The sequence below is a fragment of the Tiliqua scincoides genome, chromosome 6, assembly GCF_035046505.1.
Source record: "Tiliqua scincoides isolate rTilSci1 chromosome 6, rTilSci1.hap2, whole genome shotgun sequence".
Taxonomy (NCBI): Eukaryota; Metazoa; Chordata; class Lepidosauria; order Squamata; family Scincidae; genus Tiliqua; species Tiliqua scincoides.
The window spans coordinates 34,737,341-34,881,519 of record NC_089826.1 but is presented as its reverse complement, the minus strand read 5'-3'; positions in this window follow the sequence as shown (position 1 = coordinate 34,881,519).

Sequence of the window (144,179 nt, the reverse complement as noted above, 5' to 3'; positions counted from 1 at the left end):
GCATTCCAGGTGCACAGCAGATGCAACTTTGAGCACTGCTGCTCTATATGAAATGAGTTTGGCATTCCTGGTCTAGAAGGCCCTTGCGACCCTGGATCGGGTCATGACCCTGGGTCTGGGAACCACTGCTTTAGCAGCTGGTTCTTGTTCTAAAGCAAAAGAAGGAAGAAAAAGTTCTAAAGTTCTAAAGGAAGAAAAAGCTCCCTTTTGCAAAGCATTTGCAAAAGAAGAGAGGTGAGTCATGAGCACAATGGGGGAATTTGTGAATCGCAGTGAAACTGTGAAAAGGGGACCCACAATTATGGGGTGGTGCCTGTATACTAAGCCAGATGCTTTCATTGTACATAGCAAACCAACTAATGAAAATACATGCTGTATTATAGAATGCAAGCTCCAGAGAATTTCCTTGCGATCCTAGCAGAATTCATTTTAACATATGATGGGCACAATATGCTTCAGTGCTGAATTTTATAGATAGATCATTAATAAACTTCCCTGTCCCATGTCCTGTTGATTTCAGTAGGCTTTCCCTCCCCCTTCACAGCTCTAGGAAGATATTAAAACTTGGAAGGTGTGAATACAATATTCTTTCAATAAATAATGTATTATCGGTGAATGTTTAATCAACCTAATAGGAAGTAATTTCATTTTCCATTCCAAGTCAGAACCAAAGAGTGAAAAATCAGTAGCAACTTCTTCTGAGGCATGCATGAATTATAATGACAGCTAATATTATTTTCCTGCTTTTTGACTCCCGGAAAAAAGAAAAGATGCTTAGCAGTGGCGTCACTAGGGTTCGTGTCACCTGATGCAGGATACCAGCACATCACCCCCCATTCAGTGGGCGGGGCAACAGCCCAGGTGGTGGGTGTGGTGATGTACCATCACTCCTGCTCCACTGGTTTTTCAGCTGTACCTTTTGACAGAACTAAGATAGAACACGTTCTGCATGAAATTACGCATTGATTGGTACGTAACATGCTGGTATTATGCCTCCAAACTGTGATTTTAGTGATTTTGGTCACTAGTGGTGTCAGCCCCCCCCCCCGGGTGTCAACTTACTAACACCTTATTGCACCAGTTCTCAAGCTTTTAGCACTAGGACCCACTTTTTAGAATGACAATCTGTCCAAGACCCACCAGAAGTGATGTCATGGTGGAAGTGACAGCATCAGGTAAATTAAAATAAATAAGTATATATAATTAAAATAAAACAAATAATTAAATAAGCAGAAGCCAGCCCTGGTCCACCAAGTGAATTTCCTCTGTAGCCTGCCTGCAATAACACCCCCCTCCAAAACCAGTAAGGTTTTCAGTCCTACCCAGTACCCAGTTCAATTTAAGAACTTCTTTTTAAACCAGATCACTGTCAGGATCCACCTGGCTTTGCAAGTCTCAAAAAAGTTCACCTTATCAGCTGAAGCCTCTGTTTTGATCCTCTTTGGTGGGGGCGGGGGAGGTTGCCTTCTGGAGCACTTGTTTAGCTCCAGGTGCATAGGATCAGGACCATTTTGGTAGCCTTGCACTCTCCTTCTCCTAATCTTCCACACCAGCCAAGGCATGTTTGCTTACTCACGAATAAACTCAAGGCTTAATTTCGCTTTCCATAGGACTCAATACATTCATCTGCTTGCAGGAGGGACTTCCTTCTCAGGTGTTTTTGGGGGCTGCATCCATTGGATCAGGTTCATTCTGGTGTTGTTGGATTCCTCTCAGCCTGCCCTTTCCGATGCACTGTGGCAAGTTTGCCTACTTGCAAGTAAACGCGCAATAGGGCTCACTTTCATTTTCCATAGGGATCCATGCTTTTTTTGTTCTCCAGTTTTTTGGCCATAACTTTTGATAGAAAGAAGATATTTCACTCTGGTGTTTTGCATTGCATTCCACTCGAAAGTCCACATCCAACAGTATATAACATGATGGGGTTACTCCTAATCACTGTGATTTTAGCATGTCACCCCTCAGTGCGCGTCACCCCACTGTGCGCATCACCCGGTGCGGTCTGCACCCACCGCACCCCCTAGCAACACCACTGATGCTTAGTGCATTGAAAAATGTGTTTAATACCAGATTAAGAACACATGTCAAACTGAAGAAACAGACCCTTTGGGATCAATGACAATGCTAAATGTTGTGGTTGGTTCCTAATAGTATTGCAAAAACAGTGTACATTATGCTTAAAATATTAGAAATCCTACATTAAAAAGGATATGAAAAACTTAGATAGAAGATTTTCTTGAATTCTTTTCCATCTCTAATGAGATGGGTCCATAAGAAGGTGGGTTTTGGATGCCAGTATTTAGATTCCTTCACAATGACCACAGAGGCTATGTTATAAACCAGGTAAGCTGAAGCATCTGCATGTAAGCCAATTGGGATCCCGTAGGTAATGAGATTATTCCAATGGCCCAGATTCTGATGGGAAAATCCCCTCATTATCTCACGGCTTATTTTCTCATTTAATGAATGAAATTTCAAAGGAACAGATTTCTCGGTGTCAGTGCAAAAGTACAGTTAAAAGAATTAAGAAGAGGTATACCAAAATTTAGAATAGGGTTTTTTGAAAAGAAGAACAATTCTGCTGATACCATGTCCCACATATAATCAGACTCTTATGACCCAATCCTAACTAGGGAAAACGCTAGCATTATGTGAGTGCATACCTTTTGAAGACATTACTATTTAAAAACTTGGCCTCTCCCTTTGCTAAAAAGGGGTTCCAGTAATAAAGGGGTTAACAGCTCAGAGCCCAATCCGGAGCTTGGCATGCTGGCTCACCACCGGCGTGCACTGTCACAAACGTGCCATAAGGCATATTTGCGGGCCCTAGCACCAGTTGGCTCTGAGCTAGCGCTGGATGAGTGCTGGAGCTCCGCTGCTTGTCGGTCACGCAGAATGGGGAGTAGCAGTGAGGTGGGGGGAGGTGTGGGGGGAGGCAGAGAGGAGGTGTTCCAAGGAGAAAGGAGGTGGAGGAAGGGAGGGGAGAGGGTGGGGAGGAGGCGTTCCAGGGAGGGGAGAGGTGGAGGGAGGTCGGGAAGAGGGTGGGGAGGTGGCATGCTGGGGGCAGGGAGCTGGGCAGGAGTGCGGTGGGTCCAATGAAACTTTCCTCCACTGGATCCAGAGCCTATGTGTTGGATTGGACACCCGACATGGAGGCTCTTGATGCTACACCAAATCGCCATAGAATCAAGTAGCCCCATTGCGGAGCTATTCACTTTACCCGGGGAAAGGAGACAAAAGTCCCCATCTCCTAAGGAGTTGCCACCAGCTCTTGAAGTGGTTGGATGCTGTGGCAGCTATTTTTGGCGCCACTGCAGCCCTGCATGCCAGGCAGCTCAGGATTGGGCAGCCCGTCATCTATGGAGATGGTACCTTGAATGCAGGGCTGCTGTCACAATGCTGCATTCTGTCCTGGTGGAGAGGCCAGTCGAGAAGGGTAAGAGATGTAGGACTTACTGGAACATCCCACTGCTTCATAGTCCCTTATGAAACTCTCTGAGCTATGCCAGGTGGGGGCCCGGGACTGGGGTTTGGAATATGACAGCCACCGGCTCTGCCTTGTCCTGCCCCATCCCAACTCTGCTCCCTATCCCTTTTGTGCATCTCCGGTGACCGGTCTGCACCCAGCTGCCAGTGGAGGGGCTTCTGCAATTAGGAAAGTCACCTGTGTACTTCGATGTCTAGTAGTACACCTGCATTTTGAGAGCATAGGATTTGGTTGTAAGTCTCTCCTGCATGACTTCCATACTTGGGATTCAGGTAGTATGACTCAGTAGCATAATTGAGCTTTTAATGAGCTTGGTTTCTTCAAGGTAAATCACATTTTTTGCCATGCCAACTATGTATACTCAGCTATGTATACGATTGTAGTAAATTGAAAATGCATGTTTGCTCACACCAATTTTTTTTTATACGTCGATTTATTATTTTTACATGGAACCAGATTCAAGCAGATAGTTTAACTTTTTGTTTCAAACTTCCTCAATGAGGAATTAGAAATGATAATTTAATTGCAATCTCTTGCGTGATTAATAGGTTAGATTTTCATTGTTAATTCTATCATGCAGTCAGTTAAATATGGCCTATTTGTTAAACTATTTTAATTTCCTGAGAGATCAAATTCCTGCTGCATGTGTGTTGTATTATTTGAACACCTCATGTCATTATTTCTAATTTTCTTATCTATTTGATTAATGGTTTACGTTGATACATCTTATGCACTAGGAGTCACAAGTCTTTATTTCATCAAGCAGAATGTCTCAGACTAGGGAAGCATGCTGATGGGTTTTGGAACGCAGAAGTGTACTGATGCGAGTTACATGATAAATCAGACTGTAAGTACCATGGATTACCTTTGCTGAACTCTCCAGCTAGGTTTAAACTATGCTATTCCCTTGGAGTACAAATTATTTGCTAAACCAATGCCCACAGACTCTGGAAGGAAGGCATGATAATTGGTGTTGGTATGAACCAAAGGAACAAATTTACTAAACTTTGCCCTCACAGTGGTATGTGAAGCGGGGGGAGACTGGTGTGGCCTGGGTTATTTCCTGGCTCGCTGTGGGGAGGGGGGTGCTGAATAATTCTATACATTTTTTTTCCAGAATCCTAAAGCTCTCTCCAGAAAAAAAAAAAAAGCAATCTGAAAAGTGCCCAGAAAATCTTCACTAACTTTGAAGAAGTTATTGACCTGCATTGGTAGGCTAGATTTGGTCTGGCTCTAAATGTTCTATTATAACCCAACATGTGTGATCATTGTTTTCTTTTGCTAACAATTCCTTTTGAGGAGAAATCTTGACAGTCATCCAGTGTTGGTAAAGTTGTGTGAAGGCATGCAATAGCCATGTGTTTATTGCATTAATAGATAATTTAAGAAATGCCAGATATTAAACAATGAAAAATTTCCAGTGACATTTTGAGAAAAAAGAACAGGGCCCAGTAATATACACTGCTGAAGTAGGCTTAATGCACTGTAAAATGGGAGATTTAATCTAAACAAATACTTTTTAATTTCATTTTTTCTGTTTTGAAGTCCTCTTTGACGGTAACTGCCCAGAACATATAACTTTTAATATTACCAGGCACACACAAGCAGCTGGAGGAAATGATATAGGCTTGAACCATTGCTGAATTTTTCATAAAGCCTGCCATAATAACCTATAATAACCTTGTGTTCTTCCGTAGCGGGTTTGTTATTGTGTCTGATTCTGATTTCAATAAGATTCTTCCCAATACATTCTGTATAAACACTGCGGAGAACAATAGCTGCTCAAAAGGTTTATATGACCATAATAATGAATGGTAGATATGATGAACTGCAAAGTTTGCCATGGTTATCTATGTGGATTCTGCTGTAGTAATCTTATCTGTAGTGTTTCTTATGAATCTCATTGACAGCTATTTGACTCTCTTGGCAGAAATCTGACTCAATTTATATCAAGGGAGGCTGGTCATAGATTAAAATGAAGCCTCAATTCCACTTGCGCGAGTTGATACAGTGTCATAGAGGTAAATGTTTAAGTTCATGAGTTTGGCTCAGTATCTCCCATAGCCGTGCCCTGCTAAGACTATGCAACCAAAAAAATCATTTTTAATTGCTTCCATTAGAGTGTTTTCTTGTCCTGCCATGCAGGGCCTCAGAGAGGAATTTTATCAGGGGATACAAAGCTTTTGGGGACCCTTTTGCAAAGGGAAAGGGTGGTGATGGGGGAAGGTGGTGACAGGTGGGCAGGATGGGGGTAGGGAGGGGCAAAACTGGGTGGGGGGAGGGTGGAGACAGCTGGAAAAGTCTTTGGGGCCCAGGTCTACTCACCCATCTGGCAACAGCATCTAGATACAGTCTAGATACAGTCATACGGAAAACCAAACGCACTCCTAAGTCTCTCTAAAATCTTTTAAATATAGAAAATCATGCAGAAAATTAGCATCATTGTATTTAGGCACACACTGGAATGGAAAGTGTCCTGTGTCATACCTAAACTTGCTTCTACAGCAGATGTAGTCCTGCAGCTGTGTCCCTGAGCCCATACTGGCAAGCATATGGTTTGCCAGTAGCTGCAGCCACACTCTCATGGTAGTATCACCAGCATTCCGTGTGGGCAACAAGTCTGAGTAGATAGGAAAATGTAAGATCCCAGGAAATTTCTGGGCCCTCTCCTTTGGGTCCTGAACCCCCTTTTTGACCCCTAGCCCAGGTACAAATTACCCCCTTTACCCCCCTCTCTTAGGCCCTGCTGCCATGTATTTCTAATTGAAACTTCTTGTACTTCATTTAAAGATGTGGGTATGTGATGTCCATGGTGGGTGGAGACCCTGCCCCTTGGTGTGTGACCGAACGCGGGGGGTTTACCCTGTCAATGAGAGTTGGTCATCGGCGGAAAGAAGGACGGGAGGCAGACACAGCTGTTTTGCACAGACGGTTTACTCGCGTCAAACTCTTGACATTCATGGGGCCTGTTACATCACAGGCCCCATTGCCTTACACAGATTCGTGGCGTCGGCGCACAATAGGCTCATTCCTCACTCCTTCCCCGACCCCTTGAGGTTTCAGGCAGAGCTCTCCAGCTGGTGCCTGTTGGCCAGCGGTATGGGTTCCCGAGGGCTGCACTGCTGTTGTCTGGGGTCAGCTTAGCTGACCTTAGGAGGATCCCCTGTACCTCCGGGCTTGCCCCTTGATTAGCTGGCCTCCAATGGAGGTAGTTGGTACCGGGTCCTTGTTTCTGCAACCTCGCCTCTCCGGCTCTCACCCCCGGGGCCCGGGCAGGCCTAGGATAGGGGAGTTCCCAGCCCCCGGCCCCTCTCTCCAGGGCTGAGGTAAGCAAAGTTCCCTTCGGGGCCTGGGTCGACTCAATAAGGCTGGGGTGGCTACTCCCACTGGCCTTCCCTTCGACCCTGCTCCCAACTGGAGAGGAGTGACCTCTCTCTAGGCTGTCCAGCCTCCTTATGAAGCCAGCCTTGGACTGGGCCAGCCCCACCCCTTCTGCCCAGGTGGCTGCTGGCGGCTCCCAGGAGGCACTAGGTCCTACTCCCAGGGAGGTGTCTTGCCAGGGTCCCCAGTCCTGAAAGTGCTTACGTCTTGCTCCTGAGGAGGCCCCTACCCCTGAGGAGACCCCTGCTCCTGGGGAATTCCTGGCCACCTGGGCTGGGCCTAGGTGACAGGGTCATTCTATTCCAAACTCCTGTGATGGTTTGCAGGAGTTTAAAATAAATGTATAATAATTGAAAGGTAAGATTTTTTTAAAAAAATTCCAAATAAATATAAAAACATATTGACTCCAGTCCTCTGCACGTTTATGCAAAGGTAAGTTCCACATACATCTTCTGTATCTCCTGAGTCCCTCTTACCCACATAGATGATGATTCTGTGACCCTTTGAAGGTGAGATATGAAAGGCAGTTCAGATTAGCCGAAGAACACAGGACAATAGCTTCTACTGATCAGGCCATTTATCATTCTAGCTCAGTATTTATTGACTAGACAGACTCTCCAAAGGTCTAGAGCATGGGTGTCAAACATAAGGCCCGGGGACCGGGTGTGGCCCTCAAAAGCTTTTTATCTGGCTCTCAGTTTCTGAGCAGTGCTAAGGTGTTACTGCTGAAAGGCCAGTCCACATGAAATTTGGGCTGTCCCTTATCTTGAAATATGATCAAGATCTGCATGTTTTCTCTTCATCTTCTCTTCTCTGTCATTTGCAGCGAAGTGAGAAAAGGTGTTTATTTTTGGCTATGACCTGTTTAATGACATCACTTTCTGCCTAATGACATCACTTTCAGCCCTCAGCAGACAATGCTATTCAACCCTCTGTATGAAACGAGTTTGACACCCCTGGTCTAGAGAGTCTTTTGAATCTTGTTGGAGATGTCATGGATTGGAACTGGGACATTTTGTATGCAAAGCAAATGCTCAACTACTGAACTGTACCCCCGCCGTTCTTCAAGCTGAACCTCCAAGTGGGGGGTGGGAGAAATCACAATCTCCTTTTGGAAAGAGCCCAATTGCTATGGAGGGCAGAGTAGTTGACATTGGCTGGTTGAGGAAGGTGGTTCTTTACGGAACACCAAAAAGTATCAATGGTTATGATTTCCTCTTCTATCAATCCGTATTTTACCTGGTTGCTGGCTTCTCTGTTGACCTTAGGAACTTTTTGAACTGTGGACACCACCTGCTCGTGCAATGGTAGCAATTAGCAAGAAGCTAACTGTCCTACTGATTCATGGCACTTCTAACAGGCTCACCTAGGAAGACTCTTCAGCTGAAGGGACCCCTAGAGTATTGCTCAGGCTTGGAATTCCTTTCTATTTGTCCACACTTGTAGACTCACACATGGGCTACATGACTGTCATTGCCTTTGTTTCTCTCCTCCAGTTCCTCAGTTCTTAATTGGTGTAGAGTTGTTGTGATAACTAACAAGATAAAGGCTTCACCATTTTTTGTATATGAAATGTGCTAAATGAATTAAGTATTTAATGGTGCTGTATATTACAGAGCGGACAATAAGCACAGATTTATGCTAAGTAAAGCACAATCATTCTGCTGGAAGAAAGGAAGGATGCAATAATATGCATCTTTCCAAATCAATAGGGAATCCATAATGTAGTTATCTTAATTTAAAGCAATATCCCAAGAGGTAAAACTTTCAACGTTGTCTGCAATTGGTCAGCTCTTTATGGTAAATACTGGGCAATTAAGTATCTAATTATTGACAATGACTGGTCAGAAATTAGCTCCTGTTCATGAACTGTTGACAAATCAACTCCAGGTTCCATTAAGCTGCACAGGAATTTGGAAGGCATTTGTTATGAATTTGTTTCTGGATGTCTAGGACTGCTAGCAATTCACTGTCAGAGTATCTTCTGGGTAGCTGCGTTGGATGAAATCTTCAAACCACTTTCATCTGCCCCAAAAGATTGATTGTACTATATTGCAAAATTTATGCCACACTCCATGTGCCAAAGTGCAAAAACTGGGATCCAATTGCATCCTCAAAAATTGAAATCATGAACATAAATCAAGAGGAATTTTTAAGAGGACTTGCTTGAGTTTGTTTGCGCACCATCCAAGGAACACTCGAGACAACAGATATGGGAGAAAGGGCCACTTTATTAGCATTTACAACTGAAGGGGAGGCTGAGACCTGCAGCTGCAGAGGGAGCGAAGTCCCCCGTGGTGCGCATCTGCCCCCAGGCTGGCATGCACCCGATTCCAAGCCACACCTCACTCTCAGGTGACGTAGCTCATCCAGGTCTGTCCCTTAAGGGGAAGGCAGCCGGACCATGGGCTGTGCCGCCCCAAGCCGCTGAGCTTCTGAGACGGACCCTGCAATCCCGGTCAGGGCCCCGTCTATTTCCTCGTGCCGCCGGGCCCCTGAGGACTGCAATTGGGTTCTGCCCTGCCTATGCTGCCTGAAGGTGCATGCCAAAGTCCATTTCATGCCTCCTAACCCGCACCACCTGCCCACCAAAAGTGACCAATAGCAATGAAAGGGGAGAAAACTCCTTGCTCCTGACAGTCTGGGATTGGCGATAAAACTGCCTACCTTTGGCCAATTGTGGCAGGCAGCAAAAAATTCCTACCTGGCCCTGAACGGCAACCAGTGAAACTCAGACTGCCTTAAGGGCAGGCGGGTGGGTGTCCACACAGCGCCCATGTGCGAAGGAGGAAGAGGGCTGGGTGTTGTCCCTCTGCCTCCGCTCAGTTCCAGCCCACCTCCACTCCCCCCACGGGGAGGAGACTCTTGTGTTCCAGGCCAGGCTAAACAAACTCTGGTCACCCTTGTAATTGGGTGACCGGCCTTATCATACTATCCTGTATGCCTGAGTTTTATTGGCTGTTTTTAGATTTTTGGTCTGAATTTAAATCCCTTTATGCCTTTGTAAGCCTCCCAACCCACAATGGGTCTCCACAGTAGCACCAGTCTGAGGACGGAAAGGGTGCAGGAAAATGGGGATAGGACCCTATTGCCTCTAAAGCCTCTGATTCCCCTCCCCCAGCCCTGCTGGATACAGCCCACCTCTTGTTGGTGCAGGAGAATAACACTGGGCTCTGAGTCTATAGCAAGGACATTATGGAGGTTAAAAATGGTGGCTGCTAGCCAAACTATAGCCACCAGATCCCAATTCTCTTGAGAGCACGCAAAAGCACATTGGATCAGCTGGGCTCCGTGCAGCTGCCTAAGGACGCAGCATGCAGAGAATTTATTCTATTATCTTCCTCTTCTTCTCTGGCCACAAACAATTAGAAAGACTCACATGTGCCAGGAGCTAACTCTTTCTTCCCCTTGTTCTGCAACCTGAGTTCAGTTCAGTAAGACCTTCATTGGCATAAAATACAGAGAAAGAACAAAACAAAACAAAAATATACAAAGACAACACAACATAGACACCAGTCTTTTCCTCACATACTGCCCAGAGTTCCAGAGCTCTGCCTGGCAATGACCCCAGATAAAAAGGAAGCGACCCTATCAAGGGTCTCAGAGTCAGGTGTGGAAAGGAGAGACTGAAGCATGATTGAGTCCTCCCAGCCCTGCATCCTAGTTAGCAACCTGAGTTTCAAGGCTGCCACTATCTATGAAGCTCCAATGGTAGGGAGCACTCTTTCTCTTGACCATAATAAAAGTACATCACATGTAAATAAATCAGTATATCCCTCTTTGTTTCTCCATGGAGCTGCCCACTAAATTGCACGTGACGTTAAACACATTCTTAAAGTTCCATGTTTCTTTACTTTTTGATTTGAACTACCAGAAGCAGAGTTTCCTGATCCAGATTGGGACTGCAGTGCATGGGAGGACACTTTTTTCTCTTTGCCACTGGCTTAGCTAGAAGGGGGGTGGCGCACTAAGTTTTGCAGAGAGCCTCCCTGCAGTGTGCAAGCGGCTGCTCCCCCTCCCCTTGGGAGCCATTCACCTCCATTTCCACCCTCCACATAGCTCCAAAGGAGAGGGGAGGAGCCTCTTGCACACTGCGGTGAGGTTAAACGGAGGTGAATGGCTCCCAAGGGGAGGGGGAGGAGCTGCTTGCTCCTCAAGTGTTGTCAGAGCGGACCTGGCTCACCCCTTGACTTTACTAACCTCAGCATGCACGCCGCCCCCATTCCTGGCTACCCTGCCAGCACGCCACCTGCCTAACCCTGGACAACCCAGGACAACCGCATCAACTAACATTTTCTGCTCAGCTCTGTCCAAATGCCAGTCTGGGGTAGGCGAAAAAACCGCCAACCAAAGACTAATAAGGTTAACAGTAAAAAATTCCTACCTGGCCCTGAAAACAGCAGCCAGCTAATCTCAGACTGTACATCGGGATGGTGGACTGAGGCAGGGCAGGGTGGGCTCCCAGGATTTTCCCGCCTCTGCCCCGCACACCCTGAGGGAGCCACGCAAAGAGCGCTAGGACTCCATGCACCCCAGCACCAATCTATGATTAAAGATGGCTAGGTACACTTTCTAGAGCAGCATTTTTCAAACTGTGAGTTGGGACCCACTTGGTGGGTTGCGAGCCAATTTCAGGTGGGTCCTCATTCATTTCAATATTTTATTTTTAATATATTAGATGTGCTGTTACCATGGGATGTGACTGCATTTGGGAAAATGTGACAGATCTGTACTTTTAACAGCTTACTATGTAGATGCTTTTAACAATGATAGTCAATGGGACCTACTCCTGGGTAAGTGTGAGTAGGATTCCAACCTAGGATTGTTAAAAATTTTCCTGCTTGATGATGTCATTTCCTGTCATGACATCACTTCCGGTGGGTCCTGACAGATTCTCATTCTAAAAAGTGGGTCCTAGTGCTAAACGTTTGAGAACCACTGTTCTAGAGGGTAAGTTCCATTAATTTTAATGGGATGGATTTCTGACTAAGGAGATCTCATTGTAGGTTTGCAGTTATAAGTTTAGTAATGCACTACCCCCCTTTGCTTTTGCTGCATAGATAAACATTCCAGGCTTGCAGTGAGATTATAGCTCTGTATTAAGTGCTGTGTGAAACCAAAGTTGCAATTCTCTTCTCCCCTGTTTGTGGAACATTGATGCTTCAGGGCTGTACTGTGGAAACATACTAAGGGCCCAGTCCTATCAAGTACAGGAGCAGCAGCTCCGAACAGCCAGCACCCCAGGCTGGAGGTCTCTTCCTTGGAGGTCTCCATATGTCCCCTTATCCCAAGTAAAACCCTAAACAGCTCAATGGGTTTCTCGAGTCTGTGCCAGCTAAATCACTGTCGCAGACTTGAGAAGCCCTATGTCATGCTCCCAATAGGGGGGATAAGATTCAGTGGAGGAGGCCTCTGCTGGTCCTACCCCTTCCCGGGCCTCTCTCTATCCCCATTCTGCCCTCTCCTGCCCAGAAACACATCCTGCTACCCTCCCACATGCCACTGCTCTCCTTGGTGCTTACCTCTTTGCTGCTCGCACCAGGGGGGGTGCCCCGTGGCATTGAAGGGGCGATGCAGGCCTCCCTGCTGGCACTGATTCATCCCAGGGTGATGCAAACATGCCTTATGGCATGATTGAAACAGCCACCACCAGCACTGGTATCTGCAGCCCTGGTAGTAGGGGAACATCGGATCAGGCTGCTCTTGTTCTCAGAAAAACCTCTACCCTTCCCCCAAATGATCTGTTTTACAAAACATTTTGTTGTGGCTCCAGTACAAAGTCTTAGCCTAATGGTTTTTGTTGGTGCCCCAAAACTTTAGCCAGGACCTTCTGTTTCATACTTCCCAAGGTCATACATCTGCTGGAGTACCAAAATGAATTCCCTAATGCTTATCTTGCCGTATCTGCCTTCAGACTTGTCCCAATAGATTGCATGGCATTCTGCTCAGAAGCATTTTTTTAAAAAGAAGAATCTAAAAAAAAAAGTCATCTTTAGCTCATTTTTGTACATTCTCCTGGAAACATTAAGTGCAAAATGCCATAGAGAATACATGACAGCTTTTTTTCCCCCTAAATGAAAGGTCAAATAAAGGTACACTGCACAAAAGCTCACTCTTTCTTTCCAAAAAGAAATGATAAGAATAGTGTTTGCGGAAGGTTATTATAAAGAAAGAAAAATTCTTTGACTTTTCTAGCCTTCAGTTACAAATAACCTGCTATGTCAAACTGAAGAAGATTAACAGATGGAAGGGTTGCAGCAAGATGTTAATAACAACAGACATCTTGCATGTCACAGCCTTCCGGAAACACACACACACACACACACACACACATATACAATCTTGCGCTTGTGGCCATCATCTCTAGATATTCTGTAGCAATTAAATGCAGCTTCAGTTTACATTGAAACAAAACAAGTTCTACCAAAACAAGTTCTATTTCCTTGACCTGAAAATAAATTTACTGGATTTCCTATTAATTCTTATCAGGATACAAACTTTTAAAATGGAAAAAGGGAAGGAGAAAAAAACAAAAAGGATGGAAGATGCAGGAAAGCTTTGAATGAATGAATGAATGAATGAATGAATGAATGAATGAATGAACCTTTATTAGGCATAGATAAAGAAATCATAAAAGCAAACATAATTAGTCCTAGTCCCGTTTATCAAAAAAGGAGGTAAGATACTAAATTACTAATAAAACATTTACAGTTCAACATAAAATATCAACATTTTTGACAAATTACATTAAGAAGGCTTGGAAATCACCAAAAGTAAAAATTTTGAAATTCCCTCTAGCACATCTGGTGAGCAGTCATTTAGGAGACACTTCAGTTTTGCCTCATCCGAAAGCCCATTCATTTTGCTGAGAAGCGGAGTCATGTAAGTGTGGCGGGATCTAGTGTGCCGAGGACAATAAAAAAGAATGTGTATGATTGATTCAACATTTCCCAAATTACAAGGGCAGAGGCATTCTTTATATGGTATTTGCCTATATCTGCCTTCTGTGACCTTGGATGGAAACACATTGAATCTTGCCAAAGAGATTGCACGACGTTCAGAGGGGTTGATCAGAATACTCAGATAAGGAACCATTTGCCCATACTTTAGCGGAATAGAGAAATTAAGAGGGGAGCAAATTCTAGAAGCAAGTTCAAAGAGGTTTTGTGCCTCAATGTCTAGCATTCTTTGCTTTACCCTTCGATAAACTTCAGGGAATGGATAGAAACTTAAAAAATCCAATGAAAAACCAATTGATTCGATTTTTGATTTAATTTGGCTATACCATTTAGAAGAACCAGACTCAGATAGCATTCTGGATAGGAGACTGCCTGGTTTCACGTTATAATGTAATTGGAGCCAATAGCGTATGGTTAAAAGCCATGCTCTTGATACTAAGAGCGATTGTCCGGTCTCCAAACATAATGCAGAGTATGGTACAGATTTAGGTAAACCCAGGATAGCCCTCAAAAATTTTGCTTGGATACTCTCAAGGGTGTGATTTATAGAGCTAATCCAGATAGGGCACCCGTACAGGAGCTGTGCCGATACCTTGGCATTAAATACCTTGAGAGCAGCTGGTATATAACGATTGGCCTGATTAAAAAAGAATCAATTGGTGCTCTGCAAAGTGACACGGGCCAAGTTGGTAACCAATTTTTGATGAGTACCCCAGCAAAGATTGTAATGGAAGTGAATTCCAAGGTATTTAAAGCTTTTGACCTGTTCCAGTTTCTCCTCTCCGATAGACCAAGTACCTGGGCACCATGATTTTGAAAAGACCATAACTTTGATTTTCTGAGAGTTCAGTTCAAGTTTGTTACATTTCAGATAGTCAGAAGTTCTATTTAAAAGTCGCTTAAGTCCAATAGGTGTACAGGATACTAGCACTGCATCATCTGCATAAAGCAAAGCTGGAATATGCATTGAACCTAGTTTGGAAAAATGTCCATCTATCTGAAGCAAAAAGGGAGTAAAATCGTGCAGAAAAAGATTAAAAAGAGTGGGTGCTAAAATGCACCCCTGTTTCACTCCCCTTTCGGCCTGAATTTTGGGGGTCAATTTCCCCGAAGATGTAAATTTAATTTGGCAGGTGGTGCCTGTATAAAGTTTCTGAATAAGAGTTAGAAGTCTAGGGTCTATATTGAGTTTAACTAGTTTGTCCCATAGCAGCGATCTATTAACGGAGTCAAAGGCTCCTTTAAGATCCAGAAAAGCAACATATAATTTTTGATTTTTTAGCCTTGTAGGAAAGCTTTAATGAAAGTTGAAACAGTCAAGTCTGCAACCCTAGCATAGGAAGTTGAGCACATTTTAGTTTTCATATCGCTTCATCAACATTTGGCTATAGGAAAAATCACAGCATGAATCAGAAGCATGGCCACACTTCACCGGGAAGATAACTATCAGAAAAAATAGTGGTCTTTGAGCCCAATCCTAAGCTGCCCGGCACCCAGAGGAGCAGTGGCGTCAAAATGGCTACCACTGCATCCTATAGGCTTCAGGCAGCTGCCAGGACTCCTCAGGGGGAAGAGGTCATTCATCAGAGCTCCACTGGAACAGAGGGAGGTGGGAAATGGGTGGAATGGGGTGGGGGGTAGGGCGAGGCAGGGGGAGGAACTGGGGCAAGAGAGAGTGAGACTGGTGGAGCTCTGCTCCCCTGGATCATGAAATCCATTTTGGGCTCGAAGGCCCGTCCCGCAGTCTTTCAACTCTGCACCAGCAAAATAGCCGGTGCAGACTTTAGAAGCACCATCGCAGGGCTTGGGGCTTTCCCCGGGAGAAGAGGACGCAAGTCCCCTTCCCCCAAGGGGACATCAGGCTGATGCCTGCAAATCAGTCTCACCCCCCCCTTTCCAAGGCAATAACAACAACAACAACAACAACAACAACAACAACAACAACAACAACAACAACAACAACAACAACAGGTATTTATATACCGCCTTTCCTGGCCTTTATTCAAGACTTTATTCAAGGCGGTTTACAAAGGCAGGCTTTATTTAAATCCCTTATTAAATAGGGATTTTTACAATTGAAAGAAGATTCTTTCTTTCAAGAACCACTACGTTCAGGTGTTTCATTCCGATCTGGCTTCACATTCTGGCCTCCATCCTCCCACGCTCAGAGCAGATGGAATCGCTCAGCTTCAGCATCTCAGCTGCTTCAAGGTCGCACAGTGCCAGTGGCCTCAAAAAGGCGACCTTGTGGATGTTATCTTCAGGCAGACGGAGGCTCTACCCTCTAGACCAGACCTCCTGCCCCAAAAACATGTGGCAGCCATCAATACAGAGCAACACCAAGAGGGAGGGGGAGCAGCTAACAGAGACAGGAAAAGGCATGATTTAGAGGAAGTTAGAACTTACAGCTGGCCAAATTTTATCACTAACAGACCCTTTTTGCTGACAGGCTAATAAAGTACCTTACTAACCTAACCGCAAGCCAGACAGGATAGAAATAGAACAGCAAGCATCGCAAAACAGTCAAAAACAAGACTTCCCTTTGAGAGGGCAAGTGCAAAAGTAAGAGTGAAGAGGGCGGGTGCATGAAGAAGGACGTTTAGGAAAGTTACCAAGAGAACTTCCCCTTTTGGGGGGACGCTTTGTTTGAATGACAACTGAAAAGTATAAAAGGGTGTCACACCCCACTGGAGCCCAGCCTTCTGAATTTGAGCGAGCAGAGCTCTCAGGGGTCCCAGGCATGCCTTGCTAACCAGTAAACACCTTCCTAACCTTCCACCTTCTAGTGTCTTGCTTATTCGTTCTCAGCGGCACTGGACAGAACCTTCCCCTGTCGGACCAACTGGCTCTGCCCTTCCGGCGGCAACAAGGCGGCTGCCGTGGGACCGCAGGATGCAGCAGTAGCCATTTTGGTACTGCTTGCACCTAGTGCTGCCACTGCCTTTAGAACAGGGCTGTTTTTTCCACTATTTCTTATGCGATAAAATTCCCCTCTTTTAAGTCCAATAAAAGGCATGGATGTATGTATGGCCCACATTAACTCCTGTTTTCATTATGTCTTGTGAAAGAAAATTATAACTCATTCTGCTGTAAGTCCAAGCTTCCTGGTCCTTAACCCTGACTTATAAAGGGGACCTATGTATGCATAGCTGCCTTTTGGAAAAAAAAAATATTAGACGTTTTAATTCATGTTAAAACCCTTTGTGGAATACTGACATCCCTATATTGGGAGGAAAGTCAGTAGGCAAGAGAGATAATTTTTTACTGTTGGGAGACATAGGGACTTACAGCAGACCTGTTATTTTGCTTCTCTGACCTAGTTAGGGCCAGAAATTTGTGGTTACTATGTCTAGGTAATCTTTTAATTGTTGTATGAACTTTATAGGAAGACTTTACAAACTGGAAGACAAAGGAATCTCATTTGAAGTTGGAAAGAAGTCTTGGGTTAAGTAGGCTATTTTGAGATGACCTTATTTCATTTTTCTGCTACTGACTCAGTAGATTCTAGGAGGTATTCCATGTTGATTTACAGCAAGACTAAAATTGTGTGTGTGTGAGTGAAAATAATTTCATTTCTAACACATTTACTGTTAAGTGTTGTACTCTGCAAGGGAATATAAAAATAAACCATTTGAAAACCTGTCACCTTTCAGTTACACTCTGGTTTCCCACATGGAAGCCAGACTTTATTTTACCAAACTTTATTTTAAGGAGAGTTCATAAGCTAGAGATATTACCAAAGCTCTTTCTTGACAAAATATAAGGTCAACTTCATGGTTCCAAACCCTTTCTGCTTCCCAGCAGACAGATTTTGTAACGTATCGACCAACTGCAGCTTTTATTGCATTCTGTACATTTGTGAAAATATCTCAATTTAAATGTGTTGATAAAATGTATTATTTCACCTTCTGTTTGGGTATGAAATAAGTACAAAACACTTGAAGAATTATGTATTTAAATACTTTCTTTTTTTCTTTTCTTTTCTTTTTTTGATGCTGGAAAAAAATATTGGGGTTTTAGCAGATGTCAGCATAGTGTTCACACTTTATAAGTGTGAAGTTCAGACAGAATGCAAAGAAGAAACCTCTGTTCCTCCCAATCACAAATCTTCTAAATCAAACCTTTAGCAGGTTTGTTTGTTTTTTTTCTACAGAGAATCCTTCTGCAAACTGAGATGAAATTTAATATTTGTCATCATTTCAGGATCTCAACATGTTTAACATTTCTGATTTTTTTTCTACATTTTGAAATTTCACTTTGAGGAATACATATGAAAATCTTTCATGCAGGAACCACATGGGCGGATCAATGAGATGACTCTCAATTCATCTCAACAAACTTTTATTAGGTATAGACATTTGATAGATGACATCTCTGAGCAGGTACCATACAGAGAATAGAAACCTAAACAGCACACAAATATATATATATATATATATATATATATATATATATATATATATATATATATATATATATATATATATATATATATATAATGTGCGCATATACATATACACACATATACATACATACATTACATATACATAAATATATTATTTATATACATTAAATATTTGTATATTTAAATAATATATATTATTATCAAATAAATATCAAATTATTGATTTGTATAAATAAATAATGTATATATTTAATATACATTAAATATATACATTAAATATACAGTATATATATTATATATTATATACTTTACAGACTTTACTATGATGTGAACTATTCAATGAATACTTGGGACCGATCTCTTAGCTCAGTTTAGGATTCAAGTTACTCAGGTTTAGACCTCCTGCCAGAGCAAGGGAGAGAGAAATTGATGTCTCAGTGCTTGATATCTGGGGCAGCACAACATAATGTGTATAGATGATTCTACCTTGCCTAAATTGCAGCTACACAAACGTTATCCCCTGGAGGCATTTCTAAATCTGCCAAGTAAGTCCTTAGAGGGGGTCACATTACAAAGTGCCAAGGTGAAGGCCCTCCTCTCGGGGGGGGGCACATGAATGAGATGACTGTTTTCCACCCCTTGCACTCAAGTCAAATGCATGATATGGCATTGGCTCTGGCCAGTGGCCCCTGCATGCATACACAAATGCAGCTGCATAAGAAAGAGATGCAAAGAAAGAGTTTGCCTGCTAACTGAGCAAAACAGCACCCTTTAAAGTGGTGACTCCTTTATTTTTAGCAAGAAAACTGTCATAAACTCCAGTATAGCATCTATTCCAGTGAATGGTGTTTCTCTTGTGTTTCTTTTCAGACAGTAAGCCCCTTTCGGACAAGGAACCATCTTCTCCTTCATTATGCTATGTCATAAACTGATTTGAAAACTTTTCTTGTTGAAAAGGGGTATATATTCAGATGATGATGATGATGATGATGATGATGATGATGATGATGATGATGATGATCCGCCAGTAAGGTGGAAGTCCCCATGACACCTTTCTGGCAGCAATATCTATTACAGTCCAATTCTAAGCCGTCTGGTGCCCAGTGGCACCAAAATGGCTACTGCTGCATCCTATGGGAGCCGCAGTAGCTCCTGGAGTCTCAAATGTCCCCTTCCCCCAGGTAAGGATGCAGGTCCCGCAATGGGTCTCCTCCAATCTGCACTGGTTATTATCTCCTGCCCTGTCCTACCACTACCCTCTCCCCAACCTGGAACCCCTCCCCACCCCAACAAACCTTACTGCCACCTGGAGCTCCTACCCTGCTCCAGGTGGTGTTTTTCCAGCACTGGGCTCAGTGCCAGCTGGTGTTGGGGCAGCACCAGTGGTCCCTACATGGAGGGTGCTGTAAACATGTTTTACGGCATGTTTATGACATCCGTTGCTGGCAGTACACTCATACCGCTGGCACTGAAGATCTCAGGATTGGGTTCTTAGTTAATTGTTCATTGTATGAAGAAATACAGTATACTGCTTTTTGAGCAATTCTATTCTGCCTTTTGATTAGAAAGTTCTCAAGGCAACCTACCAAATAAAAGGAAATGCTAACAACATAAAACACAATTCAAGTAGCACCATTTAAAGAATTAAAGCAAATTAGGCAGCAGATTAAAAAGGAACCTTAAATACCAATAAAAAGAGAAGAGTCTCATGCACACCTGCCTCAATGTTGAGATACAAAGCAGGGTCTCTGATGAAGATCTCACATGTTGATGTGGATATCAACCAAAGCTACTTCCCTTGACAGTGCTGCCCCTCCCAGAGAGGAATACATTTTGCTCATAGTTGAGGTTTTGATTCATTACTGCGGCTGGGAAGAAAATTACTCCTAGGCCAAGTTGTTCAGAGACAGTGAGGTTCTTCTTTGGCATGTTTCTTGATGCAGTTGTACAAGTTGTGTGGAGCTATTTGATCTCGCTGGCCTTACCTATTGTGTGATGCACCTGCTCTCCACATGAGGTAAAGAGCTAGATGATATGGCCCTTTCAACCCTGTGGTTCCTGGAAAAAAATAGACAGCAATAATGATGCCCTCTAGCATTACCTTTCATGCACAGTAGTGTGTTAGGATGAAACTTGGCTGTGAGCAAACACAATGGTAAATTAGCTAAAAAAGAGCAAAATTTTCTCTCATCTTAAAAATTAACAGACGGTCTTTTTAATTCTGCTGGATTTTTGCTAGTGAATTTGTCTTGCATTTACAAAAGCTTACTTTTTTATTACCTCCTTAATTTAAAATTGTGCAAAACATACACAGCAAAAAAAAAAAAAGTTAATAAAATAAAACCTAGTTGCTAGTTGCTGAGTGAAAGTTTAACTCTCCTAGGTACCATCTGTACAAATGATGCTGCTATGGTTTTATTTTTTCTTCCTGGTAAACATGCTTTTATTATTGAACAACAAGGCAAATAGCCACAGAAAGCCAGAAAGTGTAAAAAAAAAAAATCTGTTCCCAAACAATTTTACCTCAGGCTCACTTGAAATGTATGTAAGAGTTTATTCCATGTAATTAATGATTAGTATAATCAGATTTTCCTTCTCTCTTAAATCAAAACAAAATCTCATTATCTCTATATCTCCGAAATGGCCATGTTCTCAGGCACCACAGAGCTCAAACTTAGAAGTTCAGACATGGACTTTCTATGTTCTGTGTGACTACACAGTCCAACACACATTTTGCTTCCTTAAATGTTACACCAATTCCTAGGTATATTTGGGGTGCCGATTCAAAAAATGGCATCTGTTTTGCCCTATCATGTCTAGTTTTGGAGACATGGCATAGCCTCTTTAGTGAATGGTTCAAACAGTTTCCTCATGAGGAAGACTACACCATGGCGTCCTCATGAGGAAGCTGCTTGAACCATTCACTAATGAGGCTATACTATATAGCCTAAATGTGATATATAGCCTAAAACTAGATGTGATAGGGCAAAACGGACGCCATTTTTGGAATCGGCATCCTAAATTCATATCAAACCACCATAAAGTTTGGGAAAAACTTTTTTGACCCTCAATTTTGTAGGCCTGTGCTATTGGTCAGAGTGAGAATGGTAGTCAAGGGATGTGCAGATGGTCACTGTAAAGCTAGTGGTAGCTCCAAGTGTGATCTAAAGTCACCTCTAACCAACTTCTGATCAATCCCCAACCCTGCTTTGGTGGTTTGAATTTTTTTTTTTTAATTGTGTTCATTCAGGCTGTTCAGAAGCTAGATTCAAATGGCACAATGGCGTAGCAGTAAGGGGCAGGATGTGCAGTCCACCCTGGGTACCAGTTAGCAAAGGACATGAAGAAGGTGCTGGCGTCAGCCACACCAACCTCAGACATGCCACTACCCAATCAGCTTCTCATTCCTCTGGCAGCAAGCTAACCTTACTGTCGTGGTGCAGGTGATGTCTCCCTGTTCAACCATAGTGGAATTTGAGGAGGTTTTGGCACAAGTCTTTTAACTCAACCCTCCCAATAATGTCCCTGCACCTCCAAGGGGAAAAAAAAAAAGCAGAGGCTCCTATGGGATGCACTAACCTGCCATCTTATGCCAAGTAGAGCCACTGGCAAGCATGTTATGATGGACCACATAGAATCAAATAGGAGCAATCAGTCAGCTGCCACAGGCCACACAAAGGGAGTCCCTTGCCAGCTGTACCCAGAGGGAGAGAGGCAAGTGCAGGTTGCCAAGCTTTCAAGTGGCCATGACTATCTGGGCTATAAAGGAGCATGGGCAGACGCACTGGCAAGCCTGGAGACAACCTGCCCAGTTCTGCTCACAAGAGGAGTGTTTCTGTTTTGGTGGCTTCAGGGCGTTTCACCAGCAGGGCTGCCTGCCTATAAGTAAGCCTCTAAGTAAGCCACATTGAATAGTGTGTGGCTTTCTTCTGAGTAAACAGATTTACTAAGAAGAAAGCTTAGTATTTACTTCTAAGTATTTACTTAGAAGAAAGTTCAATGAATATTACTTATAGGTGGACAGCCCTGCTGGGGAAGAGTTCATTCTCAGATCCTCAAATCAGTGAGAATGTGAAGGTGTTTCCTTGTGTTGATTCTCCCCAGTGGCGGACTTCTCCAGCCCTGCGCCTGGGGTAAAGGTTCACAATGGCACCCCCCGTGGGCTGTCACCACTCCCCCATGCACAAATCCTCCTCCCCCACTCACCTGAGGCTCACAGAGCCTCGCGTGGCATGAGCCCTTGTCAGGGAAGCCTCTCTGAGGTTCCCCAAGGCTATAAACCAGAAGAAGAGCTTCCGACCCCGTCGGGAGCCTCAGGGAGGCTTCTGTGAGGTTCTAGAGCAGCCATTTTCAAACTTTTTCATCTCATGGCACACTGACAAGGTGCTAAAATTGCCAAGGCACACCATCAGTATTTTGACCATTGACAAGACACACCATGTTGCTGGTACGGGGCTGAAATCCCCCAATGGCCATACTAATAAATGACCCTCCCCAAACTCCTGTGGCACACCTGCGGACTGTCCATGACACACCAGTATATCATGACACAGTGGTTGAAAATGGTTGCTCTAGAGCAGGGGTCTCCAAACCCTGGCCCGGGGGCCAGATGCGGCCCACGGCGAGCTTCTATTTGGCCCACGGTTATTCTATCTTGTCCCCTGAATGTCTCTGGCCCAGTTGGCCGAACATGACTAGAACTGTCTCTGTTTGCATCTGGTGGGTGTTCTAAGGGCGAGAGAGGTTGAATGAATGAGCCCAGTCATTCATTTATTCACTCATCTAAGTTCCATCTCTAATTTATTTATATACATTTTATATTTGAATGTTTTTCCGGCCCCTAACACTGTGCCAGATATTTGATGCGGCCCTCTGGCCAAATAGTTTGGAGACCCCTGTTCTAGAGGCTCATCCTGGGGCATTTGTCCCATAGATGTCTATGGTAGGTTCGCAACTGATTCTTCCCCCCCCCCCCCACATTCTCTTTCAAAAGTCATGTAGGGCTTATATGTGCCCCTGAGCATGTTCTTCCTTTGCTTGGATAAGTACAAAATATTTGAAGGTTTTGTTACACTTTTTTTCCCTTGAATGGCCATGCCAAACCATATGAAAAAACAGAGCATAAAGGAGGAATACCAACAATTTATTTTTTTTAGATCAGTGTGTGTTTTTCTGGACCTATCCAACACATCAGTAAAAGGAATGGGCATTTAATTATTATTTTTTCAATGTATTCAGCCTTTCACTTCCCATGTGAGAGATATTCAAGGCCATTTGCAACATATTTATTGATTATTTCTAGCTGTTTCAGATCAAATTGATACCTGGAGGAGGGGATTAACAATGAAAATAGAGAACAACACAGGAGCCCTTAGTCCTCTGGCAGACATTTCCACTTGCTCTCCAATCTCCCCCCTCCCCCCTCAGCAACTGAAAGTTGGAACAGATTTCTTTTTCAGGCAGGAAGAGGGGGCAAGCTCCTTGCTGCTGTTCCATTCTCTGGCCAACAGTAGGAGCCAGGCTGATCATCCTCTTCATCTTGGGAGGCACTGACCATGTTGTTTTCTTTATTGATTTGAAATCTGCTCTCAGTTTTATATTTCAGACTTGAGTAAAAAAAAAAAAAAATAGCAAAGCTTCTTAATGTGTGTTAAGAATGTCCATTAAGGATTACAAATCACATTGTCACCCAGTTATTTTTTCTCTTCTTTTCTAAATTAAGTGGATCAATGCTTTGGAAATAAAAGATTTAGGCTTACTCTTTTTGCCTAAAACTTTTAAGGACGAGAAGTAAGTATAAATTGCATTACATATTGGATACAAAACAGCAAAGCCAGAATAAAAAAAAAAGAAAGAAAGAAAGCAAAACAAAACACCGGAGAGTCTGGAAAGAAATCATTATTTTGTCGTAGCTGTAAGCGTCTTCACCTCGTAATAGAGAATATTGGACACAATTCTAATATAACTTCATTTGAAGATAACCTTGGGCACTTCTTGTCTGCTGTGCTTTTGACTCCAGTCTGGCTGTTGGAAATTAATCATGGTTTACCTCAGAGCGCCCAATAATTTGGTTCCAAAAAGAATATAAATTGTGTAATTATTGACTTTATAACAATTATACTTTGGAGAGCATCCATACTGTAACAAGGGTGTCAACACTGTCGAAGTGGTCTTTAAAATAAGCATGGACTCTGAATGTAGGTAGCAATGAAAGATGCCTGGGAGTCATTAAAACATTACTATCAGTCATTAAAAACATTAATATGTACATTAAGCAAGTTGATTTCACAATAGTCTGTTCTTGGGTTATGAACATAAGAAAGTCTTGTTAGATCAGGCGAAAGGAGCATCTAGTCCTGCATTATTTTTCTTACAATGACTTACCAGCTGCCTCGTACTCTCTTTTTACTGTGTTAGGCACAGTCTTCTGTCAGGAAAGGTACTCATGGCGAGGGAGGAAGAGGTCAGCCAGGAGTGAGCAGACATGCCTTTCTCGAGCTCTTGAAGGGCCCTCTGTTTTTCCCAAAAACTGCGGATTCGAGCAGACCTGGGGATTGTTTGTCAGGAGAGACAAACTCCTCCATGTGATGGCTGATTCCTGAGGAGATAAAGCCCGGCCAGCGGCTTTCCCAGGAGATTCGGCCATCTTGGCAGTAATGGTGAAGAATTCATGTTGAATCAAGCTGAAGGCCCCTGCAGGGAAAGACCTTGAAAGACTTAAGTAAGTGTTATTCCATTTGTGTGTGCCCAGCATGGACTGAGTAATTGACTGCCTGATTTGGGTTTTTTTGCCGTGAGAAGAAGAGGGGGAGGTTTTCCCAACTCAGCTGTTTATCAGTATGAGGTGAAATTGTAGAAGAGATTTGCCAAGCTTGTTAGGCTTGTCTGAAAATATAATTACAACTTTACAACTTTGAATTTTGGTGGATTACAAATTAATTGTCCTTGGATAAAGTTTGTGTATTGGAGTGTTTATTGCCTTGATTTGATACTTTTGTTCAGGATTGCCTGAAAACGACTGGATGTTTTGACATTCTTGCAGACTGAGGAATGTCGGTTGCCAAGGTTACAAGTATACAGAAGAGATAAGAGAACCGAAACAAAACAAGAACAGTGCACCAGTGACGTCTAGTGGATTTAAAAAGACATAGCAAGAATTGGATTTGTGTATATAAGTGGAGCAAGGAAGATAATACGCTGAGGACATCTAGTGGCCTTAAAGAGCATTGCGAGCAGGATATTTGAGTTCCACAGGAAGGAAGAATGAAGATGGCGGGTAAGAAAGTTCAAAGTTTGCCAGCATCGGAGACTGGATTTGGAAAATTAGTAAACAAGGAAGCGAAAGGGAAAGACTGGAAACAGACTATGCAAGAAAACATGGAAAAACTGTTGGCAATGGTACAGCAACAAATAAATCAATCTGCACAGATTCAAGCCAGCGTGGATGTTTTAACTAAACAATTAGATGAACTTGTGTATGTGCAACCTCCTGATATTAGGAATGGGCTATGTCAGATGCAGGGGAGGGCACCAGGATGCAGGTCTCTTGTTATCAGGTGTGCTCCCTGGGGCATTTGGTGGGGCCGCTGTGAGATGCAGGAAACTGGACTAGATGGGCCTATGGCCTGATCCAGTGGGGCTGTTCTTATGTTCTAACTTAGTGAACACCTGATGGATGTGAAAATTACACCAGAAGAAAATAAACAAGAGATTGAGAGATCGGGACAAAATATAAGAAAAGACCAAGTTAAAATATGGGAGATAGAAGAAAATCAGCACAACGCAGAGAAAACGTTAATGGAAATTCAGATGGATAGTGCAGCTCGAGTGGTAAGGATACAAAATATACCAGAAGAAAAGGAAGATACATCACGATGGATTGTTAGATTAATATCAGAATGGATTGATACACTGAAGAAGGAGAAACCTAAAGAACTGGATTCAGTGAGATGAGTGAGCACTTTTTATTTGAGAAAACACGAATTACCAAGAGAAATTCATGTGAAATTCATCAGAATCTTTTACAGAGATAAATTACTGAAGGCTTCACAGGAAAAGAAATGGACAGTGGATGACAAGAAAGCTAGAATTCTGAGACATGTTCCATGGAGAGTGAGGAAGAAGAGAAAAAAGAATTGTCAAGGCAAGGTGTGAAGACCGGCTGGTGGATGTGCCTATAATTAGATTCAAGATTTGGGAGAGACAAATAAGAAGGTTTTTATATGGAATAGATGCCGTTTGATAGACTATTGTTAGAAACATAAGAAAAATATATATTTAAAAAATGTATATGTTTTTATTGGATTTAGAGATGTAAGAAAAAATAATGTATGATAAAATGGGTATAAAATATAGACCATAATATCACAATAGATCAATGGGAACAGATCTAGAAGCATGATATAAAACTTATTAGCGCAACAAATTTTAAAGAAAAGATATATAAAATGTTTTATAGATGGTACATGACACCAAAAAACTGGTAAAAATGAAACAGAATATATCAAGTAGTTGTTGGAAGTGTAAATGCGTAGAAGGAACATGTGGTGGATATGTAAAAAAATGCAAATTTATTGGAGAATGGTAAGAAATGTAATACAAGAGATTGTTGAATTTATGACAATTAGATATTGGAAGGATTTTAAAATATTAATGAAAGATGAATTAATAGAGAAAATAATGAGGCAATGGACAGGCGTTCAGAAATTTTGGATTAATAACGAAAACCGACACAAATTGTGTAATGGAAAACTTTTTATGCATGGTTGAAAATGAAGTTTTAGAACTATATCACAGGGCATTTAGATGATTGTATTATATATATATATATATATATATATATATTATCTTTGATATAATATAATAGACGAAGGATGAATGAAAAATGATATTAAGAGGTAAATTTAGAAGAGGAAATTGATCAAGATATGTAATGATTTGTAGTGATATATGATAATGATATATGATTTCCTGCACCCCTTTTTTTGTGTGTGTAGTGGTGTTATTTTTTGCGTGTTATGTGTTATGTGTGTTTGTTTATATTTGTTTTTGGAAAACAAAAAAATAAAATAAAAAAAGAAAGTTACTCATGGCAAATATTTATTAAGCTGTAAAAAATTAGAAAGGAATAACAGTTTAAAAACAAGAAGTTGTTGTGTCCTAAAAATTTTTGTTTGTTTTTGAAATTTCATTTTATTTTATTCCATTACATAAACAGAACAAAACAACAAAAAGAGAGTATTACATCGATACAAGCTTATGAGTTACTTAAAAAAGGGAAAAAATATTTATACATATCTTGTTGGCATCCTTCAGTCTCGGAAGACTATGGTATCTCTGAATAGTGTTCTGGAATAGTGTTCTGAATAGTGTTCTGGAACAGAGTGTCCTCTCCAGTGCGCGAAGCCTGGGTAAAGTAGATATGGAGGATAGACTGTTACCCATGCAGCAAATCTCCCCTCTCCACGTTGCTGAAATGGTCCAATGGAAAGGCAGAAGCCAATATGGTTGGTTCCAGCGACGTCGCAGGAGTTGCCAGAACATGACTGTGTTCAGCCATGAACTGCCTCAGGGACTCTGGCTCCAGATTTTGCCTTGAGGTTGACTCCTGAAGCCTTTTCCATAACTGGATGTAACCACAAGGCAGTGGAGGTTTGGGATCAGAGTTTTCCTTCTCTCAGATGAGCTGCCTTCCCAGGCTGACGAGTCCCATCTACCCGGTGGCTGTTCAGTCGCCTCTTACGACAAGTACAGCCAAACTGAGGGCCTATTCTTATCCCCAGCCCTCAGGGGATATACATATACATATACATATACATATACATATACATATACATATATATATACACGACCAGAATATCTGCATATCAACACTTCATGTGGCTTATGTTATTATATAAAGGAATGACCTCCAGATATCCTCAAATACATCCATATGCAGTTGACGCCGATATGCCATTTGCTCGAATACTGATAAATGTAAAATACCATTCTTCCATTGGGCATATGTAGGTGGGCATCTCTCCTTCCAATGGAGTAATACGTCTTTTTGCTACCGTGAGGGCACAGAGAATTCATTTCAATTGTCCAGGTGTGAGTCTCCAGATAATGGGTAGATAATTAAGAATTACATACATATCTGTGAAAATTAAAGGTTGCTGTAGCACTATCTTTATCATATTAATTATTTCATCCCTAAAATGTCCTAAAATTTTTAGTCATAACTAAGCACCATTCAGATCAATAAGACAAGATACAATAAGGTCCGCAAATGCATTTATGACAATGGAAAACAGCAAGGATGGGAACTCAAGTCAGGTGACTCCAGTTCGAGTCACCAAAAATACTCATATTTCACTGACTCATGCAGACTCAAGTCACGCATGTCAAACACTCGGGAAAACACTCAAATCTGGGGCTGCTAACTTGGGAGTCTCCATAGAGTCGGGAGACTCAAGTTGCCCAGAAATGGCTTGGGGGTGCTGCCAGTGCCTCTGATGCAGTTGTACCATTACCGTGTCACCTGAAAGACTTTGTGCTCAGATCCGGGAGCCGCGCACTCATCTGCGCCACCAGCAGCAGGGTACGTTACGTTCAGTCAGGAGACTGCAGGTGGAAGGAAATGGTTAATTTTCTTTTTTGTTTAGGATTTGGGTGGGGTTGCATCGGTCCATTAGAAAAGTAACAGCTTTGCAAAAGATGCTGCAAAAGGTCCAAAACACGAGGGAGGGAGGTGCTTCTTCTTGTCCCCCAGGCTATCCATTGGATGGAGGATATATACTGATTTTGTGTCTCTGGGAGAGGAAGGGGGAGAGAAGGAGCCATTTTTAGCCATAGGGACAAGTGAGTTTTGCAAGTGGGGGGGCAAGAGGAGATGGGGGAAGTGGTGGAGGTTGTTCCTGGAGTGATAAAAGGAGGCACTCAAGTCTCGTGTGCTCATTCATTGATTAATTAATCACTTCCATGCAGCAATAGTTATTCTTCCTGCATGCTTTCTCTCTCTTGTGCATTCCCAGGGCAGCCCAGGCAGTGTTCCTAAGTTACTGGCTAGGCAGACAGGAACTTTGGGGGGGGGGGTATACTTCTGCAGCAAGTGAAACCAGCTTGTTGTACCTTCCTTTTGGGGGGATACTCTATTGTATCAGGGGTGAGTTGCTTTAATCGGACACACACCAGCGCACAGTGTTTCCCAAAAATATTTTCCTTAACAGTGATAGCCAGCCAGCTTGTGGGTCCTTACATCTTTGTTCTCTCATCATCAGTTCTTCCTTTTAGAGCAGGGGTCTCCAAACCCTGGCCTGGAGGCCAGATGTGGCCCGCAGAGAGCCTCTATCTGGCCCGCAGCCAGTCTCTGATCCCCTGAGAGTCTCTGGCCCAGTTGACCAAACACAACCAGAGTTGTGCTTATGAGGTGGGGGCATGGGGGTCCATTTATGTGTGTGCTTTATTTCTTGGGCTGTGTTGGTGCTTGGATTCATCCTGGACATTTGAGCTCATTCATTCATTCATTCATTCATTCATTCATTCAAGTTGCATCTCTAATGTATTTAAATTTTATATTTAATTTTTTTCCCGGCCCTCTACACTGTGTCAGATATTTGATGCAGCCCTTTGGCCATGTAACATCCATGGCGGGAGGAGGCCCCTTCCCTGGGGTAGATACCGAGCACGAGGGGCTTACCCAGTCGAGGAGCAGTGGTTGGCGGTGAATTAATGGGCGGGAAGCAGGTATGGTAACTTTACACAGCCGGTTTAATTGAGTCAACCTTTTACATTCATGTGGCTCGTTACTTCATGGCCCACCACAGTCTAGGCTGACTTGTGTCGCCATCGTCTGAGCGGCTCCGGACCTGGCCCTTCCGGCTCCTTGGTGATTGTAGTCCAGGCCTCCCGGCCTGAGCCTTTTGGCCCTGTGCCCGGGCTCTGGAGGGTCCTGACCCAGCTGACCTTGGGAGGGCCCACGGTACCTCGGTGCTGACTCCCTTGTCAGTTAGCCCCCAGGGTTTGCAGTTGGTGGCACACGCCCATCTCGAGAAACGCGTCTCTCCAGGGTACGTCCTCTGGGTCTGGGCAGGCTCCAGGTCAGGGAGGTCCCTGCCCCAGCCTCCTCTCTCTCGAGCAGACCACAGCCCCATCCCTATGGAGGCCTCTCTCCTTTCCCTTTGGCCGGGGAGACTTCTCCCCTCTGGCTTTCCTCTGGCCTTCCACTCCTCTGGAGAGGAGCAACCTCCCTCTTCCCTCTCCAGCTCCCTTATGAGGCTTACCTCCAGTAGGTCTAGCCCCACCCTTCCTGATCATGTGTCTTCCTGCTCCCAGCTGTTCCCTGTCCCTACTCCCAGGTAGGTGTCCTGCACGGACCCCCAGTCCTGCTGACACTTGGGGCTTATTTCCGAGTAGACCTCACCTCCAGAGGAGACCCCTGTTCCCAGGGAACTCCTGGTGACCTGGGCTGGGCCCAGGTGACAGGCTGAAAAGTTTAGAGACCTCTGTTTTAGAGACTGCATTAGGCAGCTAAACTTAAAATACAAGAAGAAGGCAAGACATTAGGAGAAAAAAGTCAGCATTTTCAATTCCAGTGTGTTTTTCTCCAGCGGAAAAAGGCAGGGTCTCTCTTCTTTTTCTATTGGGGATGGCAGCTTCAGCTGGTAGTAGCCACAGCAGCTACAGGAGAGCATTCAGTCTGGGTTGTGCAGAGAGGCAGGCAGCTTTTAAGTTCAGATTGAAGAAGAGAAACAAAGCAGCACTACACATTTAGAGAACTTTTAGTTTTCAACAGGCTGCTGTAGTTTAGTTCAGTGTGTTTTTCTCCAGCAGAGAAAGGCATTCTCTCTGTTCTTTCCTTCTCTATTGGAAGGGCAGTTTCAGCTGAGCTTCCTCCCAAGAATGTAATACAGGGGTCTCTAAACTTTTTGGCCAAAAGGCCGCATCAAATATCTGGCATAGTGTTGAGGGCCAGAAAAAAAATATGAAATTTAAATAAATACATAATCCAAGAAATAAAGCACACACTTAAATGGAGCCCCATTCCCCCACCCCACAAGCACAACTCTGGTTGTGTTTGGTCAACTGGGCCAGATGCTCTCAGGAGATCAGAGGCTGGCTGCAGGCTGAACAGAGGCTCGCCACAGGCCGCATCTGGCCCCCAGGCTGGGGTTTGGAGACCCTGATCTAATACGAGTATATGAGGGTTATTCCGAGAGTAAGTACCGATTGGCTGTTAAAAAAGCAAGACTTGAGGAAAACAATTTAACACTGCTCAGAAGTTCAATACCATGGCCACACTACTTCTCCATGTCAGCTCCATCTGAACTGAGGCAATTGTGAAGTCCTGGGACAAGCTTTTTTATCCCCTCCTCACAGAACGTTCCCGCCGGTAACCTGTAACGCCGGTAACATTCCAGCTGGTAACCTGTTCTGCAGGTTGCAGTGTGTGTGCATGAATTGCCATGCAGAAGAAGCAGCCCAACATCTGTGTTCCTCTCCTTTTGTTCCTGATGACTCTCCTGCCTCCCAGGTGATTGTTGTCCTTTAAGGCTGATCCTTTAAGTTCCCAGAACACAGTGGCCATTAGCTTCTTGTTGGAGAAAGTTTGTCTGAACTGTGGTTGTCTTACGGCGCTTACTGCTCAAACAGCCCAAACAGCACACTCACCAAACAAACTTTGTCTGTTTGCTTGTCTGTTTGGCTACTGAGACCTTAAAGGAAGGACCTTTAAGCCATGGTGAACTCGCTCATCCCTGGAAAACAGTTCCAACTTTTGTAAAATGGCTTCTGGCATCATGTGCCACAAGCCACCGGTGACCACAAATGCTGGCAGTGTGGGGGGCTCACTGCCAGACCCAGCAAGGCAAATTGGAGGGTGGGGGTGGGTGGAGAGAAGGAGAAAGAATGAGGGGGAGACCAAGTGGACTGAGGCTGAGAATGGAACAGCATCAGCGGGCATCAGGGCACTGCTGATATCCTGTCCCTGTTCCTGACCGTGATCTGCCAGTTCCACTCAGACTTGCACCAGCAAGGTTGTTGGTGCAGATCTGAGTAGACCCAAAAGGGCAGTGAGGACTTACTCCCAGGAAAGTGAACAGATGTTTCCATACACAAATGAGACCTCTGAAACTCTTCCCACAGGATGCGGCATATGCCCTGTTGGCATATCTGCATAAGTGAATCTAGGTGGGCAGCCCAATCCTATGCTGCCCTGGTGTTGCACAGTACAGAAGTGCTGAAATGGCCACTGCTGTATCTGGCAGAGCCAGAGCAGCTACCGGAAGTCTCCTCAGGGTAAGGAAATATCGATTCCATTAGTCCATGTAGAACTTAGCTGACCCCAATGGATCTGTGGATCACAGATCTTGAATCTGTGCCAGCTCCTTAGCTGGTGCAGAACTGAGGAGACTAGTGTTGGGCTTTGGATTGGGAGGGGGGATAGGATATGGCAGCAGCCTCTGCCACCATCCTTGCACCCCTCCCTGCCTAATCTGCCCTCTGGTTCGCTCTCCCACTGCCCAGTTTCCTCCCCTCCCCACTTTCGTCCCCTCCCCACCTTCAGCCCACCCTCCCCCCATCCCAAGAAGCCTCCCAGCCAAGTGGCAGGGAAACTCACCACTCTCTGATGCTTCTGGTTGTTCATCTGGCACAGAGACCCAGTGCCAACTGGCAGTGACCTCTCTTCCGGTGCTGCATGTCTCCGCTGGTGGCAAAGTGCTGTATGGTGCAGTGCCAAGGAGGATAAGATTGGGTCCACAGTTAATTATACAGAAATGTGGACCTGCCTACGGATCAAGTGGAGACATTCTGTACCTGGGAGCAGCATAACATTCGAACAACCCTATAGTGTAGAACTTTGCAATGACAAATATGCACACAATGATAACCAACCAGGTTAGATTGGCAAATGGTTGTAAATGTTTGCTGCCTCTCAAATGACTTTCCAGGGTGCCAATCATGGGAGGACCTCTCCTCAAGTTTAGCATATGTCACTTCAGACAAATGGAGATCATGGGGAATGGGGAATGGGGCAGGGTGAAGTGAGTCCATCATCAGAGGGGCAGGGCCAATGTGGCATGCCTGGGGGAGCCCTCATGGAGGGCAAGTGCTTAAACAGGTTTTTAAAACATGGCAAGATTCAAGTAAGTGGTTGGCAACCTTCAGTCTTGAAAGACTATGGTGTAAGCCTACAGCACCCCGTATTCCCAGGCGGTCTCCCCTCCAAGTACTAACCAGGCCTGACCCTGCTTAGCTTTGAAGATCAGGCATGTGCAGGGTAACAGTTGCTGCACACTACTGGCAAGTAAGTAAGTTGCATAGTATTAAAAGTCAAACTGTGAAGAACCTAATTTCTATTTATTTTATTTCAGTGTATTTCAACATCTTTGTGTCACTTGTAATAATGTTTCAGTTTCAAGATTGCATCTAGTGGAAAGACAGATTTTTGCTCTCAGCCTAAAGGAGGGCTATGACAAAGAGAAGAAAAGGGCTCCAGAGATCTGGGTAATACATTTATTTTTCAACCCATTTTCTCATCAAGTTCCATTTACACAAGAGAAAACCCTTTAATTACAAGACCCTTAATTTAGCCATGAAATTTCATAAGGAAAAATGATTAATTACTTTCAGCAATCATTACAAATCATCATGTCTTTTTATTTAAACAGAAAAGCAAAAGGCGTCTTATGAATAAAACATGCAGTTTAAAAAAAATGTCAGTTTTAAATGTAAGTCAATGTTGAATCATTTCTCTTAGTAGATTAATTTTTTTTTACATTTTATAACTAATAATTATGCAATTATTCTATAGCCCTTCAACTTGATTAATGAAATGTTTATGATTTTAAGGGGAATATGTATGAGATCCTATCCTGTGAATTTGACGCCTAGTGGAACAAAAGATTTCAGAATGACTTTGGGAGCAAGCTGACTCTTTGTGTGTTAGCTGTAGTACTATGTGAGCCTCCAGTCCTCTGGCTCACCCTAAAAACCATTATATAAAAACCATTTCTTCCTGGATGAATGCTTGAAATACCTCAAGAGTTTCCCTCCCAAATCATTCAACAGACACATTCAGAATGTACATATGGATGGAGTAGGGGCTCACTGGGTCAGGAACAACCATTCAAGGCCTCTTCTGGCTGGACTAACCGGCCAGAACTAGTAGCAGTGGGAGGTTTCAATGCACCATCAGGGGATGGGTGAAGGTCTTCATGAGAGGGCCAGTGTAGGGTTTGCATGACCCTACATCCCTGTAGCTCCCTTCTCAGCAAAACAAGAGACTTACTTTGGGGAAGGTGAGGTTGTAACAGGTAGTGGGGAATTCCTTACTTCTCATAAGAGGAATGGCTAAGCCTCTCCTAAGTTCCCTATGCCAAGAGTAGCAGGCAATGGGGAGGCCTTGAGGATTGTGTCTAACGAGAGGCCTTTTCCTCTTCAAGCATTTACTAGGGTTGAAAACTCCAGGTAAGGGGAATTCTTGGGGCAGGATGGAAGAAACTGTTTGGGAGAGTGGACAACAATAGGGATGATATTGCTACCTTTTTGAATACTCAGATTTGAAGTATTAGTGGAATGAAGTTCATTTTGAATATGTCCACTAAAGGGGGCTGTATTGGAATCTCGGAAGATCTGGCAAGGAGGTAGGGTGTGGTGTCAGCAGTGGCCCCTTTGAGGGTAAGGCCTGGGCATCCAGCAGAGTGTGCTGCACAGCTGCAGCCACTTGAAGGCAATAGGGCCCTCAGGGATATAATGAGCACCTGAGGCAGGAAGGGTTTGTGGGTAGCAGAAGGAGGAAAGCTTGAGGAAGGGCAGACTGGAGACATGTACCGAGGAACTGATGGCTAATGGACTGATGTGGAAGCTTCTGGAGCAGAAACTACTGAAGACACTAAGACTGGTGTTTGGCTGCTGTGCCCAAGATCTGCTGAGGACCAAGGGGCTGCTGTAGTGGTGGGAGGCTGCTGGCAGGAAGGAGGACCTCTGTAGGTTAAACAGGTGAGCCACCCTGGTGGTGGGTTCAGCAGTACTGCAGGGCAGAACCAGGGTCATTTTTGAGAAAAGAAGGGGAGCTAATTAGCTAAAAGTGGGTATAGTTCTGCAGTCGGAGCTTGGACTGGGAATCTGGCAGAACAGGAACATACTAAATTTGGGTTCCATCTATTCTGTCTCACCTAAGTAATAATTTCCTTGCAGCCTCAGTTTGCCATCAGTAATATAGTATCTTGAGTCTATTCTTGCCTCTATGCATGTACACCAAAGATGTGGTGAGATAGCAGACTTGTGCCCCACTGCTATGCCCAAAAGCTCTGGGCATTTCAGGGAACGCAAGCATGGATCTTCTACTCAAATACAGCTGTACATGCATAGATTCTTCCACTTGATCAGGAATTTCAGCTAGGGTACTTAGTTGTGTAGACAGGTCTAGGCTTAGGGCTTAGTGCTATCCAACTTCCCAGTGCTGATGCAGCCACGATGCAGCCCCAAGATAAGGGAACAACATGATTGCCCAACCCCCAACCCCCACCGTACTGAAGGATCAGTGTATACCCCATTGGCATGGCTGCATTGGTGCTGGAAAGTTGGATAGGATTGGACCCCAAGATGATCTCTCATCAGTCAGTACCAATGGCAGTATAACTGAACAGTGCACCTTTGGAGGGGGAGCGTAGCAGCAGTTGTAAAGCTGAGGGGGATCACAGGGGTCACAGGACCCTGGGGCAGCAATCTTCTGGGGGCAGCAATGCCACCTCCACCATTGCAATCTAGTCTCTGGGGTCCTGCCCCCCCCTCACTTGCAGCTGAGCCACTCGGAGTGAGGATACCTGCAGAAGTGAGTAGCTTCACTGTGACCTCACCAAGAATGACTGCAGGGGTGGGGAGTTTTCCTGCCTGCTCCTTCAGTCTTTCTCGACGTGGTTGGTTGGAGCGAAGCTGACTGCCTCTTCAAAATTGGCCAGATTCTCTCCAACCGTGTCAGAAGTAATTGCAGTGACATCTTCACATCACCACAATTATTTCCAGGTGTGTGTGTGTGTGGGGGGGGGGGGGTGGCAGGCTGACCAGTGTGCCCCAGCTGGTGAGCCTTGCAGCTGGGCAGCATGGATACCACAGGAGGCATTCCAGGGTTTTGTCCTACAGCACCCAAAAACTGGGACCAGTATGTGGGAGGGGGCACACAGCAGGTTTGAAGTGGAAGCAAATGCAGCTGAATTTAGGTGATTGCTACATCACTAGTGTCAAAGAAAGAAAGAACCCTATGAAATATTAAAGTGCATAATTTGTAATAAAAGAGGAACACAGGGTCATAATATTTTGATGTCTAGGTAACTGATCAAGATGCATTCCCTTTGTTAAAATCTTTGATTTCATTTTACAATAAAATTACTTGTGCTTTCATAATGGAGATAAATTCCAATAATTTAAATGGCAGAATAAACAAGCAATTACTGGTTTTTTTTTTGTTTTTTCCTGTAGTTTTATTTTAATACCCATGATTCTTGGAGAGAGAAAATATTACTTTCTTCAAATCTATAAACATCACAACAAATTTATGAAGTAGCCACTAATATATAAGGTAACATGCCAAAACTTGTAGCATGTCAACATATCCCCCCCTTTTCTTTTTTTACAAAGCTCATAATTAATTCATCATCAGAATAGCTTTGGGGTCTGATTCAGATCTACTTTATAAACTGTGTTAGTAGAAAATTATACTCTGTGCTTCTGTTTATTTAAAGAATACCACTGCTGAATTTACCAGCAAAGTAGTTAAAGGAAAGCCTTTGGGGAGGTGTAGTAAATTAAAAATGAAAGCAGGAAGAGTCTAATATGGAATTTATAGCCAGGAAAATCACATAAAAGTGTGCATTTCAAGATTTATGTAAATCAAGCACAGATTCTGCAAATGCTTATCACATAATGAAGAAATGAAAATTTACTACAAAGTAGGTAAGCCCCATTATGTATAACTTGAAAGTTTCTTCTTTCATTGATTGTATGAAGCTTCTGCTATATGACCATGGATTATAGGATCCATGACCAAGTTAAGATCAGATTCTCCAACCCATTCACCTGTCATGACTAATAGTGAACAAAACTAGACCTGCATTGGAAGGAATATCTATTAACCCCATATCTACTGCCTTCAGTAATCAGCAATTTAGACCTATATTTCATCTCACTTGTCAACATCATACCAGTGATGGTGGTTGAGGTCCAGGCCTGGGGAGGCAATTCCTCCCCCTTACTCTCCCCCCTCCCCCCTTAAGTGCAGTCTCTTAAATACATTCTCTCTGGGCTGGGAGAGGCACTGCCTCCGCTGCCTACACGTCACTGTATTATGCGTAAATGGAGGCTAAATCCATTACTACAAAACAGGTAATTCATTGACTACGCTAATGCAAATGAGTGGCCCACGGTGGAAAAACATGTGTATGAGAATGTGAGTCAAACTGAAGCTTAACGGGACCATCTTGGTTTGTCAGCTAGTTGTTATTTAATTGCAAAAGTACCTGTTGTAAGTTGATAAAGTGCAAGAAGGGGAAAGGTGTGGATGTGGTCAATAAATTGCTTGGTGGGACCACAGAGCCAAAAGGCCTTGACCCAAAATATAGAAGAAGGAAGGAAAAGTGAAGGCAAACCTCACTGATATTATCAAGGGGAATTAAGATCTGGGCAGTAGAGAGTGGAATACGGACCTGTCTCTTGCACCCCCTTTCTGCCTTTTATCACCCATTCTTCTCTGTTCTTCAAAAAGTACATTTTTTATCATTCTAGCTGATTCTTTCCCTTAGATGTACTTGGCCAACAGTTTTGAGGACACTGACAAGCACAGTGAGCGTTGATGGTGCAGGAAACATGTTGTGACAGTAGCTGACTTTAGGGCAAGCTTGATGTGTGGCTTATGCACTTTTCCCCCCTCTCCTTTTGTCAGGCACGGTTAGTCCATCATTTTGTTTTTCCTCCTATTCACCAATTCTTTCATGATTGAACACACTTGACCTTATGGACATTTCTGTGAGTGGATAGTCAACTTACCACAAGACAATGTTAAAGTATAACTAGCTGGTCACTTATTTCACAAAAAGATCCAATGTTCTACATTGTGCGTATGTGAAAGTAGAGTATAGAGGGCATGGCCAAGATTTAGTGATGTGTACAGATGTATAGGTGTAAAACCAGGCAAGCAGGATTCACAATTAAAATCAATTGCCCGCCCCCCCCCCTAGTCAAAACAAATAGTTTTGAGAAGCACAAAGCATTGTACCTTCTGATCTACATTTCTCGATCTACAGGTCTCATGTTGATGATATTCATCAATGAATTTGGCCAAATATGGATCAGAAGGCACAATGCTTTGGGCTCTCTAATTTCTTAAATGTATTGATACCAGATTTATACATTTTCTCTTCTGTTATTTGCAGCTTCTATGTGAAAACATAGTGCTTATTTCTGGCCATCATCTGCAAAATGATGTCACTTCCTGCTTAATGACATCACTTCTGGTCCTGGCAAGAGTAATGAATCTGAATGGGCTATCTGGCCCACTATTTGAAATGGGTTTGACACCCCTGGTCTAAGAAAGATTGAGGGAACTTGGTATATTTATCCTGGAGAAGAGAAAGCTGAGATGGGATGTGATAACACTCTTCAAATACCTGAAGGGCCATCATATGGAAGATGGAACATATTTGTTCTCAGCTGCCTCTGGGACTTGACCTAGATCCAATGGGTACAAGCTTCAAGAGAGGAGATTCCAGTTGGACATCAGGAAGATGGTGAGGATGGTTCAGCAGTGGAACAGGTTGCTGAGGAAGGTGGTGGACTCTCCCTCACTGGAGATCTTCAAGCAGAGGCTTGATCTGCTGGAGATGCTCTAGGAAGATTTCTTGCTACAGAAAGGGGTTTGATTAGATGACCTTGATGGTCATTTCCAACTCTATGATTCTTTGATTCTATGATCCTAGCCAGTGGCTAGGGACTGTGTTGGAGCAGTGATAGGGTTCCATTTCTATCACTCATGCTTGGTCCGCCACTGATTTCAAAGAGGGTTCAGATAGCGCTTATCATTCAATGTCATCAGTGCCAGACCTAGACCTTTGTACTGGAGGTCCTTTACATAACAAGCTTTAGGAAATAGAAAAAAATAATCTCCTTTCATTTAAGCTGTTCAATTTATTAATCACAAACAATTTTGATTGCAATACAGGAAAAAAAAACAACCCTGAAATATATGCATGATTATTCTGCAGGAATTTTAAATAGCATTGTTTTGGGGGGAAAAAGGCCCATTATTTCTGAATATAAAGTAAGACTTACTTAAAATTATATTTATACATCTCTTTTATTTTCCAGGTCCACAGGTGTGGACTAATTCTGTATGGTTCTCCATTGTTAGTTGTGAAATATGAGTCTATTCAATGTGAGTATTTCTCAATGCAAGCTGATAAAATACATTCACTCTGGAGTGCTGCATAATAGCTATTTTGCCCATTATGTAGCAGTAATGGAAAATGCTTAGGGAAAATAATTTGTTATGCAAAGAGACGGCTCTTCCCCCACTCCCCAAAGAAAGATATAACTGAGAAACTGCGAGTGGAGCCTTTTCCTGTGCCAATCATAAGCATAGATGAATTAACCATGTTATCCCCTTGCTCATTAACAACTGTCCATCTTTGTAAGATGAGAGGTTTGTGGCATTCTTCTGGGTGAAAGCAAGAACATTGTGTCCTCTGCATCGCTAACTGCAGGAGTGAAAGCAGTGGTATGGAAACTCAAACTTGCATAGCATCTGATTTGCCTTGAACTCAGAAATTGAATCCAGAAGAAGAGGCCATGCTAGTAAATCAGAAGTCCTTTAGATGTGTGTGATTTGTTCACTAGCCACTAGGGAAATAAATCTGTTTCAAAACAAATGAAACATTCAACACGGCGGGGCCCATGCAGTTCAATTCATCTTCATGCCAAAATAGATTCACCTAGAATCTATGAAAGCACCAGTAGGCATGAATGAGGTTCATTTCCAGGAAACTAGACATTCCAGTTGGTGCAAGAGGGTTTACCTTAATCAGAGGCCAAAGAGTTCATCTGTGTAGCTGCTGAATGTCCTACAGCATAGTTTCTCAAACTGTGAATTGGGACCCACTAGGTGCGTTGCGAGCCAATTTCAGGTGGGTCTCCATTCATTTCAATATTTTATTTTTAGTGTATTAGACTTAATGCCAACATAGTATGGAGGTGGGGAGGAGTCGGGAGGGAGGCATTCTGGGTTGGGAGGAGGGTGGATCGGTCCAGAGGTGAGCGGGTGGAGAGCGGGGGGGGGGGGCTGGGATCCAGCAAGTCTGAGGAGACCTATAGGTGCAAGGGTAGCTTACCTCTGGCTGAGCCATTTCGGGCACCTATCCTGCACTGGATACAGCGCAAGCCTCTTGGCTTGCCTGTTGCAGCGCAGGATAGGATTGCACCCTGAAACAATGACAGTCAATGGGCCGTACTCCTGGGTAAGTGTGGATAGGATTGCATCCTAGGATTGTTGAAAGTTTTTTTTGCTTGATGATGCCACTTCCAGCCATGACATCATTTCCAGCTCAATGATATCACTTCTGGTGGGTCCCGACAGATCATTCTAAAAAGCAGGACCTGAGCTAGAAAGTTTGAGAACCACTGTCCTGCAGTATTCTGGGGTATTGTGGGAAGAATGAATAGCTGTCAATAGGAACTGCCATTGTTTCCTGAAAGCAGCTATTTTCCCACAATGCCCCAGAAGAACACTGTGTCCAGGACATTGGGAGGAAAATCAAAATGGCAGCTATTAGCTAGCAGCTGTGCAGAAGCACAGCTGCCATCACCTGCAATAGAAGTAACAATAGCAGAAACCAGAGAGTTAGAAAAATGAATATAACCCTAATATGGGATAAAACAATATAAGTACAAACAAAGAAATAACTAAATGAATGGCACTTTAAGTAAAATAGCCACCTGATTAGATGCTGTTTGGATCCAACCCATAATTCATAACCCTATTTCTATTCTAATTTCAGATGCATTTTTTGTCTTTATGAATTCTTATGACAACAGCAGTTTTGTTTCTCAGAAATACGAATGACTAGAAAAAGAGCCACCAAGATTTAAACATATTTCTAGATAACCCACCAGGAAACCAGCCTTTATCATTTCTCAGATCTCATTGCTTTTGTCCTGTCTACTTGTTCTCCTGCAGCTTGTTTTTGCAAATTTCTGAAATTGCAGGGGTAACATATTACGCAAACAGTTCCCAGCCGATTTAGCTTATGAATGTCATAAGCATGCTAAAAATAATTAAAAAAGCTATTTCTGTGCAACACCTATTTCCGTCCTCCTGTTTTGACATGTGTTTTACAAATGAGCATTCCCACTGGAATGAAATGTGTGCACCAGACACATTTCCCTTGTGAGTTGAATCATGAACTGAGCATAGAACAGCAAAGGGAAACATTTAGTTCTGTAGTACATTTCAACTCTGCTTCTCAAAACATGAAGACATTTTCTTTATACATCCGGAATTAAGATGTTCGTGCCAAATCCCAAGTCTCCAGCCAATCTGGAATTTGGGGGTTTACTGATAAGAATAGTGCCAGCCCTTCAATTGGGCCAGGTGGACTCCAGAAGCCAGGTGGCATTGGAAAGAGTGGACAACAGAATGCACGCCTCCTTTGCAGGTTGGTGATTCATCTACCACTGTCCCACAGATACCTCCTATCATTGCCTCCTACTGCATCTGGCCACCCCGCTCTTGATGTTTAGAAAGCCAGTGAGGTGGGACAGGACAGGACAGGAGTAGAGTGTTGCTGTTACCATGGTGACATGAAAGAGGACAATCATACATGGAGAAGTTTGCATGAACCCCCCCCCCCTTCCAAAAAAAGAAAAAAGTTGGTAGGGGTATTAAACCAAGTTGGTCTTATGAGCCAAGGACCACCATGCATGAATGTAAACAGTCCACCTCGCTTCTGACATAGAGTTTCCATGATTTCCCATACATAGAAAATAAAGATAGGGGTTCCATTGAAGCATTGAGTTATTTGCTTCAGAGGAAGAGTAACTCCAGTTGCTACCCGAACAGCCCAATCCTATACTGACACCATACCCATCTGAGAGGAGAATGCCATGGTTTCTGTCTTCAATGCTAGCTCAATGACAATTCCACTGAAACTGCAGTCAACCTACCTGCAGGTGGATGAGCCCCAGATGCCAGCACAATGACCTCTGAGATAGGTGCAATTCTGCCAATAGGCAGGCCCAAATGAGGAGGAGACATGGGCAGGAAATGGGCAGAATGAGGAATTGATCTATACCAAGGGTGTCAAACTCATTTCATACAGAGGGCTGAAGTTAGCATTCAGGGCTCCTGCTGAGGGCCAGAAGTGATGTCATTAAGCAGAAAGTGGCATCATTAAGCAGCTAATGGCCAGAAATCAGATCTTGTTCTCATATAGAAACTCATTAACTGCAAATGACAGAAGAGAAAATATGTAAATCTTGATCATATTTCAAGATTTGGGAAAGCCCAATTTTCAAGTTGGTTGCCATTTCAGTGGTAACACCTCAGCAGCTGAGAGCCTGAGGGTCAGATAAAAAGCTTCTGGGGGTCGCATCCGGCCCCCGGGCCTTATGTTTGACACCCTATAGTGCGCTATAGTGCGTTTTTTGCCATCCACGTGAGTGCTTGGAATGGAACCCACGCGAATAATGAGCTTCAACCTGTACTGTTGCTTCTCAGGCTTTTGGCTAAGATCAAGTGTAGTGTAGTAAGGCATATATCAGTGTTTCTCAAACTGTGTTGGGACCCACCAGGTGGGTTGTGAGCCAATTTCAGGTGGGTTCCCTTTCATTTCAAAATTCTATTTTTAATATATTAGACTTGATGCTACCATGGTATGTGACTGCATTTGGGGGAATGTTACAGATGTGTTCTTTTAACAGGCTACTATGTAATGCTTTTAACAATGATAGTAAATGGGACTTCCTCCTGGGTAAGTGTGGGTAGGATTGCAGCCTAGGATTGTTCAAAATTTTCCTGCTTGATGATGTCACTTCTGGTCATGACATCACTTATGGTGATACATTCTTGGTTAGCCCCTAGGAAGTTGATTCTTGAACACTGCTGCTTCACTGTGCTGCCTCCTCAAGCATCTTGTGCTCAAAAATATCAGCAGAAAAAAAAAAAACATTGGCTGGTTTACAGAATGGCACAGGCAAAAAGGACAAAGAGACAGCAAGTGTCCAATTATGATGCTTTGATGGAAATTGTCAATGAAATATCTCCAATTTATTACTTGCACCTAGAGAAAGTAGAGAGGTGTCAGGGGAGAGTTACTGTTTCATATCTCATTATTTTTCTATGTGATCTGTAAGAAAGATGGGAAATAGATGGGAAATGCAAAGAATAGGATCACATGTCCCTGGGTTTTTCCTGTTCAAAGTTTTCCGATGAAGAAACAAAAAGTCGCAAATGAGTCTCTGCTTCTCTGATGAAAGGCTTCTTTAAGATGTGCCCTTTGATAAATCTTTTCATCCACAGGACGTGCCATTCTGATAAAGGAGGAAGTCAACTGTTTGGTTTCTTCTATAATGAAGGGCAAAGGTCAAAGAACCAGAGGACAGCAACATCTTACACGATCTAGTTAAGCCCTGCCTCTTGAAATTGACCTGTAGCTCGATATCAGTGCCAGTAAATGTTGGAACTGCTGATTGCAATTCTCTGTGCAGTTCCGTGCCCACAACGTGATTACTGCAACCTTCTTCCTTCTCATCATTTGCTTCCTCGCCTCAGCCCACTCACCACTAACCAGCATTCTGACACCCAAAAAAATTCATCTGTCTCATCTCTGATCACATCACACCCCTCTTTAAATCCCTGTGCTGCTTCCCAGATCCTGCACAAGCTCCTAGTTCTCATCTTCACAGCCCTCCATGGCCTTGCGCCTCCTTACCCCTCTGCTCTTGTATCTGCTACTTGCCTGCTCTTGATCTTCACTCCTTTACCTCCACCACCTACAGCTGCCTGAAGGAGCTCCTCTTTCCTCAGATGGCTCCCCAGCCCTTCTCCCTTGTTGTCCTTGATCCCTGGAACTCCCTCCCTGGTCACCTGAGAGATACTCCCTTTCTTACTCCCTCCAAATTCCTCTTCAAAACACACCTTTCCCCCCACAAAACCCTTATCTATGCGCCTTACTACAACTAATAGCCCAGTCCTATTCATGCACAGCACCAGAGCTATCCGATGCAAATGTTCTGTATACATGCATGAAAAGACTCAGAAGTAGGGTGCACTGGAAGGAAGGCCTGTGCCATCCTGCTGGTGCTGAATCCAGAGCAATGGGTGCCAGCACTGATAAGTAAAGGAGGGAGAAGCACAAGGGCAGGGGAAGGTAGGTGGGGAGGTGGTATGTTGAAGGAGAGGGGGGTTCAGGCCCAAGAGAGAGGTGGGGACAGCTGACGAGGCCTCTGCTATATCCTATGCCCTTTCAAATACTGGAAGCCCTACATGGTGCTTCTTGGAATCACGCCAGTGATTTTGCTGGCACAGATCAAGGTAGCTCCATTGAGCAGGCCACAAATGTTCCCTTACTCCAAAGAGAGCTCCTGCCTGCTCAAATTCCCTTACCCCAAGGAGACCCCCAGCCTGCTCAGTTTCAGCACTGGATATGGTGTGAGCCATGCAGCCCAGCTGTGCCAGCACTGCATAGGATTGGGCTACCAGCTGAAGTATATGTACATGAAAGAATGACTTATTCTTACTTATCTTCCCTTGCAGCACTCCCTCTGCAGTATACCCAGTGTCTGTTCTAGACTGTGAACTCCTTGCAGTAGTAGAGACCTGCCTTCTCTTCCTCTGTAAAGTGCCATATATTTTGATGGTGCTATGTAAATAAATAAAAAATAAAGTTCAATTGAGATAAATGAGATGTGCCTGCATGTGACTAAGCAAGGTCACTACTGAAACCTAAAGATATTTCCTTAATTATTCCACATACCTCCTTTCCAAATTCACTAGCATCAATATGTACTTGCATTTATTCCTCAGCTATTATGAAGTTTAGCTACAGATTCTATGCTTGTCAGATATATGTATAGTCAGGGCCGGCCTTAGGAGCTGTGGGGCCCAATTGGAAACATTTTTGTGGGAGCCCCCCAGGTTCACAAATAACTAATAGTCACAGATGTTATAACTATTTTTACAACTATTAATAACTTAGAACAGTGTTTCTCAAACGATGGGTCAGGACCTACTAGGTGGGTTGCGAGCCAATTTCAGGTGGGTCCCCATTCATTTCAATATTTTCTTTTCAATATATTAGACTTGATGCTACCATTGTATGTGACTGCATTTCGGGGAAATGTTACAGACCTGGACTTTTAACAAGCTACTGTGTATATTCTTTTTAACAATGATAGTAAATGGAACTTACTCCTGGGTAAGTGTGGGAAGGACTGCAGCCTAGAATTGTTACAAATTTTCCTGCTTGATGATGTCACTTCCGGTCATGACATCACTTCCGGTGGGTCCTGACAGATTCTGACAGATAAAAAATGGGTCCCGGTGCTAAATGTGTGAGAACCACTGACTTAGAATAACAAATAACTGAGAGAGAGAGAGAGAGAGAGAGAGAGAGATGAAATGGTCTCTATCTGAAATGGTCCTATCCAATAAGATGGGAAATGCAGGATCCGGCAAATAAACATATGGCCTATATTCCATTATTCGAAACAGGTTTGAGCAAAAGCGACTTGTTCCCAAGTAGTTGTTCTGATAACAAAAATAAGTACCATACAGATCAAAAAGTATTAATAAGTTGAATGGCAGTAATTGCAAGACTCCTTTTGAAAGCAGTTGCTTTCTTCTCACCCCACAAACTCTCCTTTTCTTTGAGAAGAAGGGGAGCGTTGCCAGGCAAAGGCAAGAAGACCCTGACTGCCCTCCTGCAAAGAGTGGCTATGGGACTCCTTTCCCTCAGGAGAAAAGGAGGTAAAACTCGTAGGGGGATTCCTGCTCTCCCCTCTGCCTCCTTGCAAATAGCTTAAAAAGTTTACCTCTGATAGGCAAGGAAGAAGGGGGTGGATGCCTGTTCATGAGGGTGGATGCCGTGATTTATCAGGGGGGAAAAAAACAGCACTGAGCAGCCATCCATAGCTGGGTGGGGGAGGTGGAGAAGGAGTGGAAGCAGCGTGTGCACAGCAACCAATTAGACCAGGGGTGCCCAAATCCCGGCCCTGAGGCCACTTGCGGCCCTTGAGGACTCCCAATCCGGCCCTCAGGGAACCCCCAGTCTCCAATGAGCCTCTGGCTCTCTGGAGACTTGCTGGAGCCCACACTTTCCTGATGCAAATACTCTCAGCGTGATGGCCAACTGTTTGACCTCTCGCGTGAGCTGTGGGACGAGGCCTCCCTCCACTGCTTGCTGTTTTACGTCTGTGATGCAGTAGCGGCAGCAAAGGAAAGGCCAGCCTTGCTTTGTGCAAGGCCTTTTATAGGCCTTGAGCTATTGCAAGACCTTATTTCATTCATATAAGTTCCATCTCTAATATATTCATTTATGTAAATTTATTCAAATGGAAAAAGTAAATTGATTCTTTTTTTCCCGGGCCCCGAAACAGTGTCAGAGAGATGATGTGGCCCTTCTGCCAAAAAGTTCGGACACCCCTGAATTAGACAGTAAATCTTTCATGCTCTGCCTAGACAAAGAAGAAGGGACTGCTGCTTAGTGCAGCATCAATGTTCTTCTAAAATCATGTGTGCAGCATGCTCCACGTGATGCTCCACATGCTGTCTGGGCTGAGTGGAAGCTGAAGGGGCAGGCTCTGGGGCCAGGCAAGTCCCATGTGCTGCCTTTGCAAGCTATGCACAAGCACTTGCTCAGTCCAAGGTACATCTCTTCTGCAGGGTTGGCTTCTCGCTGCCTGGAAGTCAGCAGTTGATAACCAAGTGTCAGCCCAGCAGGGGATCCCCTTAGGAGCAGAGCCCAATTTGGGGAAACCTTGTCAATCGCTCTAAGGCTGGCCCTTTGTATAATGTCAGAGCAAAATACGAGCAAAATACGAGCAAAATTGTCGTAAATGACAATTTAAAATAGTACAAGAATTATAAATTTAAGTGTTCTGATTAGCTGCCATCATTCCAGTTTCACCCTAGGTTGTAAACGGCAATATTATGACAACATTACCCAAAAAATTGTGAAATTACAAGATTCAGTTGGAAGGATTGTTTAGGCATCAGATCAATAAAACAGGCTTGTTTTTAAAAAAAAAAATAAATAAATAAAGATCTGTTGTGCAGATTTACATGGAAATTCCAGGGCATCACTTGTTTGGCTCTTCCAACTAAGCAATAGTCCAAACCCTTTAAAGGTTGTCATGTTCATTGTGTTAAAATAGCTTAATAAAATAGCTATTAATTAATGTTTTCTCAACCATAATATATTCCCCTTGGCAGAGGAACAGCCAGTTCAGCCTCAAATAATGAAACACATTGCTATTAAAATGAAATATTCCTCTAACTGCATTAATTAATTAGCCATAATTACAGTTATGGCCTACTGGATGCAAATAGCATGGGGCATAATTAAGAGTAAACAAAACTTTGTCCCCAAATTCGGTGAGGCCATGAACATTCGGGTTATGTCAATTCTACTGGGCAGTAACCTATTTACCTACTGCTTTTGCCTCATGGAAGCAATATATCTTCCTTGATTAATTTTACTTGGAGAAAAAAAATAATAGCTTAATTAAATGTACTCTACAAAACAGGGGCAGACTTTTCAGAGTAGCCCCGCTGGATTGGAACGGCTGGTCCCAAGGCATCTGCCTAATAGAATATAAGGAAGGCAAATCACACTTAATCCCACTACAATACACACTTGCACTGTACAAGCAATGAGATGTACCCATGTCTAAATGTATTAAAACTCTATAGTCTTCAAAATGGAGACCATGCAGCATTATTTGAAACTGACATGCACACTCATGGAAAGGATCAGTGTGCTTAAAGGCCCAATCTGATAGTTGCCCTGCATTTTCTGAGAGCCTGAAAGCCAGACTGTGCCATGCACTTCCAGGTTGCTGCCAAAAATGAGCAGTGATAGTGGTACATGAAGGAGTGGCTCCAGAGGGACCCACCCCCCACACGCACACACACCCTCAGCCTCTGGAGGAAGAAAGTCCAGGAAGAAAGCTCAAGAGATAACGGGGATATAAAAAAACCTGTCAGACTTCAGGATCTGTGGGGCTTCTGACCCCCTATGGATACTGAAAGCCACGGTGAAGGGGGAATGGGGGGAGGGGGGAAGGATGGATGCCAGGATAGCAGCCTATGCCAGGATCTTATCCCCTCTTTTCAATTCCATCCCATCCTTTTCTCCCCTTGGACTTACTCCAGCTATATAGGCCACAAGAAGGCCTACAGAGTGGTAAGTAGAAAATTTTTACATACCTCTGGCAGGCCCACTGATTGCCCATCACACCACTAGTTGCAACGTGCATCCCGTTGGCATGGCTACATCATTCTAAGTGGTGGGGGATAGGATTGAGCCATAAATCTCATAACTTCCTTCTTACAAATCTGAAAATTGGAAAAGAAACTCTAATTCAGGGCTCTTAAGCATAGCAGAGGTAATCAAAGCTGCAGCATAAATCTAAGGTTCTAAGATTCAAAAGTGTTCCTTCAGTAAATGGGTGAACCTGATGATATTCTGGATGTTTAGTGAGATTCTACAGGTGGAAGCTCAGGAACAGTGGTGGTTGTTAACAGCTGCAGTACTAAGTACCACAGAGGCTGAATCCAGCCTCCATACCACTTCAGAATGGTGAGTTTGCACTGGCCTGGGGAGGCTGACATGGGGGTTCGGAAAGGGCAGGGTTGCTTACTCTGAGTTGTGTGGGATTCACCTCCAACTCTGTGGGATAGCACCACTTTATCTTATAGAATCCTCACCCTCCACAACCCCAATTTGGCTGTATTTGTAGTAAGAGGCAACTAAACAGCCACCAGGTAGATGAGGCTCATCAGCCTGGGAAGGCAGCTCATCTAAGAGAAGGAAACTCTGACCTCAAACCTTTACTGCCTTGCGGCTATGTCCAGTTGTGGAAAAGGCTTCAGGAGTAAAACCTTGAGGCAAAATCTGGAGCCGGAGTCCCTGAGGTAGTTTGCAGCTGAACACAGTCACGCTTTGGCAACTCCTATGACACCGCTGGAACCAACTGTATTGGCTTTTGCCTTTCCATTGGACCATTTCAGCGACATGGAGAGGGGGGATTTGCTGCATGGGTAACAGTCTATCCTCCATGCCCACTTTACCCAGGTCTCGCGCACTGGAGAGGACACTCCAACTTCGCCATGCAGCGTTGGCACAACACGGGAAGTAGCAGTTTACCAGTTATAAGTCTTTGCTTGATTGGCATAGAGCGTGACACCAGGGGCTGCTTCTGACGGTGGGAGAGATCATTGCATCTTATTGGGCAGCTACCACTCACCTTAAGCTGGGCAGTCCCCAGCCAGTAAGGTGCTGCCTTGCCACGGTCCATTAACCTCATGGGGTGCGTGGGGTTTAGGGTGAAAACTGACAAGCGGATCGACAACTCTGCACCTGGCAACAGAAAACAGAAAACTCCTGCCCTAAAGATGGGCACCTGGAACGTTAGGACAATGATACCTGGCTTTTCTGATGACCTGCAAGAAATAGACGACACACACAAAACAGCTGTCATCGACATGGAGCTGAGCAGACTGCAGATGGACATCGTCGCCCTTCAAGAGATGAGGCTGCTGTATTCAGGATCTGTCAAGGAGAGAAATTTCTCATTTCTCTGGCAGGGAAAACCACCAAACGAAACCAGGGAACATGGCGTTGGTTTTGCGGTCAGAAATACCCTGCTGAAATCCATCATCCCACCTTCTGCAGGAAGTGAAATAATTTTGTCCCTACAGCTCCACTCATCAGCAGAACCTGTCACTCTCATCAGTGCATATGCACCGACTCTGTCATCTTCAGCAGAAGCTAAAGACAAATTCTATGATGACCTGGCCACCACTATCAAGAAAATCCCCGAAAAAGAACCATTCTTCATCCTCGGTGATTTCAGTGCTAGAGTTGGTGCAGATCACAGTTCGTGGCCCACTTGCTGAGACCAGTTTGGTACTGGGAGGATGCCAATGCCTGCTACAGCTTTGCTATCATCATGGTCTCTGCATGAGCAACACATTCTTCAACACGAAGCCCCAACATAGAGTCTCTTGGAGACACCCAAGATCAAAGCTCTGGCACCAGCTCAACCTGATGCTTACCAGACGCTCCAGCCTTCCCAGCATCAAGATCACATGCAGTTATCAGGGTGCTGCCTGCGACACTGACCACTCCCTGGTGTGCAGCAGAGTGAAACTGCTAACTAAGCGACTGTATTATACGAAAAAGGAAGGAAGACCTCACATTGACACCAGCAAGACCCAGGATCAGGGAAAAGTGGAGGAATTTGCACAAGCGCTTGAGGAATCTCTTCTAGGCCCTGCCAATGCAGATGCATCCAACAGATGGGAACATTTCAAGAATGCCATTTACAGCACCACCTTGTCCATATTCAGCAAGAAGAACAACAAGATGGCAGACTGATTTGAAGCCCACTCTGAGGACACCAGTCATTGAGGAAAAGAGGAGAGTTCTAGCAGCATACAAAGACTGTCCCAGTGAGTGCAACCTGTAGGTCCTCCGAGCAAAGTCCAGCAGACTGCCAGGAGATGTGCTAATGACTACTGGCTCCAACTCTGTTCCCAGATACAGATAGCAGCTGACATGGGCAATATCAAGGGGATGTATGACGGCTGGCCCTAGGACCAACGCAGAAGAAAACTGCCTTGCTGAAGTCTGCCATAGGCGAGGTCATCCAGGACTGGGCGCAGCAGATGGAACACTGGGTGCAGCACTACTCTGAGCTGTATTCCCCAGAAAATGCAGTAACTGAGGAAGCACTGAACAACATTGAGTGCCTGCCTGTGTTGGAGGAGCTTGACAGTTAACCAACCCTAGCAGAACTTCACGTGGCCCTGGACTCCCTCACCTCTGGCAAGGCACCTGGGAAAGACAGCATCCCTGCTGAAGTCCTAAAGTGCTGCAAAGAGATCATTGCCACTGAGCTGCATGAAATCCTCTGTCTCTGCTGGAGAGAAGGTGGAATACCACAGGACATAAGGGATGCAAACATCGTCACGCTGTACAAGAACAAAGGTGACAGGGGTGACTGCAACAACTACCGCGGCATCTCTCTCCTTAGCATTGTAGGAAAGCTGTTTGCCCGAGTTGCACTGAAGAGGCTCCAGGTACTTGCAGAGAGCATCTATCCAGAATCGCAATGCAGATTCTGAGCCAACAGGTCCACCACTGATATGGTATTCTCCCTTAGACAGCTGCAGGAGAAATGCAGAGAACAATGACAGCCACTCTTTATAGCCTTCATAGATCTCACGAAGGCTTTCGACCTGGTCAGCAGGGACGGCCTCTTCAAGATTCTCCCCAAGATCAAATGTCCACCCAGGTTCCTCAGCATCATCAGGTCTTTCCACGAGGACATGAAGGGCACTGTAGTCTTTGATGGCTCAACATCAGACCCCTTTGACATCCGAAACAGAGTGAAGCAGGGCTGTGTTCTCACGCCAACCTTGTTTGGGATTTTCTTTGCTGTCCTGCTGAAGCAGGCCTTTGGAACTGCAACAGAAGGCATCTATCTCCAGACCAGATCAGACGGAAAGCTCTTCAACCTCTCCAGACTGAGAGCAAAGTCCAAAGTCCAGCTGAAATGTCTGCGTGACTTCCTCTTTGTCAATGATGCAGCTGTCACCGCCCACTCTGCCAAAGATCTCCAGCAGCTCATGAACTGTTTTAGCAAGGCCTGCCAAGACTTTGGACTGACAATCAGCCTGAAGAAAACACAGGTCATGGTTCAGGATGTGGACTCACCTCCCTGCATTACAATCTCTGTGCACGAACTGGAGGTTGTCCATGACTTTGTGTACCTTGGCTCAATGATCTATGACACTCTTTCTCTTGATACCAAGCTAAACAGACACATCGGCAAAGCAGCTACCACGTTTTCCAGACTCGCAAAGAGAGTCTAGTCCAACAAGAAGCTGACGGAACATACCAAGATCCAGGTCTACAAAGCTTGTGTCTTGAGTACACTTCTGTACTGCAGAGAGTCATGGACTCTTTGCACACAGCAGGAGAAGAAGCTGAATGCTTTCCACATGCACTGCCTCCGACGCATCCTCGGTATCACCTGGCAGGACAAAGTTCCAAACAACATAGTCCTGGAACGTGCTGGAATCCCCAGTGTGTATACACTGCTGAAACAGAGACGCCTGTGTTGGCTTGGTAATGTCGTGAGAATGGGCGATGGTTGGATCCCAATGAATCTCCTCTATGGAGAACTTGTGCAGGGAAAATGCCCTATGGGTAGACCACAGCTATGCTACAAGGATATCTGCAAGAGGAATCTGAAAGCCTTAGGAATGAACCTCAACAGATGGGAAACCTTGGCCTCTGAGCGTTCTGCTTGGAGGCAGGCTGTGCAGCATGGCCTTTCCCAGTTTAAAGAGACACTTGGCCAACAGACTGAGGCAAAGAGGCTAAGAAGGAAGGCCCATAGCCAGGGAGACAGACCAGGGACAGACTGCATTTGCTCCCAGTGTGGAAGGGATTGTCACTCCCGAATCGGCCTTTTCAGCCACACTAGACGCTGTGCCAGAACCACTATTCAGAGCGCGATACCATAGTCTTTCGAAACTGAAGGTTGCCAACAACAGTACCAAGTGAAGATAGGAGCTGGTTATATTTATAACCACATGCTTTATATGGTAGTCTACTTCTTGACTTAATCACCAGAGAATCATGTTCTGCAGCAAATGATAGTGATTATGCACTTCATTTCTTCTGCTGAAGGAAAATTGTTAAAAATTTTAGTTATAAAAAGCATCAGATCTGCTCTGTAAACTCGCTAATTAAAGTTATGTGAATCAGTTGTTTCCGTTTCTCTTTGAACTTTCATGGTCTATGCAGTGGTATGTAGCATTCATGCTAAGTTACTGAACAAATAAACTTGCGGCCTAATACTACTGAGGATTGGACTGGCACATGGAAGCCCTTTGTGATAGCAGAAGGCACTTCCGTAATTGCAAAATGACTGCCGATGGAGTGCACAGCACTCCATCAGAGACTACTTTAAGAGTGCTGTTGCAGCGTTCCAGGACCCTTGCCAGAGCTGTCTACACCCACTGGAGCATGTTAGACAGCAGTGGAGGCAGGAAGGGGGCAAAACGGGGCAGAGAGGGGTGGGTAGGGGAGAAACAGGGGTGTGATGGGGCAAGGAGGCTGTGAGAGAAGGTAGATTCTGCACTGAAGGCCCCTCCTAAGCTGTGTAGGGAACAGGGCAGGCCATGCAGCCTGGCTGTATTGACACAGGTTAGGATTGGGCTGCAATGACATTGTTGGCTGTTCAGCAATCAGCGTATAGATACCCTAGTTAGAAAACAAGACCATTTCTTTGCTCTCTGGCTCAGTTTATTGTATCGCAGCTGCTCCTGGTGCAATCAGTGCTCCCCTAAATATACAACATTTCATGACTAGAAATACAAACACAATTTGACTCCACTCTTAAATGTTCTGAAGGAGCCCAGAACAGAAACCAAAATACTGAATGTGCAATTCGGTTTCTGACAGCCTGCAAAACAGAGCAGTCACAGGTGGCCCGAAAGTCAAGAGTACGCAAGGCTGCAATGACAATGCAGCTGGCGGGTCTAATTTTAGGCCCACAAGTCTTGACAATGTCCACGGTATGTGCCTATCTTGACAATGCGCCTCTAATGAACCAAGATTACATGCAAATGGCCCATGTTGCTATTTTGCAAGGAACGAATCATGATTCTTAACCCTGTTGCTATTCCTGTGGAAAGGGGAGAAATTAGGGAGAAATTGAAATGGCAAGCTTTGAAACAAAGCCTCACATTGCTGATACGTAAACTGACGCAGTCACTGAAAATATTAATTTTCAGACATTTCAAATCATCATTTGTCTGCTTAGACTTTTTACCCCACAGTATCCCAAAGGGGCTGGCTGTAAGTGTAACATCCTATTTCAGAATATCCAAAGATATAGCAAAGGAAATGACTACCTTCTACCTCCATTGCCCCCACCCATTCATTAGTTATTAAAGTATACTGTACTCTGCTAGGAAAGAGGCAAAGACTAACCATCAGTATTGTAGCTATGTAACACTATGAATGGCTGATTTTCACACACTCTTTATTCCCTTCCAGAATGACACCTAGATCTAGTGCTTTGTAGGAGCACACTCTGAGGAGGGGGGCTCCCTCCCCTGCTTTCATCACAGGTCCGTAGGGACAGCACCCCATGGCGTCAATTAACAGCATCTCTTTTATTTGGCCCAGATAGCATCGTTCTCTTTTGTAGTGTGTAATCTACTGTAAGCTGCCTTGGGTATCTGTTAAATAGAAACATGATATGGAAACATGAGGTATCAATATTTAAGGTAAATAAATGCATAAATTTAAGTGGCACTATGTGGTGACATACAAGAAAATATAGCAGGGGGTGACCAAACTTGCTTATCGTAAAAGCCACATACGATAAACCTCAGATGTCTGAGCACCGCAAGAAAGATGTTTGAGATCTGCAATATCTAAGAAGCATTTAAATTCTTAAATATATTTAGTCACCATGAACATTAATGTGTTAATCCAGCGAACTCAGTTTATGTGTGGCAAATAATTATAAAGCTGGAAAATGTCTTCTCTCTTATATTAATTGTGATGCAAAAAAGGAGCTCAACCAACATATTTCCAAGAGATGCACATAAGATTTCCATGCAATTCTAAATTTTCTAGTTCTAATGCAACAACTTGTGCATCAGTCAGTAGGCTTTCTCCCAGGGTCCCCACACAGTACCCTTATAACGCAAGGTCACCTGGAAGAAAGACCATGGAGAGGGAAAGACATAAGAAGAGACCTGCTGGATCAGGCCAAAGGCCCATCTAGTCCAGCTTCCTGTATTTAACAGTGGCCCACCAGATGCCTCAGGAAGCACACAAGACAACAAGAGACATGCATCTTGGTGCCACTCCCTTGCACTTGGCATTCTGAGGTAGCCTACTTCTAAAACCAAGAGGTTGCATATACCCACTATGGATTTTAACCTGTGATGGATTTTTCTTCCAGAAATCTATCCTATCCCATTTTAAAGGCATCTAGGTCAGACACCATCACCACATTCTGTGGCAAGGAGCTCCACAGATTAATTACACAGTGGGTATAGAAATATTTTCTTTTGTTTGTCCTAATCTCCTAACACTCAATTTTAGTGAATATCCCCCTGAGAAATTGTTTGTATGAATCTCAACTTACATAGGCACTTCCTCTTCCCTCTTCACTAGCCAGCTGAACTTTCTCCCACATGTCCTATGTTACTGCAGGAAAAAGGCAGCAGTGGCACAATTTTTTAACCTTCTGACATTAGAGAGGAAAGGAGAAGCTGTTGCAGTACACAGCCGACACCGCAGCTCCAGAGACTCAAGGTCAGGCAAGTACTCCCTGGAACAATAAGGAGACACACGGCAGTTTCACCACCAGATGTTCCTTTACTTGTAGTATGTACAATATTTACAGTTCAAAGGCAGCTATAGCAAGCAAACAGCACAGATAGCTCTCTTTCTCGACACTCTGATCACGATCCACACTGACATAGCTTCCCGCAGACACTCCACATAACATCTCCCACACAGCAGCTTGCACAGGCTGCAGTATATACTGACACTGGCCAATGAGAGGTGGGCTACAGTCTAGTGATCTTATGACTCACCATCTGGTGACACATCGGGTGACCAGGTATTGCATCAGCCACTCCCATGATGCTACACTGTATGCAGGCCAAGACATCAGGGCCTTGCTCTATCCAGCCTGTAAATTCTCTACAGGCCTGGGGCATATAGCATAACAGAAGCCCTTTCCTGCTTGCCCCTACCTCCTTGCCAGCCATGATCTCTCTAGATCAGTGTTTCTCAATGTTTGTTCTCAAGTCTTTCACTTCACATGGTCCACCTATTAAAGTACCAACAGAAGTAACTGGTGAGGACATCATTGCCCATTACTTCTGGGTTGGGAGGCCAGATGTGAAACAACAAACCAGTAAGAGGCTCAACCAGAAAAAGGCTCATGGTGGACGGGAGGGCTTTTTTAAGTGTGGAAAAGCATGGTTTGGAGCCTCCTACCATTGTTTGTTGTGTCCCATTCCTGGTCTCTACTGGGCATAAGGGGTCCTGCAAGTACCACCAGCCACCACCTCAAGTACCAATAGTGGTACCTGTACCACTGGTTGAGAAACACTGCTCTAGATTACAGCTATTGTACTCATAAAGAGCGATTTTCATCACAGGACAATTCCTGCTTTGTTGGCCTTCTTTCTATCTGAGAGTTTCTTTTGTCTTGGAAATTTATGAGTAATGAACCCCACTAAGTTCTGTGGACCTTCCTTCCATTGAAAGCTATTTAGGATCACAGCATTAGATGCTTGGTTTTTTAGCTCATTATCTCACCCCCAATTCTCATGCGTGATGTGGAATTCAAAGACTTTATGCCGCAAAATAAATTTCACCCCTACTCAATGTGATTGTATTTTATTCAACTTGAAAGCCTCGTCTCCTTCAGTTGCTCAGTGACAGCTGTCAGAACCCATCAATGTTTTCAGTTCAAGAGTACAGAGCTAATAGTCTTGTAATATCAAAACTAAATGGACTGCTGAAACTCCAAATAAACCACGATTATTGAAAAGATGTGTTTTATTTCTTGATCTGTGCAGTGTGGGGGAATGGTTTGAATCCTGGCTCTTTTAAGATGCTGTGTTAAAAATGAACACTGACCCAATCAAATACATGTACTTTTGAATTTAGGTAACACTGAGAAGTCCTATTCCCAGCAGCTCCCACCACCAGCTTAGCCTTTGGTTTTCTGTACGATGTGTATAACTTTTGTTTCAGTCATAAAGTGGTATCTTATAGCAAGAAAAAAACATGCCTGTCAGCAGTGGGGTAATATCTACATGATTATACCACATGTTTTCTGTATCTGAGTGCTAGTTTCACCAGAGTATAACCCCCGCATCATTTGTTTACCCTTGCTAAATTGAACTTCAACTTGATGGTCAATTATTCCTTCAATAAGACTGAAGGGTGAATTCAGAAGCATACACTTTGTCTTCTGCCTTCAGGGCTAGATCAAATTCTAACCAATGGAATGTTACCATATGACAGCAGTACATAGAGTTGGAGGATAGTTTGCACAGGTAAATAAATCATTGTCAGTATTGATACTGTTGATTGTAGAATCAAGACATTGGCATGCTGAATATCATATTCAGCCTTGGGCCCCTCCGTAGCTCTCTGAGGATTGTAAAAACTACCCAGTTCTGCAGGGATGTGCCAGAGCCACAGCATCGAGACTTAAGTCGAATTCTGAGTCTCTGCTTCTTTGACTCAAGGCACCCATAATGGTGGCCACTGTGACTTGTCCAGAGAGATTTTTCAAGTACTTTTGAATTGAGCCCAAGCCTTTATGAAAAACAAGTCAAGCCCTGAAAGCGGTGAACGAAGGCAAGCAAACAAGTAAGCACGCACACAAAACAGAGTCACAAACACACACAAAAGCAAGTCTTGACTGGAGTCTATTCAAGTCTTTTCATTTTTAGGATAAAACCCCCAAGTCCTGAGTCAATGCCCAAGTTTGCCACACGTGACTCGAGTCCGTACAAGTCACAAAAAACGTTTTTATGCAACTCAAGTCCAAGTCATCCAAGTCTCGGCCCATTCATGCCATTTTGTTGAGCCTCCTTACAGTAGTCATAGAGTTTTCAGATTTTTCTCCTTGTCATGGCTTTGTTTGTCTGCTGTGTTGTGTTGTAGTTGAGTGTTGGTTTTAAGGTATTTGGTTCCTGGATTTCAACTGATTATGGTTTGTAGCATTATTTTCTGCATTATTTTCTTTTTAAAGGCAAAAAAGGTAGTCTAAAAATATTACAAATGAATAAGTAAATGAGTGTGCAGTTTCTAGTCCTCTGCAATGACAGGTGTGGAGGAGGCTTTCACTGACGTGCTAACAGAAAACAAAGAATCTGGATCTTTTGGGTACCAGTCTATCTTTCGCACTTGTCATCTGTGACGTGCCTTCAAGCCGATTCTCATTCCATCACTGTTAAGCTTGGTAATGTGTTGGCATCTTGGTGCTGTCACCAAGTCCCGAGGATCTGGGAATTTCAATGTGCTGATGTCCACATTAAAAGACAACTGACAAGAAATTGCATTTCACATAATCTCAAGGTTTGTGGTTTGTTTTTGTTTAACAATCACTTCAGGCCTGGTTTCACCATTTTTCTTTTCTTGCTTTTTTCACTCTTCTTTAAAAATAGGCTACTGATGCGTATGAGAATTTAATTACTCCAATTAGTACTGCCACATCAGACATATGATGTGCCTTCAATTAAGAAGTACCTAATGGATATTAGTACAATTTAGCTTTGTAATTAAAGTTCTAAGAGCAGCGCAAATTAAACATTATGATTACCAAACATAAAAACAACACTGACGGCATTAAAATTACATATTTTTCGAACGACCTTATAAGCTAATGTTTCTTTTGGAAAAAAAATGAAGAATGAATATCTAGGTTGCATTTCACACGCTGTGTGTCTCGGAGCGGAAAAAATGACATTGGTATTCTCTTCCCAAACCCTAAAACCTTTTCACATGGTTTTGTACGCAGCCAGGTATAATTGATGTCTTTATGACAAGGCCTATTGAAAAGCACGGTATGAAGCGACTCTGTGGAGATACTGACAGCTTTGATGTCTCTGCCTTTGTAATGTTTGTCTCTCGGAAAATGGCTTTGGACCATATTAGAAGAACCACCAGTCAATCGTGGGTTGCATTTTCGGTTAGTTTCTGTTCGTTTGTGTTTTTTTTTTACTAATTGTGCTATATAATTTTTTTTTTAAATTATCATACAAAGAACATTAAACAAATTGGAACAGTAGGATAGAAAAAAATGTCCCCTATGTGGAGAAATCAGGGATTGAACCTTGAATCTTTTGCACATGTTCTACCACTGTGTTATAGTTCCTCCCCATTTCTTCTTTTAAGTTAGTGTTATCTAAAGTTTGAATATATTTCCCCAAGTGTTTCAGGCGAAACACAAGAAGCTGCCTTACACAAAGGCAGACCATTGGTCCGTTAGCACAGTACAGTGAATGCTGCCTCTCCATGGAATATTTTTCTGCTGTACTTGGAAATGCTGGGAATGAAATTTGAACCCTTCTGCATGCAAAGCATGGGCCCTCCCACTGAGTGACGACATTTCCCAGAATGTATTGCACTGACTGCTAAAACAGGAAAGATCCAGTTCAGAGTTCCACAAGCACAGAGAGTTCTGGATCTTCTGTTCCTTTCATAGTTCTTAATAGCTGAATGCAGATGCTATAGGACAGCGTTTCTCAACATTTGCCCGCCATCGTACCACTTTGCATGGTCCACCTATTGGAAGTACCACCCAAAGTAACTAGCGTACTAACCCAAAGTATCATCACCAGTTACTTCCAGATTGGGAGGCCAGGCGCAATGCAATGAACACCGGTAAGAGGCTCAGGGTAGATGGGAGGGTTTTTTGAGTATGCAAAAGCACATGCTGGAGCTCTGCCCATTGGACTACTGCTGCTTGTCATGTTGCATTACTAGCCTCACTGCCAGGCAGCAGGGGTTTGGCATGTACCACAGACACCACCTACCAATGGTACGAGTATCACTGGTTGAGAAACACTGCTATAGGAGATAAAAGAGTACTTGAAATCAGCTCCTCTCCTCTCCCCTCTCTTTGTAAGAGAATTCTCTTTGTAAGAAGAAGCTACTTATCACTAACCACTGTTTAGGCCAATGGGTCCCAAACGTTTTAGCACCAGAATCCACTTTTTTAAAATGACTATCAGGATCTCGCCAGACTTTACAAAAAGGAGATGTAGAAAGAAATAATATTTTATTTATTTATAATACAGGAGGGCCCCATATCTGCAGATCCCATATCCACAGATTCATTTATCTGCAGATCGGTTCCCCCCCCCCGTTATGCCGGATCCCAACTCCTGTTCCTGGGGAGACTGGAGCGGCTTGAAGAGGCCTCAAGAGGTGGTGCAAGTCCGAGGAGACCCATAGGGGCAAGGGCGCCTTGCCCAGAGTTAAGGGGAAAAGTTTTCCCTTGCCTCTGGCTGAGCCACTTTTTGTCCCTATCCTGTGCTGGATACAGTACAAGTCTCCTGGCTTGCCTGTTCCAGCGCAGGGCAGGATTGCCTCCTTTATGTATGTATGAATTTGAATCCAGGTCTACCGGGGCTGTTCTTATGTAAAGTATAATGCTACCCTCTCTGTCCATGCTGGTTCTCTTTTGCCCCCTCTTCACTGAATAGCTCTTCTGAGTGCCCAGTTGCTGGATGCCCAAGTAATCTCTTGCACCCCAGTCACAGCAGATCTCCATGAATAAACTTGATTCCATTAACGGATCCCTGACTTTGAATCAGGGCGTTTATATTTCCCATATCTGAACCTGAGAGTCTGTTGCTTACAGTTCAGTGTTAAACTGTACTCCTTAATTATGATATAATTCACACTTTTTTCATTTGGGATTTGACATTATAAGCATATTAAATTAGTATGATGGCCTGCAATCCATCACAATTATTAAAATAGAGAAATCCAAGATTCAGCTGATCATTAATCATGGTAAAACAATTAAATGGAGTGTGGAACATCTTGGACATCCCTCAAGAATATTAATTTTAATTTTAATGAGATCACAAAATAGGATAAATGATTATTTATAAAATTGAATGGGTCACAGGCAGGTAAACACCACCTCTGCCCCTATATACAGTACTGAGTCACGCAGCTTATTTCTGTTCTTACAGTGACAAACCATATCATTAAACCCGACACTGATACAAAAATAAAGTCTTAATCTCTATTTATCTTTCTGTTTAATAGCCCAGAAGGTCTGGCTAATTCCAACTTAGGTGCTAGTTGGGGTCTCTGAAGGATATTCCCATCAGAGTGATAGAGAAGCACCTCTCCAGCAGAGAAGATGCAGCAAGAAAAAGAACAAGAGACAGTAATTGGGAAAAGGCATCTTGAGAAAGTGGACCTCCCTTTGGGAATTGATAGGGGAGGGAAACATAGGGAGTTCCCACACAAAGGGCGCAATCCTACCCTGCGCTGGAACAGGCAAACCAAGAGGCTTGCGCTGTATCCAGCACAGAATAGGGGCCCAAAGCAGCTAAGCCAGAGGTAAGGGGAAACTTTTCCCCTTACCTCTGAGTAAGGTGCCTACCACTATGGGTCTCCTCAGACCTGCGCCACCTCCTGAGATGGCACAAGTCTGAGGAGAGTGGAGCGGCTTGGAGTAGCTCCAAACTCGCCAGGAATGGGAGTTGGGATCCAACATAAGTGCTGGATCCCAGCCCCACCTCCCACTCCCCACCTGCCTGCCCCAGTGCTTCCCACCGCTCGCCCTCCCCCCACCCAGGAACGCCTCCCTCCTGCCTCCTCCCTGCCCACCCCAGAGCCTTGCGTCAGCCAAGGAAGCCAGTGCAGAGGCTTGAATCAACCTCCACAGGCCGGCACACCTCCATGAACCTCTGAAGTGGTGCAAGGGTGTGTGCAGGAGACATGCATGTGTCCATATTCCTCTTTACTCATTGGCTCCCTTTCTATCAAAACTGGGTCATCATTTTATTTTCCTCAAAAGTAATACTCAACAGCTTCATGACCACATCCTAGAGCACAGGCATCACCTTTTACAAGACACAATCATACACACACTCATAAGCATGGCATATGGTTTATTTTTTTCTTTAGTGCTGTTACTCTGCTGTTCTGCTTGGTGTTCAAAGTGATTTTAGGGAACCAAGGATAATGAATAATTCTATCTCCCTTAATTTTCAGTTGCCCTTAGAAATGAATCATGCAGCTCTCTCAATAAATACCAAGCAGAACTGTGAGTACTGGCCAGTTCAAAAAAAGAGGTAGTGAGGGATGCACAAGCATTCTCCTTTTCAACCCAAATGGGCTCAGTGGTTTGAGCCCACTCCAAGGGAACATATATGAGTCATCAAAGCTTTGAGCACATTCTGTGGGGTTCAACATTTCTGAAAGGGTCTGACTGCCCCTGCCTCTGCTATAGTTTTCCCTTCCTCCTGTCCCAAGGAAGACCACCAGACCCCTGATAACATCATCCATCATGGGTTACAAGCCATGATGTGTGTGTGCAACCTTCTGATTTTAGAAATGGGCTATGTTACAATGCCAGATGCAAGGGAGGGCACCAGGATGCAGGTCTCTTGCTGTCTTGTGTGCTCTCTGAAGCATTTGGTGGGCCACTGTGAGGTACAGGAAGCTGGACCAGATGGGCCTATGACCTGATTCAGCGGGGCTATGCTTCTGTTCTTAACACATTGGACACTAACACTGCTACTGATACAGAGTAGAGGGGCTGCACCAACCAGATGGTCCCTCTGGTGGACACAGGCATAGGCTGACCCTTGATGCTGCCTCTTATCATTGTGGTGGGCAACCTTCAGTCTCGAAAGACTATGGTATAAGCCTTCAGCACCCAGTATTCCCAGGCAGTCTCCCATCCAAGTATTAACCAGGCCTGACCCTGCTTAGCTGTCTTGGCTTACTGAATAGTGTTGGACAGTTGCCATCAAAGCAGCGGATGCTCTTTGAAGCAACAGCATTTTAAATTTCCGATGCCCTCTAGCAGCACCGCACACAGGAGAGATTTTGTTCTGAAGCGCTTTTTCAACTCAGGCTTTCAGCACTGGCTTAAGATTCAGTATGTGGAAGAAAAGAGATTGATTTGTCATCAAGAGCAATTAGCTGAAAAAAGAGAGAGTGGTGGGGAAGCGTTGCTTAAGGGCTTCCAGTTGGTGAGGGCTAGCCAGCAGCGTTTATAGCGTGGCCTTTCCAAATGGAGCTGCTGGTGAGAGGTTTCTCCTCTACTGCTAAATCCAGAGCACAAGACGTTGCCACCCAGCCAGCTCTGGAAGTGGTTCAATCCTCTTGTTTTGCCCCCAGCCGAAGCATCGCAGAGATTAGCACCATCTGGGATGTTTTTCCTCTAATTTGACATCCTGGCCTCTGAACAGGGGCAAAGGGGCTTTTCACTTCCAAATGATGCCTTTCAGGGTTTCACAAGCGACCATTTTGAAAAACGAATTATGAACTCGGTTTATGTATTTGGGAGGCAGGAGTGCTGGAGTCCCCACTGACTCTCTCGCCACTTAAATGCAAAAGCTAGAATCAAATTGTCACTACATAGTGAAGGCAAAATATCTGGTTTGCATTTGCCAGCAATGATTACTGTGCTGAATCTATTATTCTTGATATTAGTTGATAAGGCTGAATGCACTGTATAAGGATGCTATCATAATTTCATTCACGTTTCAAAGACCAAATATTTTACTGGCTGTTCAAAATATTAAAAACAAAGAACTAACACTAAATACAAAGGTGGTGTCAGGGATGGGGGCAGCAAGGTTGCACACTGGCATGGGGCCCATACTTGTTAGAAGGCTCATCTGGTTATGCTGGACCCCTGAATGCTCAATTCCAAAGTACTGCTGTCCAACGTCCCATTAGAAAGCATTATTGACGTGCTGTGGAGGAGGCAGTAGGGCTTTGTCCCAGAGCACCTAGAACGTTTATGCTGGCACTGATTCTACACTTGCAAAGTCTTTTGGAGAATCCCGATCACCCAATTAAAAAGGTGATCGGAGTTTGTTTGGCCTGGCCGGGACACAAGAGTCCCTCCCCAAGGGGGAGGGGGCTGGGCCTGGCAGCTACGGCGGACCTTTTAAAAGGGTATGAGACCCAGCCCTCTTCCTCCTTCACATGTGGGCACCGTGGGAATACCCGCCTGCCCGCCCTAGAGGCAGTCTGAGTTTAACTGGTCGCCGTTTGGGGCCGGGTAGGAATTTTTTTGCTGCTTGCCAAGATTGGCCGAAGGACAGGCAGTTTTTTCACCTACCCCAAACAGTTATGGGCCAGGGAGTTACACCCCCGCCCCTGTTTGCAAGCTGCCATTGGTCACTTTAAGAGGGCAGGTGGTGCGGGTTAGGAGGCGTGAATGGGACTTTGGCATGCACCTTCAGGCGGCATAGGCAGGGCGGAACCCTATTTCAGTCCTCAGGGGCTCAGCGGCACGAGGACATAGACGGGGCCCTGGTCGGGACTGCGGGGACACACCTCAGAGGCTCAGCAGCTCGAAGTGGCGCAATCCGCGGTCCGGCTGCCTTTCCCTTAAGGGATAGATATGGATGAGACGCACCGTCCCAGCAGCGGGGCGCGCCTCGGAGTCGGGTGCATGCCCGCCTGGGGGCAGAGGTTTCTGGTACCACCCAGAGGTCCCTCCCTGCACCACAGGGGCTTTCACTGCCTCGGATGCTGCAGGTCTCAGCCTCTGCTTCTCTTGCTAATGTGAAATAAAGTGGCCCTTTCTCCCAAATCTGTTGTCTCGCGTGTTCATTGGACAGTGCAGAAACAAACATATAAAGTGGTTTATAACCTCTATTTTGGTATCCAAAGAAATGGGATGCATGGATCAAAAACAATATGCTGTAGTTTCTGGGTATCACATGCACAGACCAGAGTTACAGTCCAATCCTAATCAACCCCCATGCTGCTTATGCAAGTGTGCCAAACAAGAGCACGTTCCCAGAGGCCTCTTCAAGATAATGGAATTATTTGTTCTCTTACCTCAGGGCAAGGCTCTGCTGCCCCAATGGGTCTCCTCAGATCTGAAGCAGTCATTTTGCTGGTGCAAGACCAAGGTGATCGGCAGCCCATTTCTGAGCTACCTGGTGCCCAGGGCTGCAGAGGTACCAAAATGGCTGCCACTGTATCTCATGGACATCAGGCAGCCACTAGTGGCTCCTGACATCTCCTTGGGGGAACAGGACCCTGAGTAAGGGAAGCGGCCCTGCAATGGGGCTACACAACTCTACACCAGCTGTTTAGCTGGCATAGAGTAAAACAGCCCTATGTCAGGCTGGGAGGCTTGATGCGCGGCTATGGATACAGCAGAGCCAAGCTCCGCTGGTCATGGTCCATTCCCTCCCCCTGCCCTCCCACAATGCCCCTACTCATTTCTTTGCCACCTGGTGCTCGCCTGGAGCTCCAGGCATGGTCACCCATCCTTCACACACTGCTGGCCCGGTGGTGTCTTGGGGGGTGCCTTATGACATGCTTGCAACACTGCGCGCCGGTGCTTAGCTGGCACGAACCAGTCTGGATTGGGCCCTAAAGAAGAGGAAAGGAAAAAGAAATGGAGATAGGATCCTGATTCATGTCAGTGCCACTAGGGGCCACCTCCTCCCTCCGCTGTTCTACCTCCCATCCACCTCATCCCTGCCCAGACACTCCACCATTCCTCCCTCTCCCCACCCCATTCCTCCCACCGCCTCCCCACCTCACCAATTTACCTGTGCTCCTGCCAGGATCCAACATAGGCAACAGGCCTCTGACACCACCACCATTTGCAGCGGCATGTCCAAAATAGTCGCTATATGGCCATTCACAACAGCAGAACGGCTGTTCTGCTGTCATAAAGCCCAGTTAGGATTGGGCTGCTAGTTTCCCTTTTTTCATTTGATTTTAGCTCAACATAATTTCAAAAGCACAGAGAAATGTTCTGTTCATGCTCAATACCTTTCAAAAAGAATTAAGTAACTCCCCTTTGAAATCAGATGCTTAATTCCAATCTGCTTCAAGGAAAGAATAATACCATCTGATTTCTTGATTTAAATAAACAAAGCAACACTGAGAAAACAGTAATTTAAATACTCTTGAATGGCTTTTCAATAAAGCTTCCGGATAACAATTTCTTTCACAGAAATTTACAGTTGCTTTTATACACACATTTCAGCAAAATGTTTTATGAAAGACACTTCAATGCGTATGCATAAGCAGCTTCGTTCTCCCTGATTGCCTTTCAAAGTTTTTCAGGTAGTATGATATGGGAAAAGATGCCCAATATATGTCCCAGGCATCATAGGAGTTAGGACCTTACTGGTTGGTCAATCAATAATAAACCTATATCTTCTGAACCTGACAACAGGGAGCAAGTAAGCCAATTACTTGCTCTTGGATTTTATTACAATGACATTGTATTAGTAATTTGCAGTTGTACTTTCCCCATCAGGGGGTGTGTGACACACTACCAGGTGACATATCTATTTTTTAAGAAGTGCTAAAACCACAACAAGGATGAATCAAACCAGCAAAAGCAGCACAGCAAACAGAACAAATCAAACAACTGAAGACCACAGGGGAAAAACTCAAATGAAACAGGAGCATTTTCAGTGGTGAACCTGCCCCCCCTGGCACCTCGGGGCAAAGGTTCATGATAGCACCCCCTCTGCACACGAAGCCATCCCCTAACCTTCCTGGATCACTGTGGAACCTTGTGTAACTCCAGGACCAACCGGGGAAGTGTTCTGAGGCTTCCCCACGGTCTTAAACTGTGCTTCCGGGAAACCAGAAGCACAGTTTCCAACCTCATCGGGAACATAAGGAGGTTTCCCGCATGGTCCTAGAGGTGTGCAAGGCTCCACGCCCAGGGCATTTGCCCCTTTGGTTCAATGGCAGGTCCACTGCTGAGCATTTTCATTGTCCATGTGAAAACAGTATGGATGGCTGAATGCCCACCACCCCGTTAAACTTGCACACCCCTCACATGGCTCTCTTCTGCAAGCAGGCTCTTGAATCAAAGCAGAAAATGCAAAACATACTAGGATCACTCCCAGTGCATCCCTCATTTCCGACTTTGTTTAAAGAGCCCATGCAGAGGAAAGAGCACTCATGTTCCTTCTTCTACTGTGCTCAGTAAACAATGGCAAATGTGAGTGCTCTGCGAGCAATCCCAGCATGCTCCACATTGCCTGCTTCCCTCCAAACAAGGAAGGAACAAGGTAAGGGAACCAGGTTGCTGTGCTCTGAGGATTGGGATGCAGTGGAATCTCACTCCTTCCTCCATCCCCCTTTCTGTGAAGCAGGATATGCAGAGTCTGCTGAGAGCAATCCACATTTCTTGCTTTAAAAGTCCGCACAAAGGTAGGGGTATGTAAGGAGGCTGGCTCTGTCCACAGAAGCAGAGTAGGAGATGGTGGCATGAGTCTGTTCACAGCCCCTCTGCTCTTCCCAGTCTGCCACCTGATGCGAATGGCATCATTTGCTTCATGGACAGATCAGCCTTGGAAAACAGGCAGCCTAGGGGCAAGCCCTGCTTCCCAAAGAAGTGAATTCCAAGTTGGAAGGGTGGTCACACTGAGAATCTTCTGCCTGTGTCAGGTCCACTGAAACTCAGTTAGTGGTAAGATGCAGAGCTGCTGGTAGCCTTAGGATAGAAGCTCCCATTAGTGCTTATATAATTCTCTGCAATGATTTGGACATTTGTCTGACTGGTCTCTCCAAATGCATGATGAAGTGTGTGCGCATTTTTGACATGTACCAAAATATAATTCTTCAGTAGAGATGTCCTCAGGATTGGGTACAATGGTAAATATAATATAAAATTTACTAGAGCAACAAATTTTAAAGAAAATGTATATAAAATGTTTTATAGATGGTACATGACAACTAAAAAACTGGTAAAAATGAAACAGAACGTATCAAAAAGTTGTTGGAAGTGTAAATGTGAGGAAGGAACATTTTATCATATGTGGTGGACATGTTAAAAAATGCAAGCATATGGGAGAATGGTAAGAAATTTAATTCAAGAGATTGCTGGATTTACTATACCATTGAAACCTGAATTATTTTTGCTCAGTATTACTTTAGATAAAGAAAATGATGTGTATTTAGTTATTTGATATTAACTGCAGTGAGAATTTTATATGCTAGATACTGGAAGGACACTAAAATCCCAATGAAAGATGAGTTAATAGAGAAAATAGAAATCTTTTTTATGCTTGGTTGAAAATGAAGTTGTAGATGTATAAGATAGGGCATTTAGGTGAATATACTATATATATGATGTATTCTATATGATATGATAGATAAATGATAAATGATATTAAGAGATGAATATAGAATATAGAAGAGGAAATGAATTAGGAGATATGTAATGATTTATTAATTATAGTGATGTATGATTTCCTGCACCCTCCAATAGTGTGTTTGTGTTGTGTAGCATGTTAGGTGTTATGTGTTTTGGGTGTTTGTTTATATTTGTTTTCGGGGAAAAGTTATAAAAAATTTTTTTTTAAAAAAAGGATTGGGTACAATGGTAACCCTACACACATACCCAGAAGACATGAACTGACAATCAGTTAAAAGGAGGGGAGAGGTAGCTCATTTGTTCGGCTCATGCTTTGTGAATTTTCTAAAAGAATTGTAAAGTTGTGCATCATTGTGTAGCCTCTAGGAGATTCTTCCATTGGCTGTTGAGAGGAGGATCTGTTTCCACCCCAGTGGTAAGTGGGGTGGCATCGAGGTCAGCCAGGTGGGACAGTGACCAAAGGCTCATGTCAATCACAAGGTACATCTGACTGGGCTGTCCCCGATCCCACAGTACAGATGCCAGTAGTAGTCTCCAATTCATCATCAGGAAATAACTAGGAGTACCACTGAGGACCCAGGGCAGGAATTTCTCCAGCAACCTGATGCCAGCAGTACTGGTAAGCTGACACTGACATTGACTAGGTATAAATTCTCAAAATGATTTACAAGATACTAAAACAATTTGCAGAAGCAAAAATCCTCTCTGCTTATAAAGACATGCTTAAACTAACCAATACAACAAATATCCAAATATTGTTTGGGTATACAGTTTTTTTTCACTTCAGTTCACTGTATGGTCCCTATGCTATGGACTTTTTCGAATGAAACTGATGGCCCAGTTTAAAGGATCATCTAACAATACTTTGTATCAAAGTTTATACAAAAGGGTGTTTGTTCCATTGTGCTTTCCCTTGCTGGAGAGCGATTGCTTCAGCCCGTGGTGAATGAAAAATGGCATTGTAATGTTTTTTTTTGCAGGTACTGTACACGCACAAAAAAGCGTTTTGTTTTTTAAATGGGGACGTGACAGTTCTTCAAAGCATCTGAAGCCATTTGTCTCTGAGTCGTGCCCCATGTAAAGCTAAGTCATGTTGAAATAAAAAGAAGTAAGCCTCAGCGACATTTCAGACTTGAGCATGCTTGCATTCTAAGTAACAGCTGTTACTGGGTGAGACCGAGATGGAAGAAGAGGAAAAAAAACCACGGCACTAGAAGACCACAAGGATAATAATAATAATAAAAAAAATGTCACTCCTGCAAGCAATTTGGGGGACCAGATGTTAAGATCTTGTGTGGACTGTTTATTTTGTTTGAAAGTGATAGAATAAATGTTAATCAGGTATTCTTGTGGCCTTGACACATTATATTTGATCATGTCGCTGTCAAGAATGTATGGATATATTGGAAAAAGCAGGTTTCATTCCTGTGCTATTGGATAATGTTAAATAAAAGAAGAGAATAATGTCACCCGATCTACAGGCATGAAATTTGAATATTTTCTTGGCTCAGGTCTAAAGTAACCATTTACTACATGGGATCAGTGGCACCTGCCTGTGCCATATCCAAACCCTCTTCCTGGGCCTGATCCACCTTCCTGGCCTAATCCACAGATCAACATGGACGTGGGCGATATTGTGGGCACAGGTCTGAGTTGAACTGACCTGCGTCAGAGCTTTATCCCTGGGCAAGGAGACAAACATCCCCTTACCCTGGCAGCCAAAAATCCCCCATAGGATGCAGCATAGCCCATGCCAATGCAGCTGCATCACTGCCCAGGAATTTAGGTTGGATTGAAATGCCCATCTCAATATGATATTTCTGCTGATGCGGCCTAGAATTGCATTAGCCTTCTTTGCCACCACATCACACTGCTGCCTCATGTTTAGCTTAGCACTCTCTAAAAGGCCTAGATCTGTTTCATACATGCTACTGCTCAGGCAAATGCCCCCAAACTTATATGTGTCCTTCTGATTTTTCCCACCCAGGTGCAAAACTTTACACGTGTCCCTGTTGAAGTGCATTTTATATGCATTGTCCCACTTCTCCATCCTGTCAAGATCATTCTGACAGTTTTGTACGATGACATTTTTCTAAAATGGTTTGCCAGGTTTCAAACATAAAAAGAGCTAAGGACTCCGGGCTGTACAAACATGGCTAAGGAATGAATGTGATATTACTAAAACCAACTTTGAAACGGTTTAGAATAGAAATGAGGAATTCCTACTCATGAAATCAAAGATAGGCTGAAGCAGGGATGGGCTGCCGACTCGGGTGACTCGGTCTTGAGTTGCCAAAACATATTTTTTTCATGACTTGTGGCGAGTTGAGTCATGTATGTCAAAAACTCAGGCACTGACTTGAGACTCAGGGGTTTTACCCTAAAAATGAAAAGACTCAAATAGACTTCAGTCAAGACTCACTTTTGTGCACACTTGCGACTCTGTTTTATGTGTGTGTTTGCTTTTTTCACCGCTTCTGTGAACTTCTGCGACTCAACTCATTTCTCAAAAAGACTCACTCGACTCAAAATGACTAGAAAAACAGCTTTGAGTGAGTCATGATGGCTGTCCACTATGACTCGCGGGTGACTCAAGTCAAGAGGGTGAAAACTTGGACCTTGACTTGGGGAAGTGACTCTGGCACATCCCTGCGCTGAAGATACACTGAAGAGTCTTGCTTGAATGGAATGAAGTCAGAAAGTAGAAAGTAATATAGGTCAATGACTGGAAGGAAGAGCTGTGTTTCTGTATTCATACGTACCTCAAAATCTCACCAAACATTACATGCTGATACTACCACTTACAGACCAACTTTACAAATTGCTACATAATACAGCTTCACTCCAGTGTCTTAAAAAGTGTCAGTTATGATTCCAGACTGTTGCAATCTCTGCATATAGCTGGTTCATACCTGTGCATTTTTTCTATGTACTTTAAATTGGTCTGCAGTTCTTTTTTCTCTTAGCGCACATTCTAAACTCTGAGCACAGTCAGTGCATGTCCCTTGCACCAGCCTGGAAGTGTGGTGAACATGCCATAAAGCACGATCACAATTACTCTGGAGTTGGGGAGGCCAGTTCAAGAATGTGTGCCAGCTTCCCCATGTCAGATCCAGGCACCAGCTGGCTGAGAGTTGGCAGTGGGGGGGGGGGTTTGGAAAGGGTGGCAAGAGGGTGGAATGGGAATGTTTCAGAGTGGGAAGAGGGCAGAGGGAGGGTGGACCTGTAGGCATACTGGGCCCAGTAGGAGGATGGGACTGACCTCCGGCACTTAGGCCAGATCCTTAACCCCAGTCCCGAACAGCCTGGCACTGCACTGGGCTGCTTGTATCTGTGCCAGCAATTTAGCTGGTGCAGATGTAAGTAGCGCAATTGGTGTGGCTACCCTTCCGTATCCAAGTTGTGTTCCAGCCAGCTCCAACCCTGCTGTGGATGTAGTGCAGGCCAGTTGGTGTTCCAGCACAGATTAGGATTAGGCTGTAAATGTAGTAAGAAGCATTCTTTTTTTCCCCAGATGGAGAAGCTGGATAACAGTGTGCTCTCCTGTCCCGAAATGCAACCAAAGTTATTTCCCAGTGTACATTTTGTGTGAATAGGACAATAAATAGGAGACATATCTAATGTCAGAACATGCTGTACAGTGTTCATTTAATAATGGGACCTGTGTATGTGTTATAAGCAGTTAAAAGAGCTGCTCAAGTGGGGTCTTTTTACTGAAAAAAATAATATCTGGCTATGTCATAAACAATTTGTAGAAAAGGCCTAAATGAAGACTGAGTATTGGATATGGATTAAAATGGATATGACCTCTTCACCCTGGATTGGTTGCGGCCTGTTATCTGTCTGCCTAATACTGAAAGGCACTACAGAACATAGGCATTATTAAAGCGGAGTGTTTTGAGCTCCAGCTCACAATCTTTAATAACTCTCATTTCCACTGTTTGCTGAAGTTTATCTTTCTGTATTGCATCTTGTTATTGGATTGCATTGCCTCATAAAGCATGATAGAGGCCTAAGGTATCGCCGGAGGGCACATGATGCTGAATCATGATGCACATGATTTTACTGAGTTAGGCGCATTTTCTGGCCATTGTGTCAATGGGTTACCGTCTGGGATGCTCTGCACATTGCCTTGAGCACCCTGGAGGGAAAGCAAGATGACAGTGTTATAGGAACATACCAGCTGCACCACCTGGATGATAGAACCTGTGCCCTTGAAAAAGCTGTCTTTTATGGTTCATCAGATACCACAATAACTTTTCCATTGAGAATATTTTTGCTAGCCTACCTGCTAGCACATCCAGCTCCACTTTCTTGTGTCTGTTCCTGTTTTCTGGTTCATAGGGGAGCATCTGAACCACCCCATCACATACGGTCTACGTATTACCTTAGAGTTGTATTTAGATCCTGTATGAGAGGGACAGTTCAGACAAACCACTTCTACTACACTATTAGGAGAATGGGAACGGGGCAGGAGGAGCAGGGTATCTGTGATTCTAAATGGATGATCGGTGGGTTGGTTGAAAATTAATCCCTAAGTGTAAGACTTAAGACTTGAAGTTGGAGATCTGAAACTCACCTTGGGACTCGAAGTAATTTTTGGCTCTGAGTCCCTCTGTGTGTGCGTGTGTTCTTTTTTTACTTTTTTTAAATAGTTGCCCATCTGCTGGCTGGTGAGGAGCAGTTACCCAGAAGTACCTTCTCCCACTGCCCAGCTGATTGGTGGCAATCAAAGATTTTGGGTCAGAGATTTGAGACTTGAGTCTCCAGAGATTTGGGACTTGACTTGAGACTTCAGGGACTAGACTCAAGAATTTGCACAAGGACTTGAGACTCAACTTGAGGGTAGAGATTTGAGACTTGACTTGAGAGTAATGGGGTTGAGCACATCAATGGAAACCAATGCATAGGGACAAGGTGAACCTCAGAGTCAGCATCAGGAGTTGATATTGTTGGGCAGCTGTCAAGGACCCAGAAGTTACAAAGGTCCCACTGCTTATCACTGAGACTTCCTGTGCAGCCATTGCTTTCATATGGCAGAATGATGCTCTGGTGGCCCACTCACATGAAACGTGCAATTATTTGAGAAAGGACCCCTGAGACCTAGAACCAGCCCTGGTTAATCTTCCTGCATGCTGCAGTCTTGAGCCACTAAGTTCCCCACAGCTGCTGTTTGTTCACAAAGAGTGCTGGTCAGTCCTAAGCTGCTATGTTAAAATACATCTAATGTAGTATGCAGTTTGGCCCTTAGTAAAGGGCATAGGACTTCAGGAAATGACAGTATGTCTTTTGTGTAGATTTTAACTGTATTTTTTAAAAATCCCTGAACTGCCAAAGCATTGTCATGAAAGATAACATGTTTTGAAACTGATGAAGTTGACCAGGCAGAAGCAAAAGTGCTGCTTCTTGTAATGCACATTTGACATATAGATGGCGATGCATGTATGGAATATATTTGATTGGGTTTGTGGTGCATTGGACAACCGAATGATAAGGATTAGTTGATATGACACAGGATGAGAGAGCCAGGAACTTAATTTATACAGCTTAGAGAAAAAGAGATTAAGGGGATTTAAAACTGTATAAATATCTTCAAGGAAATAATATCAAGGAAGGAAAGGGATTTTGTGTATTAGCTGAGAGAGGTAAAGACAAGTAATGTCCTACAGCTAAAAATGGAACCATTGCTGGAAGAAAGGAGGCATCTTTACTATGAAAATAATTAATGAAGTGGCCCACTGAGGAAGGTAGCCAAGGTCCCTGACTCAAATGTGCACAGACTGATGTGCGCATTATGGTACATTGGTTCTTCTCACTGACTAACCCAACTTCCATTGATTGGTTTCAAGAGCAAGAGTCCATTGCCTTGTAAGCAATGGGTTTCTTGCAGAACATTAATTGAAAAAAACTCCATCTGTAACAATGGGGTTTTGATGACAGCCTACTATTTGAACCTCCTTGCATCTGGAAGACTCTCAGGGCAGAATCCTCACCAACTTTCCAGCACTGGCATAGCTGTGCCAGTGAGGCATGTGCTGCATCCTGCAGTTGGGGAGCAGTCATGGAGCCATCCTCAATGTTTGTTCCCTTACCTTGGAGTTGCATTGCCCTTATATCAGTGCTGGAAAATTAGTAGGACTGCGGTCTCACTCATTGTGAGAGTGAGAAAGGTGGTATAGAAATCAATAATAATAATAATAATAATAATAATAATAATAATAATAATAATAATAATAATAATAATAATAATAGTCTGTGATGTTGCATATAACACTACTTTCTGCATTTCTCATTTATATATAAAACAACCAACAAAAAATGCAAAATCTGCAAAATTTTATGTATTTTTTATTTATAATTTAATTGGGGGTGCATGGGTAATGACTGTGGCTGCATCTGCTGACACTATACCACTTGTATCACCTACCTAGTACACTTTTTATAATTATAATGTGAATTTTGAATATAAACACATAACACTGCTTTAAACACTTCTAACTTTGGAAAACACCAAAATCCGCAAAAAATATAACCTTTTCCCTCCACCTCTGTTCATGGAATAAACACTTGTGTTATCCCTTTGTTGGAAAACAATGTCTTTTAAAAAAACATGTAGAAAGGTAAACTTGTAGTGGCACTTGACCCCCTTTTAATTAGAAGAAACAACAACTAATAAGGCATCCATAGAAATATTTGCATGGCTTGTCTAATTCTTTTTTTAACCTCTCCACTGACAATGACCAGATGCAAGCACTGTTAAAAACCATCCAAAAGATCAGTGACTAACTTATTGCCATAAACTGCTCTCTTCAATAAATGCTTCATTTCAAGACAGACCCTTTTTGAATGAGGACATGGGGATGATGAGAGCAATTCTCTGGAATGGTATGTGGAAGGAAACACATAGGGAGTTGGACAGATCAATATTAACAAATTGTAAACTCCAACAGAGAAACAAATGGCATAAATCTGGAGTTCAGTGAAAAGGAAGGGGGGCTTTGAATCAACATCAACCCCAAGACCTTTAAGGACGCAATCCTATCCAACTTTCCAGCACCTAGTTAAGGGCAATGCAGCTCCAAACATTCCCTCACCTTGAGGATGCCTCCGTGACTGCCACCCAACTGCAGGATGCAGCATATGCCCCATTGGCACAGCTGTGTCAGTGCAGAAAAGTTGGTTAGGATTTGGGCCTAAGCAGCTTAAAGAGGCCTGCACAGGTATCTTCTGGGCTCTCTTTGACAATCCACAACTTTCAGAGGGCCCAACCCTGAACTCTGGTTAGTGGTGGTAGAAGATGGTAGAAGTGGTAGAAGGTGGTAGATGGTGGCTCAGTCCACCATCAGGGGGCAGATGGAGAGCAGCAGTGAGGACCCACCAGTGGGGACCAAGTGCAGGGTTTTGCCCCATGGCCCCCAACAACCAGTGCGAGCACTGGGCATGCTTCAGGAAGAAATTATTTTGTCTTTTATGGAGTTTGGAGGTTGTGGGTTCCATACAAATATCTGACAGCCTTATACTGAAGTTTATCATTCGTCCATCTAGTTCAGTATTGTCTTCCCTGATCATCAGTGGCCTTCCCAAGTTTTAGTGTTTTTAGTGGAGATACTATGGTCTCTACCAGGTCCTGTTCTACTGTAAGCAAAACATGTGTTCTTCCTCTATGAGCACAATCCACTGGGAAGTTCTCTTGAATAGAAGCTGGGCAGGTTCACAATCATATAGTTGAAAAAATCCCATTTATTTTGATATTAATGTGCTCAGAACTCTTTGTCACTTGTGTCAACTATGTCTTGATCGTATGATATGGTATCTAGCTCTGAAAATAAGCTGTAGAAGAAAATGTAGACATTGAAATAGGACAAAAGAGGCATATAAACTCTGATTATAATGACAAATAGATGCCTTTATTTACATCTGCTAATTATTATAAGAGACACTATAAACTTTGCTAATTTCCTCTACAATTTCCAAGCCTACCAAAAGAAAAAAGGTTAAGGACTTGTTCTATATTGATCTTCCTGTATAATCCCATGTTTTGAATAATACATCACAAAAACTGACAGTGTTTTTATGATGTGTTAGTGTCATACATCATAACGAGCACCACTGCTCCAATGATATATTACCCAGACACTGGCACAAACCAGAAAGATAAATGTTGGCATATGGGCATATATGTATCACTCCTCTAGAAATAGATCTAGAGATAGATTAATTTATATGTTCTCTAAAACTTTGGGAATACATTAAAAAGTATAGATCATGTATAGGGTGAATTCTGCTAGACAGATCAAATATTCTAGGAGTAAAACTTGACTGGGTGGCCCCAATTCGTTTACTCTGTCAAGGTCAAAGGCATCTATTCAAGGCACTAGATGTGGATCATCCATCTCAAGAAATGGTCATCTCAAGATTTATTTAGCCCCAATATCTCTTGCTCCATACATGTGGAATCTGCTTCATACAGAAAGTGTTTCTCATGTTTGTTCCACATGCTTCGGAATCCTGGAAGCAGATACTCTACTCAGGTCACCTCTGAATGAATGACCACGACTCATACAAGTATACTGTAAACTTGTTTACCTGTCATGGTTAATTTTAGCTTCACAAATATATTGCTATGAATATGAATATTTAATAATAATATTTTAAATGGCGTTGCCATATATCTCACCTCTGATTTCTAAGAAGCATTATGTCACAATGCATTGAAAACCTGTAATAAAAATCAGTAATTAAAACAATGGGTTGCATCCTTTACTTAGACATGACAAACAGGCCATGACGAGTGGCCTGACTGCTGTGGTGCCACTGGGCATAGTGGTACCAAAAGGGCTACCACTACATTCAGTGGTCACACGGAGGCCACCAGAGGTCTCCTTGGGGGAAGGGGATGTTCATCTTCTTTCCCCACTTTGCAATAGGGCAACTCAAGGCAGACACCTCAAGACACTTCTCAGACAGGAGAAGTTCTGTGTCTGACTTTTCAGCCCAACAGAGAGGGCAGAATCCCATGGAGGAAGTCACCTCAGGTCCCACCCCCCTTCCAGCTACAGTGGGTCAACTCAGCAGTGATCTCGCAGACACAATTCCAAGTTGATCCATGCAAGCAGATCAGGCCCAGGAAGGGGGTTAGGATATGGTGTGCACCATCATTGCCAGGCCTGCCCTCTTCTGATCCACCCACCCCCTCAGTTCCTCCCCTCCCCATTCCTACAATGCCCTGAACTAGGCCACCATGCAAGGGAATCATGGTAGCTGATAGGATGCAATGGCTCCGCAAAGCTCTAATGCTTTTTATTATTATTACAGTGGTGCCTCGCAAGACAAATGCCTCGTGCAACAAAAAACTCGCAAGACGAAAGCGTTTTGCTATTTTTTTGGTGACTCACAAGGCGAATTTTTCTATGGCCGTGCTTCGCAAGACGAATTTTTTTCTTTTTCCTTTTTTTTTGTTTTAAATCGCACTTCGCAAGACGAAAATTTCGCAAAACGAAACGACTCATGGAACGAATTAATTTCGTCTTGCGAGGCACCACTGTATTATTATTATTATTATTATTATTATTATTATTATTATTATTATTATTATTATTGAGACATACATGCTGCTTTTCAATAAAACAGAGTTCACAAAGCTGTTTACATACCAAAACTGTGCACTTTAAAAAAAACAGTTTAAACAAAAATGAAAGCCCACCACTGTCGCACAAAACCATTCCCCTCCCTGTCTTACAAAAATGAATGGGGAACAAAATGGGGAGCTTGGTGGGCATCTACTTGCAGATGCAGCTTTGCTCTATTTCCCTTCTCAGATTGCACATGCATTCGTGCATTAAGGCAAGGAATTGAAATTCTGGCTAGCAATGTTGTGCATACATTTTGCATATCAAACATCAGCATATGGGCAGAAACCCACTTACTACTATAATACACATTTGTCTGCAGAATTACTTTTGGGGGAAAGTAAATATGCATGGATATCTGTGAAGTTTCCTTACCCTGCAGATGCATGATCCTGTCTGATCTCAGAAGCTAAGCAGGGTCAAGCCTGGTTAGTTCTTAGATGGGAGACCGCCTGGGATACCAGGTGCTGTAGGCTTCTACCATAGTCTTTCGAGACTCAAGGTTGTCAACCTTTTTTTTTTTCCGCAGACATGGAGAAGCAGAACAGGAGCAGGCACAGCCAAGAACTTGGTGGATATGAAAGGACAGCTCTGTTTCATCCTTGTGCATCCTTCATCCTTGCGCAAGTTGAATTTTCAGAAGATTTTCTTTAGGGATGTTTACTACCTACCAAAGCCTATGATAGGGTGGTACAGGGGATAAATTGTTCCCAGGCCCAGGATCAAAAAGGGCACCTGGGAGCCAAAGGAGGAGGCCCAGAAATTTCCTGGAATCTTTTTCTAACTCGTCCATACTCACTGTCTGTACGGGATCCCTGCAGCCCTTGCTGCTCAGCCTCTACCATTCCCAACATCACACTGGCTCCTACTCGACCTCCCACAAGGCATCCTGCTGTGAGCAATATGCACTGGACTGAGAAATGCATACATGACACTCCTGAAATCAAATCTGGGAGGAAACTGGCCTGCTACAGAAGCTCCTTGGCTTGTGGATCTGCTTACTATGAATGAATGTATAGGAGCTCAGGGACACAACTGTGGGACACAACTGCTGCAGAAGTAAGTTTAGACACCAGGAAATTTCCTGGGGTCTCAGCTGGTCTCATGGAGAGTGAAAGATGGAGACCTGGGTAGTACGGGGTTCCAGAGACTTTTCTGGCTGTCACCACCCTCCTCCTGCCCCTATTCCCTGTGCCCCTGTCACCACCACCCTTGTCCTATTTTGTCTCATCCCCTCTCCCTTTGGGAAGCTTCCAAAAGAAACTTTGTAACCCCTGATTACAAAAGGGTTACATGTTGAACATAGGAAGCTGCTTCAGTTTGGTATTCATCTGTTTGGCTCAATATTACCTTTACTAACTGTTGCACCTCTCCAGATTTTCAGGCAGGGCCCTTTCCCAGTCCTACCTGGAAGTGGAATGGAATGAACTGGGACCTTCTCCGTGCAGAGTATGCCACCACCTTGCATTAAAGCAGGGGCTTAATTTGCCCAGCCTGGTCCTGCATAATCCATAGACTACTTTAGTATGAAAAATTAGCAGCAGTTGACCACATCAGTGCTTAACACAGAATATCAAAATGTGGACTTTAATAGGAGACTTTTGCCTCCTGGAATATTAATTCATATTTGAGTAGCATCCATGGTGTCAATTGATTTATCATTCAATGCCCTCAAAGCAAAACAGAACAGTAACTACCTGGCCTGCCAACTTTCTTGCCAAAATGCAGTGAGTCAAACAGGTGACTTGAATAATGGAATTTTTCAGATTTGCTGGACTTTGAGGCTTTTGCTGTGTTTTATACGGAGAATCACTTCCATGACTGAATACAGTTCTTTCTTCCATTACCTCCATCTCCTCAAAAGATTTCTGAAATTATCACCTGACAAATGGGAAATGGGGGCTGCTTTGGAGTCTGTTGATCAATACAATATGAAGAAAAATGCAACAAGACGCACATTAATCTGTAAGATCAGGCTTTCTTTGTTGTGATTTTATTATTGCCCATTGTCAAGGTACCTAACTAACATGTGGGGAAAGATCAGCAGTCCAATTTTATAAGATGCTATTCTCATTCTTAATTGCAAAAGTAAACAGCATTAATACAAACTGAATACTGGGTTTTGAGTTTCCAGCATTAGGGGAACAAAAACAGTGCATTTCAATATATTTAGAATTTTAGTCTCCTGTCATTGTATTAAAGAACGTTAGAGTTGGATAGGATCTTTTGTGGTCATCTAGTTCAGCTACCTGCCCAGTACAGGCACCTGCTACAGCTTCCCTGATAGGTGACTACCCATCCTCTGCTGGAAAGCTCCAATGAGGAAGACCCATTACTTCAAGATGTAGACAGGAAATTCTTTCACATGTCTATCTATTTCTGTGTGATAACCCTTAAATACTCCTAGAAAGTTATCATATGTCCTCATATTTTTCCATCCTGCCACATTTCCATAAAAGTTGGATTTGGGGCTTGCTGTCAAATCAAATGATTACAGATGTGTGTCACTTAAAGGTGGGGATATGTTCTCCAATCCCTATTGTTATACAATTAGGTTGTTAAGCGAACATTCAGCCCAATCCAGTGCCTTTTTTGTGTAAAAAGACACTCCCTGCCAGAAACTAGCAGGCTGCACAGGCTACTGGAGATAATTGCCTCTTCTTTGCATTAAGAACCTCTTTGTTGTGTAAACTCCATAGCCTGCAGCTATGGGAATCCCGACTGCCTCATTAAGAGCTTCTTTGTTGTGCTTTGACAACTGTTATATATGTGATCCATCATTAAGCAGAAGGTTGTTAACTGATGCAAGCCTGTATTGTAAATTAAATTGTGAAGATTATCATTATGACCAAACTGATGTCCATGCAAATTACAAAATAGGTCTTGCTACAGTATTGTAACTATTGAAAGTACTTATTACAGTGTGATATTTTTATATACATTCTCCTTTTTTGCAGTAAAGAGCAAGTGTGGTATAGGGTTTAGACTGCTGATCTTTGTTGGTAGGAGTCTAGAGTACAAGCACCCAGTATATCATGAAGCTCATTCAGTGGCATCACTAGGCCAGCACATCCCCCCCATGATGTACCTCTTCCCATGCAGTGGGTGGGGCAATGACCCGAGTGGTGGGCGTGGTGAAGTACCATTGTCCAGCCCCGCTGGTTTTTTGGTTATGCCTTTTGATAGAACAAATATATTTCAATGTGGTTTTTTTTCATTGCATTCTGCTGTAAATTATGCATTGAATGGTATGTAACATGATGGTATTATTCCTACAAATTGCAATTTTAGCAATTTTGGTCACTAGTGGTGTCACCCCCCTCCCCAGCTGTCACCTTACTAACACCTTATTGGTTCCATGCTGTGACATAATAACATATCATTGATTCTTTGAACAATCAGTCTCCTTGGTCCATTTTGAATTAAGGAAATGTACTTTTTTTGTTACATAGGACTGTTTTTGTTTTCTGTTTTTTTTTTTTTTTTTTTTTTTTGGCCATAACTTTTGATAGAATGGAGATATTGCACTCCTGTTTTCTCATTTCATTCTGTTGTAAATTCTGCATCGAATAGTATATAACATGATGTTATTATTCCTACAAACCACAGTTTTAGCAATTTTGGTTACTAGTGCGCGTCAACCCCCCGTGCGTGTCACCCAGTGTAGCCCACATCCCCCTAGCAATGTCATTGAGCTCACTGAGTAACAAGTCAAAGTCCCAAAAATATATCAATTGAGAGACTGATGACCCAATCCTATCCACCTTTTCAATACTGATTCAGCTGCAATGCAACACCAAGATAAGGGACAAGGGGCCAATCCTATCCAACTTTCCACCACTGGTGCAGCTGCAATGCAGCCCTGAGGTAAGGGAACAAATGTTCCCTTACCCTGAGAAGGCCTCTGTGAGTGCATCCCCACCACAGGATGCAGTACACTCCCCATTGGCATGGCTGCACTGGCACTGAAAATGGGATAGAATTGGGCCCAAGATGAGTTGCAGAAAAGGTAGATCAGGACCTGAGAAGCCAGAGAGCCAGTGGCATAGTTAGAACCAGGCAGAAGGTCAACTTCCAGAGGAGGCAGATCAGCTTCAGAGAGGCAAGAGGTAGGAGTGTAGTCAAGGTCAGGCAAGGTCATCAGCAGGCAGCAAGCAGGAGAAAGGAGAAAGAGCATTGTCACAGTTAACATGAGTTTTCAGACCCAGAGAGATGCTCTGCCAGCATTTTATAGACTCTGGCAAACCCAAATCTATGCCCTGATCTAATGTTATGTTTATCAGTGAAATCACTGTACCTTTATTCTGTAACTGAAATAATAAATCATATGAATAGTAATAATATTATTCATAATAATGAATAAGAAGAATGGCCTAAAATGGATTATAATTCTTCTTAATATGAATAAAGTCAAATTAATTAACAGACAATCCTCTCCCAATCCTATTTTCTCCCCACTCGCCACCAATGCAGCAATGCCAAAATGGCTACCTCTGCATCATGTGGGGGAACGGTTGGGGAGGTCTCCTCTGGCTAAGGGAACAATCATTCCCTTACCTTTGGGTAAGCTTCCATGGTACAGAGGGCTCTACTCAGGTCTGTGCTAGTGAACTCGATGGTGCAGGTTCACCGGGACCTGAGTCATGGGATTGGATCCACAAAGGGAGCTAGAATTTGGTGGTTGCTGCTACCAAACATATCCCCTTCTCAGAGTTGATCTACCCTTCTCCCGCCCCTGTCGCCACCTCATCCCACCCTCCCTTGCCCTGTTCTGCCTCCCTCACCCTGTCCCACTTCCCACACTAGACTACCTTATCAGTAGTCCCACAACAAGCCATTGGAGCATGAGAGGCCATTTCAGCTTTGCTGCTAGTGCTCTTACAGTGTGTGACTTCACATGCTGCCACAGTGCTTTTTACGATTGCTGTAAGGCAGTCTGTGCTGGCAGAATTTGGGTTCCATTAGTGTACAGCCCAGATAAGTTTGTGCTGTAAAACAAAAGGGAAAAAGGCAGAAATTGTGTGTTTGTTTTGTTTTCCAAAATTCCTATTAGCTGTCTGTTTGTGCATGTATTTAATGAAAAATCTGGGCATTTGCAACCAGGGTTCATGTAACCTGCCTAACGGATATTTTTACTCTGGGTAAGAAGTGCAAATGCCCTGCCTCTTGGCTCCGAATGTAATTGTTCAGTCTCCAAGGTTAATTTCAATGCAGAGCTGTAAATAGATGAATGCATAGTGTTCAAATAAAGAAAAACATTTATGGAAACATCACCATATGGACCCTATTTAAACAGATGATCTGATTAGCATAATGCCCAATGAACTGCAGCAGCAAAGGGTTTTGGAACAGGAGGGAACTTTCTGGACTTTGCCCTGCCATCTTGTACCACGGGAACGGTGATTTGGCAGCCCGTCACGGTGTGACCAGCAACCCATCACCTTACATGATGAAAATTACCATTTGTAACGCTAAAGAGGTGTCCTTTTCGGAGCGGAATGGTTTCCCAATCTGGAGAAAGTTGGATTAAACATTATTTTATTTTATTTTTTTTAAAAAGGGAAAAGGGAAAATTACTAATGCAGTCTGAAGTGGTAATTTTGCATAACAAGCTGCTTTAAGAGAGAAGGAACAAGAGCGCTTATAATATTTCAAGTGTGAGCCAGATGTGTCTGTGAATAATCTGAAACTATTTTCAGATTGATTTCTTCAAAATTGAGTTTGAAATCCAGTTTCTCAGTTGTTGGCGTCCCTCCCCACTTTATTCCTTTGCTTCTTTCTACCACACAGCATCTTGCAGAACTCCATTAAATGGGCAGCAGAACAGACTCTTGCAATTGCTGGTATTTTTAGTTGTAGCCTCATCAACTTGCTAAATTATATAGAACTGCTTGAAGCATTATTGTCTTCAGCGTTTGATGAGTCAAAAACTGTTGATGTGGACAATGAGATGCAGATGCTATAGGAGAGTAAAATTATGAAGGCAGCAACTTTATTTTTAAATCTATAGTGGGACCCCCCCCCCAAAAAAAAAAAAAAAAAAATGCCAAACCATTTTCTTCCTTTCTTTCTTTACCTGCTTACTCCTATTGGCTCATCAGTTCCCATCCATACAATGAATACAAACATATGGAATAAAAGTATAAATCAATCCATGCAAGAACAAAAGCTGTCCAACTGAGTAACTTCACAATGGGTCATCAAGAGTTTGCTGGTATTGTTTCCTGCAGACCACAATCTTGGGCCAAAAAGAGACTTCTCTGGGTAAAGAGATCCAACAGTCTTGAGGACAAAGCATAGAAGACTATCTTCATGTGGTCACGCATGGTCTTTTTCTTTTTCTTCTTTGTTCAGTAAAAAACACTTTGGGGGTTTAGAGAAAGACTGCCTATGTGAACTGCCTTCTATTAAAGTCAAAGGAGTAATTCAATGACCAAGAAAGGCAGTATATAAATACCAGTTGTTATTGTTGTTGTTGTTGTTCCTTAGAGCAATAACTCTCCTCAATGACTCTTAGGATTGGTTCAGACAATATCAAGAATGGGCTGCAACTCGGATGACTCAGACTCAAGTTGCGAAAATCTCTTATTTTCACAACTAGGTTTCTGTAACTTGTAGAGATTCATGCATGTCAAAAACTTGGGCACCAACTTGGGGTTTTTACCCTAAAAATGAAAAGACTGAAATGAATTTGAGTCAAGATTTGCTTGTGTGTGTGTTTGAGACTCCGTTTTGGGTGTGTGCTTGCTTGCTTTTTTTCACAGCTTCCACAGCTTGATTCGCCTTTTGAAAATACTCAGACTCGAGTCAAACTGACTGTTAAAACATCTCTGGATGAGTTATGATGGCCCCCATTATGACTCATTTACTACTCAAGTCAAGGAGGCAAAGACCCAAGACTCAACTTGAGGCTCGAGGAAGTGGCTCTGGCACATCCCTGGACAAACCTTTCTTCATATTTTTCCCCCTGCAATGAAATGTCAGTTCACACATGCTCTGCTCTGCTTTTGCCCTTTTCTAAAGGCATTGGGGCAGTTTGTCCTAATTATCCCTAATATAACCTAGTATAGTCCCTAGCATAACCTAGTTTGAACTAGGATAGGGATTGGGTGTAGGAGAACACCTGAGATAAACCTTCCCCTACACATGATGGGCAAAATTGAGGAAACATGCAGGAAGGAGTATGTTGTGTATAATTTTGCTCCTTGTTGTATGAAGAGTGGTCAGTTCAGAATTTTCCTAGGATAAATTTCTTGGCATGTCTGACATCAGACTTTTCAGTCAAATTCAGTTATCAGTCCTTAGTTATAGCCTCTTCCCCCTAGGTTAATGTCAGTGTTGCCAAGAAGTATTATGAGATGAACTCCATTTTGCCACAACAAATACCATAACCTACCACCTGGCACTGAAAGGCAAAATAAATGCAAGGGGGGGAAAAGGAGAGAATCTTCTGCTACTGGAAGAAGAAGAAGAAGAAGAAGAAGAAGAAGAAGAAGAAGAAGAAGAAGAAGAAGAAGAAGAAGAAGAAGAAGAAGAAGAAGAAGAAGAAGAAGAAGAAGAAGAAGAAGAAGAAGGTGATAAACTCACATGAAAATGTCATCATAATTGTCAGAAAATCCTATCAGTATTTTCATTTGAACCTGTCCAACTTTCCATCTCAGTCACCCACCCACCCATCTGTCTCTTTGCCTGTCATCCATCCATCTCAATCCAAAGAGCTCAAGGCAGCATTTGTGAGACAGATATCCCAATCCTAACCTGTGCTGGAATAGACAGGCCAACTGGACTGCACCATATTTAGAGCAGGTTAGTAGGTGGAAGGTGCACAACTCAGAATAAGGGGACTTATGTCCCTTTACCCCAAGTCACCTCGGGAGGGTTAGGATCCAGCCTAAGTGCCAGAGGCTGGTCCTACCTCTCTCCCAGGCCGTCCACCTACCCACCTGCCAGCTGCCCACCCTCCCCCTGCCCCCAAATGCCCCCGAAACACCCTCCTCCTCCTCCCCAACCCCTTGCCAGCCACCCTTAACCAACTCACACTTCCCAGATCCAGGCAGTGTGGAGGCTGGGATGTAGCTTCCATGGGCCAGCATGCATCCTCATGCCAGCCCAGCCAACTCTCCCAGAGCTGCAAACATGCCCTATGGTACACTTGTGACACTCCTAGCCCAGTGCAAGGAACTTGTGCGGCCAAAGAGCGCATTTGGATTGCACTCTAATTTTTTTTTTTCCTATTATCCCCACAACAAATCTGTGAAGTCACATTGTCTTTGGCTACACCAACCCATGAACAAAAGACTGTGGCCCTTCAAGGCATATTAGTGGACAGTTGGTTTCATGTGTCATGCAATGAAACAGTGCCCAGATATTTTCCTTGGATTAAGGGGGAACACACCAAAGTCTACACATTTTCAGTGTTTTTGCTTCATTGGATGTCTGTCTACTTTGTACTTTGGCGTGCGCACCTGACTATAAAAAGACACTGAGAATCATCTCTTAGAATCTTGCTTTACTGCTGTGGCTTTTAATGGTGCCTTTACTGTCTCCAATAGCAGCAAATTACCACCACAGTTATTACCATAATCAGTCTATTCTCAGGGTTTTAAAGCTCTGTCACATTCCCTAGACCTCGCAGTCCAGTCAACCTTGCATCCCTGAGCCATAGGAAGGTTGTAAAATAAACATATTCAAAGTGCCCTTATTCCTCTGTGGTATTTTTGGCAAATTCAGGGTTATAACTTTTTTAAAACTCCGGGGGGCTAGTGAGTTTCCACTAGCTTTTTTCTCTGACAGAATAATGGTGGGTAATCTGCTATACAAATATTGCCTTTAGTAGCAAATAGAGCTTCAGTTTCAGCCATACGAGAGGGGGAGAAATAAAAAAAATTAGCATCAAAAGCACTTCACATTGCTATGTAGCTGCATCTTTAATGTATATTACTAGCAAGTGTGGGAGAGAAGGTTTTTAAAACTAAACAGTCAACGGTCATATTTGTAAAGCTGCTTTTTAATCAGGGGTGTATGGGGAGGGGTCGTACCTCTGGTGTAGGGGCATGTCATGTCCTTTTAGGGCAGCTCGTCCACCTTTGGTCCCCACCTGTCACTCAGCTCTCACCTGTGGCTCCCAGTAGCTGTAGCATGCGCAGCGGCCACACTCCGGGCAACAGCTTCGACAGGCTGGCCAAACCAGGTTGAGGGTAGCCGTCGGGTCATTGACCTTTGGCAAGATTGGGACTTGTCTATCCCAAGCATGTGAAGACATACTCCGGTGGATTGAGCAGATAAGATCTACTAGAATAGGTCCAACGGTCATGAAGGCGGTTTCTGCAAGCGACGTGGTACGCTAAGAGCATGGCAAGACACGAAAGAAGCCCTGGTCAACCACTGCGCCCAGCCCATCTCCAACCGTCTCGACTTTTGTCCTGCCATTAGAGCAAGATGGAATCTGGGAAGAGAGAGTGGGGCTGCGCACCTCTCCCTCACTTTAATCCAATTCACACACAAGTCTTGACATCCCAGATGTCACCCCTGGGGGCTGGGGCTAAGAATAGGCCCTCAGTTTGGCTGTACTTGTCTTAAGAGGCGACTAAACAACCACTGGGTAGTTGGGACTCGATAGCCTGGGAAGGCAGCTCATCTGAGAGAAGGAAAACTCTGATCCCAAACCTCCACTGCCTTGTGGCTACATCCAGTTATGGAAAAGGCTTCAGGAGTCAACCTCAAGGCAAAATCCAGAGCCGGAGTCCCTGAGGCAGTTCATGGCTGAACACAGTCACGTTCTGGCAACTCCTGCGACGCCGCTGGAACCAACCGTATTGACTTCTGCCTTTCCATTGGACCATTTCAGTGATGTGGAGCAGGGGGATTTGCTGCATGGGAGACAGTCTATCCTCCATACCTACTTTACCCAGGCTTCATGCACTGGAGAGGACACTCTGTTCCAGAACCACCATTCAGAGCGCGATACCATAGTCTTCCGAGACTGAAGCATACCAATGAATGCTTTTTAATGTGTCATAGATCACAGTTATTTAGTTGCACATGGATTTGTATAAAGGATATTAAATATCATAAAAGTAGTAGATTAAAATGTTTTTTGTACTTGGGTTTTTTTTAAAAAGGAACCCAGTATAATTCTGACATCACACATACCTCTGATACTGTCAGCACACTTCTACCTTGCCTTTTCTGACTGCAAGGAAACACAAGCTGGCTGGAAGCACATTAAAGTGTTTTAATGTGCAGCTTTCTGAGCCTTTTCTCCTTGGGAAAAAAACAAAATCTGCAAAAAACTGAATATTTAAGAATACTGCTAGTGCAGCATTTCCCAAACTGTGGGTCAGGACTCACCAGTGGGTTGCGACCTGATAATTGGTGTGTCATGAAACTGAAACTGACAAGCCAATAGCTGACAAGGAAAATATATGGAGCCCTATGGAAAGTGAACCTGAACCATACATGCACATTAACACCTAAGTAGGTGAGTGTACCTCAGTCTGCTTTGAAGGGCAGGCCAAGAGAAACGCAACACCACCAGAAAAGCCCTCCAGCTGTTAATGCAGATGGAGGAAAACGTGTCCGGTTCCCCACCTGCATGACGTGGTGAGCAGCTATTGGTCGGGGGAGGGGCAAGATGGGGCATACTTTAAAGGCTGGCACCCAGGCTTTCCCAGCCTCTTGGTTCCTCGGCAGCAGTGGGCACAGTACTGACCAGACTCCATCCAGCCACCTCCGTCTCAGGACCAGTGCGACTTCAGAGGAAGCCTCTTCTGCGCTGAATACCACGTGCCAGCCGTGTTTGGTCTGTAAGGTGGGGATGGGGGTTTGAATGGGCTCTGCCCAAGGGAAGGATCAGAAGTGGGCCCCGTGGAGCACAGGGGACCTGCTTCTGAGCAGACATTCCTGGATGGTGCGCTCAGTCCCTGGTCCCACGAGAGGAGGGAATGGGCTGCCGCCTTCCAGCTCGAGCCAGGTCTCCCTGCTGGCCTCAGCGCACGTGGCGCTCGCAGCTCCTGCTGCTGCTTCCCGGAGCGCGACCCGCCTGCTGTGGAGCCACCTGGGGTTGCTGGTGAGGGGCTCCATGAGCACGGGGCTGATCTCTGATCCCGGACTCTCCCTGCCTGCCTGGGGCAGCTGGTCGCAGTGCGCTCCACATGGTAGCAGGCTGCATGACTTGGAGCCTGTGAAAGGCGCAGGTGCCCAACAACTGTGCACAAGCTCTGCTGCAGCTCCCTGCACTCAGTAGGCGGACAATCCCAGGTCCCAGCAAGCAGGTGACCTCTGGATCCCCGCGGCGTGAGTGCAGCCTAGGAGGCGGGCGCCAGCTCAGCGCCCCTGCCGGGCCTGCAGAGGGTCGCCCACTTTCAGGGGAGTTAGCCCCAGGGATTGTAATGGGGCTTACATCTGAGGAGCCAGGCAGAGGCTGGGGCTCTGGGGTTGCAGCCCCGGCCGTGCTTTCCTAGGAGTAAACCCCATGGACTAGAATGGGCCTTGGTTCTGAGTAGGCATGCAGGGCCTTGGGCTCTAAGGCTGTGATCCTAAGTCCCACTTTCCTGGGAGTAAGCCCCATGGCCTATAGTGCGACTTGCTTCTGAGTAGGCACGCAGAGGCTTGAACCATAGGGCTGCAGTCCTCGCCCCACTTTCAGGGAGTAAGCCTTGGGCTATAATGGGGCTTGCTTCTGAGGAGGGGTTTGCTTCTGGGTAGGCATGCAGAGGCTTGGACCATATGGCTCCAGTCCTTGCTCCACTTTCCGGGGAGTAAGTCCCACTGAGCATAACGGGTCTTGCTTCTGGGTAGACATGGAGCGCAGGAGATTACCGGACTCACATCCCAAGGGGTGGGAGGGCATGAGGGACTAGCTACCACCGCAGTGGCCATCACACAACCTAGGCTTATGTTGCCACAGGGTGAGGGGGTTCAGGGCTCTGCGGCAGAGGCTGCAGTTTGTGCCCAGGTGTGGCAGGGCAACGGAGGCCCTCCAAACTTGTTGGCGCAGGATGCCTTGCCTGCCAACTCTGAGGTCCAGTGTGCATGTAGATGCACTTTGGCGGCTTAGCCACCACAGCCAGCAGCTCAGCTAACAGGTCTCGTGGCTCAGCCAGCACCAGCATGATAGAGCGCCACCGCAGGACACAAAGCTAAAAAAGAGGACATGTCCTGCAAAAAGAGGATGTCCAGTCAATTTGGTTGGCTGGTTACCTCATATATGCAAGGGTAATGATAGAGCACCACAAAGCTTAAAAAGAGGACGTCCTAGAAAAAGAGGATGTCCGGTCACCCTGCAGGAGATAAAGTCACATATTCAAGGCAGAGAAGGAATCATAAAAAAAAAAAAAAAAGGGTGAACCCCATCCTGTCTGAACAGGAATGTTTTAACTTGCCTCTCAAACACCTGAAAAGAAGGCAGGGCTTTAGGGTGGGAGTCCAGTTAATGTGAGTTTATGGGCAGGGAAGTGGTAAAAAGACGGCCTCAAAAGAACGTCTTTCCCTCTCCTTGTGCATTTCATTGCAATTACAAACCACGTGGCAAGGAGGCCTGGTCTCCTTCCTTGCGGGTTTGGTCCTCTTAGCTGCTTTTTATTTGGGGGTTATTTATTTGGAAGTTTATTTGGGGGCTGCCTATGCAAAAATAGGGAAAGGAAATGGGGGCCTAGGACTTGTGAAGCACTTCTAGACCCATATTACACCTGAACTCACCTGACAGTATGCACATTCTGAACAAAAAGGCCTTTGCAGACATCTAAACCTGCATTAAATGAAGATGCTCTGCCTCCTAACCTGCAAACCCTCATTAGAATGCCTCACTGGAATTCCCATGCACACAGCTCTGGGAATGAGTTCTGGGCCACTGGCAATGTCATTCCCTTATGTGTTCATTTACTGTGATTTGAACATCTGTAAAGGACTCACTCAGGGTCGCAGCTCAGGCCAATAATGTGACATCAGTGACTGGTTTCGAAGATGTGGTGTGGAGGGAGGTACGGTTGATCCACCACCTCTCAGTCCCCAGGGGCGCTCAGTGAATGATGGTATACCGCGGGATTTTGCTCGGTGCGGTACACGTCATTTGACGAGGCATTGGCTATTCTCAGAGGTTGTGGGGCTCAGGTGCAAATGGCGAAATGCTACATTGAGTCTGCATTTCAGCTGCTGCCAGTCCACCCAGATGAACAAATGCCCTTAGAGGGGCTTCTAAACCTCATCACCTGATCAGAGTGACACCAGCAATGCGGGAGGATATGGGCATGTGGGCTATCTTCCTAAAAGCTGCACATCCACTCAGATGCTGCAGGCGGCACAGGCTTTGGGGTTTATTTTCGGGGAAGATGGTGCGCTGGCCCTCTAGTTGGCACTCGGACATTACAGCTGATTTGACCTTCTTAGAGCTTTTCCCCATCATGGTTGCTGTTCGCCTCTGGGGGTCAGAAGTTGAGGACTCCACAGTGTGATTCGGGTGCGATAATCTGGCAGTAGTTCACGTTACAAATTGGAAAAACTCCATGCACCTTTAGCATGCACCTTTGTACTGAAATGACTATGTCTTTACATGTTATTTGTGGCTAGACATGCTCCGGGCTTGGCTAATGGGAGAGCCGATGCCTCTCTCATTTCCAGGAGGACGAGGGAAGAGCCGGACCCCATCCCCCAGTGGTTGTGGAAACTTGGGTGCGATAAGTCAACAGTGCAGTGAATGCTTCCCTGGCCCCAAGCACTTGGGCAAGTTATAAAAGGAGAGTAGGCGAGTTTGAGGGCTTTAGGGCTACTACTGGCCTCCCAGGTGTTTGGCCCATCCCCCAAACACCTGGGAACATGTGATGCAGTTTTTATTCCCCCTGAGCATGTGATGCAGTTTTTAGTCAGCCTCTGGTCAAATGGCAGGGCAAGTAATACACTTGGCGGCTACTTGGCAGCCCTGGCTTTTGAGGCCCTGGTGTGCAGGCTGTCTGACTGCACCAGGGATTTTCGCATTCAGAGAATGTTAACAGGGTCATGGGAGGCCCCTAAGAGAGGGGCTGTGACGTGTTTGCGCAACATTTTGCAGATAAAATCAATCGTATTCGTCACAACTTGGATGCCACATTGACAGTGTCTGACGATGTCCCCTTGGCAACTGCTTGTCCTGTGTTGTGGGATTCTTTTCAGCTTGTACAGCCTGAGGATGTGGACAGACTCCTTTGGAGTGTGAGGCCATCTGCCTGCCTGCTCGACCCTTGCCAAGCTTGGTTGATAAGAGCTGCCCGGGGTGGGCTGGCTGAGTGGACAGGGAGGGTGGTCAACTCTTCCTTGATGGAGGGGACATTACCACTCGCTTTGAAATGGGCGGTGGTTCGCCCCCTCCTGAATAAGCCCTCCCTGGATTCCACTGTGTTGGATAACTACCGGCCAGTCTCCAACATCCCGTTTCTGGGCAAGGTAATTGAGCGGGTGGTGGCGTCCCAACTCCAGAGGGTCTTGGATGAAGCAGATTATCTGGATCCTTTTCAATCTGGCTTCAGGCCGGGCTTTGGGACGGAAACCGCCTTGGTCGCCTTGGTGGATGACCTACGCCGGGGACTGGACAGGGGGAGTGCGTCCCTGTTGGTCCTGCTGGACCTCTCAGCGGCTTTCGATACCATCGACCATGGTATCCTTCTGGGCCGATTGGCCGAGTTGGGAGCTGGAGGCACTGTTTTGCGGTGGTTCCGCTCCTACTTGGAGGGTCGGTCCCAGTTGGTGGTGCTGGGGGATGCCTGTTCGACACCCTAGCCCTTGAGATGCGGGGTGCCACAGGGCTCAATTCTGTCCCCCATGCTATTTAACATCTACATGAAACCGCTGGGAGAGGTCATCCGGGGGTTTGGAGTGGGGTGCCATCAATATGCTGATGACACCCAGCTCTATCTCTCCTTTCCTCCAGACTCCAGGGTGGCGGTTGAGGACCTGGAGTGCTGTCTGGAGGCAGTGAGGATCTGGATGGGGGCTAACAAGCTGAAATTAAATCCGGATAAGACAGAGGCTCTCCCGGTTCGGAAATCCTCAATGCAGGTGCTGGACTATCGGCTTGCGCTGAATGGGGTTGCACTCCCTCTGAAGGAGCAGGTCCGCAGCTTGGGGGTCCACCTGGACTCGCAGCTGCTCCTGGATTCCCAGGTGGCGGCTGTGGCAAGGGGGGCCTTCGCTCAGCTTCGGCTGGTGCGCCAGCTGCGGCCGTACTTGGATCGTGCAGACCTGGCCACGGTGATCCATGCCTCGGTGACATCGAGATTAGATTACTGTAATGCACTCTATGTGGGGCTGCCCTTGAAGACGGTTCGGAAACTGCAACTAGTGCAGAATGTGGCGGCCCGTGTGGTTACTGGAGGTAGGCGGTTCGACTCTGTCAGTCCGCTTCTCCAGCGGTTGCACTGGCTGCCCATTCGTTTCCGGGCCCAATTCAAGGTGCTGGTATTGACCTTTAAAGCCCTATACTGCTCTGGACCAGGGTATCTTAGAGATTGCCTGCTCCCGTACAATCCGGCTCGCCCTCTCAGGTCATCAGAGAAGGCCTTTTTACAAGTGCGGCTGCCTAGGGAAGCACGTGGGGCGGCTGCAAGAAATAGGGCCTTCTCAGTAGTGGCACCAACGCTATGGAACTCCCTTCCCCTTGACTTAAGAATGGCTCCCTCTCTTGAGACCTTTCGGCAAGGCCTGAAGACCCTTCTGTTTAAACAGGCCTTCTGAGTTCTTGGCCTTTTAACATCTTTTAACATCTTTTAATATTTTTTACAGGCCTGATTCTTTTATGACTTGCTGCTGCTCTATGCTCTTTTTACCTATTTTTTACTCTGACTGCTGTTTTTAGTATGTTTTCTTTTTCTTGTTTTCTTTTTCGGGGCCTTCCGCCCAGGTGAAGTTTTGCCACGAAGAAGGTGGGATGCCACTGAGCGTGCCCTACGGGTCACAGATGTACACTGGACCCAGACCGGTGTGCAGTTGAGGAGGTTGAAGATGGACCAGGTTGGTCATGGACAGTGGGTCCAACTGAATGGGGCAGGGAACTCCCCACTTTGCCCAGTGGCAGGGCTGCGTGAGTATGTGGCTCAAAGAGGCATGACTGATGGGCCGCTCTTTGTGTGCAAGTGGAAGGAGCACCATTGTGCTGGGAGTGGGACCGATGTGACACAGAAGGTGCACAAAGTGAGCTGATCCCAAGATGTCAATGATGGACCCCCAATGGGGCGGAGGAGGCTGGAGCCCCTCACAAGTGGAAGGAGCACCATTGTGCTGGGAGTGGGACCGGCGTGATGCAGAAGGCGCACAAAGTGAGCGGATCCCAAGATGTCAATGATGGCCCCCCAATGGGGCGGAGGAGGCTGGAGCCCCTCACCAGGTTCCAGTCCTGGCTGTGGTGAGGAAGTGTTTGGATGGCTTTGGCCAAGACTCAGCCAAGTTTGGCCTTCATTCATTTAGGATAGGGGCAGCAACCACTGCTGCTGGCATGGGTTGGGATAGTGATGAGATCAAAAGACTAGGTAGGTGGAGATCGTGCGCCCCAAGGCAGGCGGATCATCTTAGTTATCGCCTGATTATTCATGTTTACTTACATTGTTTTGTTTTTCCTTCTTTAATTGTTAGGTCTGGGCCTTTCCCTGCCAGCAAGGGCACTGATTTGTGGCCACTCCATTGTCTTCTGGGCTCACAAGCAAGCGCTCAAGAGTGAATTCAGATCGCAGCTGAGCCTGGGAGCACAGCTGTCAGTGCAGTGGGCTGCCAGAAGAGAGATGAAGTGGGGGCAGTTGCTGCCCATGGTTTGGGAATGTAAGCGGGGAGCTCCTCCTTCCCAGGTACTTCACATACACCTTGGTGGTAATGACCTTTGCCAGAGGATGGGGCTGTCCTTGAGGCAACAGGCTGCAGAAGACCTCGCCACACTGGGAAGCTGGATGCCTGGCCTGATCATCATATGGTCAGATCTGCTTCTGCGCCGGGTTTGGAGTTGATAGAGCCAGAAGGATGGTGAATTTGCACCTGGGGAGGGAAGTGTCAGCAGCTGGTGGCCTGGTACTTCGCCACCCAGATATAGTGAACTCTCTGCCGCACCTTTACAGGGGAGATGGTGTGCATCTCTCAGAGGTCGGGAACCATATCTTTCTGTCAGACTTGCAACGGGTCCTGTAAGGACTTTTAGATGGGGCAGGGGGGTGCTAAGTGCCAGGCTAGCCCCCCCCCCCCTGTGTGGAAGGGTAGTGCGGGAACTGGAGGAGAAATAAGGAACCAGTTTCTACCTTCAGGCGAGCAACAGGCTGGGGTTAAGGCCAGTGCTGAGTCCCAAGGTTACCCGGATTGGGGGCAGCCTGGCTTGACTCCGGAATGGAATTGGGATGCTGTCACCTAGGCCCAGCCCAGGTGGCCAGGAATTCCCCCAGGAGCAGGGGTCTCCTCAGGGCTAGGGGCCTCCTCAGGAGTAAAACATAAGCACTGTCAGGACTGGGGTCCCAGGCAAGACACCTCCCTGGGAGTAGGACCTAGTGCCTCCTGGGAGCAGCCAGCAGCCACCTGGGCAGAAGGGGTGGGGCTGGCCCAGCCCAAGGCTGGCTTCATAAGGAGGCTGGACAGCTTAGAGAGAGGTCACTCCTCTCCAGTTGGGAGCAGGGTCGAAGGGAAGGTCAGAGGGGGTAGCTACCCCAGCCTTATTGAGATGACCCAGGCCCCGAAGGGAACTTTGCTTACCTCAGCCCTGGGGGCCGGGGGCTGGCAACTCGCCGATCCTAGGCCTGTCTGGGCCCCGGGGATGACAGCAGGAGAGGCGGGGTTGCAGAACCACGGACCTGGTACCAACTACCTCCACTGGAGGCCAGCTGATGGAGGGGCAAGTCCGGAGGTACCGGGGCCCTCCTGAGGACAGCTAAGCTGACCCCAGACAACAGCACTGCAGCCCTTGGGAACCCATACCCCTGGTCGACAGGCACCAGCTGGAGAGCTCTGCCTGAAATCTCAAGGGGTCGGGAAGGAGCGGGGAACAAGCCTATTGTGCGCTGATGCCACGAGTCTGTGTAAGGCAACGGAGCCTGTGATGTGGCAGGCCCCATGAATGTCAAGAGTTTGATGCAAGTAAACCATCTGTGCAAAACATCTGTGTCTGCCTCCCGTCCTTCTTTCCACCGCTGACGAACTCTCATCGACAGGGTAAGCCCCCCATTCTCAGTTGCACACCAAGGGGCGGGGTCTCCACCCGCCATGAACATCATGGATGCTCACCTTCATGGTTCCCCAGCTCAGGGTGGGCAGAAAAATTCAGCTGGCTGGACCCCATTTCCAGTGGTTGGTGATGAAGAACCTGGGGGAGCCTTGGGCGAGCTCAGGTTCTGAGTCAGGGTGGTTCGCCCAAAAGGAAGGCTCAGGCAGGAACTGTCTCCTCCTAGTTAGGTGCCCGCACTAAAGGGGGGTAGAGTATAGTCAGGACCCGCTACATTGCACCAATCGCTGCCCTTGTAATGGAATAAATCATGGCCCTGTTTCAACCAAGTCTTTTGTGTCACGCATGTTTGTGGGGGGATACCTGGGCAATAGTCCTGATCTGATGAACACAAAACACCAAAAACTCTGGGGAAAGAAGTCCCTTCCCTCCAAGCTGACTAGGAAAATGCAATGAGCCCTATGGAACGTGAAAATAAGCCACACCTGTGTTTACTTGCAAGTAGATGACCGTGCCATGGCTCTTTTCGAAGACCAGGTGAAGGGGAATGCAAGGCCACCAGGATGGTCCTGATCCTATAAACGTACAGCTCAACAAATGCTCCAGAAGGCACCTGCCCCTGCACAATAGTAAAAACTTGAGTCGTGAGTGGCTTGTAAAGTTAAACTTTTTTTTTAGTCTCATAAAGGTAGATGGGTCCTGAAAGAGTGTCTTTTCTAAAAGTGGGTCCCAGTGCTAAAAGTTTGGGAAGCACTACTCTAGTGATTACTTTAGTCTGGGTAGAGGAATCAAAGCATGCTGACTGTCCCCTCACCCACATGCTCTGTGTCCGTGCCCCACGGTCATCTCACAGTCAGTCATTTTTCTGCAGAGGCAGAAGGACACAGGCTTCTAGGACACAAAAAGAAACTCTCTCCGTTTCATTGGTTGTCTCCACAGACAAGTGCCGAATGTAGAAAGGGCAAGGAGCATGGCGACACTGGCCAGTGGGGGCATGGATAGTCAAGGAGTCAGCCAGAAAGTAGATGGATACAATGCTCAAGAATTTTCAGCTTCACTGCTTCACCTCGACCACCTTCAGGCTGCACGATATCATTGGCACAAGTTTGCGTTGGCCCATGGAAGCAGATCAAGCCTGGAATTAGGGCTTGGATTCAGTGAACGCTGCCGCTGTCAAGACTGCCCCCTTCCTGGACTCAATCCACCCCCTCCCTGCCATCATTGCTGCCCAGTTCTGCCCAACCCGTTCTGCCCACCCTAGTTTCTGACCCCTGAATGATCATGCCTGAGGCAGTGGGTGACTGGCGACTGCTGCGGTGCGGAGCTGGTCACTCAATGCTTCTGGGGGCAACCAGCCAGTGTGCTCTGGCATGTTGCGTTTTGCGGCTACCTGGAAGCTTCTCGCACTGCCAGAATGCTAGTTTTAGGATTGGGCTATAAAGCCATGTGTAAACACTCTTGGTGTTGTGGTACAGGCAAAGAGAAGAAAAAAGAGGGTCCAGCTGGTACTGCCCATTAGTCAATTCCTAGTAGCCACATTACTTGCATCATCCAACTGCAAGGTTACTACAGCTCAGCTATAATAAATCTTCCAGGATATCATCCCTTGGGGTCTGCAGAGTTCAAACAGCCCTTTCCATATGGGATCCTCTACAAGGCTTGCTTTGTTTCAGCAACACCAAAGGACATTCTGAGCTGTAATGTCTATGTATGAGCACACAGAACCCATTACACAACTCTATTTTAGTTTTACTTTGCGTAGTGTTGCTTCTTTTTTTTTTACTACTATAATGGGAGGAGGGGTAGAATTGATATTAAGTTGGCATATGGCACTGCTTTGTGTTTATTACAAAGTAAATATTAAGACTGCTGAAAAATATGCTACATAAATATATCTGCCGCCTCTGTCAACTTCCTTTATTACTCCCTCATCATTTTAATCATGTTTGAAATTCTGCTGCTTAGATTCGCAACTTTCCTTCTTTTCCAAAGATCTTGTCTGTTCCCACTCAGATTCTCTGCACTGGTTTTTCTTTGTCTTTCATCTCTAGTTTGACTACCTTCCTGTTTCTTTAAGGCTCCTTCATTAAACATTTCTATGTATCCCCTTCAGACATGTGTGACAAGTACCAAGATGGTGCACTGGTTAGGTCAACTTCTGCTCCTCCATAATAGCATGATGGGGTCTGACTTTAATAGTGTTGTCCATACTGGCTTTTTCATGCTTCATCTAGGCTGTAGCTAAATGACTTGTTGAGAGTTGAAATTCAATGGTAGAATGTGTGCTTTCTCTGTTAAAGACCTCAGGATCAAGACCTGAAATTTCTAGTTCAGAGGATCTCAAACTGAGGGTGTGGAAAAGTTCTCACTGCCCTCAGGCCTTGAAGACCTTGAAGATGAGAGGACAATGTTATTATATGTGTGAGAATCAGACAATAAGGGGTCAGATGAACCCATAGTCTGAATAGTATAGAGCACGGATGTCAAACTCATTTCATACAGCGGGCCAAAATAGCATTTATGAAGCCTGCTGAGGGCCAAAGTTGATGTCTTTAGGCAGGAAGTGATGTCATTAAACAGGTCGTAACCCGAAATAAGCACTTTTTTCTCACTTAGGAACTCATTAGCTGTAAATGATAAAAGAGAAAATATGCAAATCTTGATCATATTTCAAGTTATGAGAGAGACCAATGATCATGCAGGCGGCACTTTCAGCACTGCCACCTCAGCACTGCTCAGCAGCTAAGAGCTTGAGGGCCAGATAAAAAGCTTCAGCGGGTCGCATTTGGCCCCCGGGCCTTATGTTTGACACCCCTGGTACAAAGCATCTGTATGGGTGTATGTAGAGATAACAGGTGAATATACAATGCAATTGTATGCACACACATCTGCTCAGAAGTGCAACCTATTTAGTTCAATGGGACTTCCAATTTTTATTCCTTTTGTACAATTCTTTCCTTTTGGCTTGAAGCAGGCTGTCAACTCCATGCGCCAAGGTTCCATTCCTAACTTCCATTAATGAATGTGCCTTGCGTTATATTGGAATGTTTGGATGATGGTATTACCTGCCCAGATTTTCTTTCATAACGAGTCTCAGACCATCCTCTGATTGAAAAAGTAGCTTTGTCTATCACACTGTAAAGCTCAATGCCTGACATATAACTTTTTTACCCATTCGGCAAAGAGAGACCAGGAGCGAGTGAGCGAGTGAGAGAATAACGTATGTCCTTGAGCTAAGCTGGTGTTAAGCTAATGTCACTGAATGTCATGCTGTGAGCTCTGATCACTGCAAAGAAAGCAGAATGCTGGACAGAGTTGCAGAAATAACTTCTGTCTTTTGTTGCCACATGTACCAGCATGCAGCATGCTTGGCCAAGATCATTTGTACCACAATGCTATTTCACAAGTTGAGATGATTCTCAGTAGGGAAGCACTTCTTTACATTATTTTTCATCAGAGACAACTTATACTTTTTGCCCATCTGAACAGTGTCATTAGACTACTAATTTACACTTTAGTAAAAGGGTCAGCGGCACTCCATATTTTTTTTAATGATCTGATATTAGATTGAAAAAGGAAAATTTTAATAAGTGCTGCAATTCTCCACTGCCCTTCCATCATCCAGTGCTTTTTAAATTAGATCGCTTGTCAGACGAAACTTCATGTGTGATGTATTTCAAGGTGTTAAGTCTATCCAACACTAAAGATGTCATTTTCTTACATTCTAATGCAGTCTCCTTTCTGTCATGTGTGCATGTGTAAAATAATCTTATCAGCTAGTCTAAAAAGCGAAAAAAAGGATTATGCAGAGTAGTCTATATGGCAAACAAATTCTAAATTTTGCCATTTTGAAATCCCAGAAAAATGTAGTCATGTGTTAGATGAGCAATTTCAGAATACTCCTTGACAAGTAGAAAAGAGACATAATATTCTTATCCTAAGGTTGTTTATTTACTATTAGCCTGACAGCGTGCTCTTAGGTATTTCAAAGCACACGGTAAATAGGATTAGGCACACCTTTTTCTCTATAGTAGCGGGCTGCAAGACGAAGGAAAGATAGGAACTGAATGCAGAGAGAAATGTTAAAACCTCCCCATTGCTTCCTCCTCTTTCACATGAATCTCTAAGCTCAAATGAGGTTGAGCAATGGTCTTCAACCTTTTTTTTGTGCTACAACCCCAGTGAATGAACGAACGAACGGATGGATGGATGGATGGATGAATGAACAGATGGATAACTAAAGTAAGCAAGTAAGTAGGTATGGGACTGGGGACCCAACACCTATCCCACTCCCTCCTAGGACCCAGTTTGTCCTTGGCACCTACCCCATTTCCTCCTACCTCTTGTGTCCTCAAAAATAATCCTGTAACATAGCAGCCTGAGCAAGGTCAACCTTAGGAGCTGTGAAGCAAGACAGCAAGACAGGCTGATTATATAAAGAACTCAGTTTTGATAAGGTAGTATCATTATTAGACTGGACCTCTCATGCACAGGCTTGAATGGTTGCTGCGACCCTCCCCCCGTCATGACCCACAGGTTGTAGAACACTGCTCTTGAGGATACGAAGCAGTCCCGTTAGCTGTCCCACAGTCATTAAGACTTGTCAAAACCCAAATACCTTTAATAGCATGACAAGAATATGACTAAAACCACAGTTCCACCATCTTTTACCTCTATTTGTTTGGCAGCCTATGTTTTGATTGGCCTTCCGTGGGATGAATTGCACTGTAGATAAGTCTGGTACCGTGTAAACAATCGTATTTACTGGCGGTGCTCCATGCAGTGCTGTGTTGTCAATATAGCCTGTTATGGATCACCTCACACTCACCTTTAGTTCATTTTGTTAAGTGGATCATATATAATCACTATCTACAGTTTCCCTTTGCAGAGAGTGATTATGGCAATCCAGTTTCAGCAGCTGAACTCTCCTTTTAAACGATTCTCAAACTCTTGGACGCCTTCCCAAGTGAAACCATAAATACTGATTAAGTATTAAGCATGACCTTTTATAGGGGGCAAAGGGGTGCTAGTTTGTTATCAACACAGCGAATCTCATACAGAAAAATATTTTTCTGGCCTTTTCAGTAACCTCTCTTGTTGAGATTTGACCCATGCTTGCATCCGCATAATAGTGTGAAGATATGACTTATTTCTTAAGTGTTGTATTATCTCAGACAAAATATCATATTGATCTTTCCCTATTGGCTTGTTCAAGATGCTAAACGTATTTTAAGAATATATTTGCACTACTGCCTATTCCTATGTGGTTGTACTCAGAATGCTATCATCTTATTCATTCCATTTATCATGTGCCCCACCCAAAATGTTCAGGAATGGATAAGGGACATTTCAGGGGCAAATCATATGCTTAAAATGTATCAGAAACATAAATGCATAGAGAATAAGGCTAAACAGAAAGCAGCAAAGCCTCACATCCACTACAGTCTTAAACCCAGGCACCGAATACCACCTTACATTGAGATAAGGTCTTGTGTTGCATTTTTGAAAGAACTTGATATTCAGACTGTTCTATAGCTGTGTGGTCACCTGCAGCCAATTTCCTTGCATGCCATTTGCTCTCCTTGCAATGCACAGAGGACAACGTGCTGTGCTTGATGACCCTTGAAAATGAGATGCAGTGGAAAAGGAGCCCGTATGCTGGTTCGTACAATAGCCACAGGTTTAGAAGTGGAATTGAGCATGTCCAGCGTGCCAATGTGCTATTCATGTTCTCCTGACCATGTGGGGGGGAATTCTTTTCATCTAATTAGAATGGGAATGGTGTGCCAGAAGGGGAAGAAGGAGCAAACTGTTGTTGTCCCTAATTGTGCATGGAGTATCTCATATAATGTGCTGGTCCAACCACTGATTACCATGTGGTGATACAGAGACAGACAAATACCCCATGCATCATTCTTCCCATGCATTCCAGGGGATCCTGAAAGGGAAACTGAGGAATGCCACAGCAACTTGTCCTAGCTGCTATTGCTGTGTCTCAACCTGACCTTGAAGAGTGCATTCACTAGAGATGAATGTTAAGGCCGCCTCTTCATGTCTTGACCTCCACATCCCTCAGCATGGAAACCTGTTACTTGAGAAGGGAAAGGGGTGCCCACACACTTGTAGCATTTGATCAACTGAATATTGATCTGTTAGCTAGTAGGAGACAATAGCTCAGAGCAGAGATAGCAGATTATTACTTAAAAATAGGAAAGGTTTTATTAAAAGGTAGACAGACTAAACACAGAACAAAAAGGCAGACGCTTTAGCTTAGAGGCAAAGTAAAACCAATCCAACATCAAGTAGAACTAAACAATCCCTGCACTATGATCTATCTATACAGGTTGAGGCTCCATATTCACCTCCCAAACCAGGGTGGGGCTGTTTGTGTGTGACCATGACTGCCTGTGCAGTTAACACTGCTTTTGCTGGAACAAAAGTGTGCCACCTCTCAGACTGCCCTTCCAGTTTTATGGGGTGTTGGGGGATGGAGTTTCTACTTTCCTCCTTGGCTAGTCTAGAGGCAGAAAAACATAGCCCATCTCTGGTCCTTCCTCTAGTCGTGGTCAGGTAGTAGACACAGCCAAGGGACAGGTGTGATCAGCTTGCTGTGGGGTGTTCCTGATGTCATCAGAAGAATACAAGTGCCAGGCAGTTATGTTGGTTCACTACTTGTTTTCTTGTTGAGCAATCTTGTTTTTACTTAGACCACGTGGCCTAAATACAGTGGCATCACTAGGGTTTGCTTCACCTGGTGCAGGAGGCCAGGTGTTCATCTTCCTCCCATGTACTGGGTGGGGCAATGCCCCGGGCAGTTGGCATGGTGATGCACTATTGCAACGCCCTGCTGGTGTTTTGTTTATTCTTTTAATAGAATAGTGATATTTAGACGTGGTTTGTTTCATTGCATTCGGCATGAAATTACCCATCAAATGATATATAACATGAAGGTATTATTCTACAAGTCCAAGATTTTAAAAATCTTGGCCAGTAGTGATGTCATGTCCCGGCCCACCCCCACCCCTGCACCACCACTAGCGATGCCACTACCTAAATATGGGATGAGAGAATTGCAGAATTCATAGTGACAGAGCCCTGTGATGCCTGGAGGTATGAACAGTTTTATATGTCCAAATTATCATCTCAGATTGCACTCAGACAGAAGCAGAGAGAGACGGTGTTGCCTAGGTGTTTCGTGCCTCCCTATGTAGTAAGTCATAAAATGGGTTTCGCGTGCACATCTGCAATAGGGATCAGAGCAACCTGACCAGCAAAAATGACATAAAATCACCAATGTATCTCACACTTTATGCCTGAATTGAGGCTGTCAGTACTGCCATTAAAATAAATGCAGTATGCACTAAGGAGAACCATGAAGTGGATTTCTCTCAACCCAGGAGGTAGGGTTAAGGTCGGGACACAAGTAGGTGTCAACTTGTACTGGTACTGTCTGTGATTCCTTTCCATATCTCCCTCCCCCCCTTTGCTGGATATTCCTAGTTTTCCATATAATGGCTGTGAGCATTGCTGAGGAAGTAACACAGTCCCACACACAGCAAATAGACTTTTGTGCACAACTTTACTGGGACAAAGAACAGGAACCATTGCTACGCGTAGGCAGAAAACATGAAGACAGGAGAAGTCAAATGAGCAATGTGGTAACAGCAGAAGACAGCAACTCACAATCCTTTAAACCAGTGGTTCTCAAACTGTGGGTCGGGACCCACTTGGTGGGTTGAGATCTGATTTCTGGTGGGTCGCGAGAAGCTGGCGGCAGCCATCTTAGAAGATGGCAAAAGACCTAGGCGGCGCCATTTTGGAAGTGGGCAAAGCCTGGGCATCACCATTTTAAGCTTCCCGACATTGAGATGTAACTAAGAGCGGCTTGCACATGTGCAAAGAAAGCAGCATGCTGCTTTTTCCCAGAAAACATGCTGCTGCCTTCCAGCTGGGCCTCCCTCTATACTTGGAGGCTTCCCTCAGGGAGGCCAATTGCAGGCAGCCAGGCTTCTCCCCACCAACCTTTGTCAGCTTGGCTGCCTTGACAGGATGGGCTGCCTTGGGGTTGCAAGACAGAGAAGCTCCCCCCCCACCCCCTCAGCTGAACTGGGCTGGAGAGTGTAGGCGGAGACCTGAACACAGGGCTTGGGTGAGTAGAAGCAGATCCATGTGATCTCCCCTCTTGTGAGCCTGCCTTGAAAGCAGCATCACCGCCGCCACCACCCCATTGCCATTCTCGTCCTCTGCATCACGACCTCTCTCCCTCTCTGAAATCGCCTGGAAGCCATGATCCTTTCCTGCCCTGGCTAGCACGTCCTCTCTTTATATCTTTGCTGGGGTGAGGGGGGTCTCCGGGGGGAGGGAGGGCAAGCCTGTCATGTGAGGGGGAACACCCAGGGAGAGTGCTGCTCCCCCAGCCGCTTCTCTAATGCGTACCCTTCCCCTCTTCTTACTTCTCTCTTAGGCTGCAATTCTGTCTACTCTTACCTGGGATTAAGCCCCATTGCCAATAATGGGAGTCAATTCTGAGTAGACGTGCTTGGGCTTGGGGGAGATGAGGGGAAGCGTCCCTGCTTATCTTCCTTCTGAAGGGGATACTACTGTTTTTATTTCCTTTATTTACAAAAGCTCAAGCTACTTCTTGTACTGAGGTGCATAAGGAGGGTGCACTTGTTTCTGGCTAGTGCTGATCACAGTATCAATAGCCACATCAATGTTTGTTAGTTTCAAGTGCAGTACAAGAAGTAGCTTGAGATTTTGTAAATAAAGACAGAAATAAAAACAGTAGTAAATAAATATACAAATATTTTGTTCCAGATGTAGTTTTATTTTTTGCTTGATAGCAATGGTAGTGAGGGCAGGGAGAACTGGAAGAAGCTTCTGAGCTGGAATACTGTCTCTTGTCATTTACAGTTTGAGTTTCTAGGCAGGAACTTCTTGCTTGATGACATCACTTCTGGCTGTGACATCAGTGATGTCACTTCCTGTTTGATGTCATTTCTGGCTATGACATCACTTCTAGGTTGCTGACATCACTTCCGGTGGGCCACAGACAGACTGTCATTCTCAGAAGTGGGTCCTGGGCTAAAAAGGGTGAGAACCACCGCTTTAAACCATTAAATCTTTGTGGGTTTGTTATGGGGGGTGGCAACTTGGCAGCAACAGGACTTCCGGGTTTGCACTGCCACTACCAAAGTAAAAAAAGAGTATTTGGACTTACCCAGTGGCAGCAACAGCTGGAGATGCCGCAAAACCCACGTGGCCACTGCCACCACTGGGTAAGTCTAAACCCCCTTTGGTTTTTTTACATTGGTAGCTGCACAAACCCAGAAGTGCCATAGCCACAGTCCTACTGTCATTGCCAGTTGCCATTCTCCATAAGGGGGAATTCAGTGTTTCTGGTTTCCCTGGTGGGGGGGGCGGGAGTGAAACCCCCAGGTTGGGAAACACTACTTTAAACTAACAACAAACTCCCCCTCTAAAGCCAACATTAAGAGATTTGCTGACCTGGGTAGCTCAGCTTACAGGGCACCTGTTAACAAAAGTTTATATGCAGACTGCAAGAGAAATGGGAGATGGCTGTCTAACTGCTACTTGTCCACATGGCAACTGGTAACTTTTGGAGTCAGTGAGGCAGTAGCAGAAGTCCATTAGTGCTATGACTGTCCTATACGTTTTCACATGCCAATGGTAGTGTCCCTCCTGATGCTAACAGCAGCTTTGGGGAGGAGTATTTTTGCTGGGAGAAGTATGAATAAGAATCAGATGTCGCTGCAAAAGAACAAGAGAGTTAAGAAAAAATATAGTGGATAGAAGAGCTGAATGCTATCCGTGAGAATATGATGGATTTTAACAGTATGTCTATATCTTTGTCAGTGACCTGCAGTTGCAACCAAATAAATATAACTACTTAACAGGCACATTTATTTGTGAACTTTCCTTAAAATGAAAGGTTTGTTTATTACAAGATTGAGACATCATGAGTAAAAAAAGCTAATTATGGCCTTAGTGTTTAGCAGGGAGTGAGTTTCCAAATTGCATTTGCCACAAACTGCATTGTATTCTCAGATATTTGAGGAAAGGTTATGCATTTTTTGAATTGCATTTCTTTGGAGGAAATCAAGCAGAAGACTAAAGAAATTGGCTGTGGATTAATATTTGCATTAAAACCAATGAAAGTCTGCTTTTCAAGGAATAAATGAGTGACGCATCATAGTCAATGGGCCAAATCTTGCATTTTTATATCCAGTACATTTTTTACTGAAGATAATTTGGCTTCACACCCTTCATTTCTGCTTCTCTGTTTTCATTACGTGCAATAAACTAGTATAAGTTAATTATATTTCCCCAAGCTGTTTGCTTGGTAGAAATATCTATATCAATGGTGCCCAAACTGTGGATTGGGACCTACTGGTGGGTCATGACCTGATTTTGGTGGGTTGCCAAAGGGAGATTGAAAGATCAGATTACTAATTGTCTCAAGCCCTGAGGCTATCGAAACATCAGATACTGTAGCTGCTAATTGTTCAAAGAGTTCAGCTCCTTCAGTTTGCAAGCATGTGTAAATGCAGGGAGAGAAATGTTTGAGGGTCTTTTTTCTGATTTTTATTAGTTATAAATAAATAAATAAACAAACAAACAAACAAATAAAATGTTTCCTTCTAAATCTCTTTTTTAAAAAAATCTGGTAAACTTAGGTGGGTCCCGATAGTGCGTTGTTTAAAAAGGTGAGTCCCGGTGCTAAAACGTTTGGGAACCACTGATCTATATTGTTTAAGAATGAGGCATTCAGAGGACAGGCTTGCTTCTTTCTTACCTTCTTACAGCTATATGAGTTGTGCTCTAGGGTCAGCCCATTATTCAGATTCTTCTGTGGAACTAAAGGCTCTAGAGCAGGGGTGCCCAAACCTCAGCCCTGGGTCACATGAGGCCCTCGAGGCTTCTCAATGCAGCCCTCAGGGAGCCCCCAGTCTCCAATGAGCCTCTGGCCCTCTGGAGATTTGTTGCAGCCCACACTGGCCCGACACAACTGCTCTCAGAGTGAGGGCGACTGTTTGACCTCTCACGTGAGCTGTGGGATGAGGGCTCCCTCCACTGCTTGCTGTTTCATGTCTGTGATGCAGCAGAGGCAGCAAAAGAAAGACCAGCCTTGCTTTGTGCAAGGCCTTTTATAGGTCTAGAGCTATTGCAAGACCTTCATTCATTCATATAAGTTCACCTTTAATATATTCATTTATGTAAACTTATTCAAATTTTTCAAATTTTAAATGTAAATTAATTCTTTCCCCCCCAGCCCCCAACACAGTGTCAGAGAGATGATGTGGCCTTCCAGCCAAAAACTTGGGACACCCCTTCTCTAGAGCAGTGATTACACATTGGTTAGCACATTGGTACACTGCAAATGGTCGGCAGATGTGCCACAGGAGTTTGAGGGAAGGGTCATTTGTTAGTAGGGCCATTGGGGGATGTGAGCTCCCCATCAGTAGTGTGGTGTGCCTTGTCAATTGTCAAAAACTGATGGTGCCTTGACAATTTTAGCACCTTGTCAGTGTTCTGTGAGGTTAAAAAGGTTGAAAATCATTGATCTAGAGTGGAACAGGACAGGACAGAGCAGGACAAATGAACCTGCATGGGAAAAATGACCGGTCTTGATAAAATATTGTTGTAGTATTGTTTTGCTACTGAATGCTGTGAAAAAGGAAGCAGATAGTGAGATTGCTAGATGAATAGCTTCTAGACTAACGCTACAGGAGGCAACAGTGATAACACAAATAGATAGCGGAGTCCAGCATTCTTACTGTCTGCTTGCTCTGCTGTTCACTTCCTGTTTGTGTTGTCACTGCTGTCACCTGTAATGTTAGTCTAGCAATCTCACTCTTGGTTTTTTTTTCCACACTGTTCTACAACAGAACACTGAGTAGGGTTTGCTGCTGATCCACGTTTTCCAGTATCCGCAGATGCGGCAGAAACCTATCCCCACCATGGTGGAGGGGGGGAGCTTGTATAATAGAATATAAGATGAATATTGGCCAGCTATGCAAACCTGTTTTAGAGGGTAACAGGCCAGGCTTGCTTATTTTCTCCATTTGATCACAAATATGGCCACACATCCATCCTGCTGACAACTACGTATTTGTGTGAAACAGGCAGTACTTAGAGAGTTACAGCTGTGGAAACAGTTGAAGTCACACCTCTTAAACTCTAGTATTCATTCCTTTAAGCACCTGATTGGGGCTAGCATGCTTATTTTTTTCCAGTAAACCGCAGCCTTCCCATGAATCAGGATTGAGGCAGGACGATTTGACCCTCTACCTCCACCATGATCCTAATTGGAATCATCATCCCCTTGCTGCTATTTGCCCTGGAAAATAGTTCCCGATTGGTGTCCGGCCCTAGAGAAGCACATGTTCAATTGTAAACATAAGAATTGTTAAGATATTGATTCTCAGAGTGAGATTATTTTTCTTGCATGATAACTAATGATCCGTAAAACAACAGGGCTGCTTCTATTAAGCAGGAATGGTTACTGGAGGTGGTTCTGGTTCTTAGTGGTGATGCAGTATGTTTTGAGCTAATTTTATTTTAACCTCTGCAGTATCCAATATAAGAGAGGACTAATTTACAGGCACCACAAAGAAAAGCAAGTTATGATTATGGGTCAGCGGATGAAGGCACATAACACTTATCAAAAACGAGGCATGCGGATAGTCAGGCTAACCTTGGGAATAAGGATCAGCAAATAACGGCTGTAGATCCCATTGCCAGTTATGACAGGAAAGTAATTACTGGTTTGTGTTGACAGATGAAAATATAGGGCTAATGTATGAGAAGAACATGCACTACCCTTGGGTCTTATGACACTTATCAAATTGGCTCAGTTGCCCAGGATCCATGTTGTTGTACTTGCTTAGATCCCACACGTCCAAGAAAAGGAGGACACCATTTGATTTTCTCCCTTAATTGTTTTTAATTGTTTTCAGAAGTAAGGAAAGACTTCTATAAAGAGTTGTACTTAATAACTAAGTACATTGCAATGTAGTAGTCCTCCACTGAGACAAGATACATTATGGTTAGAGGTGTTTGTTTCCGGTGAGTAAGATAGAATTATAGTTGAGGTTCTCAAACTGGGGTGTTGGGATACCCAGTCTGAGAAGCCCTGCCTCTGGACCCTTCAGGATCACCTTAAGATGATCGTAAACCGGACGTGGGTTGAGATCATGATTTTTACATTTTCCAAGACTTGGGGAGCCCTGCAGAGGGCTCTTCAGGGCTCCCCACACCCTCCAGAAGCTGGCATGGTGATGGGTCAGTTTAAACCCCCCTTCCGTCCCTGCAGCAGTGCAATCCTGCGGATTGCATTGCTGTCTCCCCCCCGGCACAAAGACTTACCCCCTTTCCCAAACTCCTGGATGACAGTCTAAGTCTTGCTGAACAATGGTAAAGAAAGTAATTCTGAGTAAAATAAATAACACTGTTTTCAAGCACCTCTAATCTTTTAGCTAATCCTTAGGTTAATCTAGGGCAATACTTTTTCTGCAATTGCTCATATGGCAATTCATTTCACAATTTGTGTTCTTCTCTGTCTCCTTTAGTAATAATACCCTATTAGGTGTGATAGTTAAATCAAACCATCCTGTTGTTAATAATAATAATAATAATAATAATAATAATAATAATAATAATAATAATAATAATAATAATAATAAAGCTAGGTATTTATATACCGCCTTTCTGGTCATCAGATTACTCCTCTGACTTTATTCAAGGTGGTTTACATAGGCAGGTGTTTCTAAATCCCTCAAGGGGATTTTTACAATCATAGAAGTTCTCTCTTTCAAGAACCAACAACATTTCAGAATGGATCTTCCTGGTTTGGTCTCACTTCTGGCCTCCAGTTCTTCCACGCAGGCTGACAAGCAGCTCCATCTCTCACATGGAGGGCAGCCAAGACGCTTCTTGCTCCCACCAAGAGCAGGTGGAATCACTCAGCTGGGCTTGTCAGCCGCTTCAAGGTCTTGCCAGTCTCAGCCATTCAGGGAGCTACCGGTGTCCTCGAACTGGCGACCTTCTGATGTTATCTTTGGGCTAATGGAGGCTCTACCCTCTAGACCAGACCTCCTGCCTCCTGTTAAGAGACAGGATACCACAATTCTGGGTATTGGGGAACAACAGACTGGGAGGACTTTATGCCCTATGTATGGACTCCCTGGAACATAAGAACAGCGTCGCTGGATCATGCTAAAGGTCCATCTAAGCCAGTTTCCTGTATCTCACAGTGGCCCACCAGATGCCCCAGGAAGCACACATGACAATAAGATACCTGCATCCTGTTGCCACTCCCTCGCTTCTGGCATTCTGAGGTAGCCTACTTCTAAAACCAGGAAGTTGCATGTACCCATCATGTCTTGTAACTTGTGACAGACTTTTCCTCCATAAATCTGTCCAATTCACTTTTAAATGCGTCCAGGCCAGACACCACCACCACCTGGTGTAGCAAAGAGTTCCACAGACTAATTACATGCTGGGTAAAAAAAATTTCTTTTGTCTGTTCTGTCTCTCTCTCGCCACTCAATTTTACTGGATGTTCAACTGGCTAATGCAGGACTCAGAATGTAGGACTAGATGATGCCTCAATCTGATTCAGCGGGGCTTCTTGTGTTCTTTGCTTATTATAAAAAAGGATTTCAACATCATGTACTGTAGCACTTGCATGTCTTCGTAATCTCAGTTACTTGCTCCCATAAATATCGTGATAACTTTGCATGCCAGTATTCTTTCAGCTTGAATGCATTTTGATAACCCTGTCAAGATGCCACTTTAACAAGCCTATCAAATCTCATTAAAATCCTTGTTGTGCCCAGTTTATGTGCCAATAATGCGTCTATGGATCATACTTTCAATGGCCCATTAACTAAGCTTCTGATTGCTTATGTCATCTGCACTGTTGTTAATCTGCGCATAGTTCTCTTTTGGTCTTCTGCTGCTTTAATTAGGGAATAGAAGACATTTCTATCCACCTAAATCTGATATTTAAACAGATGTTCCAAATATCAAGGGCTTCAGACAGAAGTCAAAACAAAACCACACCCAGGTTAAAGATACACACTAAACTATACACTCCTGATAGGATGTAAGGAACACAAGTTTAGTTTAAAATGGAATGTTGGTTAAGTATGACCATGGTTATGTATGTCCTTTGGTGAAGCTAAACCATGGGCAGTGCTGCCTAGCCCAAATGATCCTGAAAAACTGCTACTGCTTGCAGTCTTTTCAGAATCATGCCTGCACTGAAAAGTTCTTGGTCAAGGCAGAACTGGAAGTGGTTATAATGATCAGGAGGAATGCAAGCATCTATACTGTTGGGTCATGCATCCATTCGATTGCCATTTTTTGAATTGGTCCAGTTCCTGCATCTTTAACAGGCCAGCATCCCGACATGCAGGCATGTAGCAAGTGAAGATTTTCCAAACATGGAAATAAGTACTAGCAAAAGCTTCATCTTCACCTGCTTAACTTCTGTGCAGAGTACTCTTAGAGGCACAGCACCAAGGCCAGCTCAAAGAATGACAGATTTCAACATCATGATTATTGACAGCAAAGGTGTGGAAGGTTTGGGGGGGACATCCATGATGAGGATGAAAAGCAGTCAATATCTGTGAAGGAGTTCTTGACATAGAGAACGTAGAGAGGACCAGGGCTGGCCTACCCATGAGGCCAACTTAAGAAGTCACCTCAAACATGGTGGTGGGAACCAAACTCTTGTTGGCTTATTTGTGTCCACTGCCTCTCTTTCTCTTTCCACTCTCTGGATTGGAAAACAAAGACAAGAATAGAGAGGAAGAGGAAATGTGGAGGGGATGAGAATGCTGACCCAGAACACTAGAGAATGGCAAGAGCATTCCTGTCCATATGGTTAGGGTTTTTTTCTTCCAGCTCAACCAATTAAAAAGCATGCATATAAATGCACACACAAGCACCACATTCCTGCTTTAAAAACACAGAACTCATTCATTATCTGCCCCACCAACAATCACTTCAAAAGCAAACATCCATTCACACACACACGCACACACTCCCTGATGGCACTGATTCTTCTATTCCCTCCCTCCCTACATAAGAAGAGCCCTGCTGGATCAGGTCAAAGGCCCATCTAGTCCAGCTTCCTGTATCTCACAGTGGCCCACCAAATGCTTCAGGGAACGCACGAGACAACAGACACAACCTGTGTCCTGGTGCCCTCCCCTGTATCTGGCAATCATAGGCAGCCTACCTCTAACCTTGCACATACCTACCATAACTTGTAACTCATGATGAACTTTTCTTTCAGAAATTTGTCCAATCTCCTCTTAAAGGCACCTAGGTGAGATGCCATCACTACTTCCTATGGCAAGGAGTTCCACAGACTAATTACACACTTGGTAAAGAAATATTTTCTTTTGTCTGTCCTAACTCTCCCAACACTCAACTTTAGTGGATTTCCCCTGGTTGTGGTGTTATGTGAGAAGGAAAAGAGTGTCTCTCTATCCCCTCTATCCAGCCCCTGCATAATTTTGTATGTCTCAATCATGTTCCCCCTCAGGCACCTCTCTTCTAGGCTGAAGAGGCCCAACAAACCTTCCCCCCGCACCCAACAAACATTGCCTACTAAATTTCTGCACTGACACAAAGCAAAACCATTTCAAAATTTGGCTAAAATTCAATATTATTAGCTGCAATTAATATACATATTAGTTGGACTTCATTTTAAAGATAAACCAATAACTAAATGAAATGCATAATGTAAAAGTATAATATTTTATTTCTACCACCCTATACTAATATTATGGGTTTCAGGTCAGTTCAGTACCCCTTCCCCCAATTTTCACATTTAGGTATGCCACAAAACTGAGAGGCCGGTGTTCACTCAATATTGCAAAGATCTTAATTCCTTTGAGCAGGGCGAAAGCAACCACGAATCTGAAAGAACCCTAAAGAAAGAAGATCTGAGAGGAACAGACCCCTTCTCAGACGAGACCCATGCTGGCAAAATGCAATTTGAAGAGAACTCTTTTTCTTGCTGAACTGCAAGTCGGCAAGTTGTGAGGTTACAAATTTGCCCGACACAAATGCCTTGCGTATTTCTTCAGCTGCCTTTCATATGCTGCATTTTCTCTGTGCTTTTACTTTTCAACTGTTTGGCTTATCTACAAATAACATTAAATAGCTGGGGATTCAATCAGGAGTGATGATGTTGCGTTAACCTTATCGGTGCTGTTAGGTATTGAACTGTAAGTGGACTTCATTAAAAGAATGTGTGCTCCTGCATTGTGTTTGACGGATAACCCAATCCTGTCCCTGGCAGGAACAACAGCACCAAAATGACTACCACTGCATGCTGAGGCTGCCAGTGATCTCCACGGAGGAAGGGGACTTTTGTTCCCTTCCCCTGGGGAAAGCCACAGACTTTGCAATGAGGCTTCTGGAGTTGGAGCCAGCTATTTTGCCACCTAGGTCAGTTCCTCCCCCTGCCCTCCCCCCACCCCACTCTGCCCACTCCCCACCTCCCCTGCCCTGAAAATATTCACCACCGGTGGCTGCTGCTGCAGTAGGCATGCCCAGTATCATGGCTGGCCCACCATGTGGCATGGAGGCTCAGACTGACTGGTGCTGACCCAGCACTAGTGACTGTCCTCTCTGGGTGTCATGGGCGTACCTTAGGGCAAGTTTGCGACATCTAGCACCAGCACTAGAACTTAGCGCCAGTGCTACAGCCAAATAGGATTGGACCCTGCAGCTGCAATCCTAGAATACTTTCCTAGGAGTAAGCTGCACTGAGCACAATGGGACTTACTTCAAAGTAGATGAGCATAGGATTGCGCTGCAAAATGCTGCGTTTTACACAAGAGTTTATATTCACTCTAAAAACATTATCCCAAATATGTGGTTTACTTTTTTAAAAAAATCCCCTTCTGAAACAAGACTGTAATGCGTACAATTCTGTTATCATTATACGGACAATTCAATTGAAACAATTAAAGAAGTCTTTTGAGATTAAATAACTGACTTCTTTAATGACCATTTTAGCATCAAAAGAAGATACGGAAAGTCGTACACTTCATTACTGTCTTTTCATTCTGCCCCATGCCATTGCCTCACTGATTTGCAAATTATATCAGGCAGGACATAAGGAAGCAAAATCAATTATTGGCTACAAAGGCCTGGGGAATATATGCTTATTGTACCAAAGCAGATAATAATTTGGCACTTGGATATACAGCATGCAACTATTATTATGCTATTACCCGAAGTTTATTGTTATATGCACAAGATCATCCAAAGACTTCGACATGGTAGAAGATGAACGCATGAGGAACAGTCTTGAAAAATAGGCAGCATGTGTGCGGTAGACATAATACAGGACAAAGCTAGACAAGAGGTTAAGTGTATCATCCTCTGACCCCAGTGGCATTCCTGGGCTTCTTTGTGCCCAGGACACCACTTTGCTTGCCGCCCCCCCCGCCCCAGAAGTAATTGAGGTATCATCATGTCACCGCAATTGCTTCCGAAATTGCATCGGGAGTACAAGCCTACTCCAGCACAATTCTGCTCCACTCTGGGCTGCTCCCCTTCCTCTCCTCCAAAGGGGGGGATGGACCAGCCCAGCACTGAATCGAGGCCAGAAAGGCAGCAGCTTGCTGCCTCTCCAGCCGCAATTCTGGGCCGTGTCTTTCTTCTCCTCGGAGGAGACGGAAGATGTAACCCAGAGCAGTACAAAATTGCACCTGGAGTGACTGCCATTCTGGGCACGATGCTGCTCCGGGTGGTGTCTTTCGTCTCTTCCAAGGAAACAAAAGATGAAGTCCAGAATCGCGACTAGAGAGGCAATGAGCTGCTGCCTCGCCAGTCACGATTCAGCGCCATACTGGGCTGCCCCCTTCTCCTCCATTATAGAAGAGGAGGGGGAGGCCTAGAATGGCAGAGCTGCTGGCCTTTCACTTTAAAAAAAATATAAATGGACAGAGGGGGCAAGGTTGGTGGCACCACCGTCTGAGGGGCAGCACCCAGGGCATTTGCCCCCCTTGTACCCCCTAGTTCCGCCACTACTGACCTCACTTCAGGCATTCATCTCTTCATGGAGAGGCAGTGGAAGGTTGAGGAATGGGTTCTCATTTTCTTAATGCGGGAGCGGGAAGGTTCAGACAGCCTCTCTACACACACTGCTAAATCTACTTGAGAACATAAGAAGTACCCTGATGGATCAGGCTCATCTAGTCCAGCTTTCTGTATCTCACAGTAACCCACCAGATGCTTCAGGGAGCACACAAGACAACAAGAGACCTGCATCCTGTGGCCACTTCCTTGCACCAGGTATTCTGGGTTTACCTACTTGAAAACACCAGGAGGTTGTATATACCTATCAAGGCTTATAACCTGTGCGGGACTTTTCCTGTATAAATATGTCCAATCCTCTTTTAAAGGCATCTAGGGCAGATGCCATCACCACATCCTGTGACAAGGAGGGTTTTTTTTATAAAAAAAACAAAACATGGAGAGTCCAGGGCTGACTGAAGCCATCAGTCTGCAGCACACAGGCAGCACATAGCTCAAAGCAGGAAATGTGAAGCATACTGGTATCTCAGGTACTCTACATTTCTTCTTTTGTTTAAAGAGCCTGCACTGAAGAAGAAGCGATCTTGTTCCTTCCCCCCACTGGGCTCTTTTAAAGTAGAATAAGGTGAGGGAGCTGGATCACTGTGCTACATGGAGTAGGCTTTGCTTTGATACATGCTTTGATGCTTTGTGAGCCACATAGAGGTGGGGTCTGGTAAGGAGGCCTCAAATGGCAGAGTGTGGGAAGATGGTTGGTGTCTGGTCACTGCCTTCTGCTTGGTACCCAATCCACTAAGAAACCTAAGTCCTGCAGTGTGCCCTCTATGGCACCCCCACCAACCCCCTCATGGCATATTGATATCACCCCTGCCACCAGTATTAAAGCTTTAAAGGTCAACTTGGCCACATGGACATTTCAGTGGGTATGCATGCCTTGGCCAGTGCTTGACCTGGCTGGTCACCGATGCCACTCCTGATCAAACAATGTCTCCTTGCTCAGTGGACCTGGGAAAAAATATTTCATAACTTGAGATCTGAAACCATTTCCATACAGGCTACTGAGCACTGCCACCTCCGCTCCCCATGACAAATGCTTTGCTGCTACAGCCGTGAGAAAATCCATCACCCAAATGTGATAGACGATGCCCACTCAAAGCATCTGTATTGGCCTTCAAAATTAATAAATAAAGTTATATGTTTGAATGTGCCAGTAGATGGAGCTCTGTATATTAAGGATATTCACTCATAGATACATATATTTTTCAATAATTTGTAAAGCAGATGCCATCCTGTGTTCTCCCCCTGGGGGAGGTTTTTGTTTTGTTTTGTTTTGTTTCTGCATGTTTATTATTGTTCTACTGATGGATAGAGATGGTGAAGAATATAGTATTCATATACTTTGCTTGCCTTTCTTTTCATAGAGACTCCCCACTGCTAGACTGCAAAACACTGATTTATGGCTTTGATGGGTTGCAGTATTCTCATTTATTACCCATAGCCAGGCTCTTTCTCTCTTTTTTGCCCTATATATATATATATATATATATATATATATATATATATATATATATATATATATATATATATATATATATATATATATCTTTTAATGTATTTATTTATTTTTTTCTTATTTTATTTTGCCCTGGGCTTGAAAGTTAGTGGTAAGAATTCATTATACCAGTGGGGAAAGAGTGGCAAGGCTTGTGAAATTATGGTCATTCCTCTGATCAAGAAGTTCTTCCAGTGACTAACAATCCCTCCCCCTCCAGGGAAGAACAGTTAGCTGAGATCATAAGAATATTCTGTAAGGAAAATCTATTGCAAGGAGAGGCTTCTTTGGAGACTTTCCCCAAGTTGCCTTTGAAAACACAGCACTTTGGGTTGAGTCAAGGAGCTGATATACTGAGTGTAGCTTTGAATAAAGCACTCCCCATGCACACTGATCTAGTACGCCTATCATCAAAGCTCACTACAGTCCTTTTAGCAGCAACCAGAAGACCATCTGAGCCTCCTGCCTGACCTGGAAGCAACCTTTGGTTGGCACCAAAGGGACTGCATAGCGCTGCATGTGAAAATGGCTTTCATTTGCTCAAACTTTCTAGTGTGTCATCTATGCTGATTTTAAGTGATTTTTTTTATTGCTTGCACTGATCTGCGCCCCCCCCCCCCTGCTCTGGTTCTGCTGTATCAATCCTTTGTTATTTGTTCTATTCTTTGCATTGTGCATTGTGCATATGCTTATTGTGAGTTGCTCTGGAAGGGCTGCATGGGGATCCACAAGATGAGGAAGAACATGGTGACTCCTGATGTTGCAAAATGCTGCAAAATTAGTTTAATTACACAGAATGGAGGATGCACAGCCCTCTTTTGCAAACTTCTCTGTCCCTTTTCCCTTCTTGGTCACCACCACCAAAATAGGCTGTGAAGATGCATAGGCATCCTCAGAACCTATGAAGAAATAAGTAAAAATTATTTTTACTTATCTCCCATTTGCCTTTAGGTCACCCCTCCCCCCCCATAAGATGCAGCATGTGTCTTTTTAGTAAGCCTGAATTGGTGCCGGTAGAGATGAATAGGTTTGGGCTGTAAGTCCTTCAAACAATCTGCATATGGAACGATTCCCTTGTTGAATTTGGGTAAATGTCATCAAGTTAATCATCATCTTCATAAACACGAGGGAAGGTATTTAATATTCTTGATGAAATGCCCTCTTTGAATAGAGTTGCCAGTTTTCAAGTATTTCGTGAAATCATCTGTACAGAGCCAATTGCAAAATGTACCAGTTAACTTGGCTGCACAAAGTGTCAGCTACGGGGAAGCATGAAAATGTACATAGCTTAAGCCATTAACAAACCATTCTATTTGTCAGGCACATGGTCAACCAGCTATGCACAGATTAAGCAGCTAATATATTTATATTGTAAATTAGTGGGGCAGTGATGTGGACTGATGTGTAAAAGACTGTACAGTTTACACTCTCTTCCATTAATATTGTGATCATTAGGGAATTGCGCAAAAACAATTTTATGTTTTAATACTGTTGCTTATTTTTTAGTGCATAACTGATGGCCCAATCCTAGTCCTGTCTCTGCCATCAGAAGTACTGTTCCGACTGAATGTGCAGCAGCAGTGAAGAAGGCCAGTTGCATGCTAGGGATCATTAAAAAGGGGACTTAGAATAAAACAGTTAATATTATAATGCCATTATACTAGTGCTGGGGGACTTTAATGTTCATGCCGAGGCCCCTGTGGCAGGTGCAGCTCAGGATTTCATGGCTGCCATGACAACCATGGGCCTGTCCCAGAAGATCTGGGCCCCGACACATACAGCAGGACACGTGTTGGACCTGGTGTTTACAGCTGGGCATGGGGGCAATGATCTGGAGGTAGAGGAGATCAACATCACTGCGTTGTCATGGACAGATCATTTCCTGGTAGGGTTTAGGCTTGTTGCAACTTCCTACCTCCGCAGAGGCGGGGGACCGTTTTCTATGGTCCGCCCCCGGAGGCTAATGGATCCTGAAGGCTTCCTGAGGGCCCTGGGGTATTTTCCCACTGCCAAGACTGGCGCCTCATCTGTGTCCCTGGTCGACCTCTGGAATGGGGAAATGTCCAGGGCTGTGGATGAGATTGCTCCGGAGCGACCTGTGCCACGCCGCAGACTCGGAGCGGCTCCTTGGTTTACTGAGGAGCTGCGAACGATGAAGCGGCAGGGCAGGCGTCTAGAGCGACGGTGGCAGAAAACTCATGATGAATCCGATTGGACACAGAGTAGAGCTCATTATAGAGCCTACTCCGTGGCGGTGGTAGCAGCGAAGAGATCGTTCTTATCTGCTACCATTGCGTCTGCTGATAGCCGTCCGGCAGAGCTGTTCCGTGTGGTGCGGGGCCTCCTTCATCAGGCCCCTTCGGTAGTCCAGGAGGAATACACGGTCAGCTGCTGTGACGTGCTTGCCCAACACTTTGCAGATAAAATCGATCGTATTTGTCGCGACTTGGATGCCACATTGACAATGTCTGTTGATGTCCCCTTGGCAACTGCTTGTCCAGTATTGTGGGATTCTTTTCAGCTTGTGCAGCCTGAGGGTGTGGACAGACTCCTTTGGAGTGTGAGGCCGTCTGCCTGCCTGTTTGACCCTTGCCCAGCTTGGCTGATTAGAGCGGCCCGGGGGGGGACTGGCTGAGTGGACGGGGAGGGTGGTCAACTCTTCTTTGATGGAGGGGACATTGCCGCTCGCCTTGAAGCGGGCAGTGGTTCGCCCCCTCCTGAAGAAGCCCTCCCTGGATTCCACTGTGTTGAATAACTATCGGCCAGTCTCCAACATCCCGTTTCTGGGCAAGGTAATTGAGCGGGTGGTGGCGGCCCAACTCCAGAGGGTCTTGGATGAAGCGGATTATCTGGATCCTTTTCAATCTGGTTTCAGACCGGGCTTTGGGATGGAAACTGCCTTGGTTGCCTTGGTGGATGACCTACGCCGGGGACTGGACAGGGGGAGTGCGTCCCTGTTGGTCCTGCTGGACCTCTCGGCGGCTTTCGATACCATCGACCATGGTATCCTTCTGGGCCGATTGGCCGAGTTGGGAGTTGGAGGCACTGTTTTGCGGTGGTTCCGCTCCTACTTGGAGGGTCGGTCCCAGATGGTGGTGCTGGGGGATGCCTGTTCGACACCCTGGCCCTTGAGGTGCCGCAGGGTTCAATTCTGTCCCCCATGCTATTTAATATCTACATGAAACCGCTGGAAGAGGTCATCCGGGGGTTTGGAGTGAGGTGTCATCAATATGCTGATGACACCCAGCTCTATCTCTCCTTTCCTCCAGACTCCAGGGTGGCGGTTGAGGGCCTGGAGCACTATCTGGAAGCAGTGAGGATCTGGATGGGGGCTAACAAGCTGAAATTAAATCCGGATAAGACAGAGGCTCTCCTGGTTCGGAAATCCTCGATGCAGGTGCTGGATTATCGACTTGCTCTGAATGGGGTTGCACTCCCTCTGAAGGAGCAGGTTCGCAGCTTGGGGGTCCTCCTGGATTCGCAGCTGCTCCTGGATTCCCAGGTGGCGGCTGTGGCTAGGGGGGCCTTTGCTCAGCTTCGCCACCTGGTGCGCCAGCTGCGACCGTACTTGGATCGTGCAGACCTGGCCACGGTGATCCATGCCACGGTGACATCGAGGTTAGATGACTGTAACGCGCTCTATGTGGGGCTGCCCCTGAAGACGGTTCGGAAACTACAATTAGTACAGAATGCGGCGGCCCGTGTGGTCACTGGAGCCAGGCGGTTTGACTCTGTCAGCCCGCTTCTCCGGGGGCTACATTGGCTGCCCATTCGTTTCCGGGCCCAATTCAAGGTGCTGGTTTTGACCTTTAAAGCCCTATACTGCTCTGGGCCAGGATATCTTAGAGACCGCCTACTCCCGTACAAGCCGGCTCGCCATCTCAGGTCATCAGAGAAGGCCTTTTTGCAAGTGCTACCACCCAAGGAGGTCCGGGGTGCGGCTGCAAGAAATAGGGCCCTCTCGGTAGTGGCACCAACATTATGGAACTCCCTTCCCCTTGACTTGAGAATGGCTCCCTCTCTTGAGAGCTTTCGGCGAGGCCTGAAAACACTGTTGTTTAAACAAGCCTTCTGATTTCTGGCCTTCTTAACTTTTTTATACATCTTTTAGTTTTACAGGCTTGATTCCTCGGTGATCTGCTCTTTTACTCTTTTAATCTGACTACTGTTTTTATGGCCCTGTAGTGTGTTTTTAAATGTTTTTATCTGCTTGTATTAATGTTTTTAAAATCTATTGTTTTTTAATATGTTGTTAGCTGCCCTGGGTCCCGTTAGGGAGAAGGGCGGGATAAAAATAAAGTTTTATTATTATTATTATACGAATCAATGGTATGGTTGCACCTGGAGTATTGTGTTCAGTTCAGGTCACCACATCACAAAAAGGATAGAGCGGAACTGGAAAAAGTGCAGAAGAGAGCAATCAAAATAATTAATGGTCTGGGGCCCCTCCCTTATGAGGAAATGCTACAGCGTTTGAGATTCTTCAGTCTATAAAGAGGCTCCTGAGAGGGGGACATGATTAAGACATACAAAATTATGCAAGCAATGGATGGAGGGATGCTCTTTTCCCTCTCACACAACACCAGAACCAGGGGACATCCACTAAAATTGAGTGTTGGGAGAGTTAGAACAGACAAAAGAAGTATTTCTTTACTCAGCGTGCAATTAGTCTGTGGAACTCCTTGCCATAGGATGTGGTGATGGCATCTGGCCTAGATGCTTTTAAAAGGGGATTGGACAAATTTCTGGAGGAAAAGTCCATCACGGGTTACAAGTCATGATGTCACGGGTTACAGTCACAGGTTACAGTTTAAGATTAGCTGGTCACTCATCATGAGAACCAGGTAGCTATTATTTTTGTCATCCGAGTTGGCCGTGGATGGCAGTTTTTTTGCCTACCCCAGACTGACAAGGGAAGGAAGGTGTTTTCAGTAGGTTACACTTGTTAAAAATTAGTCACTTGTGTTTAATCAAGTAGCCCAAGTTATTCCCAAGTGCAATCTGGTGTCTTTGTTGGGGGCTGTGAGGGTAAATGGAACGCCAGATGCAGGGGAGTGGCAGCAAGATGCAAGAATCTTGTGGCCTTGTGCGCTCCCTGAGGCATCTGGTGGGCCCTTGTGAGATACAGGAAGCTGGGCCCTGATCCTGATCCAGCAAGGCTCTTCTTATGTTCTTATGACAGAGAGAAGGTACTTTGCAGCTGTCACAAATGTCCTGTATGCAGTGAGGCTGAAGTGACCCTGCATGGAGTGACAGCCAAGAGAAGGCCCACCAACACATGTAAGATAGTTAAGGTATCAGCCCCAGGCCTGCTGGTAATTTGCAGGCTGGATAGAACCAGGCCCTGATGTCTTGGCCTGACTGAGCATAGGAGTGGCTGATGCAACACCAAGGCAGCAGGGACTGTCATCTGGTATGACACCCCACAGTGACTCAGAAGATAATGGCTTGCTCTGATTGACTGAAGCGAGTATATATTCCAGCCAGGGCAAGCTCCTGTGTGGGAGATGCAGAGTGGATTTTGTGCCGAAGGCTACGTCAGTGTGTTTCGTGACTCGTGTGCTACTGGACTGTTTGCTTATCAAGTCTGCCTTGATCTGTATATACTGTACATAGTAACGGACATTTGGTGGAGGACATCTGCCGTGTGTCGCCTTCATTCCCAGGAGTGCTGCGGTCTGGCCTTGGGAGATAGTCACGCTGAGTGTTGGGCTGCTAGCTCACTGTAACAGAGGAGGTGGGATGAGGTGGGGGAGGGTGGAATTAGGGCAGAACGAGGGTGGAATTCAGGCATGCGGAGGGCAGAATGGGGTCATGATGGAGGTGGGAGAGGACAGATTGGGTATGAGAAGGGGCAGGTTCGGCCTGGGTCCATGCAGACCAGCGCCAGCAATTTATCTACGCAGGTCTAAGTAGAACCTTCCACACCACAGAGGCTTAGCGCTGGGTAAGGGAATGAATGTTCCCTTGAAGACATCCCGGAATGCCTCCTGTAAGGTGCAGTGTGAGCCATTTTGGCATGCCTACATCAGCGGGGGGGGGGGGCCGGAGGGGAGGGGGGAGCATAGGATTGGGCCAAGATGCTAATTTTACCAACCTGCTGCACTGCGTCTTCTGAAAAGTTTCAGGAGAACCAGTTTGGCCTATCAACCAGAGTTAAAAGTAAAATGGTAGTTTTAGGGGGCAATCCTAACCAACTTTCCAGCACTTGCATAGCTGTGCCAGTGGGGCATGTGCTGCATCCTGAAGTTAGGGGGCAGTCATGGGGGCCTCCTCAAAGTAAGGCAATGTTTGTTCCCTTACCTTGAAGTTGCATTAAACTTATGTCAGTGCTGGAAAGTGGGTTAGGATTGCGCCCTTATATTATTGTTATGATCTTTATTCTCATCCAAAGCTGTCTTGAAACAGAAACACGAGTATTTAGTTTGAAAGAGCTGCTCTCATATTCCCTAAAGTTCAAGCAAAAAAAAAGTACCTCCCAGAAATCTTCCCATCCCCTCTATAATGTGCATAGTAGAGAAGCCAACGAGAGAAGCAGTGATCCCAAAGATATCCCTTACCAGACACTACCGGTTATGCAAATACACCATTCATATGTGCAAAGTCTTTTTGTTCATAGAATGCGTGAATTAGCTCTCTGCAACCACAGCACATGGAAAGACGTGTGACTGAAGGTTTCTGAGTCACAGAGTGTAGTTTTCAGATATGATTGAGTTCATGTGCCTTCTTAATGGAAATATCAGCCACTGCAAGCTCACCAGGAATTCTTTGAACTAAGCTGACTATAAGCAAACATAGGCAGAAGGCTTCTTGGAGTTTGTCTGTTTTTAAATAGCCTTTTCCACAGGGTGATGAAACACGGAAGAAGTTCTCCACCTGCGCCAAGGAACCTTTGTAGCAGGTCTGTCCTCAGAACTGCCTCAAGATACCTGGACTGTGTTATAATTTAGTCTGTCTTTGCCCTTTATTCAGATGTCAGAAATAGAAGGAAAATTGGTCAAAGTGCCTGTGGTTTGTACCTCCTCCTTCTAACAGCTTGGGGCAAAGCAACAGCTGAGGTGCTGAAGGAATGGATGAGCCCATCCATGTCTCCAGCTGTTGATCTGATAAACAAACACTGTTAACTGTTTGAAAGCCTTGCCGTACCCAGAGAAATCCGCAATTGGATAAAGAGGGAAGGGGAAGCTCTCTCTGCATTTTCTACTAACCATGACAGGCAATTTAAATGAAACTCTCCCTTCAGACAGAAACATCAAAGAAAAATAAGTTCTCTTCTAAGAGATAAAGGTCTGATTCATAGCAACAAAGGGTGACATGGCCACCATGTGAAATTGCATGGGGTCCGTACCACACCGTTACAGCATCCATTTTGGAAGAACTTGGAACATAAGTTCATATTCTTCTCTGCTTCATCTCTCCCTCTGGTATAGAACTTCATTACCTGAAAAATAAAGTTTTATTATTAATGTAATTACATGGGTTTATTTGTTATATGAATACACACACCCATGAATACACCCACCCATGTGTGCGTAAATGCACACATGCGTGTGTATGTGTGTTTGTGTGTATTTCCCATGATATGTGTATTACGTTTAGGTTCCTGGAAAACCTAGTGGATGCCGAATTAGAGGATTCTGAATCATTGAGTCTATGGGGAAAATGGGGTGAGGTTCCAGGGGACCCTCTTCACCATACAGTCTATGAACTTCATGAATCTGAGTTTGCATTTTACCTTGAAGTCTCTGGGGTTGGGTGATGGTGATAGTGATAGTGGAAGGCTCATCAGATAGTGAGCCTTCCAGAGACCTCTCTTCAGCAGCGTCTCATCATCACCAGGGTTGTGAAGGTTCAGCTGGAGTCCTTGAGATGGTGCCCAAGATGGTGGGGCAAGTCTAGAAATGGACACAAATGCACCTGACAATTCTCCACAGGCCAATACCAATGCCCGTTTGATGTGGAAAATTGACCCAGGCTAGACAACTTTCTAAAAAACAAGGAATATAATTGTGTATGTGCAATTACTGCAACCCCCTTCCCCACTTGCCATATACTATAGAGGCATCTCTTCCTTTCCCCCTCAGGCAACAGATTGGAAGGAGATGGGAGACATCTCCATCTGCCTATTTGCCTCCACTTTTCTTTCCCCTTCTTCTACCATGGATTGGAAAAGGCAGAGAGGGTCAGAGAGGAAAAAAAATTGTGGAGGGGAGTGCTGAATGAGAGAAGAGAGCTGGCACACCATTGAGTAAAGGGGATAGTATTTGGCCCTGTTGCAAGCAAAGAGAAAATAGTTCAGAGATCCAGTCATGGTTCTCCCATGTCACAATAAGTCTGACCCTGATTTTCTCATGCTTGTCATCAAATATAAATTTTTTCCTGAAATACCTGATCTGCCTCTATTGAGAGCCTCCCCTTTTGCCACCATTCACATTCTTATTCTTGTAAGTATTCAAAAGTAAATCAACCACTTATTAAAATGTCTATGAATCCCTTTAAAATGGCATATAACCTCAAACGGTAAATTACACCTAATTGTCTCAGACAGTAGACTACGCTTGAATTATTGCACCATCATTCATATACAGTTGGCTTTTTATTTTAATCAGATGGATTGCGTGTTGATGATGTGTAACTCTGATGTGCAATGCTCAAGTATTGCCCTTTGGCTAATGCAATACGTGAAGTTCAACAGGATCAGAAGAGACCGGAGATACAAATGACCTGGAACAATGTACGCAAGTTGTCTAAAGCTGACAAGATGGTAACCGCAGAATGAACATGACCCTAAAACCAGCACACAGACCATGATTATCTAGGGAATTTAGTTTTGCTATGCGCATTGGAATACATTTTTTTAAATGGTTAAGGCTCCAGACTAGAAAACCGGATTATAATTCATGCCTCAAATTACTGACTTTCTGGATAGCCTGTAGCACGATTATTTCTCCCGACTGTGCTTCACTTTTCCCATTTCCAAAATTATGATAATGACACTGCTAAGGCAGACCTGAGTGCTTCAAGCCTTTGAAGGGTTACTTTGTCCTGCATTTCACCTGGAGGGCCATTTCGAAGCATCACGAAATACGATCAGGTTCGGCATGTCTTTGTGAACCACAGGGCAACTCGGGAGCAATTTGAGGAGATTTGAAAGCTCTGGCTTTTTAATAAAAGAAAGCTGCTACTCGAGTAGCCCAGAAAAGTACATCTGTACCCAGAGCAAACTGTCAAGCTGAAGGATATTTAGTGCAGAGATAAGGCTTTCAGACATAATGACTGTGTTTGCTAACAAGGTCCTCTTTTGCAATTTTTTTTTTTTAAAAAGAGTCTTTTTGTGCATTTCTTCACTACCCAATTGTGATTTGGGGGACAAACAGGAGGGGCTTCATGCCCTGTTTGTGAGAGGCCAGGTGCGGGCAATTATTCACTGTTGGTAAAAATGGTATACTGTCGTGGTTCCCAGACTGTGTGCCGCAGTGCCTGAGAGTGCTGCATTGAACTCACAGGGGTGCCATGAGATGTCCCCAGCCAGTAGCATAGCTGGGGGGGGCAAAACGGAAACTACTGCAGGTGCCAAAATGGGCTGTGTAAGCAGCCTCTCTTACTTGCCATCAGAGTCATTCTGGGCAGCGACAGCAATGTGCAGGGACTTCCCAAACCAAATGGCATCTCTTGTGCATTTCTGTCCCTGCTCCAACGGTGAGTGGGAGGGGCCACTTACACTTCATGTTGTGGCACTTGCAGTTATTACTGTTTTGTCCCCCTCTAGCTATACTACTACCCCTGGCATCCTCTTCTTCCCATTTCTCCTGGGAACTGTCATCTCAGATTGCACAAGATCCAAGATGGCAGCGCCTAGGACAGCCAGGAAGAAGAGGCCAATGCGAATGAAGGGTGGCATGGTCACAGTAAGTTTGAGAACCACTGGCATACTGAATTTCAAGGATATGGGTTTGATCAGGAAAAAAAAACAACAACAACACAATTCTGCTGCTCTGAAAACAGGCTGTTGGTTAGTTAAATGCAAAGTTTTGTGTGCCGGTAGCCTAGCGCCAGAGCACTTATGCATGCATTTCCCTTTATTGCTTGCACTTGATTTCTCTCAGATGAATACTACACAGAACATCATTGATTTCAGGTGATGTGATGCAATAATAACCCCTGCTAATTGGGTAAGAGGCACTTTTTCAAGTGGGTGCTCCTTTTTTTAGCAGGGGGAGAGTAACTGGCCCACCTCACCCCAGCACTGTCTGTTCTAGTGGCTGTCTGCTGGTATTTAGATTGTGAGCCCTTTTGGGACAGGGAGCCATTTAGTTATTTGATTTTTCTCTGTAAACCGCTTTGTGAACTTTTAGATGAAAAGCGGTATATAAATACTGTTAATAATAATAATAATAATAATAATTACAGCAACCTGCCATGTTATCAGTTCAGTTTTGATGGCTCATTCTCACAAACAAGCCGATGCAGATCACTGCTTGACTCTCTTCAAGATGATGCATTCGGGCCATAGGGCTACAATCCCATATATGCATACCTGGGTGTTAGTCCCCTGGGACTTCTTTCTGAGTAGACATGCATAGGATTGCATTGTAAGCGAGCTATAATAACTGTAGATTTGCTTATAGCAATTCAATATAGCCAATACATCTCAGACCAAAAATTGTAATTCCTCTTTTTTTGATAGAATTAGGCAAGATTTTTCAGCTCCAGAATAATTAACAGAATATTCAGAATATATTTATCATTAACTTGGTTACAGAGATCCATGAGCAGATTGAAGGTGGGAGAAAGGTGGACCATACTAGGGCCAGGCAACTACAAAGAACACAAAAATCAATTCAATTCAATTGTATTTCTGTCTTAGCCACAGGCTACAACAGAACAGGGAATACAGTTTAAAATAACATAAAATAATAAAATTCAAGAATCCTTGTCACATATTGTGAGAAGGAAAAAAGATGAACCAATGAATTACTTTGATCACAGCAGCCATTATGGCAGTAAAGAAGGTGGAATAAATTTAATACAACAATATTTTTTTAACAGTTTTTGCTTGTTGGGAATAATTTCTTTTAACTCAACGACCTAGCCAATTCAGGTCGCAATCCTAACCGGCAGTAATGCCGGCATAGGAAGTCCTAGAGGGTCGCAAACGTGCTGTAAAGCATGTTTGCGCCTCCGTGGGTGGAAGCCGTGTCAGCAGGCAGAAGCCTCGGCAGAAGCCGACGCAAGAGGCAAATGTAGGCGTGGTGAGGGGACAGGGGGCATTTCTGGGGAGGGGAAGGACGGGCGATGGGCAGCTCTGGGGGCGGGCATGCGGGGAGCCAGGGGCAGGGCTGGGCCCCGATGGTTATGCCGGATCCTAACCCCCGTCCCTGGAGAGAACGGAGCAGCTTCCAGCCGCTCTGTTCTCCTCGGACTTGCGCCACCTCCAGAGGCGCAAGTCCTCGGACTCTCTCCTCAGACTCTCTCCTCGCACTCTCTCCTCGGATTTGCGCCACCTCCAGAGGCACACCTCCAGAGGTGGCGCAGGTCAAAGGAGGTGGCGCAGGTCGAAGGAGGTGGCGCAGGTCGAAGGAGGTGGCGCAGGTCCAAGGTGGCACAGGTCCAAGGTGCCGCAGGTCCAAGGAGACCCATAGGGGCATGCAGCCCTTACCCAGGGGTAAGGGGAAGAGCTTCCCCTTGCCCATGGCTGAGCAACGAACCTTGCATGCTGCAGCGCAGGTTTGGATTGCGCCCTCAGTTAAACTACCAACTATAGATAGACCAAGAGCGCAATCCTAACCCCTTATGTCAGTGCTTTCCAGTACTGGCATAGCAGTGCCAATGGGCCGTGTGCTGCATCCTATAGTTGGGTGTCACTCACGGAGGCCTCCTCAAAGTAAGGAAATGTTTGTTCCCTTACCTCAGAGCTGCATTGCCCTTATGTCAGTGCTGAAAAGCACTGAAGGGGTTAGGATTGCGCCCTTAGGAGCCCAATCCTACCCCTGCCAGCCCAGAGTGTGCACTGCTGCTGATGGAGTGGCCCCTGCACTGACTTACTGGTGACAGAGGAGGACAGCAGAGGTTCTGCAGACCAGTGGCGCCTATGTGCGGCTTCCAGCCTACAGAACGGTGGAACTACTTTTGTGCCATCAGCCCAGGTTTCACTGTGTATGGGACTGGGCCATAAGCTGAGTAGCTAAAGGTGGTGTGTGATAAAAGCATGAAGTAGGTGGGAAAATATATTGTCTTCTTTCCAATCTGGAAAAGATGCAAACCAATCCTACTTGGTCCCATGAAAAACAATTCCATGGTGCTAGAATTCTGGTGGGTGGGCTGCCATCTAGTGTTGCACAGAGGCCAAGCAGAGTCAGAGGAAGTGCTTAAATATCAGTCCTCACACTCTTCAGGTCATGTTGGTCCACATGGTGCTCTGCTGCACTCCCTGTCTCTGACTTGAGAAGACCTCCAGTGGCATCCCGAGCTCTGCCGGATACAGCAGCAGCCATTTAAGAACATAAGAACATAAGAACATAAGAACAGCCCCACTGGATCAGGCCATAGGCCCATCTAGTCCAGCTTCCTGTATCTCACAGCGGCCCACCAAATGCCCCAGGGAGCACACCAGATAACAAGAGACCTCATCCTGGTGCCCTCCCTTGCATCTGGCATTCTGTCATAACCCATTTCTAAAATCAGGAGATTGCGCATACACATCATGGCTTGTACCCCGTAATGGATTTTTCCTCCAGAAACTTGTCCAATTCCCTTTTAAAGGCATCTAGGCTAGACACCAGCACCACATCCTGTGGCAAGGAGTTCCACAGACCGACCACACGCTGAGTAAAGAAATATTTTCTTTTGTCTGTCCTAACCCTCCCAACACTCAATTTTAGCGGATGTCCCCTGATTCTGGTGTGATGTGAGAGTGTAAAGAGCATCTCTCTATCCACTCTGTCCATCCCCTGCATAATTTTGTATGTCTCAATCATGTCCCCCCTCAGGCGTCTCTTTTCTAGGCTGAAGAGGCCCAAACGCCGTAGCCTTTCCTCATAAGGAAGGTGCCCCAGCCCAGCAATCATCTTAGTTGTTCTCTTTTGCACCTTTTCCAATTCCACTATGTCTTTTTTGAGATGCGGCTACCAGAACTGGACACAATACTCCAGGTGCGGCCTTACCATAGATTTGTACAACAGCTTCAGTGCTGTCACTGCACAGTGCCGGGAAACTTAGGACTGGGCTGCCTGTTATCCAATAATTCTTTTCCTGATATCTTCCAATTTATAGACAAGCATTCATCTGCATGATGGAAGCATAATTGTTGAAATGTATTACGTATCTTTTTTTCATTTAAAAAAATTAAAGTGCTGAGGTTTATAAAAATTAATTATAGATATTTGAAGCACTTCCTTGTTTTTTTTAGCGGTGCATATACTTAAAATAGTTAAAGAGATGGAAATATTAAGCAATAATTTGTATTCATTTAAAGAGAAAAGTTCTCATTAGTGTAGCAGAGGCTTTTTGATATTTTCTGTCTGTTGTCTTTCTGCCCTGGGGAAAAAAAAAATCCTATGTATAAGCTTAAAAGGCAAGAGTGGAACTGCAAATTTAATAAAGTTCTTTTAATGAAGAAGGTGCCTTTTTTTTTACTATGACTGAATATGAAGTCCAAGAGTGGTGCTGGCAGTTCTTTTTCCCCGCTCCACAATTCTTTTTTAAAGAATGTGCATTTTATAAACAAAACTCCAAAAGCAACTGATTTTTCACCACATTATTGCGTTGATATTCAGTTGCAACTGACATGTTCATTTATCCTTTTCCTTTCACCGAACTAGTACTGAATTGCGTCTTAAGGGTATTTTGTATACTTTGTGTTTGTCTGTTTGTTTTGCAGATTCAACATGAGTAAAGCAGAGCTGGTCTCAACATATGGCATGAGGGGTACCCCCCACAAAAGAGACAAGACTGTGATTTGGAGTAAAATGGACCATGTTTACTGATCAATAACGATTCATCAATTTAAAATGGTACTTTAATCCTAGCTGCACAAACTCCTTCCCACTGAAGTGCAGGCAGTTAACCTGGAGGAGACTGCAGCTAACCTGTTCAGACCCCCTTGGACAAAATCACCCTGGCTCCAACCTGAGGTTGTCAATAAGCAACCCCTGTTTTTCAATGCCAATCCCTGCCAATCCCTGATTCCTACGGGATTAAGGAAGTTGAATCATTCAACCTACCCCAAGCCAGATGACTTTTGAGATTGACATCGTAATTCAAGCCTGAGTGATGACCAGCCTGCATCCCAGAGCCATACAGTCTCTTCAGACCAGTGCTGGTTCTCTCTCTGACTTCCCTAAGGATAGACACCAAATCCTTACTCCTACTCCCTGTCCTTCACTGTACCTGGAGTGGAAGGGGGGACTTCAAAGGCCAATCAGGTATAAAACAAACCATTCCAACTGAGGTGGCCAGCCAATCCCAGAATATCATGATGGGCTAGGTCACAAGGTCCTCTGGTCTCAGAATGCAGAGGGACAGAGGCCACATGCAAGCTACACATCTCTGTGCCTGCCCTCAGCTTGCTTAGGTACCAGTCAGGTACCTAGCATAATCCCATGCCTTGTGTGGGCTGGGACCAGCCAAAGGACAACCCTGCCCACATTTATGGTAGCAGGTAGCATTCTAGGTCTCTATGGAGTGAGGGGACACTGCTAACATCTACCTTGGCACCCTAGGGAGAACTGGCCCAGCCAAGTTACCAGGAGGGGGATCCACTGTGTTCAGCGGGGACCTATGGAAGTCTCCTTGTCAAGGGCCCAGGTTTTAGACCAGATCAAGTTTTGTTATGCAATGAGATCAACACATAGCCAAATCAGAGTGAGAATAATGCTTCCTTCCCTCATTCTGAATGGGTGCCCATTTTTGCTATAAATCAGCAATTGCCAAACTCGTGACTGCTTTCTGAAAAAGTAATCCCCATTTGGAGCAGCACTTACCATTCCGCCGAGCTGCTCACAGTCTGCCCACCCAATCTGTACAGCGCAACTCTCTGCGCAGTCATGTCTGTAGCCCACTGCCCCAACAGCTTTGCACCCAGATTTCAGGGCAGACATGACTGCACAGAGGGTCACGCTGTACAGATCAGGTGGGCAGATTGTGAACAGCATGGTGGAACAGTATGTGCTGCTCACAATGGGGAAGGTTGTGCCGGATCTGGTCCACGGGGTGTAGTTTGGCGGATGCTGCTGTAAATAATTACAATGGGAGTCTGATGCATTCTGGGAAAAGTTAGCCATCCAACTGGCATATCTTTCTAAAGCAAAAAAGAGAAAAAAATCCTTTGAAATTACACATATGATACTATTATTTGAACCCCGCTATTTAAGATGGTAGCAGCACATGAATAAATTATGAGTGTAGAGTGTCATCAATTTCTTAGTTCACAAGTGTATTTTTCAACATGCCCCCTTTTTGGCTAGAGTTTTCCTCTTTTGATCTGGAGTCTGTTCTAGTTTTCAGGTTCAGATCAATTTTACTTCACTGCACTATTTAGGAGCACGAACATTTGACTTTTATATCTTATTTATTTCTATTCTTTATTTATTGAAGACCAGCAGGTACAGCAGGCATGTTACTTGCTTGGCATTTATTATGGGAGGCAAATTAAAGTACATAATAAGAGCAAGATTGGACATTTTTTTCCCCTAGCTTTGGTACCCCAAGTTCCAACTTTGCCCAACTCTCATTTTTAATTATGTGCATTGTATTTGTTCACCCTTACAATACGTTTCTTAGAATGATGTTTATCTAATGTTTAGTGGAAGTTAATATTTCAAATTAACTCCCAGGCTCTGTGATGTAGGTACTCATCCAAACCTTGGAGCAATTTATAAAAATCCATAAAATAGTAAATTAATGTAAAGGTCACCGGGATCTCAGAAGAATGGGTGACCTTTGATTTTAGAGACCATGGAAGGTTTTAATTTTTTTTTCCTTTCAGTTCTTGGATAATGTATTGTGCAGGCTTTTTGCCAGATGTCTTCATCTGGCATCTTCATGCTAAAATGAGATGTAAAGGGGAAAAAAGGAAGCCAAGGAAGTAAGCAGGGTACAAAAAAGGCCTGCCTTCCTATATAAGATTATTACATATGGTTGATTGTCTCCATTGAATACTTTGCTATTTTTTGAACATTTCTTCTAAAATAATATTGGGGATAAGGAGAAGCATTAGTTTTTGTGAATGAAGGGGATCTGAATGAGACTTATGTACTGAGTCCCAGCATTCAGGTTTTAAGACCCAAGCCTTTTTTTCCAGATATCCATACTTCACGATCAAATACAATTAGACCACTGTTGAAAAAACATCCGGTGAGCACCTTGTCCTGGAAATAAACAATCTCAACCTGAGCATACTAATCTGTGTGGCTTCTCTTCTTCTTTTCACAGGCGTCATTGGGAAAAATACTTTCTCCAAAGATAGCTTGAGCTGAGAGGAGCCCCTACCACCACTCAGAAGGATCTCCTGAATGTTGGATTATTGAACCACTTTTGATCATCAAATCAGTTTTTGCATTTTGGGGTTCAGTCTTGGTCCAGCTCCTGACAACACAGAGGTTTTGGTTTCTGGTTCTGAAAAAATCCATAACACTCTAGACTAATTTTTGGAATTGGACCCAGATTCTGGTTCAGTTCAACTCCCTAGCCCAGTAGTTTCCATACTGTGAGCCGTGGTTCCCTAGGGAGCTGTGGAAACCAGTCAGGGGAGTCCACAGAATCCTCATGAAAAACCTACTGCCTTATAAAATGTGTAGGATTAAGGCTGCTAGTGCGCCTCTGTGGCGCGCTAGCAAAGATTGCCATGCCTGCACCACCTATCAGCCGGCAGCAGGGCTTTGCTGCCAGCTGATTGGCTGGCTGGGTGGGTAGGCAGAAGACCTTCTCGGTGTCCAATCTAAGTCAGCAAGGACAGGGGTGAACCAGAACCACTCCCAAGATGCTGGACTGGCTCGGGGAGGCAGGCTGGCTAGCCCCTTGTCTGAACTTGGGGGCCTTTCAGGGGTGACCTGAAGGCATAGCAGTTCGGCTGACTTACCCTCTTCGGGTGACGGTGAAAGGCGGGCTTAATAACAATTGAGCTACGCCTGGAGTTGGGTGGACGCCCTATGAGATTGGGGGACGTAGACGGCTAGGGCCATTTCCCCCACTTAGAACCCCGCACTGGAGATGGGTATTGTTTACCCTGTTGTTGCCTTGTTGCTATCTTGTTGTAATTCAATAAAGTGGCCCATTTTAATCCCATACCTGTTGTCGGCTGTATTTATTTGGGGAATGCATGGTAATAGCCCTAATTTGGGAGCTGCAGCCAATGTCCCAGTGAGTCAAGGGAGCCACCAGTTGAAAAAGTTGGGGAACCACTGCCCTAGTCCAAGTGTTAACAGCCGTTAGGAGGCTTTTTTGAAAATGATGTTTCATGAATATTTGGTTGAAAGCTGCAGCACAAAACAGTTGCCTAGGAGCCTTTCTAACTATCAATCCTTGGCTGAACTGATGTTTAATTAAGGTTGAAAATCAAACTCATTCAACCACAACTGTGACAGCCGTGGCAAACCACCTTAGAGTCAGGGAAGCAACCAGAAGGTTGCTACATAGCTCCACTAAGCATCCTTGCCACCCTCTATTGCTCTGTATAATTTAGGGCTGTACACATAAAAAGTGTTGTTTTCCTTGACTTGCCTCACTGTCTTTGACTTTTTTTCCAAACTCTGTCATTTGTTAAGGGAGCTGTTTATCCATTGGTGTCAGTGCCTGGCAGTTTCTTTCAGATTGGCTCCCCTGTAGAACATTGATTATGCACAGTTCATCACTGGGGTGCACACCATGGGAAGTATTTACAGATCGGTTTGCTTGCTCAACATTGATTCCATACCGTGCATCATTTTTTGTGCGTTTGATGACTGTGGTTTGGAGGGGGAAGTTGTAAAAATCAATGTGCTTTATCTTGGATTAAATCAGCTGCAGAGCATCACACCTGGCCGTTTGCTTTGATCAGTTTGATCTCAAGGCAGAGCTGTCAGAAATGTGCAGCACACCACTCAGCATTTGGTCCATGGGGGGCCTGTGACTTGCTGGATAACCTTCAGCACATTACGTCTCCCGACTGTGCTTCACTTTTCCCCATTTCTGAAATTATGGTAATGAAGCTGCTAAGGCAGATCTGAGTGCAACAAGCTTTGAAGGGTAACTTTGTCCTGTATGTCACCTGAAGGGCCATTTTGAAGCATCACAAAATGAGACCAAGTTAGGCATTTCTTCATGAACCACAGGGCAGCTCTGGAGCAATCTGAGGATATTTGAAGGCTCTGGCTTTTTAATTAAAGAAACCTACTGCTCAAGTAAGCCAGAAAAGTGCATCCATATTTTTACAAATAGTCTGGGTGTCTATAGCTTTGGACAGATCATATACTGGGATATAAGCAAGAAAGGTACAATATGCTGACTCATTAATGTGCAACCTTGGAACCATTTCATGGGGAGTTTGCAGTGCCCACATACAGAATCCTATACTCAAACCAAATCCTCTTGTCAAGGTAGAATGACAAGAAATTCAGAGAAAATGATCAAACACAAACTGCATTTTACATCATATAGGTTTATGTTCCATGGCAAATGGCACAACTTAAAACTTGATAGGGCTATTTACTGTCCTCAGTATTAAAAAAAAAAAAAAGTAAAATACATCCAACAAATGCAGGCCTGGGGTTGTTAGGAAACACAGAGGTGAAAGCAAAACACCCACCTGGCAGTTATAAATATAGCAACAAATGTGCCCTGTTGAATGAACAACAGGTTAACCACTCAAAATAACTGGTAGCTCTGAACATGTTATTAATCCCATGTTTAATCTGAAAGGATTTGAAAGATTTGAAAGGAAATTCAGCAACAGTGGAGCTTAAATGATTAGCTAGATGTACAAATATTGTAATTGACTTGCATCTTTAGAACAAAGCAAAAAATATTTGGATGGATGGACGGACAGACGGATGGATGAGTGGACGGAATGTCACAAGTGCCCATGAGGAATGTTCTGTTCTGCTGGAATGATGTTGAATTCTAACAAGTGCTGGATAATTTGGAGGTGCTACGAGAGTTCAGTGTGGGATGAATCTTGGAAACCACAACTTTTTTGAGAAATACTACTATAGCAGCTTAGTATTATCAGTGGTAGGTGATGGTAGTGGTGAAATGTGATCTTTCTTTTACACAAAACAGAGTGCCTATGTGGGTGGCAGCAACAGTAATTATTCCCTGATGCATTTGGGGGGGGGGGAATGGAGCCCCAAAAGTTCCTGGCCCCAAGAAGAACTACGGTACTGCAAATGGTGCAAATCTTCAGAGGCACAGCATTTTTGTAAAAGGAAGATTACATGTCACCACTATCACCAGCACTCATGCTAGTAAACTGGTCCCCAACTTCAAACATATATTGAAAATGTTGTCTCCCTTGTGAAATTGAGAAAAAAGTCCTCTTATTTTTGCCACCTGCAAAAGAGTCAGTGACATGGGGGGCTTGGACCAGCATTATTTCCAATCATTGTTACAGAGCCAAGGTTCGAACTTTTATTTGCTTCCCTCAGATCCACAGTGAAAGAGTTTAGGTAGCCTTCAAGGGAACTGGGGAGCCAAAGACCTTCCTATGAGCTGGGTGAACCAAAAAGTTCAGACCTTCTGATCTGAACATGAGGATCATATATTTATACCTGCACAACTGACCAGAAACAGCTATTCTGTAATAATAAAGCTGCCCATTTATTTTTAATACCAGACTATATAATATACAGGGTTTTTTTTCCTGCCGTGCTAAAAAGGGATCATCAATTTGTAAGCTAGTTAAATTGAAGTACTAGGGAGAGATTCACAAAATTAAAACTCAGGATGGTTTTAAAAACTTTGAATAGACAAAGCAAAATCCCACAGGGATTTAAAATCTTCTTTCTATGACAGCTAACATCTGAACTTTCAGATGACTAAAATTATAAGCATTTATCGTAAAATGTCATCATTGTATGAATTCACGCAGGCTGAAGTAGACTCCAGAGTGACTGGTATGTCCGATCTAAACCCATCAGGTGAAAACTAGAGAAAGTTAAATGCACGTAAGTCTAACTGGAAACACTGATACCCTTTTTGATACAGGCTGAACTTAGATCCTGTACTACCTTACCCATTACTGGGAGCATAGGAACTGCGATGGACAGGACATGATTTGAATAACACAGTCTGCCCTTACCTTAGTTGTTCCCATGCCTGCCAACCTGCTCAGTTCAGCAACCACCTCAGATTATCTTAGCAATTCCCAACCATGTATGGCTATGTGACCCTCCCTCACAACACCTGGAAAGAGAGAGACCTGGAGGCTATTTAAAGTGTATAGGATCAAGCTGGCTGCTTAAATTGTAATGGAGGGTAAGAGAAAAGAGCTAGCTTGTTGTCAGGATGTTTCCTTGCACACATATGAGGCTGGGCAATAAGGGGAGCAGACTCCCTTGTGGTCGCAGCAGTCCACATGCCCCAGAATGTAAGCTTAATGGTGATTTGGAAAGCACTTACGATGGCATTAATCAGGAGTCTCCCAGCATCATCTTCTGGAACCTTCCCTCCAGGAAGAACCAAATGCAAAGCTATGTCCTCAATACTTATCCCAACTAGGTGACCCAGAAGGATTCTCTGATCAATGGTTCTGAGTCCTGCCCAGTTCCTGGTATAGATAATCTTTTACAGTGACCAATATCCCAAAACTAGGTCAAAAGCTTGAAGGAGGTTCAGAAAATCAATCTCATCCAGGAATCTCCAGATTTGCATTGTCACCACATGTTCACGTGCTTTGTCTGAGAATGGAAGCAAACTTTCATATATTCGACATAAAATCATTTCTTTAAAGCCTCGGTCTTTTTTACTCAGATGATACATAGTTAGAAACATATAAATCATAGCCTAATTTATTCTTATAAATGCTACATTAATTAAGGATGACAGTGAACATTTGAAATAACAGTATATATCATATTTTTAGGTACTCTTATCCCACCCTTACATCATTTGACTAATTTTCCAAATGCAGAAAATGACTTTCTTCTTCTCTAAACAGCAATCAAACACATTACACACATCTAGAACACAATACTTCTCCATTTAGCTGTCAAAACATCATCTCCCAATGTACAGAAGGATATTATTTTTCTGTTTCCATAGCAGATGAAGAAAAAGATGAACTTAAAAAAAGAAATAAACGGTGATTAAAGTGAGCAATTGACAGTATTGGAGGAGCACCATAAATAGAACCACAAATACATTTTCTTTGAAAAACTGCCTCTTGAAGCTCAGAAAACACAGGCCTACAAAATTGAGGGTCAGAAAAGCTTTTCCCAAACTTTAAGGTGGCTTGATATGAATTTGGGGTGCTGATTCCAAAAATGGCATCCGTTTTGCCCTATCACGTCTAGTTTTGGAGATATAGTCTACCCTCATTAGTGAATGGTTCAAGCAGCTTCTTCATAAGGAAGCCATGGTGTAGGCTTCCTCATGAGGACGCTGCTTGAACCATTCACTAAAGAGGCTATGCCGTGTCTCCAAAACTAGACATGATAGGGCAAAATGGATGCCATTTTTGGAATCGGCACCCCAAATATACCCAGGAATTGGTGTAACGTTTAAGGAAGCAAAATGTGTGTTGGCCTGTGAAATGGTACTGGAATTAGAATCACTCCTGCAGGTTCCACATACACTGTTTCTAATACATATTTCTAAGTAGCCAGTGCAGAGTCAAGTAGCCCCATTGTGGAGCTGCTTCCCTTACTCAGGGTAAGGGAACGAATGCCTCCGTCCTCCTAGGAGCTGCCTCCGGCTGCCCAGTTGTGCCATTTTGCACTGGCAGGATTGGGCTGTTAGTTCTTCTCTTATTCCCACCATAAAGAATTTAAAGAGTAACAAGATCTTTAAAAGATCTTGGCCTTAATGATGAAAGGAAGGAGAGGAAAGGAGCTGTTCGGAGCAAAGGGAGGACAAGGTGGGCCTAAATCGCCGCTTCCAATGATGAGCGCTACATGTGCATCCCACGATGAATCTGGGAAACACCTGGAATATTGCAGAGGGGGAGCACGTCACCACAGTCACCCCCCCCTGCATGCCACCACCCCCGACATCCCCCTACTGCCTTGCACTTAGGGCTCAGGGGCCCCCAGCTGCCCACTTTATCCACTACTGCCTCCCCCCTTTCCCATGATCTGCTCCTATTTCAGGGCTAAAATCTTTGTTGTTTGCTGGAGAATTCAGTATAGATTGCCTTGGCATCATAGTCCTATTGTCTGGTTTCCATGATGACGGTTCTTAAAACAGAAGATGGCAAACCAGAACCTATTAGTGCTGCAGTGTTTGTACTGAGGGTTATGATGGCGATGACAGATTGAAGGTAGTGCAATTTTCACCTGTTCTTAATACTGTGGATACTGTGTGAAAGAATGAGGTTGGGTAAGAAAGAGGAATATCCGAAATATAAGGAGTGATGCATAAGCCACCCGGTCCAAAACTTATGTACATAAGCCGTCAAAGTTTGATGTCCAATTCGAGTAAAAGCGAACACTTTTATTCACAGAATGTGCCACATTAGACTTTGCCAGTACATCCTCATAGCAATCCATCATATTGGAAACTGTGGCACTGGAGCGGAAACGCTTTTTCATGCAATTTTCTGCTTTAATGAAGAAGCTCACATTACAAGCTGGCTCATAGGTTTTCAAGCTTCATGGTAATACCATGAGATTTATTAAAGATGATGGGGAGCGTCCTATGCTTTCCCTCCCCCCCCCCTTCTGCTTTTAAATAGAAACAATTTTCTGACAACCTGTAATTGGATACTGGGCACTCTGGCTAAATATAACTTCAGCTGACTGACTTAACGGCCCTTATTGTAACCAAAAGGAAAAAAAGAGAAAAAGAAAGCAAGCGACCAAGTGAGGTCAAAAGGATGAGTGAGCAACACTTGTGACTACAGTGAAGCAGGTCGTGTAGCAGCAATAAGTCTTACTTCTGCTTAATAACCGCTGAACGGGCATTCGTCATTGTAAATGTTTGGTTCGCTTGCCATGCAGCCGTCCCTTCTTTTAAGTCAATGAAACGGCATCCGTTGGAGTGGTTTCTACCCGGAATACAGTGAGGCATCACGTTTGGGTGACTTGATCAGTGTTTTACAAGTTCACAGTCTGGTTTCTTGGCGGGCGGAAGCACCCTGGAATAAACGTGCAATTACCTGCCCCCCGTTGAGTACAGTTGGCAGGATTGATATCGACGCACATTGGCTCGCGGCGATGACAGATCAACAAAAAGGCAAAAATGGCCTGCCTGCTTCCATTAGAGGACTTCATAAACCACTGAAAATATTGTCATTTAAGGGGACAAGTTAATGGGTTACCAGCAGGTAAACATCCTTTATGACTTCCTTCTATGGTATGAATTCCTGTTTGGCTTAGAATAGCACTGTTGTGTTCATGATGGAAGCATCCTATCCTGACCTTTGACAGTATTCTGAAGTAGTCTGATTCTGCAGGCTATGAGAGCCCCATATTAAAAACTAGACTATGCTGTACTAATGCTGTGCTACATTCATTTCAAATTAATATGAGGACTTAGGCCATAGTAAAGGCTGGATCTCTCGGTTATTTAAACCTCTTTTCAGCCCAGTCTTTCTCCCAGTTTTCCCTACTCTCTCAGACATATTCTTTTACATTTCCCTCTTCTGTTAATTCTTCTGGACCACTCCCAGGTTGGCACAGGGGGTAGGTGGCAAAGGGCCAGGGGTGGTGGGATCAAGGATCAGGGCCTAAGGGTGCATGCCATGGGCAGGTGCTTGTGGGGTATTGGCAGAGCCTTCTCTGCTGATACCCTCACCACCATTTCACCCTTGACAAGCCCCCTTGGGTCTGCTTGGACTTGTGCCAGCAAAATAGGTTGTACAGATGTGAATAGACCCTTTGGAGGACATATGGGCATGAATAAAAATCTTTTACTTACCTTTCCCCTCATATGCACATGGTCTCCAACTGTCCACAGGATGCAGTAGATGCTGTGCAGACAGCTCTGTGCCTTGTGGGCAGCACGTAGTTGGAATTGGGCCTTTTGACCTTTACTAGCTTGGGATAGCTTCTTGTGTATATGGTTCAATAGATCCATGGGTACTCATAGCCTGTGAAGCTGTACTATATTTCTTGGGGTGGAGAGGGGGAGGTTTCGGACTGGGATCAAGGTTGCTGGGAGGCAAGTTGGGGGAGGGCAGTGGTGGTTTACCGGCAGCCACAGTGCTGCTGATACCCTCTGCCCCCACCAAGCCACTACATGCTCCCTTGGGTCCACTTGGACTTGTACTGACCAAATTGCTGGCACAGATTTGAGCAGCCCCATTGGGGACCGTGGCACAGCAGAGTAGGTAAGCAAGAAGTTCATCTGTTGCTCCATGGTGTCCAGCCAGCTTGCAGGATTCAGAAGAGACTGCGTCAGTGATATTGTGCCCTACAATTCGGCCAAGGATAGGATTGGGCTGAAAATTCTTTTAAATAGGTAGTCGCAAGGAAATATTTCTGTGAATTTTTATTAGAAAGTCAAGTTAATTAATAGTAACCAAAAGATATATTTGTATCTAAAAGACTGGTCAAAATGGATCATTGCAGGTTATATATCACTTTTCCAGCAACAACAAAATTCACGAATATTCACAGATCCACCAGTCTACAGATCACCCAGTCTGGCTGATCCACCAGTCTACAGCAGGCGTAAGTCACAAAGTGTGTAATTATTCCAATTTTCAGAAGGTATATGATAGATGTTTGCTCCTCTAGCAAATGGGGATAAATAATTGAAATCCTTTGAGGAGCAGCACAGATGTAGCATTGCAAGTGTAAGTAGTGATTTGGAATGACACAGAACTAAGACATTGTGTTCACGTAAACGCAGCAGAAGGGAGGGTACAGAATACGATATATTATCATGAGAGCTTGTCTAGGGTATAAGATTCATGGAACAACAATGTATAATTTATGCTCTTTTTGAGGAATATGGGTCATTGCTTTCTTATCACACTACAAGCATTCATGGAGTAACTTAGCAGCAGTGTAATGCTGTTGGGCCAATAACCATTGAAGGGTTTCTGATCCATGTAAAGAAACAAAATTATTAGAGGGGCTACACTAATTGGACAGCTCAATCCTACCTAACTCCCCCAGAAGCTTTGCAGTCATAGCAATGGGGTACATTCTGTTTCAGGTCATGGGGGCCTCTTTGAGATAAGGGAATATTTGTTTCCCTGGGACAAGTCTCCGCTGCCCTAATGGGTCTACTCAGACCTGCACCTGCTGGTGCAAGGCCAGGTGGACCTGGGTAGGTGGACTGAGGTCAAGAATGGGGATAAGTTATCCGCCGCCGTCAACACCACACCTTCTTATCCTCAACACATCTCCTCCCTACCCTAGTCTCTGCCCTATTCCTCCCATCTCCTCCCCATTCCTCCTACCTCCTACCTAACCATTGTGCCAAATTCTCTTAAGGTGGATGGTGACTCGACCAAGGACCCTTAGTGCTGATAGTATGGTACTTTTAGGTTTCGCCTCCACCACAACCATGGAACACATGTAAATAAAACAAATAAAAACCCTTTTTTCTTACTATTATTATTACTATTAACAGTATTTAGATACCGCTTTTCAACAAAAGTTCACAAAGCAGTTTACAGAGAAAAATCAAATAACTAATGGCTTCCTGTCCTAAAAGGGCTCACAATCTCAAAGATGCAAAACACCAGCAGACAACCACTAGAAATGACACTGCTGGCGTGAGGAGGGCCAGTTACTCTCCCCTTGCTAAATAAAAGAGGAACACCCACTTGCAAAAGTGCCTCTTACCCAATTAGCAAGGGTGTGTTTGGCCCTTACGTGTGTTTGGCGGTAGAGGCAAAACCCAGAAGTGCTGTATTGACAGAACTATTGGTTCCTGGTTAGTCACTACCCTCCTTAAGGGGGTAGCATCCTAAGAGAAGGTTGGAAACACCTGCCCTGGTGGTTATGACCTCCAGGTTAGGAAACATTTTGAGGGAAAATCATGAAAATGCATGTTTATCATTAAACATGATAAACATGGGTTCAGAGTGCTCTCTCTCTCTCTCTCTCTCTCTCTCACCCGTACACACACACGTTCAGAAAATGTTTGGATGTTGTATGTAATGTCGGAAGAGACATTATCAACTTTTTTTTTTTTTTTTTTACCTTTTCAGCTCTGAGGTCTGGACAGTTGGGTGTTAAGGCATTATTTGCAAGAAGTTACACAGAACTGCTTGCTCTCCTGCAAAACCCAGCAGCTAATTTTTGTTTCTGTTCGTTTCCATTGGAGTCCCCATATAAGTAGCACTTAAAATTTGCAAGCATTGTGTTTCACAGTTATTTCTGTCTCAAGCAGCATCTTCCGGCTTTGTCAACAAAGCTCGACAGTTCGTACACTCATTCTCCTGTTCACTCTTGCTGGACAAATAAACAATGCCAATCATTTATATAAGCAACCACAGTAATTTGCATGAAGCCAAGACACCTACCTCATGAATTTGCAAACATCGAGGACGTATGTGACATTTGTTAACACTCTTCCAAGATCCAGCATGCAACAAATATGGGAAAATAACATAAGCAAACACCGATAATCAGAAGGATCTTTGGGTAAATGGTGAAAGGGGTAGGATTTGGGGGATCACAAGGTGGGATGGGTTCAATTCACCCCACAATGATTGTCGATTGACTCAGAAAGAGCCATTTACAGTCGTGGGGAGCAAATATCTCTTCATCTCTCTAAGCCAGTACCATTTGAGCCACGGGAGCTCATTCATCACTACAAATAATTAAGCAGCAGTCTATTTAACCAGTTAACAGATCCCAATTAAAACACAATCTGGGAAAAGGAACAACTCTAAAAAGGGGGGTGGGGAGAGACGCAACCAAGCTAGTCTAACAACCTATCAGGGGTAACATGAAAAATTTATTCTCAGTCAGACTAGCAACACCCTCATAATAACACTTCACATTTTTATGAGACAGAAATATACAGTGTGCAAAACATTTCACATATATTATCAATGCAATTGTCACAACAATCCTATAAACAGGGCCAGTCGCCTCAAGCAGCAGTATCAGTGGAAGGTGCCCAGCTATGTCTATCTCCTTGTGTTCACTGCACCTTCTTCACCTTCCACTCCCTGGATGGAAAAGGAAGAAGGAGACAGAGAGGAAAAAGAAATGTGGAAAATGCAAATAGAGGTATTCCACAAAGTTAAAAATAACAGAG